Consider the following 141,662-nt stretch of genomic DNA (forward strand, 5'->3'; position numbering starts at 1 on the left):
AAGCAATAATCATAAAAGAAAAGACTCCCAGAAAAAGTCAAAGTGAAACCCTAATCCATCCTCCAATCAAAATTCAATTAGCTTTGATTGAACAGCTTTTTAGCACAGAAATAATAATGGGTTGGGAATAACATGACGCAGTTACCAAGATTTTACAGTTTTAAGACAAATGCCTCATTTCTATTTCAAACCCAACATTCCAATGTTGTTACTCCTCAGAAAATTGCATTAAAACAGATTAAAGAAATGGTTTGAGTTTTGACAACGCAACAAACGGCAAGTAAAAGATCTGCACATGACCAATTACTTAGATTAATTAATCTACCCAGAAACTAATGGGACACCAATAACTAACCAAGAGAAGGCAAAAATATTGGATTTGGGATGAAATTATTGAGAATCTTGGGGGTTTTCACCGCCACTGTCACTATTTTGCGGTTGATTTCGGTCCAAATTCATGCCCAAATCAATAATTCTACTGTTATTACCAACATTAAATGAGTTGATTGAAGCAAGCATTCCCATGTTAGTCTCCGTAACACCTAAACCCAGCTGCTGAACGGCCGGTAGCTGCGGCTGCGGCTGCTGCAGTACCATCGAACCAATCGGAACTTGATTGAACCGGCTGGCACCAGGAAACTCGAAACCACCTATTCTCTGCATGGAAGATGCCATGTGCTGCCACTCAGGTTGTCCTACCGGTGCTGTGGGCCCGCCTCCGGTCATTGGAAGCATCCAAAAAGCACTTCCCACGTTGCCCACTGCAGGCGCCACCGCCCACATGGCGGGAGCGGAGATGTAATTCGATGTGTGAGTCAACCCGGGTTTCAGGTCTGATACCGGTTCTTGGTCTGGAAGACCTGTTCTTCCCGTTTTAGGTGACGCTGCGAAGCTGCTATCTTCTCTGAACCGTTTCTTCATGAAATTCACTTCTGGGTCTTGACCAAAATTACTGTTCGATGTGAGCTGGGGGTGGAAACCCAGCATTCCATGGGATCCGCCGATGAAGAGCGGTGCAGATTTCGACGGTAGTGCCGAAATGGCGGTGCCGCTGCTGCGTAACGACACGTTGAGGGTTGAAAAATTAGCCGGGAGAGTGCCGGTGCCTGTGGCAGCTATAATCGCGGGTTCAGCTTGATGTAGAAGCCACTCTATTGTTTCACCATCAGACTTGTGGCCCAATTCCTTGGTGAGCTGAAAAACACGAGCTGCGCATAAAGCCGGCATGCGTATGCGCCGCCCTCGGCCATCGACCTTGGTGTGGCGGTCTTTAGATGGTTTCTTTACAGCTTTGCCATCCACTGGATTGCTATCGTTTTCGGCACTAAAGATACTCGTAGAAAGGGGGTTTGTAGTGGCTTTAGGCGTGGAAACGGGGGGGACTAAGCTTCTTGATTGCTGCATGGAGATGGAACCCATACTGAAGGGGCCATGAGAAGGGGCTGGATCGGACCCTGAAGCGGGTTGGGGTTGACTTTGGTGGTGAGAGATGAGTTGCAGGGAGGAAACTGATTGATGGTGGTCCGACTTGCCTTGGTTCTTGGTATGAGACTCCATGAATTCCATGAATCTGGGAATTGAAGATATGTTTGAAATTGGTGTCAAATATCCAAGAAATCAAAAATTTTCTTGGATCTCCAAAACATAGCGTAATTTATCAAAGTTAGAGAGGGGGACAGAGAACTTGTGAGAGATCAGATTAGGGGCCTGGGAATCAATCAAACTGGTCGTATTTGATCAGTATTAATGGTGTTTTTTCACTGTGGTTGACTGTTGTCTTTGGAGAGAGAGAGAGATGCAAGAAACTGAGTGTGTGGATGATAAAGAGAAAAGAGTAGGTGTGAGAAAAAGTTAGTCCCAAAAAAGGAATCAGTGTGTTAGCTGAGAGGAAATTGGTTTGGTTGGGTGGGGGAATACTGTTGGACGGTCATGATTCCATGGAATTAATTCCGTATCCAATTGGTGTTACATGAGCTTAAAATATATTGATATTCAAATGTAACAAGTTTTCGATTTTTACAATTAATGTTAGATTCAAGGTCAAATGTTGGATGTCACAAAACACAAGTTGGAGCAATTATTGAGACTGAATTCGCCAGCGACGGCCCGAGTAAGAATTCTATGTACCAAGAGGTTCCAACAGTTAAACGTTTCTTTGATGTTTCAATTACAACAGATAATATTATTATCGTTTCTACATTTGTTCTACCTCACATCACCATGTAGACATTTGCAATATAATAATCGATGATGCATTGTAATATTCCTTAGAATCCAATGTTAATTATACCGATGATTAGTAGCTTATTTGTAACTAAAATCTTACATCCAAGACGAAATATGATGTTCGAAATCTAATTATAACTTTTATTTAATCCAGTAGTAATTCTATAAACGTTATCTGATGTCAACAAATGTGGTGAGATATTTCTTACTGGTAAAAGGAAAGAACAATAGAGTTTAGCTGGCCTCTCTCCTTCAACAATGACATTAATGATGTGTGTCAGACTCAGACACTGTCAAATCTGCTACAAACCTAAAGTATTATATAAACCGATCGGATGATGAATACCAGAGAGTTGAGCATTGTTCTTTCATTATTCATTATTCAATTGTATTGTATGTGAAATGAATAACCAGTTTTCTAGTTGCTTAATTTATTGCCTTATTGATTACTTCCACTTTTCTTTATGGTATCTTATGAAACTAGCTTCAAGCTCAGGGATCGCATGAGAAATTTCAAACCACTTAATTATCAATAAATAATGGGCCCTTATGCATGGGACACAGAATATTAGAACTAAGGAGGTAAAAATAAAAATTTACCCAGCTAATTGAAAGTCATCACTCCAAGTCTCCAACACTCATTAAGAGCACACAAATGCCAAAAAGGCATCAGTACAAAGCTTTTCCCTTCAATAATTTTGAGTGCTAACCAATCAAAATTGTCCCCACACCTTCATTTTTTCTAAATAAAAAAAATAGTATCTGAAGACTTATTTCATGATGCAAAAGTGTGGCAGAATTTAATGCAGTCAAAATGGAAGAAGGCATAGTAAATACACTCAACCCAATCCAATCCCCTTAGGCATAGCAGGGCATCAGATTAGTACACGAGTGAGAGCAGGGACCATTTGGAGAAAGTGAAATGAATCAAAGACACAGAAACAGATGAATATTGCATATATAAGTGACGAGTATCCTATAAAAATACCATTGGAAAATGATCCATTTAAAGTGATATCAAAGTGAACTATATATGTATATAGACATAGACGAACACGGTTGATTTTTACATGCAAATGTATGAACATTAGAGTAATCAAAGTGATTACTAGTTTCTGTAACTATTCTAATGGAGGTGAAAAATATGCAAAGTTGATACATAAAAGACCTTTCGATTTCAAGTAAAGAATATTTTTTTTTCGTATCCAACCACCGTCTGACACCAAAATTTAATGAAATTTTGCTTGCAGATGCATAGACTATTCTCAGATCATTCAAGATTCTCGTTAACTGGTTCTTTTTCTTGAAACCTCTCATCCGAGATTCAAAAATAATTTCTTGTCCAAATTTCGAATATAAGATTCAGAATTCATATAAAATCTGAAAATACATTCAAGAAACGAAGCAGGAATTATCAAATATCCTATTTTCTTTTCAAATATGAAGAGACTTCGACGTGTGATAGTGTTGCATGACATTATATAGTACATACCTACGATAAGAGATACCACGAGAGGAATCGTTCTCTGATAAAGAAACAAAATAGGGGGTGCTCTTTACTATTACTTTGTTCGATGCAATGATTCTTCACTGAGTTTTCAGCACGTCCACGAGGAAGATCGCTTGATCACAGGTTTCATTTGCTTGTCTTCTTCAAGAGAAATCATTCCCAAGTGTGAAGGATCCTCCAGCATCATTTTGGCCACAAGATATCCAGCAATTGACCATGTTTGGTATTTTCTAGCTTGTTTACCAATATATCTTCCTAGTTTTCCATCATAATATTCAGGCCAGCTGTCCTTCAGTAAACGGCTCTCTGCAAGATCAATTGCCCGTCTTGAGATTTGTGGGCGTCCAACTTTAATGCAGGCAGCTGTTAGAAGCCATAGAAGCACTGGTCCCCAGATGCATATAATTTAGAAAAAAAGTGTCAACAAAAGGATTCAAAAGTTCTCAAATAAGTATTTATTTATGACAGCAAATTAAGAGAATGTGGAAAGAGGACCTGGCCAAGATCCTCCATTATGATAACTCCATCTCGTATTCTTTGGATCGCAGCCAGTTACAATTCGCCACTCATGATTTTCGATTGCTGGATAACAAATTTTTAGAGGCATCTCGCCGACCAGCTCCTCCCACCTCTCTTCAAAAAGGTCCATAATAGCAGAAGATTGCTCAGGAGTGGCAAGGGACGATAATATGGCAACACAATTTCCTAAAGCAAACCATCTAAAATCCATTCTTGCAGGACTCACGTTGCCAATAAAATAACCACCGCGTGTTGGCATAAAATCAAACACCCACTCAGGGATTGAATCTGGAATCACATTAAACTTATTTACAGCAGTGTGGGAGTATTCTTCGGTTTTGTAGCGATATATGTCATTCAATTGTTGAAAATCAAGCCAAAAGTAACTTCTCATATGGTAGCTCAAGGCATGCAAGCGCTTCACTATTCTTTCAATGAACTCTTTGCCTTCTGCATCAGGCTTCAACATTGCCAAAGCACATCTCAGTGCCATAAAAAAGAGTGCTTGAATATCTATAGGGTATCCATAGATTCCCTGATAAATTAAATCATGGCATAAGAATACAAGTTTTTAAATGCAAGTGGCAGTAAGTGTTGATCATCAACTTAAGTTCAACGATAATGTTTCCAATATATTTGAATTCCAAAATGGTTTCTTGATTCTTAAAACAGGCATTGAATAATATTATCAAGGTAAGGGTGTTAAGGTATCTCACCATTCTACGATCAATCATTGAACATCCATCAGCGCATAGTAAAGTTGGAAATGTGTCGAATCCTTCCGACAGACACAAGCCCATAATAAGTCTCAGTCCCCTCTGGCACTCTGGTGTTTCGGCCAGAGATAGGTCTCCAGTGGATTTTGTATATGCACGAAGAAGAACTATCCACCAGAAACCAGAATCCACTGGTGCAACTCTTCCAATCGCACTCTCACCAAAATCTGCTACTATTGTATCTGTCTTCCGGACGGGGTCATGAAGAACTTTGAAACTGGCAGGCATGACACCCTCACCAAGCTTGAATCTATCTACTTTTTTTTCCCACCCTTGAAGTTGAAGTGTTTTCAACAGGAAATTCTTAACTACCTCCGGCTCACCATTCATTAAAAAGGCCAGTGCACTCGGTACAAAATCTCGAACAAAAACCTGCAGTCCATAAATTGATGGAAAAAAAATTTGTTGGCTTCATGTAATATCAGAGTAATCCGAATCCGAATTGATAGCCAAGAAAATTTAATATAACTTCTACCTGGTCATAATTTAAAACCTCCTCGGAAGCATGATCATAAGCAGCAATTGTGCCTACTGGTTGTCCCCGGAAGGAGACCATTGACCGGCGGAGGGCTTCCCAAGCATCAGCAACTATTGGATGTGGCTCGAATGAATTCCGAGTGGATGAGGCAGGTGTGTTCAGCACTGATCGTCCCGGTGAATGTGCATGCTCGTAATTCTCTAAACCTCTTGTCGGACCAATCGATAACTCGCTTAGCGACCTTTCATCAAAGGATCTCTGTCTCTCTATGTTTAACCTGGGCTTATCAGGCAGCTTCGAGAGATCGTAGTCATTGAAATCAGGGATTGAGCAATATGAACTCACTTTTTTAAGTCCAGTTTCTTTAGTACCATCCATGCCACCATTCATTACATCGACAATAAGCTTCACTTCATCCATTATTTCTCTCTTTTAAACCTGAGTATCCTCTACAACAAGAAGTAGCAGTCCCTCTCAGACCTTAATAGAGCACACGAGTGATATAAGAAGATAATGGAGAGTAATGCTTAAAAGGCCATGTGTCTCAGCCACTATTCTCACTACGCCAGGATGCTGCACTAAGTAGAAAGCGCAGTCGAGAGACTTATAAACATCATAGATATTTAGATTAAACAAGAATCAGATTATTTGACATCGCATATCTGGGTATAACACCCAAATTTGGTGAGCTTTCGAAGCCCAATACTAGATTATGATGCAAGAAACAATAGAATGTAATTCATCGACAAGCAAAGCAACCGTTGCCAGCATAATCAACCTCCGAAGCTAACCGTTTCTAAAGGAGGAAATGTAAATTCCTCCCAACCACTCAATTTATCAAAAGTCATAATATTTCAAACTAAAGTAAATGAAAAGAAAGAAACCACGAAAAATATATCCAGGAAAATGGGAAGTGGATAAAGTATACATTTTTCGCAAGCAGGTGAAAAATAAACAATCTGCATTACAGACATCCGTAAAACGCGGAATAAGCTCATTAAAGCCTGGTAAAATATGAAGACACAGAACCACAAATTACAGATGATTATCGAGGAAAACAGTGTTGACCAAAGCATCGAGATTTACAGGAGTCTCTGAAAATAATAGACAAACTTCCAGAAACAACTCAGATCTAAATCCATTCGTTCACATACATCAAGAAACACACAGTACACAAGTAGACACACACCAAGCTTCAAGAACTATGGATACCTGAGCACTGGAATGATACAATACAGAGAATTTACCAGCTCAGCGGCGGCCGGTGGGATTGCCGGAGGAGCAAACAAGAGAGATGGTAAAGGGCGAAAATGGAGGAGAGAGGAAAAAAATTCCATGAACGCGGAAGCAGATACTTATAGACCACTGAAGCAAGAGGAAAAAGATGATAATGTTTAATATGTTAAAATCAAATAAAAAGAAATTTGAATTATATTATTCGTAAATTTGGAAAAAAAATCTTAATGTCCATATTTTAATTATAATTCAGTTCACATATATTATTTTTGTGAATTAATAATTGAAAAAACTTAAATTTTAGTTTCGACTTTTTGTTAACCAATTTTACTTTTTTATTTTTATATTACTTAAATACAAATATTAAATTTAAACATATCGACTCAAATAATAATTTTTTTATTAATTTAATTTATTAATAAAATTTTATTTTTTATTTATATTATTTAATTTTTTAGTGTATTCTTTATTATTTTATAAATAATATTATATTATTGATTTATTTCATATCATTAATTGTTATTATTATTGTTTCCAATATTATTTTATTAATTATTTGAGTATATATTTAAGGAAAAAATAATTGAATAATTATTTGAGATTATTTACTATTAACAACTTTTTTATATAATTAGTTAAATTATCATCTAATTTTCTATATTTCTTCTTATTTTTTATTTAATTAATATTTTAATAAAATTAATTATTTTTACTAATTTTTATTATTAATAAAATTATAAATTATTTTTATTGGTCGTATTAATATAACATTATTATTATTTAAAAAAATGATTGTAACAAGATAAATTTATTTTAATTATTTTTGAATAAATTTTAATTAAGTAAATTTGCTAATTTATGGATATGAGAAAGTTGAATAGCAATTGATTTGAATATAAAAACAAATGCAAACATGAATATATATATATATATATGGTACATAGTGAAATAATAATTAAAAAATAGGTAAATATGTCAATTAGGGAGTGTAAATAAATTTTTTGGGTATCCAGAAATGCATATTAAACTTTATTGATATAAGAGCTGAATTTTAAATTTAATATATAATTAGGGATTTTTTTTCTGATTTACCCTTATATTATTGCATTGGTTGTTTTACACTATTTTCTTATCTAATGTAAAAAAAAAATTGTAGTTGAGAAAAAAATATTAAAATTAGATTTCGTTCCAAATCTGAGATATCAATAAAATAAGCTAACGTACCATGAATTTCATTTTAATTATTGTTGTGTGTGTTAATCCTCGAATGGGTCATGACTCATGCTTACTTAAGAAACAATTATATTTTTTTTTATATTTTGTATATTAATATATTATAAGTTAGGTTAGAAACTCTAACCATCTTGATTTTGATTATAACGAAACTTGTTATTGTGTTTCTAACATATTTACTCAAGTGTGAAGTTGTTAGCAGAGGAGCAGAACTGAACCAATTGACCAGAGCAAGCTGAATGGCAAGTTTAGACTCGGGAAAATGTCAAGTAAGACGGAAATGACTGTTTCAATATCATAAGCAGTACATAAACTTTCCAAATGATCATATTCTTGTGTCTAATGTGTATATCATTGTTGAAGCCTATAAATACAACATCTTCGAGATCAAATACAAGCTTTGGAAGGGGATTCAAAGCATGGGCAACCTACATGAGAAAATGAGCTAGAATGAGAGCAAGCTCAATGTGTGAGAATATATTTGAGAGATAAATACAATGTAAATGATTAAATCCTCATACATATACATGAGAGTTGAGCTTCAAAGTTTGTTTCAGTGAGTCTTCACACAAAGATATTAAGGATTGTGTTTGTAATCTTGATATAAGAGATGTTAAACATTATGCGGATTGTGAAGTTACGGCTTACAATCGAGAGTCATGTGCTAGGATTTTCAATTAGACAACAGATAATTCCTAAATTGAAATGAGTTTATACAATGTGTTATATAAATCAAAATATTCTAATGGATATTAATCTCCGAACATCAATCAACAAATTCGTGTCTATTTATTTATTGCATTTTCTTGTCATTTATATTGTGTTAAATTTGAATTGTTGAATCATTTTATGTGTTCTTTAAATATCAAATATTGCTTACCAATGATAAAATGCTTCAACCAAATTGTTTTACTAATTGAAATTGCATATATTTTAAATACTTTACAAAATGTTTAATCGATTTCTAAGAATGATTATTTTGAATATTTTTCGATTGGTTTGAAAATTAAACTCGATTTAATTAATAGATATTAATATTTCAATAAACGAACTGTTGTAGCTTAATAATCATTCCTCAATCGATCCTATCATTATATACAGAGGCCAATTATAAAGCATTAGAAGTTAATTAATTAAATTATGTAATGAAATGCATGGGAGGATTGGGTTATAATGTCTATACCACTGTTCATATTTAACAGATACATCTTCAAAAGAATTTGTGTTTGGGAGTTTATTTATTCATCGTTCAAAGTAGCAAAATCAATAATAGATTATGAGATCATTTAATATAATTTATAATTTTATTTTTCTAATATATGAGTTTTTCAGTAAGAATTCTCCTTTAATGTAGTTTAGCGTGTGTCGAAATATTTCGTATATATATTATTATTCCCGGACAATGTATTGTATGTAGGTTTTTTTTAAGTACAACTATTATATCGTTTCTACGAATGAAGATATAACTGTAATTGTCCGTACTATTGACGCGACTTGAACGTGATACTTGTTTATTTCGAACAAAAAAATTACAAAGAAACAACTAAATCTAATTAATAAATTTGAAAAACTACTCGTAATCAACGGATCGATCTCATACTCTCAACCTTAACTATATGCTGAATGCTTCATTTTTATGCATGTATTGTTTGTAATTGTATATATATGAATAAAAAGAAATATATGTTTATGTAGCCTTTTCTATATTATTTTGATAAAACTTATTTTGTTGTTTAGCGATTTTTTTTATATAAAAAAAAACATGTCTAAAATTCGAACCTCTCCGTCAAATTAAATATTAACAATGATGATTTAGTGTGTGAACGGAACATACTTGAAGTGGCCATTTAAATTATTGCAACTTGCAATAAATTTTATGTCTATTAGTATATTGGTATAGTTTTTATATTATCTCTTATATATATATATATATATATATTAAGTTAACATAGAGATAAACACGATTTATGAATATTATACGACAAAAATTTGTGTGAGACGGTCTCACGGGTCGTATTTTGTGAGACAGATATCTAATTTGGGTCATCCATGAAAAAATATTATTTTTTATGTTAAGAGTATTACTTTTTTATTGTGAATATCAGTGATGATATATATATATATATATATATATGTTTAAAAATATTTAATGGTAAAAAAATAGTAACAGATAATAAATTTTTACGATATGAATAAAAAATAATTAAATAGTATAAATTACTATTTTATCGAATATTAGTTATGACTAATGATTATCTTTTGAGAAAATGAAATATATTTATTTATCCTAGAGAACAGCCGTTTGAATTTATTATTTATTAAATTTAAAAAGACTTCGTTTTTTCCCTCTCTAAATCTCTAATTTAGGAAATGTATATTCACGTCAAAAGTATGACTTAACCAAAGACATTCAAGCCGACATAATACATCCTGTACTCAATATAAATCCAATAAGAATAGGTATCTTGTATTCGAGAGACTATCTCATAGATATATTTATAAGACGAGTCAATTTTGAATAATACTTATTATGAAATGTAATATTTTTTATACAACAAAAAATAATATTTTTTTATGAATTGAGTCTGGTCGAAAATCCATCTCACGAAAATAAACGCAAGACATTTTTGCGTAAAATAAATTAACATACATTATAATGTATACGATTCCAGACTAAAAAAACAGTACCCGTCGAATTTTACAGATAAAATTACTTATTTATTTATAGCAAAAGTAATGCAATTACTTTTTATTATACCTTAAAAAAGTACAACTCTTTTTAATCAAACTTTCTATTTACGAAGACCACTAAGGACACCCACATTGGTTGATTAATGGGTGTTAATAACACCAATTAATTTTCGCCCACCAATGTGGGCGCAAGAATTAATAATCTTGGCTGACATGGCAGCCAAGAAATTCATCAGAATGAACTGCGTTATTTTGAAATTTGCGACGATTTTTCGTAAACCGTCGCAAAGTGAAAAGCGTCTGTTTTTTAAAAAAAATGGTCGCTATTTGCGACGGTTTTTTAACACCCGTCGCTATGTGCGACGGTTTTTGAAAAACCGTCGCTAATTATCACCAACGACTATTTTCAAACGGCAAAATTATGCACCAACGGCTATATTCGATTATCGTAATTCGTTTTCTTTGTATTTTGTGTTTTTTTTAAAGAAATTGTGTTGAATAATATTTTAAATAAAAGAGTCCAACTTTTTTTTCATTTTTTAATAATATTTTAATGAATATTGGAATTAAGTTATTTTTAAAATAATAATACTATTTATTTTTAGTAATATTTGTTGTAAAATTTTAAAAATATTAGAAAGATATTGAAATATTAAAAATAAAAAAAATGAGTAAGTTGACAGTGGGACCCATAAATAATGAAAGTTGAAATTAAATGAACGTGAGTGTGTGTTAATAATGGGGAAGTCTTAATGTAATGAATATGTGGTTCGTGGACCCCATCATTTTTTATGAGATGGAGAGTTATTAACATGATTAATTCCGACGGATGCGGATGCCCCTAAGTGAATGGAATTCAAAATAAGTCTGATTGATTCTTACTTTATTAAAAATATGAATATTATTATACGTCGTGATTCACGACTCACGAGTCGTAGTAATTTTATATAATATACAAGTTGTTTCTTATTATAAGTGGACCAAAAGCAACTCCTCCATTATTCCAGTTAGGCCACAGAATGAAGGCCCGAGTTAATATTGATAATATTTATGTTTCGATAAATTGATTTTGCATATCCATCGGCATTCATTTCAGTGGGTTGTGATACATGCGATGCATATTATCTATAAAAAAAACGGAAAAATACATATTTTTCGAAGAAACTGAAAATGAAAATTTTTAAATTTGATTTGAAATGTAGGAGATAACATATGATAGAAATAAATATATGGAATGAATTGATATCATGGTAAGATGGCCACCCATATAAGAAAAGAATACTCTGTATATCAACCCGAACCGGCATTAGCATGGGTAGTTTATCAGAGAATTATAGGTTCACATGAGCTCGGATACAGCCGGGCAACTTGAAATGACTAAGTCAAAATAAGCGTGGACCTTGTCCACTGAAAATCCAGGGATCCATTCTTACCCCACGTTCACAGATCATACGGAAATCATAACATGAACCACATTCTCACACTGTGGTTATTACCCGAGCACCTCAGGATGATCCACGATCTCGATACCCTATAAATAGAACATAGGTAAAATCGAAAAAGAAGGAGAAAAAAGAATAAAAAATAATCATGATTGTTGAGACTCATTATATATTTTCATTTATATCACTTTCTCTTTTTGTGTATATTCACTTTACTGATTTTAGCGTCGGAATGACTAGGTCAAAAGAGCTCAAGACAACCCACTAACGTGTCTTGTTCTCATGTGTCCAGGGCTGTAGACAAGGTTCATTTCACTTGGTCATCACTTAATATAGGAATGACAATTCCTCGTCCCGGGAAATTGCTCACCAATTCACTCGGAAATCATCAAGAATTATATAAAAAAAATCATCATTATACATAATTAGTAAATGAATCATTATAGAAATTTAAATTTAATTAATAGTAATTATAAAAATCTAAAAGAGAGAATAAATTTGTCGAAAATAAATAAACAAAATCTGAAAAGATCCCACAATCCTATCTGGCTAATTGAATTCTTGATTGGGCTTCACTCCCTAGAGTTAGTGGGCTGTCTCACTGGTTTCTGTTACACTCTGGCCCACTCCGCTCAATGAACCAAATAAATCTTAAATGTATTTTTTAACATTGTGTCTCACATGATATGCTCAGCAGATAGATTCTTTATTTCTCAAACATCAAGATTCAAGTTATAGGTTCAATTTCAAAATTCGATATTTTTTTTATATTTAAAAAATATTATACAAAAGACGTAATAATTACATCCGTCCACTAATATACAATTGAAACAACTAATAATATTGTATACCCCACCCATTCTGTCGAGAAGTAATGGGTTCATCATGATTTATTTATCGGTACAAAATTTCCCAATGGGTTCATGCACCCCTTGTCATAATTATGTGTATTTTCTTAATATTTTTTTAAATTTATGGTACAAAATAAATATTTTTTTAAGAAAAAATCAGTAAATATATGCTATAGAAATATTGCACTGAAAAAATTCTATAATAAGCGATCATAAGATATACAAAAAAAATTTTATGAGATGAAGTTATCAGTAAATTTTATTAGACTGTGTATATTATTTAAGTTAATAATGGAAAAATATTATTTATTATTATAAATATGTAAATGATTGACACTAAACTCGATCCTGGAATTTTAGAATTTGCGTTGGGAAAGGTGGAAGGATAACTGAGTGGATTTCACACCGACAGGTCAGATTCCAGGGGATGAATGAATGTTGGATCTGAAATTGGCCCACTTTTTACTGGGCCGGTTATTCCTGGTCTATTTAGGTCAATTAGTCAACCCATATATATCGACAAGGTCTTGGCCACCTTTTTTTCCTATATAATTAATTAATTATTTAATAATAATGTGGAAAAATCAGACTATTTCATTTTTTTTTCCCCTAATTCAATATTGCTACTCCGTAGGGACAGTTTGATATCAACTCGATCCAGATATAAATAAATATATATTTATATTTATATTTATATAAAAGGACCGATAAGATTAAACTTTGAGATATCAATCTGATTAAATAGTAAAATAAATTATATAATTAATTATTTATAGTAATAATTATTATTATTAAATGAGTTGGTGGGGTCGTGATGCTTCTTTTTCTATTGCGTTTTTATTTATAAATAATATATAAAATTAATCACTCATCAATAAAATGTGGTTTTTAATATTCTTTGTCCCACAATAAGAATATAGGCGAAAATATTTAGTTGGTATGCCTTCACATTATAACATCTCTGATATTTTAATTAATTTTTACTAACTGTGGAGAAAATGACTTGTCTTATGAATATATCCATAAAATATATATAAGAAAACAAAGTTAATCATTCACAAGTTTTTTAATAAACTAATTAATGCTATCATCAACAAATTCTATGTCATCTATTGCAACTACATATATATTTTTATAGGAGTAGATATCTTGTGAGACAATCTCACGAATATTTGTCTGTGAGACGGGTCAACCCAACCGATATTCACAATAAAAAGTAATAATCTTAGAATAAAAAAATAATACTTTTTCATGGATGATCCAAATAAGAGATCTGTCTCACAAAATACGACTCGTGAGACCGTCTAACACAAGTTTTTAACTTTTTATATATATTAGTACGTATATCGTGAGATCGGTCAACCATCTTCATCTCATATTTACAATAATAAGTAATACTTTTGGCGTAAAAATTAATAGTTTTTCATGATTGACTCAAATAGTAAATCTGTATCATAAAATTGACATGCTGAAACCGTCTCATAAATTTTTGTATATGATTAATAATTCCATGCTAAAATAACTATAACGAGGGCATTGCCCTCACTCCAATCCAACTACTATCATTAATCATTAATCATTAATAAAAAAAAAATATGAGGTATGTGCGTGGCTTTACATAAACTTTTATTTTATTGCACCATGAATATTGTATTTATCACGAGATAATTAATTGTCTTCAAAGTAAGTCGAACTAAACCGAATTTTTTTACTAATAATTAATTATCATGAAATAATTAATTTCTCGTGGAGTCATATACTCTACGTTTCGAAGCCATTAAATCATAGGGTGTTCAATTATATATAATATGTAAAATAACTATTTAACCTAGCCAGAAAATTAACGGGTCGCCCAAGAACTGACCCTACCCATATGGGACCCGAACCTCCATCTTCTCTAAAACTAATCGATCACATGCATAATCAAGTAATGGTCTGCAGAAATGAAAAGAAAGCACTTGCGCAGAAGAAATGGAGGGATCAACAAGGAGGAGACTTCTGTGGCTAAAATCGAAGCACAGAGCGTGTACGTGAATCAATTCCATTTATTTTAAATATAATTTGGAAATTAAAGTTAGTGATTTGGATATTGATCAATGTTTATTTTTATTTTTTTGGGTTAAAATAGCCAACAAGACAAACACGTTTCGCACGTCGTGCAATATTCCAAAGAATATATCTGATTTGCACCATTATACCACAACTTTATTTCTTTTTACTCACTTGAAACAAACAAACACAAGTACTGCTTTGTGTATTTTTGCTTATTGCAGTTTTGAACGAGTCTTTTTTCTCACTTACTTGAAACAAACTAACACAAGTATCGCTTGTGCATATGTTAAATGTACACGATGAATAAGATGTATATCAAAACTGTATATATTCAATGGAACAGAACGAATGAGAAGTATCATAACAATAACAAAACATAAAGAAGATAAGCGAAGGGTCAATTGAGCATATACAACAAGAGAAAAGGTTAGGCCTAACAAAAGATTTATTTCGATATTTAGCATCATTAATATGCAAATCTTCAACTACATTTTGTTCTAGAAGATTAAGATTTAGTATTTATATATATATATATATATATATATATATATATATATATTATAACTATATTGTTTGTTGAAAAACATTTGCCATTATTCACCCACTTAAATGCATGAATTTAAATTAATATTTGTCTTTCAAGAAGTATTTATGAAATGGGAATTTAATTTGATATCATATCAAATAATAGAATTGTGGGGCTAACTCACCACCAATTATTGTGGAGCTTAGCCAACTGTCCCCTCCACGGCTTGTGCCATTTTATAGTGTTCTTTCTATCAGGTCCGCTATACACAGTACAAACTCAACATTAAACTTATTTTTTCAATATAACAAATCATTCTAATAAATCATTAATTCCATTTAATGAAAGAAAAAAAAATCATATTCACGAATAATAATCATGGTTTGTTATAATTTTTATTTTCTAAATTACCATTTTTAAATTTATTTATATTTATATTTAAAGTAGTTTTTATCTTAATTAATATTTTACATCTATTTGTTTCTTTCTTTATTGTCTGTTTATCCCATGCAAAATTTATATTTTGATTTGAGCAGTTGAAGAAATAATATTTTTGCAAACATTTTATATTATGTTTTATACTATTTTTTAACCATAGGGATGAAATATTTCTCTTAGAATTTCAATCTTCTCCAGCCAATTATTCTTATCACAATGGAACTAATGAGAAATCATTATCAAATTTTATTTTATTTTTTTGCTTTTTGGCAGTTATGTAAACATGTGATTACAACAAAATATTTTATAAATCTTTAAACCATATTTGTCATTTTCTTCTCCACAAAAAAGTGAGCTCAGATATTGTTTTTACACGTAAGTACTACGAAATAAACAAAATATATAATATAAAATATGTATGCCACACCTCCTTATCCTTCGACTTCTATCGTCTTTCCTGTCATCATTTACTTCCACTTAAATACAATGTTTTCAAGGAAAGTTCCATTTGTTCCCAAATTAATTACATCTTCTTCCTTTAGTGGGAAAACTTCTGATATCCCGATATTTCTCAGGTTTCTTGAAATTTTCTCCATTCATAAAGGTTTTTGTCTCTTTAACTCCTAGTGGCATTCCTTGGTTTTTAAAGTTTTACTTGGTAGAGATCACAAAAGTACTGAAAGAATTGTGAAGAAGTTGCAGCAGCTGACTACGAACAAATAAAAGAAAGGGTTAATCTTTTTTTAGATTTTAAGTTTCTTTTACAGGAATTACAGGTACATAATTTTTTTTTTAAAATTACAGGTACATGATTAATCACCCTTGCTTTTTCTACTTGTATTGAAATCCCTTCTGTGTTATGCGTTTGTTTGTCCGAAGAAATATGAAACTACCCATTTGTAATTCTTTCTTCCAAAGATAAACACTTATCGTTTACTTCTGCTAGCTTTAATTTTTTTGGTTCTTCAGGCAAAAGAGAATTTGGCTATTTTGTGTTTGTTTAAAGACATAATCTTGTTTATCTGTAATCTGTAATGCTCAACTGAATTTGGATTAAGTGTCTTATTTTTTCAAGTTCTTTATTTCTTTTTCGTTAAGAAATGTAGATTTTGACAAAAGGAATTGTTCAGGAGCTGTTGAGGTCTGGATTTTCTTGATCAGTTGCTGAGGTTAATAATGGAAATAGTATTAATTATAACCTGAATCCTTTCTCAGACACAGAGTACTTCAGAATCATTAAATAAATGGATCGGCAATATAATTGTAACATGTATTTATTTAATATATATAATCTTGTACAGAATTAATGTCTGCTACTGTTTGTGTACATTCAGCTACACCTGTACTCACCAAGGATGGACACCCATGGCAATAATGGAGATATCTGAATGGACTTGTCTCCCCTCATGAATTGACACATTTACCCTCCCGATTCTTGAAAATGGCTACACAATTGAATCCCTACCTTTCCCTCCAAATTCTAACTATTTTCTTGTCTTTTTTCCATCATTCCATGTGCATAACCATAGAGAAGCAAGCCTTGCTCAAATTCAAGTCACAGCTCATTGATCCCCTGAACTACTTGGATTCATGGAAAGATTCGGATTCGGGTTCCCCTTGCAAATTCTATGGAATCACTTGTGATCAAGAAACCGGTTTCGTTACAGACATTTCTCTTGATAATAAGTCCTTGTCAGGGGTGATATCCCCCTCACTTTCTATCCTGCAAAGCCTCACTTCTTTAGTATTACCATCTAACCTTTTATCTGGAATCATTCCAAGCGAGTTTCGAAATCTTACGAATCTCAAAGTTTTTAATCTCACGGGTAACAACATGAATGGCACCATACCGGACTTGTCGAATCTGATCAAGTTGGAGAGACTTGATTTGTCGGGGAATTATTTCTCCGGTGCATTTCCGGCTTGGGTTGGAAATTTGTCTGGTTTAGTTTCACTAGGTCTCGGTGACAACGATTACGATGAGGGCGAAATTCCAGAGAGTCCTTGGGAATTTGAAGAAACTGTATTGGCTTTATTTAGCTAGTTCAAATTTGAGGGGGGCAATCCCTGATTCTATATTTGAGTTGGAGGCATTGGGAACGTTAGATATAAGCAAGAATAAGATATCTGGGAATTTCCCGAATTCGATATATAAGTTGAAGAATTTATTCAAGATTGAGCTCTATGGGAACAACTTGACTGGTGAAATTCCAGCAGGACTTGCAAATTTGAGCCTTTTACAGGAATTCGACATATCTGATAATCAAATGCATGGGACTGTTCCGCATGAGATTGGAAACTTGAGAAAATTAACAGTTTTTCATCTGTTCAAGAATAACTTCTCCGGAGAAATACCAGTGGGATTTGGGGATATGCAGCACCTTTTTGCCTTATCTCTTTACAAAAATAGTTTCTCGGGAGAATTTCCGCAAAATCTTGGCCGTATTTCGCCATTGAATAGTATTGACATATCTGAGAACAAATTCTCTGGTGCATTTCCGAGATACCTGTGTCAAAATGGGAATTTGCAGAATTTGCTTGCTTTGGATAACGATTTTTCGGGGGAATTTCCGGATTCGTACGCCGGATGTAATCCTTTGCAAAGGTTGAGAGTCAATCAGAACCGGCTTAATGGGACCATTCCAGATGGAATATGGTCACTTCCTAATGTACAAGTGATGGATTTCAGTGATAACTATGTCACTGGATGGATTTCACCAGGCATTGGAGATTCCAAGAATTTGAACGAATTAATGCTGTCAAACAACAGATTCTCTGGTGAGATACCTAAAGAACTCGGACAACTTATGCTATTGGAACGGGTTATCTTGAACGGCAATAAATTATCAGGGAAAATTCCATCAGAACTCGGTGCTTTGGAGCAGATAAATTCTCTGCAGTTGGAAGAAAACGAGCTCATTGGGACAATACCTTCAGAATTGGCCAACTGTCCTAGACTTGTTAACTTAAATCTTGCTTGGAATTTTCTGAGTGGTGAGATTCCCGATAGTCTCTCAAATATGGTCTCATTAAACTCTTTGAATCTTTCAAGAAACCTTCTCATCGGCCCAATTCCAAGAAACTTGGATAAGCTAAAGTTATCATCTATAGATCTGTCACATAACCAGCTCTCTGGGACAGTTCCATCCGACTTATTGGCGGTTGCAGGTGATAGAGCGTTTCTTGGAAACAAAGGTCTTTGCATTGATGAGGAGAAAAGCACAAGACAGCTAATAAACACGGACTTGGGCCTTTGTCATGTGAAACGTGGCCACAAGAATTTCATCAAAAGTAAACTTGTTATGTTATGTATCATACTATTTACACTGGCGATTATCTTAGTCGGTTTATTGCTCGTGAGTTACAGAAGCTTTAAGCAAAATGAGGTTGACATGGATGACAGAGTGGATGTGGAGAAAGAAAAACGTTCAAACTGGAAACTCGAGAGCTTTCAACAAGTGGAGTTCGATGTAGATGAAATATGCAGCGTAGACGAGGATAATCTGATAGGGACTGGAAGTGCTGGAAAAATTTATCGACTGGATTTGAAGAAAGGCTTTGGAACAGTAGCCGTGAAGCAGATATGGAAGGGAAATGGAGCAGAAATGGAGATTCTCGGAAAGATAAGGCATAGAAACATAATAAAGCTATTAGCCTGTTTAACGAAAGAAGGTTCGAACTTCTTGGTTTTCGAGTATATGGAGAATGGTAACTTGTTTCAGGCACTTCACAAAGAAATCAAAGTCGGCAGGCCAGAACTCGATTGGTTTAAAAGATATAGGATCGCACTTGGTGCAGCAAAAGGAATCGCCTATCTTCATCACGATTATTCCCCACCTATAATCCATCGAGACGTTAAATCAACCAACATATTGCTCGACGAGGATTACGAAGCAAAGATCGCTGATTTTGGGGTTGCTAAGTTGGCTGAGCAAGTTTCTCCCAAGGGATCTAATGTCAGTTGCTTTGCAGGCACTCATGGATACATTGCACCAGGCCAGTTGATTTACTTCAATTCTAGAAATCATATAAATTAAAGTCCATTTTACTGATTATTATTACTTGTTTTCGTATGCAGAGATGGCATATTCACTCAAAGCAACTGAGAAGATCGACATATACAGTTACGGTGTCGTGCTGCTAGAGCTCGTGACCGGAAAAAGGCCTATAGAGGAAGAATACGGAGAAGGGAAAGACATAGTTTACTGGGTTTCGGCTCATTTAAACAATCGACAGAACGTACTAAAAATTCTTGATTCAAAGGTGGTCACTGAACTAGTTCAAGATGATATGATAAAGGTTTTAAAAATCGCCATTCTTTGCACCGCAAAGCTTCCAAATCCAAGGCCAAATATGAAGGAAGTTGTAAAGATGCTTATCGATGCCGAACCGTGCACTCTCAGGTCGCCGGACAGTTTCGAGAAATACGATGATATGCCCTTTCTGTCTGGTTGATTTGCTTTTTTGGTGTTCATGTAGATACTAATGTGTTATGTGCGTTATTATTCGGTTTGTATAAAAAAATTGTTACTAGTTTGAAGATAAAGTAATATTATATTAAAATAGATCAATTAACTAGTTGACCTTTGTAATTTAGATTTAACTTCCGCTAGCAAATAATTAAATTAAATAACTTATATGATAATTGATCACCGCGGAAAGTAACCAAGGATTAAACATAAATTTCACATTTACCTTATAAAATAACTTAGCTAACAATTATTAAAATAAGCTAAGAAATTTTTTTATATTGTATATGTATAATTTAGTTTTGATACGTTGCTCACTTAACGTGTACACTTATGTGATCTTCGATGAGGTGTCATTCACCTTTAAGATGTGATGAAGTTTCATTTGTGAGCTTACTATTATGACATCTTGTTTTGCATTTTGACATAGATGATGTGGTTATTTTAGTCATTATCCATGTTAAGGTTAATAGGATTTAATTCATTTTAGTAGTTATCATTCAATTGTATTTATATTGGTAGAAATTTATGTCTTGTGCATTTATTTTTTGTTCGTGTGTTTATTTTCTTGTGATCTTTAATATTACCTTTGTATTCTTTTTTTTGTTCACATGTTTATTATATTCTTGTGACATTTAGTATTACCTTTGTATTCTTTTTTCGCTTGTTTTATCATTTTTCTTCTTCTTTTTCTTCTTCTTCTTTTTTATTGTTTTCTCCATATTTTTCTTTTTCTTCTTTGCGACATTCGTTTTTTATTATTTTCACCTTGTTTTTTTTTTCACTTTGTGACATTTGTTTTTTAGTCATTGTCCATGTTAAGTTAAGTATTTCTTTTGTATTCTTTTTTCACTTGTTTTATCATTCTTCTTCGTTTTTTTTTTTATTGTTTTCTCCATGCTTTTCTTCTTCGCGACATTCGTTTTTTATTATTTTCACCTTGTTTTTCCTCTTTGTGGCATTTGTTTTTAATCATTGTCCATGTTAAGTTAATATGATTTAATTCATTTTAGTAGTTATCATTCAATTGTGTTTATGTTGGCATAAATTGCTTGTCTTGTGGTATTTATTTTTTGTTCATGTGTTTATTATATTCTTGTGACCTTGTTTTTTCCTCTTTATGACATTTGTTTTTTAGTCATTGTCCATGTTAAGTTAATATGATTTAATTTATTTTAATAGTTATCATTCAATTGTATTTATGTTGGCAGAAATTGATGTCTTGTGGTATTTATTTTTGGTTCATGTGTTTATTATATTCTTGTGACCTTTAGTATCACCTTTTGTGTATTTCATTTAAGTACATTGTGGTTTGAGCATTGGAAAAATCCATTATTCTATTAATTTATATTTATTGTTTTATTTTATGAATGGTATTAGGATGAAAAAAATCTTTTCATGTTTGATAGAGTTGTTATTATGTTATAATCAGATTGATTGAAAAGTTTGTCATATGAACAAGTGAACATATATGTTTATGGTCATGATACTATTTTATCTATTGTGTTTTGATCTGTTTAGATTGACAAATACTCTTAAACATGATGTTATTCAAACGATTTTAAACAATATCTAAATTTCGTAATTATGTTTTCATTGTTAATCAACCACGTGTAACGCACGTGCACTTTCCTAGTTCACATAAATGTGCACAATATGTGTTCACACACACATATATCTATATTTATATATATAGAGACACACACACATATAAGAAAGAAATATATATATAGGCCTTAAGAAAGAAATGAAGTTCCAATTTCCTTTTACTCTATAAGCATGCTTGTTGCAATTTGATAAATCATCTATTAATGATTAATTTCTACTTAATTGCTTCACTGATAATTCATTTATGTACTTTATTTAATTTAATCTAAAAGTTTTCTTAGGTCTTAAGGGAGAAATGACGTTCTGATTGGCTTTTATTGTCTTAGCGTGTTCGTAGTGTCAATTTAATATATCATCTATCCTTAATTTTTTTTATGTGAGAATCCATTGTCGCTATCTTCATGTGGTGTTGTTTTCATCTTTAGAATTAATATGAGGTCATAACATGGACAATGCAGATATCAATGAATGTTATGAAAACAAATCCATAAGGAGAATAAATGATTTAATTTTATTACCATTGACATATTATTCAATTGCATATTTCTAAGATTAATGCTAATGTGGATCAGAGAGAGTACAACTCTCCGATAGCCGACTATGGAGAGATTGTGTCCAACTGAATTTGACTTGGAGACAATTGAAATTAATAAAAAATTCTCAGACAAGTGATCCTCTTTCCCAATACCTCGCAACTATAACGACAAAATATCGCAAATGGTAGCTCTATTTATCGCTATCTTTTAAAACTTTTTTTTTTTTTGAAAAGAAGATAATTTTATTAATTGGAAGAGTTATTACCATCCTCATGCATAGCATCAACAATAAAGTCTGATATTGAGGTCCAGACTATGGGACGAGCATGAAAACGAGATTCCCTAGCTAGATTGTGGGCAACTTTGTTTGCTTGTCTACGGGTGAAGCGAACTTTATAAGATGGTCTTTAACTGAGAATTTCGCGGCACGCGGATATGATGTTACCAAATTCCGAGTCGTCTTCTATATGAGAATCAATTGCGTCGACTACTAATTTGGAATCTGATTCAAAGATGACTTCTTGGAGTCCCATGCCTTCAATCCAGAAAAAACAAAGAAAGCTATAAATCTTGTAATAAAAATGTGTGTTTGAGTTATTAAGAAACGTAAAATATTCAAAAAAAAAAAAAAAGTCATAAAAAACACGACAAATTAGTAGGTAAAGATATCAATAAAGGACATAATAGTTTAATGAAATTTAAAATCCATACTTTTGAATGACTTTTGAATTTTACGTTTTTTTTCCGCTCTTAAATATGAGAGGCTATAATGTTTTTCTTCTATCAATTTAGATCAGTAATCGGTGATCTTGACTTACTAAAGTCCTTTGTTCAGTGATAAAATCGTTTGACTATTTTCTGAATCTTGTGAATGTCAAGGGTTTTATTTTATTTATGTCAATTAATTATGCAATTGATTTTTTTAAATATATATTAAATTTAAATTTTTAACATAAAATATTTGATTTTTATTTATAAATTTATATGAAAATTTCCCACAATTTAAAATTTCAATCTGTATTCAGTCTGTTAAGGATTGTTAACCAATGTTATTTTGCTCTTATGAGTTTGGAAGATTTGTCCATCCTTGTTAAAAGATGAAATGTTTTTGAGAAATAATTGTAGCTGGATGGTGGAGCCCCATGCATGTTGTCTGAAACTCAATACATCCTATGAAAAACAAGCTCACAGTCTAAATATTGTGCTGCATTAACTTTAGATCATAAAATACAAAGCACTCGCAAGAGTACTTGAAAATGGAGGAAAATAAGAGCAAAATACTCGTCTTCGGAGGGAGTGGATACATCGGTATCCACATGGTGAGGGCAAGCATAAAATTGGGACATCCCACTTACGTTTACTCTAGGCCTCATTCCGACCATGCTGAAGTGCTCAATGAGTTTCAATCCTTAGGAGCTATCATAGTGAAAGTATACATGATCTATACAATCTTTTGTTTTCTGATCACTTTATTTTTTCAAATCTCTAGCTGTTGGCGGTGATACTAATGATCCGATGGCGATGTTGGCATGTTTTTTAGGGACAACTTGACGATCATGAGAAGCTTGTCTCGGCGCTTGGGGAAGTTGACGTGGTGATTTCTGCGCTAGCTTATCCTCAAGTCCTTGACCAGATTAATATAGTTGAGGCTATCAAAGTCGCTGGTAATATCAAGGTACTTGTATAAAATATTTCTTTATTTTCAAAGCTGATATCAACAGTCAACAGTAGGATGCATGCTTAGCCTTGTTTAGGTTATCATGAAACTGATATGATAAAAAGTTCGAGTTATTACTGTGTATGGAAGCTTTTAAAATATTGGAAGTCTTGTCAACTGGTTCTTGATATTTCTTGTAGTCTCAACTCTTTAGCTATAATTCTTAGAGATTTCTACCATCGGATTTTGGGTGCGAAGAAGATAGGATAAGCGTGTTACCACCGTTTCAAGCGTTTCTAGACAAGAAGAAGAAAGTTCGGAGGGCCATAGAAGAAGCAAACATACCTTACACATACGTGTCTGCAAATTGCTTTGGTGCATACTTTGTTAATTATTTGCTTCGCCCTTACGACCAAAGGCAAGAGATTACTGTGTATGGCACTGGTGAGGCTAAGGGTACGTACATATTATTACACTAAACTGAAACTTTAAGTATTTCTAATTTCACATTTTAGTTAATCTTATTACATAAAATATATTAGTATTGTTTTCTATTTCTTGTACGTAGCTGTGCTTAATTATGAAAAAGATATTGGGATTTATACGATCAAAGTGGCAACCGATCCAAAAGCATGCAATCGGGTGGTAATATTCAGGCCAAGAACCAACATAATATCGCAGCTTGAATTGATCTCTCTGTGGGAGAAGAAAACGGGCAGGAGCTTTAGCAAGATTCACGTACCAGAACAAGAAATTGTGACACTCTCAAACAGTACGATTTCCTGATTAAATCCTTCAGACATTTGAAAATATATATTTAAAAGGTCGAAATCACACGTGCAGCTTTGCCAGATCCACTCAACATACAAGTGTCCATTATTCACAGTGTATTCGTTAAAGGGGTGACGATGAATTTTGAGATCGGGGAGGAAGATATCGAGGCTTCTGTGGCTTACCCCGCCCTGAAATTCAATACAATTGAGGAGCTCCTCGACATTTTCTTGCACGATCCACCAAAGCCAACCTCGGCAGCATTTGAATGAACGATATCTCTAGAATCCTGCATGCATGTTGCTTTTATGGGACAATGGCCCCAAGGCTGGCCATTGATTTTAACTATGTTTGCCATGGAATCATGTACAATAAACATTATAATTGTGTACCTTTGGAAAAACTTGAGCCAGATCCTAAATTCTTTGCATTATGAAGCAAAATCAATCTGAATAGGACTCAATCTGAATAGGAATAGTTATGATCAACCAATTACTTCAGCAGTAATTTCTGGTTCTACGCCTACTGTTGAATTAATTGGAGCAAATGGAACAAATTTTTTGAATATTTGTTGGATTTGGCTTCATGATCTTTCTTCCCAGACTCACTTTTTTATCAGTTGTTTTTTTGGTGTCCCTCAATGGATGAATTTATTTGTCCAATAACTACTTATCTGATGTGCGGTGGATATTGAGATTGGCCGATGGATGTCACGTAACTTAGAACTCCATGAGCTTTTTCTGTCGGCCAATGTGCAAATGCAGCAGGAGGCATTAATGAAGGACAAAATGATGGCAAATGTGCATGTTGAAATTTAGGATGAAAGATAGAAAAAATGATTCATGACGTAAGACGCGTTTTTATATGCGTTTTTACACGGACAATTTTTATAGTATTTGAGTGCTTAGTTCTATACTATTTGTGAGGTGTTTGTTCTCCTGTATTAAGAAAGAATGTGTTCTCTTTGAAAACACAGTGAGTGCTTGTACATCATAAAATATTATAGTTTCTTTTCATCTTGCTCATAATTTTTATTCTAATAATTTTTGGGGGGTTTTTCATATAAATCTCGGTGTTCAATTTATTCTTTATTTTCATATTATTATCTCAATTTGTCGTACGTGAGACCAATTATTTTTGTTTGCAATTAATTTTCTGCAAAGCGGTAAAAATAATGAAATCTAACTTCTAAATAATCAAATCATTATGAATTTTTATTTTCATCAATAATGATGATCTTCTAAGTTAATATACATTTAAAAAAATATAGAAAGAATGATGTGAAAATAAAATAAAATTCATAAACTTGATTTATGTATGTAAAAAACCATAAAAAATTCTAAAAAAATATAAAAACTTAACAAGGTTATGAAAATAAATGTGAGAAACTGGAATGAAAACCTAAAAAATAAGATATAAAAAACATGAAATGGAACTATGAAACTTGAATGCTAAAATTGCAGATCTACTGCTGGAGCATTGTTTAATTGATGAGTTGTTTAGATCTTTTATGTTCTGTCTATTCTCTCTTTTTGTTCACGTCTGAGACAGTTTCAACAACTCCCACTGCTCAACTCTCCCACTACTCCACTTCTGAACGCGCAGAGTTGGCTTTAGGGACCTGCCCTAACCGGTTAGCTCTATTTATTGAGTCGGATTGCTCATCATTGTTTACCAAAATTTAACGGGCTTATTCATTTGGAATTTTTGTCAAAAAATTAATGAGCTTACCATTTTGAGCTCAAAATCCTTTTTTAGCGCAAACAGTTAGCAGTGAGTTGTTGGGATTGTACGGGGTGATTGTCCAGATGGATATTACATCTAAGCTGTTTGATAGAAGTTCTGTTTTCTTGGAATATCATGGTGTCTGGTTTACAAAAAAAAAAAATTGACTGCAGTAGGGTGTATGAGATCTTCTGTAGGATGAAGAGGGGTGGCAGCCGAATTCGGTGACATGGACCTCGTTGCTTTCGAGTTTTGCTAGGTGTATCCAAAATGATAAGGCATGGGAATTTTTTGTTTTGATGAGAGAAAAAGGGATAAATGCAAACCGCTGAATCTATCGCTGTTGTCATATCAACATGTGCTGAGTTGAAAGTATCCATTAAAGGTGAGATTTTGTACGGGTGTGTAATGACTGCCGGATTTGAGAACCATGTATTCTCGAGGAACGCGCTTATAAGTATTTACAACAACGATGTAGAAAATGCAGAGTATTTGTTCTCAGAACTGAAGTCAAAGAGCATAGTTAGCTGGAACGCATTGATATCGGCCTATGCTCAGACAGGATTGTGTGATGAGGCTTTTTCAGCGTTTCTTTGTTTGGATAATCAATGAGATGATTTGAAGGTAAGATGTAATGTGATCACTTGGACTGCTGTCCTTAATGGATTTATTTCAAAGGCTCGGTGTAGAGAATCATTGGAAATTTTTCAGCAAATGCTGTTTGCTCAAGTGCCGGCCAATGCTGTAACAATTGCCATCATGCTCAGTTTGTGGCGAGTTATCAGCGCTGCATCTTGGTAGAGAAATCCACGCTCATGGTTTCAGAAGATTAATGACTAGAGACATTTTGGTGACAAATAGACTTGTCAAATTAGGTCCCGTCGGACCGACCCGTCCCGCTATAAAAATTGGACGAGTTAGGTTGATAAATATCAGTCCGTTTGAAGGCGGGCCAAATGGGCTGAGCCCGTTTGGGTTGCGGGCCAAGACAGGTCGGACCTAAATGAGGCGGACTGGCCCGCCAAATTAGGATAAAATTTTATATTTTTAAGTTTTAATATTAAAATTCCACTATTTAGTATTTATATGCTAGTTTTTTTTTTTTTCCAATTTAAATCAGTTTAAAAATTATTTATATGCTAGTTAACTATCAGTCGTGTTCCTTTTATATACACATGCATCGGCACTCTATTCCAGATTTTTTTTAAGAATTAAGTTATTTAAATATGTTTATAATCAATCATATTGCTTAATTTATTAGTTTCATGTGTATCTGTGCATCTTTACACACGATTTTTTTCATAATAAAAATAAAATAATAATAATAACTAAATCAATATGATATATTTTTCAAGTAATTTTTTGCAAATTTAGATTGCACATTAATTTTTAAAAACATAAATAAGTTGTTTCATGAAATATAATTTAATTGTTATAATAATAAATAATCATTATTATTAATTTAGATTTAAAAAATAATTTATTAAGATGTTCTAGATATTTCAACATAACTTACACGTTTTTTCTTATAAAAGATACTTCTTTTATATATTTTAAATGTAATGATATACTAAATTTATTAGCATTTTTTTAAAAAAATTAAGCGGGTCGGCCTGCCTAACCCGCGGCCCAAGATGGGTTGGGTTAAGTTGGCCATTTAGAGACCCGCCAAAATGGCGCCACATGTCTAGTGACAAATGGTTTGATCAACATGTACATGAAATGTGGTAGCCTGATGACCGTATATTTGTTATTCCAAAAAATGATTTACAGGAACATTAGTTCTTGGAATACAATGATCAGTGGGTATGTCATGCACGGTAAAGTCGATTATGTCTCATCAGGCACTGTCTGAATCCACTCATCGACTGTCACGTGGAATTTTTTTATTGTTTTTTATCCATTAACCCAAATGAAAACTCCCCAACCGTAAAGTCGATTATGCCTCATCATGCACTGCCTGAATCCACTCATCGGCTGCCACGTGAAATTTTTTTATTGTTTTTTATTCACTTACCCAAATGAGAAAAGTCATTGTTTTTGTGTAAGAAAATTATCTTTCCTGTACGTGTTCCCAACCTTGGTAAAGTCTACTCCCACACCACAGTTTATTCATCTTTTCAGATCTAAAATGGTTTCCTCCATTATTTTGCTTCTCACTTCTCGTAAAAAACCATTTCAGATCTAAAAGCTTATTCGGCTCTTCCTCGTTAGCTTTCACACTATGGTATGTTTGTAACGAGGAAGAGCCGAAGAAGCTTTTAGATCTGAAATCCAACGATGAAGAGCCGAAGAAGCTTTTAGCTGAAATGGTTTTTTACGAGAAGTGAGAAGCAAAATAATGGAGGAAACCATTTTAAATCTGAAAAGGTGAATAAACCGTGGTGTGGGGTAGACTTTACCATGGTTGGGAACACGTACAGGAAAGCTATTTTTTTTACACAAAAACAATGACTTTTCTCATTTGGGTAAGTGAATAAAAAACAATAAAAAAATTCCAAGTGGCAGACGATGAGTGGATTCAAGCGGTTCCTGGTGAGGTATAATTGACTTTACGGTTGGGGAGTTGGACAAAAAACAATAAAAAATTTCACGGCTGGCAGCGGATGAATGGATTCAGGCAGTGGCTGATGAGGCATATTTGACTTTACCCTCATGCACGGATTTGGTCAAAATGCTCAGAAATGAGAAAATGCTCGATCAGATGTTGGATTCTGGAATTCAGCGACTGCGAGATGGAGTTAATTTTGTTGCTGTTCTTTCTGCATTTAGCCATTCCAGTCTCGTTGCTGAGGGACGTGCTCTTTCAACCGGATGACTCGTGATTTTCAAATCGAGCCTCGAGTAGAACATTATGCTTGCATGGTCTATCTTTTCGGTAGAGCAGGGCTCTGCAGGAAGCAAGTGACATTTTGAAAAAAATGCCCATGGAACCTAACGAACCTGTCTGAGGGCCCTATTAAATGCGTGTAAAATGTATATGAATATAAATGTTGCGGAAGAGACGGCTCAACAGATTTTTAATTTGAATTCTGAAGGAACAGATAGTTACATGTTGCTCTCAAATTTTGTACGCGGCCAGTGGGAGGTGGGATGAGTCCGCTACGGTAAGGCTCTCAGCTAAGATAAGGGGATTGAGGAAAATCAACAGCCAAAGTTGGATTGAGTTGAATAAAAGTCTCGTGCATTTGCAGCTGGGAAAGCTTTGAACTTGGAGATTGAGGAGCTCCACAGGGTACTTCAGGATTTGAACCTTCATATGGTGATGGAGAAAGTATGTATACCTACTTGCACCAGTGCACCAGTGAACGCTAAATCGAGAGAGAACTCGTGCTTCACGAGACGATTGAGAGAGAACAGCTTTTGGCTTTGGCAGCATTGCAGCAAGACATTGATTATATATTCCATTTTATTAAAAACGAGGACATGATAATATCCAACTAGAAAAGACATCAATTTTTTCTTCTAACTTTATAGATACTAATATTACATTTTTATTTTTTGTTTTTTTTTTAAATTTCAACACATACTTTTATTTTTTTTTTTCTATTTCAACAATTCAAATATCAGTATAGTCCCTCCATAGTTTGTCAAATTTTACTTTAGTCTATTGATAATGATAAAAAAAACTATACACACATATCCCGTGTGCAGAGTAACTAGTTCGAGGAATGCCGACACTCTCTAGTCTCTATTATGATTTAACGGGCTGAAGACCCTTTTTTAAATAATAACGGGCCTCGAATGGATCCACAATATTCAGATGTAAATGGACAGTTAATAATAAAAAAAACCTCTTTATTGGGCCTCTTTTGGGCTTATTCTTGTGCCACTGTGAAAAAGGATCAAAATGGAAATATACATATGGTCTCCATATATGAGGCGATACACAAACGTACAATTTTTGTAACAAAAAATATTTAATTAATTAGTACTTCATCATCGACATTTTCTGATCATCCATGATTGAATTATTGAATATGATACATGACTTGGGACAGCTTGCCTTGTCTCTCCCACAACATTTTTACAAGAAACAAGAATGGAAGAAAATGCTTAAACAAGAATCACTAGAAAGTAAATACATGCACGATAGATACAATATTGGACTAGTTAGTTAGCTAGCTATGGAAACTCAACGCGAGTGACGAGTAAGAAGATTGTAACTATAAGGGCTCGATTTCGGAAGATAAACGATTGATTCCGAAATGGCACAAGAGCTCTTGCAAGAAGAGTGTATATTCATGAATCCAAATCCATCACTCAAAGACCTTGAAATCTTGGATCTTCCCTTCCAAATGCTACCAAAATATGTTTCATGGTCATGTTCATCCTTGGAACATGCCACTAGAGCCGCAAAAAAGGGATCCCTTTTCAACGTCCTATTGCTAGTTTGATATTTGTTGGGAGAGACCTCCAGCTTCCTGGAGTTGGAGTTTCCGGCGGGAGGCAATGGGAGGAGACGCCGCCCAGAGGGTTCTTTCTTTATCGAGGCCTGGCGTTTGGGCATACCGGGGATTTGTTCCCAAGAGAATGGGACTCCATTGATCAATCTGAGGGTTGTGGTTGGGCTAAATGTTGGAGGGAATTCTTCATTGAGCGATAATGACGCTGATGATCCAATGGATGAATCAGACGAATCCGATGGTGATGATGGTGGCAACATGATAGACGACCGGCGAGGGGTCGGCCAGATTCTTAAGGAGGAACGGAGAGATTCTTCCTCATTTGGGCGGATTTCAGCTTCACTAGTAGTCATTGCTCTAGAGGATTGGGTGGAGGAGGTGATTTGGTTTTGTACCTTACCTTTTTGTGTACTTGTGGAGAACATACAATATGAAATTTTGTTAATATTCGTTTATAACTATTTTAAATTGATAGGATTATTAAAATGTAATTTGGTGAGTATGAACGAAAAGGAAAGAATAGTAGGGATAAACTGACAAATCGATCCTAAATAATAATAATGAAAAGGATGGAAACAAGAGTACATGAATTTGAAATTATAAGTAGTTCAAGTGGGTAGTAAAAGCGATGTGGATATCGCCTTGGCGCACACATATGTATTTGGTTATACGTATACGTCTTCATATTATATAAGTACCGATGATGTGACATTTATCAATTAGTTCTGATAAACATAAAAAAATGTAAATTCAATAAATAAGTGTCATATCATCTATGTTCACAGCGCACAGCGTGATATATAATAAATGTGCTGATTATATATGAAATATATATCCAAAATATGTGGACATACATTATCGATAGGAAAAAAAAGCCTGTGAGCATCTCCTTCATTTTGTGGCCAATTTGTGCGGCATGTGATGACTTGTGGACCGTGGTAGCCCCATTTCTTAGCTCCATCTTCCACCACTATTATTACTCTTTTTGAAATTTCTAATCGAATCAATAATAAATTTCCTACTATGTGTCTATGTCTTTTGCCAGTTAAGAACATCACATTTTTTATTTGAAATAAGTGTTCTCACATTATGACTTTTAATTATTGGAGATATCTATTATTGTAAAATGATGAGTAGCTATGGTGGCATACATACAATTGATTAAAGAGATGTATCAAGAGATAAGAGTGGGAGGATGTAAAATTTCCACGGGATATTAAACATGACAAAAACTTATGTGAGACGGTCACACATGTCGCATTTTGTGAGACAGATATCTTAGTTGGATCATCCATGAAAAATTATTACTTTTTATGCTAAGAGTATTACTTTTTATTGTGAATATCGGTAGAGTTGATCCGTTTCACAGATAAAAATTCGTGATACCGTCTCACAAGAGACTTACTGATCAAACATTACCCTCATCCATGCAATTAACAATTGATATTACATTTGAGTTTCATTAGAGATTTCAAAACGAGCAAAATTACCTAACTCGACTCACTTATTTTATATCGCGGACGGTCTGGACAGACATGTCCAGCCCATTTTGACATTTATATCTTTTATGCTTCATAAATACTAGCATTCCATGCACGTGATATAGTTCGCGTGCCTATGTTTTTAATATAATCAATTAATTATAATCAAAATGATACAATCTATGGCATATTCAAAGGCAAAAAAATAGATGCAAAATTTTCCCATTATTATATTATTTTGTTCAAGCTGTTTATTAACCTTTGATATTAGTGGACTTAATTTGTTTCTGGGCCTCATCACTTTAGTTAGGCTCAACAAAGTTGTAGAGTTAGGAGATAAGTTGGGCTAAGAATTCATATCTCCAAATGTATGGATCTTCTATCGAGTGAGCCCAGTTCTATGGGCCCAATCTCATCGTCTGTATTGCATGTATAATGAATGATCAAGTAAACAAAAATTAGTGGTTTTTCGACACTGTCCTAAATCCTAATATGCTCAGATATAATTGGAAAAAAGAAAAGAAAAGAGAAATTAAGATTGATGGGTTATGCCGTAATTTCATATCAATCAAAATTTTACAAAAAGTTTAAATTATGAGCTTATTTCATTGGCTTCCATATCCAAGAAAACAATATACTTGCATTATTTATTTATTTATTTTATTAAAAAAATAAATCTAAATATTACATAGGAAATCATATCTTATACATTAATTATTGTTGAATCCCAAAAGGTTCTCACATCCAATGGACTCTTTAATGGATATTAAGAAAATAAAATACATAATTTGTAAAATATTCAAATTAAATTGATTTTTTGCCCTGACTATCCAAATTCATCACACAAATAAAATGTAAACATATTCTCAACAAAATAATAAAAAATCGTGTAGGTCTCCTTGAGACGGGTTGGACAGATCTATACTTGGAGTAAAAAAATAATATTTGTAGCATAAAAAATAATATTTTTTCATGAATCGTATCATATCTCTTGAGATTTTTTTTTGTGCAAAAAAAAAAAACATTTACAATGTAATCATAGCTTTAGTGGTCCTGTCTAATTTAAGGCAAAAACTTTATGTGAGACGGTCTCACGAGTCATATTTTGTGAGACGAATCTCTTATTTGGGTCATCCATGAAAAATTATTACTTTTTATACTGAGAATATTACTTTTTATTGTGAATATCAGTAGGATTGACCCGTCTCACAGATAAGATTCGTGAGATCGTCTCACAAGAGACCTACTCCTAATGTAAAACTGCGTAACTTTTTTTTTCTCCTTTTCCATGGCCAACTGGAATTCATGTTATATTGTTATCGATACAAAAAAGTGGCTTCGATATTCTCTCAACAATACTTCTCCCTTGCACATGTAATTAATATATTTCATAAATGACATATATCTTTAAATAAAATTGAATTGACATGAGTTTCTTATACTTATATAATATGGTTATCAACCTCGCTATAAGTTATTTAAAATCGAGTATTTTGATTTTTCAGAGGATAGTGATGGCCTTGAATATTTGTTACAAAGTTGGTGAAAACATAAATAAGAGAGAGAGATTTATAAAATTCAGTCCTTTTTTAATCATTTTCAAAGGATAAATAAAAAAATTTGATGTTAATCGTGAATAATAATAATTTTTTTTATGAAATCTAAAACTCCATCAGAAAAACTATGATTACCCATAATCATTTTAGTTCACTGTCAAATAAAATATTTACTCTAAATTCTATCAAATATTAAATGACTACTTTTTCGAAATTACCATATCTAATACAGTAATTAAATACAAAACTTAAAACTTAAAATTAGTCATCTAAACCATACGAAACCGAAATTCATGATTTGAGTTGGTTTGACACGAAATTTTGTAAAACTGATAAAACATGGCTTGATTTGAATTTAATGACGAATTTTGTGATGCTGAACGAAAATAACGTTACTCGAATGTAACGGATCCATATGATTAGTCGATCTGGGTGACAAATGATTCCCTAGTTCTCCTGAAAAATTGATATTTGGGGTCATCATTTGCATCACGAACAACGTTAGAAGCGCTGAAAAATACACCACGAAAACCTTCCGACGCTCAAGTCATGGATCATCACAAAAATACAAAGCCTTTTAAAATAAACATGGGTGTATATACCTTAAAAAAAAAAAAAGAGGAAGGACCTTTAAATTAATTAGTTTTCCAACATGGACCAATGACTTTGAAGGTGATCTCCCAATTTTGGGACTTAGTGATCATTATTCATTATTTGGGCTTTCTCATTCTGTAATTACATTATTACTTATAATTCTCATACTCTTTGATTTTACCATAATATAACTAATTATGTTATTACACGTCTTCTTGAAAACGAGAGAGTGAAAGGAATAGATGGGAACTGAAATCTGTTTGCAACCAAAAGTCCATAAGCTGGTAGACATTCCAGGCTGTGCTTTGAAATTAACCATGGAATTCTCAACCATGTTGGAAAAATATTACTAGTACGATAATGTATTAATTTGTCATCTTTGAGGAAATACATCAAATACCACACAGCATTACATGTCAATAAAAAGATAAGATGTCGAGTTTGAGATCCTAAATTGTAGACGCCCCACCACTAAATATCAAAAAATAAATAAAAAAAGGAAAAATATCTTACTGGACCAAAGAAAAAAGAGGGAATATTAAGCGAGTAAATTGGATGAGGATTGGGACGACTGAGGTTGACCATATATCACTCTGTCACACTCACATTACCCGATGTAACGTGCAAAATCGAACCTCTTTTTGATTATTTGATGTACATGCAGATTGATATATCTTATACGAAAATATCATATATTTTTTTCTAATGAATGAAATAATTTTAGATACAAATATTAGTGTTTATAGAAAATAAAAGTATAAATTTTTTGGCAAATTAATGGATTAATACATTGTTCTCAATTTCTGGGAGACAGAGACAAAATGGACCAGGTGGATAGGATTAATACAGGAACAATAGTCTTCTTTCATTAATTTTATTTGTGTGTGGACTTATAAATAATATTTTCCTATGTATATGTTGGACTTTATACTTTATACTTTTTTGAGTATGTCTCTTATGAGACGGTCTCACGAATCTTTATCTGTGAGAATGGTCAGTCCTATCAATATTCATAATAAAAAATGATACTCTTAGCATAAAAAATAATACTTTTTCAAGGATGGCCCAAATAATATATCTGTCTCACAAAATACGACCCGTGAAACCGTGTCACACAAGTTTTTGCCTACTTTGTTCTATTTAGATTTTTCATTTTGAATGGAAATTAGACAAGCACATTTTGAATGGAAACTAGACAAGCACTTTATGAGCACTTTATGATTTTGATAAGTGAATGACAAATGTAGAATGAATAATGTCTCACATATAAAATACTTTTTGTACAGATGAATTTATATTGGATTATACTTTGAAAAAATGTAATAAAGATTATTCATGAGACTTTCTCGCGCGCGCCTGCGTAGGGGAGCAAATCAAGGGCCCGGTTTGCATTGGGTGCGTCGAATGTCAGATCAATCAAGACAAAAATGCCCATCAGGGTTCACCTGACTTTTGCTATTTTCCTGAATTTTTGTTTTCAAAATTCACTCCAGATATTTCAGGATGCGATCTTTTGGTGTCCATATGGCTGACTGCTGACCAACATTTGGTCTTTAGGATAGCCAGCTGTGACTGTCCATATGGAACCCGAGTGCTTATAAATGGAGGCAACCTCAAGTCCTTCAAGCACATCTCACACTCACAGATTACTTTCGACTCTCTTCTCGTCTCTGCCTACTGATGCTCTGCTACTCTGCTCTAACTCGTGATAAAATTTATGTACTTCATCAATTTGCCGTCGTACTGCTTTCACGCTAAGTTACTGCTGATTGTTCCGTTATATCATGACAAACAATCGTCCAACTTGATTCTGAAGCACTTACTGGAAGTGACGAATATGTTTTAAGGACATTGTACTTCGTACGAGTATCGATTTGTTTTATTATTCTAGTTTTGCTTACTATATACTCTCAAGATATCGTTCCTTGTTTTCTGTTCGGATTCTTGTATCTTTTAAAAAATAAAATGTTGACAATATATATATATATATAAACTTTTATCATCTCTTTGTTTTTATATATTCAATGTATCTTTTCCCGTAGTCGCAGTTGAGCTGTGCCTGATGCCGTTGTATTCCCCTATGCATTCCCGCAAATTTAGGGCTGATTGATTTATCACCGCCCTTTAATTCTTGAGTAAGAAAGAGAACAAGCTCAACTGAATGCACGAGAAAGCCATTATAGTTGCGAGCAAAATATAACGTTAAACGTTGAAGCATGTAATGATGTAAATGTACATCATACATGCACACATATTGATCAGAATGCATGCAGATAAAGTACACGTGGCTTTATGAAATAACTCTACGTAGCAAATGTGACGTCGGGCGTCTGAATTTGACGTGACAAGAATTGGGAATAAATAGAGACTGCGTGGTGTGCTGTGGTGTGGTGCGAGAATAACGAAACTGTACTCTTCCGCATCACTCTTCTCTACCTCTGTTCACTTCCTTTATTCACGTCATTCCACTTTCCCGTTCCCTTTGCATTACGCATCCTCTCATTACAGGTAAAAAACGAAGTGGAATTAAAGAAAACAGAGAACAATGCTGGTGTCTTGTGAAACAACTGAAACTAATTCTTCCGATGGAGGAGCTGCAAATTCCCAACAATCTTCCTCTCATGGTGTTCGATCTTCGTTTCCAATCACTCTCAAGGTAACAAATCTTAACAAGAAATTTGAGATTGAGTATATATACACTTTAATAAACTTCAAATTCTTCCAGCGGAAGGAACTTGTTGATAAAAAAGTGGCATTGGTGGTAAAATGAAGATGCTTGAGCCGTAATTATCTGAAATATTTTTAAAACGTTGATGGAAGAAAAAAAAATTGGCCTTTTCTTTCTAAAAAAATACAGTGTTGATTCAGCTGTATAATGAGTGCAGTTTGCGGACGTTTCATACAAAGTAAAGCTGCCTGACTGCAGCGTGAAATCAAGAACCAGAGGACTACGAAACATGTTCACTGGAGGTCCCACGACATTGCCAGATTTAGAGAACCCGGTGGCGGTGAATCACCACCATCAAGAAAGAACAATCTTGAATGGAATCACCGGCTGGGCGGCACCAGGGAAAATTTTAGCCATCCTGGGCCCCTCCGGCAGTGGCAAATCAACACTGCTCAACGCACTCGGCAGCCGGCTCCACCACGGACACGGCCTTACGGGAAGTATCCTCTACAACAACTTATCAAAACCGGTTACTAAAAAAACCGGTTTCGTGACTCAAGACGACGTGCTATACCCACACCTCACAGTTCGGGAGACCCTTGTTTTCTGCTCATTACTCAGACTCCCGAGTTCAGTACCCAAAGAGGAGAAAATTTCTGTCGCCGAATCTGTGATCAACGAACTGGGTTTGTCGAAATGTGAGAACACGATAATCGGCAACAGCTTCATCCGCGGGATTTCCGGCGGTGAAAGGAAAAGAGTAAGCATAGCGCATGAGATGCTTGTAGACCCAAGTCTGTTGATCTTGGACGAGCCCACTTCAGGGCTGGATTCAACAGCGGCGTTCAGACTAGTGACGACTCTTTGTGGGCTTGCAGCGAAGGGTAAGACAGTGGTGACGTCGGTGCACCAGCCGTCGAGCCGTGTTTACCAGATGTTTGATGATTTGCTTGTCTTGTCGGAGGGAAGGTGTATATACTTCGGGAAAGGGGGCGAAGCAATGGGTTATTTCGAAAGCATTGGGTTCTCGCCCAGTTTCCCCATGAATCCTGCTGATTTCCTGCTTGATCTCGCTAATGGTACATTGTCTCTATTTTCTCTCCACACATTGATTCCACACACTACAAAAAGATCATTCTTTTAAATTCTTTAACCAGACAGGTAATATGATAAAGCAAGACTTGGAACTTGAATCTCCTTCTGTTTGTTGTTGATTTTTTTTTTAATTTATTATTATTGTTATTATTTTTCTGGATTGGGATTCCTATTAAGGTTCTAATTGGAGTAGGTGATCTACATTAAAATGGACCATGCAAAATGAATTTTGGTAATTTTCTTCAATTATTTGACATCGGCAGAAAAGTCTGATGACTTTGAAACAAATAAGTCTCGCAAGTTGGGAAGATATTGTTGGTAGATATTGGTTCGAGGGTCAAATCAATTTGACTTTGGGACCAAATCGACATTAAATTTTAGTACATTATTATTATATTGTTATTAAATTAATTTATCTGAATAAATTAAATTACGTAATTGAATGAAGGGTATTTATTTTAAACCAGATCAATTACATTGAGTAGTTCATCAGATTTATTTTACAAATTTTCCCTTTAATTATTTAAATAATAGATTCAAGAATGGTCGTGAATAAAGTAATAGAATTTGAATATTTGAGAAGATTGATTTCAAGTAAATACTATTTTGATTTTTTTAATAAATGGAGTTGTTGGTCGGAGACAGTGTTGATTCTTAAAGGTGAAGATGAAGGGATAATGGGTTGAAGGGGCTAGCGGGATGTATCTCAGATATCCAACAACTAACTTTTTATGTAATGTTCTAAGGGAAAAACTTGCGTGAGACGGTCTCACGGGTCGTATTTTGTGAGACGAATATCTTATTTGGGTCATCCATGAAAAAATATTACTTTTTATGCTAAGAATATTATTTTTTATTATGAATATCGGTAGGGTTGACCCGTCGTCTCACAGATAAAGATTCGTGAGACCGTCTCACAAAATATATAATCATGTTTTAATTATAAAATGAAATCTACCCATCCTCTTAAAACTTCATAATTTAGGTTGCATTTAGATTAAGTAATTTGAAACCCATGATTTCGAATTTATTTTCAATCTTAAATAATTTAAGCTGAGAAAGTCAAATCCATTTCTACCCGGACTCTAATTATATTAATAACAATGTGTTTCAAATGACTCTAATATTCGAAGGATTTGAAACACATTTTTTTTATTTGTATAATTGTATTATAAATAAGTAGAGAAATGAATTTTTTAATTTGCTGCATAAATTATTAAATCAAATACGTTTAAAATCCATGAAATTCAAAATTTTCTATCCAAACACGAATTTAATTCTTTATGCTCTAAGTTGTTGAGAATTGAGATGGAAAGGAGATACTTTTCGGTTGGAATATTAAGTGTACAATATAGAAAACTTATTACATCATGAATCTACAATTAAAAGTGGAACTTTTTTCCATCTTTGCCTCACCACGTGTCCCCTACCTGCAAAGCTTTTGGGCCATCATGCTTTGCTTCTCACTTTTGTGTTGAATGGTAATGTTTGCATGAGTTATGAACTTTATTATGCGTTTGTCTCGATTTCAAACTTACTCTATATCAACATAACATTTTCAATTTTCTTACAATTGTTTTTGAAATCAAATCTTACTATCTAAATCATTTCCATCGACGAATTTGTCGATCGACAATCCAAATATTACATCCTTAGTATTAAATAGGCGAATGGTTTTCACAAAACTTGCTGGATATGGATTCGATTTATAATGGATAGTTTCTGCTTTGAAATTTGATTACTATTTCACGGTGTTCAATCCAGATATTTAATGACTTTAAATCTCATACATGAATGGATACATATGGTTTTTCTTAAATTTGAGGTTCATATGAGACCAAACTCCATGTGATTTATATTTATATTTAAGTTTGACCAATCATCATATCTTTGTAGTGGAAGTAGTTTGAAAGAGACAAGTCATGATTCTCCTAGAGAGTAGCATCTTATTTTTTCATATAAATCTTGAGCACTTGTAGTATATATCATTATACTTATATAATCTTGAATTGGATTGTACTAGCTTCCCTTTGCATGTGGTCATCCTTATTTAATATTTTTTTGGGATCGACACATATTAATATCTCATCTCTTCAGAATGAATGGACTAAGTGTAACAACAATATTCAAACCCAACTCATGTCATATTATTTGCCATAGAATTGTTAGGATTCGGGTCGTCGGTGGTAAGAGACTTCTACGGTCTCAGAGACTTTCGAGGGTTTTGAACTGAACTGAGAAATGCTTGTCCACTTCTGCTGTGACCTAATTGAGTTCATTTGTGATTATGATAAATACTGAAATTTTACTTTGTTAGGTTACCATCCAATAACTATAAAAGTGGGTTTTGGCATATGAAGTGTTATCTACAAGATTGTTGACGCAATTTGTTCTCAAATTCTCCATGATTGATGCTTAATATGTTCACTTTCATTATCACCTTTGGACACTTTATTCAATCTTATTGAGTTGCACCAAGTAAATTCTCATGGTGCACTTGAAAAAAATCTGTAAGAGCAACACGTGTAAGAGTTTTATGAAAAAGGAAGTCCTCTTTTACTAAAATAAACTTCGAAAAATTGTGAAGGAAGTTGTAATGGTGGGTCAAATCCATCAGTAGCATAATGTTGAGTGGACTCCCCACTTGAACATCACCACTAGACAAGTTATATTATCTTCCCTCTTCTACTTATTGCTTAACTTGAACATGCGCAGTATTTCATAGTATATATTTCATTTAGTTGAAAATGACTTCAATTTCAGTACACTATTAAATAAGTAATGAATCTTTAATCTTTTTTTTTTTAATATTGTAACTATACACGCAAAGAGGCCACAATGATTTTTTAATTCAAGCCACTCACGAACTGAAATCAGATGCCAGAATTCTTGGGCATTACTTTAATGCCTTATCTTACCTTACACCACAAATATAGCATGCTTTAGTTGCTCATACAGTGTAATATGTTGAAAGTTGAGATGCCAATTGGAATATTGTTACTCAAGCATCTGAAGTATGCAGTCTCCTGACTTTAGGCTATGAACATGACATTTGCTTTAATTTACGGTCTTTTAAACTTGTTTTTGTTGCAAAAATAGTTCACATGGCCAACGTGTAGTGTTAAAAAATGGCGTTTCAAATCAAGTATGGCTCCAATGGGGAAGACATGGCATTTCAAAATTCAAATGGTTGAATTTTTTAAATCGTGTGTAATATACAAATGGCTTTTGTCACATTATCTGGTATCTGTTTAATCCACTTTTATGAATGTAGGGGTATGCCAGCTTGACGGTGCAAGTGAAAAAGAAAAGCCTAACGTTAGACAAGCCCTTGTATCCTCTTACAATAACTTACTGGCTCCAAAGGCAAAGTCGGCCAGTATGGATATCCCACATACAGCGCCGAATGAGCGAGTGATTGAAACGACTAAATATTATGGCTGCACTAGACATCTTTCCACATGGTTTAATCAATTCAGTATTCTCCTCCAAAGAAATCTCAAGGAAAGAAAGCCTGAAACCTTCAATTTTTTGCGAGTTTTTCAAGTGATCACAGCTTCGTTACTAGCAGGTTTCATGTGGTGGCACTCAGATAACCGGGACGTTCAGGATCGCCTTGGCCTTCTCTTCTTCATTGCCATTTTCTGGGGAGTTTTTCCATCCTTCAATGCGGTGTTTGCCTTTCCTCAAGAACGAGCCATTTTCACGAAGGAAAGAGCTTCTGGGATGTATACATTGTCATCTTATTTTATAGCTCGGATTACGGGAGACTTACCTATGGAGCTAATCCTCCCCACACTATTCATCTCCATATCGTACTGGATGACAGGGCTAAAGCCTGAGCTCTCTGCTTTTGCACTCACTCTTCTTGTTGTGCTTGGTTATGTGCTTGTTTCTCAGGGGCTCGGCCTTGCACTAGGTGCACTGATCATGGATGCCAAGCAGGCTTCAACAATGGTCACTGTCACAATGTTGGCATTTGTTTTGACAGGAGGGTACTATGTACACAAAGTGCCGTATTTCATGTCATGGATAAAGTATGTTTCCACTACATTCTACAGCTATAGGCTTCTCATCAATGTTCAATATGGAGACGGGGCAGGGATATCCACGTACCTTGGTTGCTCATCTGGAAGACAAGACAGAGCGACCTGCAAATTTATTGATGAGGACATTCGAGGCCAAATCCATCCTGTAATGAGTGTAAGCATATTGATGATGATGTTTGTAGGATACAGATTATTAGCCTATATCGCATTGAGGCGACTCAGAGCTTAGTACAGAAGAAGTGAAATGCCACAATTACTTATTTGTTGGAGAAGCTGAAGCTGAAAAGGCGCTGTGAAGGGCGCATAATATCAATGAGCTTTGGATTTGAGTCAAGTTTACTTCTTTAGCTTGGACAGTCAAAAGTGTGGAGAACTGTAAGAGGTGTCGATGGCATTTGAAATAAAAAATATTCAGAAATTTTAAATAATGAGAGGCTCAATCTCATTAAGTTGGAAATATTTTTGGTCATTGCTAAAACCTGGATGGATCTTCGGCAAACTCTGACAAAAAACTTAGAATTGATGCCTTGAGATCTTCGACCTTAACCTTACTTTTTGTTTCAAATACACCTTTAATCACACGAGTGTAAAGTCTCTCGAGCTGTGGAATGCTGTAATCTTTTGACTGCTCCTCGAACAGATTCTTGATTGACTCGATTCGATTGGAAATCTCTCCATCAGTCATGGACACGTCCTGGGAGACATCTCCAGTCTCGTGATCAGTACTTTCATCACGCATGTGAATAAAATTTTGATGTTGGTGCTGAACTACACCATTCACTTCGGTATTTTGCGACGATTTTGGTGGAGCTGAATCAAGCTGTGATCCCTCTTCTGCTACCAAAACATTGTGCCAACGAGGTCCCAATATCACGCATGTGAATAAAATAAAACAATGAACAGTAATTCCCTAAAAGGAAAATCAATTAAGTGCGCACACGTGAAAATTAGTGCCGAGTGAAGAAAATCACATATATTTAGTCTTTGAAATCCACGTAGAGTCGCATAGAATAGTTGATGGGATGCGTTTTACTGAAGTAGTAATTGAAAGAAATATGAATTGGAACCAACAAAATGATGAAAAATACGTTAACCATGTTAGTTTCAGGACTAATTGATAGGCCAGGGAGTAGAGAGAAGTTAAGCAAATAAGGCCGCCAAGTTCCAAAAATTAAAAGGAAAGGAATGATACCTGCATGAGAGGCATCCATATGTTTTTTAGGTCTTTTGACCCCTTCATAGTCTTGATCTAGATTAACTTCATGCTGGGCGTTACGAAGACGTGCACTAGCCCTATTCATCTGGACAACCGGAGTTAGTGGGCGTGCAGCTTCCCCGGCATCATCAGGCACGGTGATAGGACCTCCTTCATCAGAGATTTTGTCACAAAATGCGACCAGGGAGGGGTCCATCTGGGATAGCATACCATGCACCTGAAAAATGAAATGCTTTTTAAAGATAAAGGCTTGAACCTGCACAGGGAAAATTAAAGGAGCAAGTGGTAGATGAGCATACTGCATCTCGAAGTTCATGAGCTCTGCTGACAATCCTTGCCCCATTGTAATCATCTCCATTGTATTTCTAATCAGAGCCACAGAGAATGTAAGAACAGGTCCAGTTCTATTGTACGAGTAACAACATTTATTGACAAGGTAAAACAAACAAATAGAGGGAGCAGTAAATCTTGCAAAACTAAACAAGCAAACCAGCATTTCACAAACTAATGAACTGTTTCAAAACAAGGAACGAATGTATGCCAAACTTTTATAAATAAGGTCGGGTACACCAGAAGGAAGCCCTGGAAACAATACCAATTCAAGAGAAGCCTATTGTTTCAAGGTCGATATCATTGGTCACACACCTTGGCATTAGTTAAAATGAGATCGAAATCCTCTAGGAAGGCTTTACAAGTGATATATTTTCCACTGTCAACACGCTGCAGCAAAGTGGCCATGTCCATGGGATTCTGGATTATTGCACGATAATTTGGTGCATCTTCATCCATTACCGGATAACGGAAGACACTAAAGCGCTTATCATATAGTATCCTATAAAGAAGAGGAAGAAATATTTAAGAAGACACAACTTTGAGAACACCATGAAAAGCCTACTCGAAGTTATTGTGATAATCTTGAATCACGACTGGTTTTAGAGAGACAATTGTATCAACTGCAGATATAAATTGGACATAGAAAGAGAGTCAAAAACAAAAGAAAATAATAATGGCCACATCAGAAACACCACCAAACTCCATGCTTTCAGAAGCAACTGCAAGCATATATAATACTTGGTGCTGTGGCCAATATAAAGCATACACAGAAAATTGATACAAGAGTTTTAATTCCTAATGAGAAATTCACACAAGGGAGTCTTAATTTCATGACAAATGAAGTGTGACATTATGTCGATATATTCTTGCCAGAAAATTACAGAGACGAAGCTCAGAAAAGAAAGATATGAGAAGTATACTGATCAAAATGATTTAACTTTTGGGACATAATACATTAGTACCACTTCTAAACCTACACAAAATTAAACAGAACGCCCATATTTTATCAACTACGCTGTATATAGATCACAAAGTGGATGCATTCAAAGCAACATGCCACAGATACAAACCATTGAGATCAAGTAAAAAACAGAAGCTAACCGATTGCAAACATCACGAAAGCACATGCGCAGTCGACGAAGTGCATGTCCCTGAGTTTCAGCTTTTGCTCTCAATTCAGAGGCCTTTGGTCCAGCATCGACTTTTGGTGCTTTCACAAGTTCAGGAAGGTCTTCGGATCTCAGAGAATCTTTTATTACATCCTCGGATTGAACTGACAATGCAGCTTCAATGAGCCGGTCAAAGAACAAAGATCTGTCTTTGGAAGATGGTGCGGTTAAATGCAAGCTGTCGGAAAGAAAAAAAGCAATTATATCAAATTGGACCTTAATTTAAAAACATCTTAGAGATTTCCAGTTTGAAGAAGAATGATAATCTGGAACGATAAGAAACCATAATTTTTATGTTAGAAACGTGGGAAATAATTATCTGATCAATTGTTAATTAAAAAAAAAACACAGTCCAAGGACAGACAAGCAATCTCTGGGTATAAACATAGGAAAAAGCATATAAGCCTCGAGACAGTTCTTCAAACTTCACGATACAGAATAAAATATTCATCTGTCCCACGAGAGACTTTTTTTACTATATTAAATTTAACCAAAGCAAAAAATGCTAGTTAACACAAAAGGAAGTTTCAATCTTCCCCTCCACCAATTTAAGTAAATTCCAGACCATACTTGAGTCCTTTTAAAAGAGTAAAACACGGTACGTGAACCTGAAAAGGTAATTAATCTGTTTGACATTGGATTCTCGGAATTCAGATATTCCAATACCTAGAAGTTTCTGATGTTAAAATGAATAAAAATATTACAAAATCATATAGCAGGAAGGAGAAAAAAAAGAGAACGGTTTAACTTCTAGCAAACAAACAAAACGTCTGCATTTGCATGCTCAACAGACTTGATACAACTGGATGTTGGATGTGATTTTATCAAAATACATACACATTGCGTTCAGAGAATATTGAGGATGAACTATCACATATCTCGGCAAGTGACATTGAGGATGTTCCAAACAGCAATACAGGCAAGTCTGATGGTAATTCTTCCATCAGCGACCGAAGTACAGCCCTAAGTAGATCGTGAGCCTGAACAAAATACAAACATTTTACCCATAAGATGCTGAACGAAAAAAAAAACCGAAGAGTCGGCCAAAAACAGAAACATATAAATCAACATCCACTCACAGTCTCCCACCACAGGTGAAATTGAGGCAGATAGAGTATTGATGGCATAGTTCTTCTGGCTTCACCAAAAACGTGCACCAGTGCTTCCTCGGGAGTTTTGGCCCCAGGATCAGAAAGTAAAGAAGGCAATGCAAGAGAATGAACTGGAAATTTCTCTAGTTCATGTAAAACTGCAGGCCCTATATGATCCTGTAAAACTAGTGCAGTAAGTACGCTTAGTTAAGATCAAGATACATTAATGATCTATAAGAAGAAGGAATCAAAACATTTACCAGTCCAACACCATCATCACCACAAAGTAAAAGCTTAGGTCGATAGACGAGGGAAATTGCAGAGCCATATGAAAGCATAGAAAGCTTGGTAACTTCTGATGAAACTGTTACAGCAGGGAAAATGTCAGAAATAGTACTCATGACTCTCTGAAGATGTCTTTGTAAACAGGATGTCACAACAGGAGATAGGGGTCTCGAGTTCACAATGGAGCCTCTATGAGCAGCAGGAGTGATTGTGGACATCGCTTCGACAAAGTGATACTTATCCACCTTTACTGAATCAATGTCAATCAAGAACTTGTCATCGCTTGTGTAAACTTGTGGATATCTTTCACGAAAAGCACGAATGGCAGCTTCAGTACATAAAGCCTTCAAATCAGCTCCACAGTATCCTACACAACTGGCTGCAAGCTCCAACCTTAGCTCAATTGAAGGAGGTTGCTTCCACTTACAAGTATGTATGTCCAATATTTCAGCTCTTGCTTCACAGCCAGGCAAGGGGAAATTGAACTCACGATCAAATCTCCCAGGGCGCCTCAAGGCTCCATCGATGGCATCAACCCTGTTGGTTGCTCCAATCAAGACTACTTGCCCACGAGAATCTAGGCCATCCATCAAGGCGAGTAAAGTTGATACAATAGAATTATGAATTTGCTCTTGTTTACTGGACCGAACGGGAGCAAGCCCGTCTATCTCATCAAAGAAAATTATTGAAGGCTGATTTTTTTGAGCTTCTTCAAATAACAGTTTCAATTGTCTTTCAGCTTCACCAACCCATTTACTCAGGACATCAGCACCCTTTCTCATATAAAAACTTACTTTCTGCCCCGCTTTTGAAGCAGCACAAGCCAATGCTCTTGCAATCAATGTTTTCCCCGTGCCAGGAGGACCACATAGCAAGACTCCCCTGGGCGGGGTAATGTTGTAGCTTGCAAAAAATTCTGGATATAAAAGAGGGAAGAACACCATTTCCTTCAGAGCATCAATATATTCAGAGAGACCACCTATATCATTAAAACTCACAGGCTCATCAATTTGTACAGGCTGAATATCAGCCCCTCCTTTGGAACTAGGACCAGCGGTTTGAATACCGGAAGTCAAATTAGAAAGGCTATCATTTTGATGAACCCAACCAGATGCTGCATTATTCAATCCCCAGGTTGTCATTCCATGCAAGTCAGGTCCCCCAAGCAACCAAGGAGCTCCAAACCTCCCGCCACCTCTCCCCCAAGGTATTGGAGGACCTTGATCAAGCTCATCCACTAGAAGGGAATCATCAGAATCATCAGCTCGTGTCATGCGATGACGTTTGTGAACTCGTGACCCACCTCTTCTCCCATCTCTGCCCACTTTGCTTCCCATTCCTTGCTGCAGTATTCTTCGTGGAGAGCTTGGCCTATGTTTACTCTCCTCAATAGAAAGCCTGCGAACATCTGCACGATTTCGGAGATCATACCGTCGTCTACCTTCTTGCTCTTCACCTTCTTCATCATCACCATCTTCTTCCCCATCCTCACGATCATCCTCACCAGCACCTTCATCTTCACCCTCCCCATCATCAGCATCCTCCGGGTCATTTGCATTTTCTGGAACGTCTCCCCTTTTCTCCTCAGATGAACTCTGTTCCTCATCAGATTCCAAACTTAATGCTTCCCTAGAATCTACTTCTCGTTGAGCTTGAAGTCCACCACGACGAGGTCGAAGTCCTTCACGACGAGGGGTCAATTCATCTTGCCTCGCATTATTATTGTTTATTCGTTTTGTAGCTCTGTGAAATCTAGGAATCTGAAACACAGTTGCTCGCATTTTAGCACAAGGAAAAAATATCACTGCAATACAGAGAATATTGAAGCTATAAAAGCAGTTAAAAAAAGCTAAATGTTATGGATTGCATAAATATTTCATCAATGAAAAAATTACAAGACTTACCATTAAATCATTGTCCTCTGTTCCAGAACTATCAGTGTATTCTTCAAGACTCATTGGAACCCTCCTTGTCCTGGTAGAGCGCCGAAGATTGGTAGCCGCTGACTACAAGAAGAAAAAGTCGCACATCAATTTTCCAATTTTTTTTTTCAATATGTGAAGCACTAGTTTATAATAAGAGACCAGGAACAATGCATTGATCAAGAATAGCAAGTGATAATTTGAGTTTGATTCTAATCAACTAAAACACATAATCCACTAATTGTTAAATGAGAAGCTAATATAAAAGGTTACATACATTTGCATTTGATGATCGTAATGGGTGATTTCCAGGACGCAACATCTTTGCTATCTGTACAGCTGCTGTCCTTGTTTTAGTCTTTTTGCTCTTATTTCGCAACATAGCGGTGGGACTATAATACAAGTATTGGCGACCACAAAACTTCGGCCTACTTTTAAGCCTATCACTTGTACGAACTGGCCTAGAATCAGGCCCATCCTCTTGTACCGATCTTTTGGAATACATCAGAAGCAACTAGTGTCTTTACATGAACTTCAAAGAAAGCAGGAAAAAAAGTTAAAAATTGAAAGACTGAAACACAGAAGGCAAATCTTTTATCACATTCGAAGATTAAAAGTGACAAACATATACAATATGGCTGGAAGAAGAAAAACAATACATCGTGTAGTGTCTTAAATAATTGTCAAGGTTCACACACAACAAAAATTACTGTGCAGTTGAGCTATAAATTTTAAGAGTGGAAAAATTAACCGACTATAAATAGGATCAGGGAAAAAAAATTAAACTTATGGACAAATTCAATTAACATAAAATAGTAATCTATATTTCCATGGTTTTAAATGTTTTTTTTTAAGTTCGCCTTCATTCACACATTAATTGAACCAAGTCACCAAGAGTTAGAAAATAAGCTCCATCCAGGTTCTCCTTCCTTCACCCTGGTGCCACTAAACTCCTAGGCTTAGTTTGGGAGTTGGGATTTGGAAAGTGATTAATGAAAAGGAAATGAAATTTTAGAAAACGATTGTATGATTTTAACGGGAGTAAAAGAAAAGAAAACGTGTTACAGATTTAGAGTTAAAATTTTCCTTTCAAATGTGGGTGCAAATGGAAGGAAAACTAAAATTTATCTCTTCTTCTCTCTTCCAACTTCCAAATTAATCCTAGTGACGTAGATAACTAACGGTGATGAAAACTGGGATACAAACAAAAATCGATCCGATCTGAAAGCATGTAAAAAATTTACAAAATCTGAAATATCATGTCTGGATGGGCCTTAAGTCAAGATCCATTAAAAAAATGATTTTACACCCAATTTCTCTCTAGAAAGGCAATACATGCCAGTTCAAACTTCGTTAATCAACTACTCAACCCATAAACTAAAAAATGAATTAACCACTTCTAAATACCTATCCTGAATGAATTACAACAATACAGACAAATTCAACGCCCTCTAAAATCTAAAAAAATAATGTAAGGAAGCTTAAAGTCCACATACAACATTTTACTTAACAGAAACTTGAAATCTATCTACCAAATCTATGTTTCTTCTCCAATTATTGTTCTATCACATGCAATAAGCTTTTCAAAACAAGAATTCAGTTTTGTAGTAGTGCTTAAACAAAATAGGTGATAAAGTGTCGACTATAAACCAAAACATGAACAAAATAAGAAAAGGAAAAAACAAAAAATACATAAATGACTAAATATCATACCACGAATTCATGCCCCACGAGAATGTAATCTGTAAATTTTTGTGCATGCGACGCACAATGAATTAAACAAATCAATAACAAACAGATATTTCAGAGAACTATAGCTCAAAAATAAAATCATATTAAAAAATACGTACGATGAATCAAAATCAAACAAGAAATTACCTTCTTTGATTTCTAGCGATGCTGCGAAGACAGGTCGAGTGAGAAACTGAAGGAGGGCAGGCGATACAAAGGAAGAAATTTTTAGCTTGGTTATATTGTCATTCATTTTATTTTTGAATATTAATATAATATAGTATGTTTATTTTTTGTTTTGGGTTGGGCTTCTTGATGCTGGACCAAATTTCAACAGGCCCATTACGTCTATAATAAGCCCGATTAATTATCATCTTTATTTTTAATTAATTAATTTATTTGACAATTTATTAAACAAAATTAAAATTGTTCAAAAAACAGAAATATATTTTGTAATTAATTAAATAAATATTTTTAGATAATTATTTCGAAAAATTAATTTATTTTTTTAAAAAAAGAAAGCTAGAGCCCATAAAAACAAGAAATAATAAAATAAATAAAAATAAAGATAATATTAAATTCCCCTTCCTCAACTAAAAATTATTAAATACTAGTTACTCTGCACACGCGATGCGTGTGTGTACATTTTTTTTTATTATCGATAAATTACAATGAAATTTGACAAATTATGGAGGAACTAAATTGATATTTTGAATTGTTGAAATAAAAAAATAAAAATAAAAGTGTGTATTAAAATTTAAAAAAAACAAAAAATAAAAAACAAAGTGTAATATTGATATCATATAAATATAAAGTTGGAAGAAAAAGTTGGTGTCCTTCTTTTATATATATATATAATATAATAGATAAAACATAATATATAAGAAGAGTAAAAACTATTAAATATAAAAAACGAATATATAAAAAGACTTTGAAACTATTAATTAAATTAATAAAAACTTTTGGTTATTACATTAATTATAATTAAACTCTTTAAGTTAATTAATTTTTCTCTTATCTTTCTTCTCGGTTGATACACATCTTGCCCCAATTAAAATTTACGAGCCATCTACCCCATTCTTCCCCAAATCGTGATCTGTCGACCCAGAACCAATTTAGTCGACACATAATCTACTTTTAGAAAAGGCAATAGTCCACCCAAAAGAATTGGTCGACCAAGTATTATGGGTGGACCAAGATTAATTTTCTTGGTCGACCAAAATTATGTTGGTCGACCAAGAAGAATTTCTTATTGGTGGACCAAAAAAATTTTGGTCGACCAAGAAGAATTCTTCTTGGTCGACCCATAATTACCTGGTGTGCCACACTTGTTTATGTTTTTTTTATTAATTTTTTTTATTCTAATTATCTTATTCTCTTAATTTTTGTTGAATTTTGAAGGAACATAATTGTAAAATTGTGATTTATATGTTAAAACAACATATAACATAGTAGTGAAATTGTGATTCATATGTTAAAACATGTAACATAGTTGTGAAATTGTGATTCATATGTTAAAATGAAATTGTGGCTCATATGTCAAAATACATGTAACATATGTGAAATTTTGCCTCATATGTCATAACATTTAACATAATCATGTAACATTATAGAACTTACTTGTGAAATTATGCGATTCATATGTTAAAAATATGCAACATTGGTCTGCAACATTGGTCAAAATTGTGTAATTATCCGTCAAAATTAAGTAATTATCGGTCATATTTGTCAAATCCATGGATTCGTGTGTTAGAAAAATGGTCGACCCAAAAGCAACAACGGTCGACCCAGAGATTAACAGGGTCGACCCAAAGATCAAAATGGATCAACATGGTCAACCCAGAAGCAACATGATCGACCCAGAAATCACCATGGTCGACCCAGAAATCACCAGGGTCGATCCAAAAACTGGCCAACAACAAAATTCCACCATAAATACTTAATTCAAAATTAAAAGATCAATACAATGTCCAATAATTAAAAGATCAATACATGTCCGATCCAATGATTATCAAACATATTACATGCTAAAAAATATTGAACTCAGATATAAGTCTATCATCTAAATTTAATACTATGTGCTCATTGTCCCTCAATAAGGCATATCCAACAGCAGCTAAGACAAATGCTCATGTAGACAGCTATTTAGTAAAAACCAGCGCCCATCTGTATGGACAGGGATGGGAAGTCTTCGTGCCTTTTCCCACGAGACGCAGGGCCATTCTGGATCAATCACTTTAATTATCTCATGTGTTGAGAACTTTGTTTTTATCTTCAGCCACTACTGACATCGAATTGTAGAATTGTCTATCCAGCTAAATATTGGGTCATTACTGACATCGAAGTAATTGTAGAACTAATGTTGTCTATCCATCCACTATTGATATCGAATTGTAGAACCAATGTTGGGTCAAAAAGCATTGGTGGGTCGACCAAGCGCGTGGGTCGATCCAATGTTCGACCTACCAACATTGTTATTAAATAATATCATGTGTCAACACGACTCGAACCCACCCGAATTGACACCTCTAAATCTAGGCCGTCTTTGAACCATTCACGCCTCAAATATATATAGTGAGTACGTGTGTTATATATGTGTATAAAATTTGCGTGGGTTCCTCCTGGACCATGGTTAATGCGTACATGCGTTCTTGAGAGTGGATGCGTGTGTGGGTTCCTCTTGATTGTTGCGTTCATGGGCTCTCTTTGGTTGTTGCATCTGTGGATTCCCGAGGGTCAGTGCATGCGTGAAGTTCGATGGTTGCAACGGGTTTATATATGGATTTTGGTGGACACTGAATCTACACAAGGAGCTGCCTGCTTTGGCTGCAGGCTGCATGCGCGAGGTTGAAGGTGCTTGACTTGGGGAAAATATGGAATGGGTGATCTTTTTAAAAAAAATTCATTGTGCATGTGAGTGAGAATATAAACATGCTGAAAAGACCAATGTTGATATAGTAGAGACAATCATCGAATTTGGGGTGTTACATAATGATATCAGAGACGATATTTCCTAGTACCGTATGGTTTGGAGACGAACCAAACAGAAGCTGGTGGACATACGACACCCAAGGCTGAAGAGGTTGGGGAGTGATCGTTAGTGTCAAGAGGTTACGTGTACAATGACCGTCATCCGGTAGGCTTCTAGGCAAAACGAACATGAATGAACCGATCTCACACTGAAATGAGATGAGTTTTAAAACTATGGGGTATGAGATTGTACGATTGAGGAGGGTTTAAAATATTTGATAGGTAACTCTCATAAAAATAATGGAGATAAAAATAATGGGCATTTTTTTGGGGGTGCTAATAAATTAAAACTCCAAAGTTATGGGTGCTTACTTGAGAAAATTTTGGGATGTGCGACCCCTTGGAAATTTTATCAAAAAATGTGTGAGTGAGGACATAAGCATGTTGGAAAAACCATTGTAGCACAATGAAGACAATGATCAAATCAGATGCGCTACTGGTACGAATTGGCCTAATATAGATTTATTAGTTGTCATATTTTTCTCTACATGTTTTGTTTAAAAAAACGTCATATTCATTACATACACTCTTATTTCCAAAAACCCTCACACGATAATAAGGTATTTCATCTTATTCGACAATTGAGAATCTCGATTTGAAGCTTTTGCTTCTTCACCAGAGAGTGTTCTTACTATCTGTGTTTTTCCTATCGTTTCTATTTATTTCATATCTGGATGAGACAATACATTATATTTATAATCGATCAAGCTCATTCTTCTATGAAATCCGATTTGAACAATTTCATAAATATGAAAAAAAAACATTTGGCTTTTTGTTCAATCTAGAGAGCTTAAAACATGCAAAAGATGATGCCTAGTTAGAAAAATGGGCAATTGTTGCAGTGAATTACTTGAAGAAAATGACTTATATATCTCAAATGCTCACATTACTTATAAATTTTGTTGATTATATCGGTTACAATAGCAACTGTAGAGCGAAATTTCTCGAAGTTAAAGCTCAACAAAATTTTTTTCCGATCCAAATCTTAAATAAGTTATTTTTTGAGTCAGTGAATTTCAAATTAATTTCAATTACTCCCTTTAAATGCTTTCTCAAATTCAAATCTTTTCATCCAAACGCAACCATAAAGTTCACAATTTCTTACATAAAAAACAATCACCAAGGTAAAATCAATATCCCATCCATAACACTGTCCAAATTATATGTTCTCAAAATAATGAATTGCCGATTGCCAAAAGCATACTAAATTATTTTAGAATTCCAATATTGGAAAATTCTATATATATAGCTACAAGTCAGGAAAGCAGTCAAATGCATCACTATAGGAGAAGCTTGTGTCTTCATATGATAAGGGATGATTAATTACTTCTCTATCAAAGCTTTTCCAACCGTTAAAACGATTGCCAAACTCATTTCTTTCATCTTCGAATCCTTCATTTTCCGCAACTCCATGCTCGAAGTTATTATTATCATTCGTCGTTGGAAAACTTGTAGAAATCGAAGGGCTATCGAGCTTCGGACGCTCGACCATCGGATTCTGATCAAAAGGGTTGACAGCAGCAGTTGTCCCTTGTTGAAACCGATGAAAACTCGTTCCACAATTATGCACAAAAGTGCTACTACTTGGAGTGCTCGAGAATATTGATGTTGCCATATTATTTTGATTAATGGCGGTGTCTCTGGTGTAGTAGTTAGGGTTGCTCCAAGCTTCAAAGCGTTGATTTTGGGTCGGATTCGGCTTCATGAACGCGCGACAAACCACCCATCCTTCTTCCTGTTGCATAAATTTATGAAATTATAGATAATAATTTATTTAATATTTTAAAATTTATTTAAACTATATGCTACATATGAGGAGGATAACTCAGGCATTCATAATTTCAATCTACCCTTAGGGTATGTTTGGTATGGGTCATAAGCAAATGATATATAGATTATTAAATTCATGTTTGTCTCATTTTTTATTGGTCCAATTAATCAAGAAGGTCATGATAAAAAAAACCTATATGGGTGAAAAGACATCTCATTATTTTGGAAGGATTGAGAATCCAATTATATATCCTTACCTTAAGTTTTGTCATCAATCCAATTAGTTATCATATCCTACACACCAAGCATAGCCTTAGTATACTATTCCGAGGGTGTGCATGAGAGTGAACATTTATCGATACATGTGTAACCATATTTTGACATAATAAAATAAAAAATAAAACATGAAATAATTTGTTTATGAAAAAAATAACCCAAGCACAACATTTTACATATAAAAATTGGGCCACCCGCCTCCGCCCTTGCCTAGGATCACTAGTATATGTGTGTGTGTGTCTATATATATATATATATAAGGTGCATGAGTGTGTCCATACCTGCGGAGGTCCATGTTCAGATGTTTGGAGGCGATATTCGTGCATGATCCAATCGGTTTTTCGTCCGTTGGGAGCTCGTCCTTTGTAAAATACCAACGTTTTCCTCATTCCTATGATTCTTTCGTTGGACAGCACTGCCTTGTCCCTCCCTGTGGCCTTCCAGAAACCTGCGGTTGTTGCCCGGTTGGTTCGAGTCCCCGTTGGGTACTTTCTGTCTTTGTGACTGAAGAAATACCACTCGTTCCGTTCTTCGTGTCCCAGTTTGCACTTGTCTGATTAGCAGCTATATACATTAGTTTTAATTTCAAACTGCTAGACTACAAGATCTAAAATTTCGAATATCATATTAGAAGTATTACTTATTTTTCAATAAAAAAAATTATGATCAATACATGGTAGCAAATAAATTTTATATATATATATATATAAAACGCACATAGTGATTATTGTATAATTAAAATAAATTTGTTCGAGTTTGGTTTAGGTTTCATCAAAAACCCAATAGGAATTACAATTTTTCTTTCCTAGTTATTATTCGAGTAGGTCTCTTGTGAGACGGTCTCACGAATCTTTATATGTGAGACGGGTCGATCCTACCGATATGCACAATAAAAAGTAATACTCTTATCATAAAAAGTAATATTTGTTAATGGATGACCCAAATAAGATATCTGTCTCATAAAATACGACCCGTGAAACCGTCTCACACAAGTTTTTACCTTATTATTCACACAATTGCAAATTTAATTATAATTTTTATAAAATTTTATTTTACAAAATGTTACGTTATTCACATGCATAATAAAAACATATCATTTGAAAAACAAATTTTAAAAATAACTTTTTACCCGACAAATTCATCCCACAAATTTTTTTCTCCAATCTATTTTACTTTCCTAAAGCATTAAAAACAAAACCAAACATTCACAGTTTTTGTGCTTGATTACACTGGTTTTGTTACCATATCTTGGTAACCGATTCAAAAACCAATTAAAAAAATATGAAGGAATGTGAATTAATTAAGAGTAAATCACAATATTCATTCATTATTAATTAATCAGACAACTTACCCTGAATGTCCCAAGGCTCCATTTTATAGAGATCAATTTCAATTATCACATCAAGATCGATTTTCAAAGAGCTAATCTTTCTTTTGAGATAGTAGCCGACGAGTTCTTCTTCTGTCGGGTGGAATCGGAAGCCCGGAGGTATGCAAGAATATTCCATTTCCTACCAAAAAGAAAATAAAATTGACACAAACTATGTTTGCAGAGAAAGAAATGTTTAAAAAGCACCCGAAAGATATTGTGAATACATCTTTTCTTGTTTAAGTTATTTGTAAAGTTACATCGATTTTGACAGACATTCCCCTTGATGAAAAAATGTCACAAAATTAAAGAGAGTGAAATTCACACAACTCTGCAATATGTATTGTGAATTTTCCATGATTCATTTCATACGATCCGTTCGTGAGCATAATGGAATTACATAAACATATGGTCCCAAAAATGATTTCTACACGTGCTTGAAAATCGAGAACGATCCACGTAAACCAGATATTTAATGTGTGTGTGTGTGTGTGTGTGTGTATAATCTTGGATAGTGATCGAATTCATGAGACGAAGTATATCGAAGACAAAAGCAGGAGCTAGGCTGGTTGTGGCCGTAAAAACTGACTTTTTGAGAGTAATGGGGATGTTTCGATCATTTCCTTTTGAGTGCATTCCACTACACCCGATATTCTTGTTGCATAAATTACGAATTGGGAAAGATCACTGAACGTATAAATTAATATATTAACTATATTTTTATAAAAGTCACCTAGAATAATATTAATCAAGTTTGGTCACTTGTCGGTGTTAGTTTTATTTCATAATTAAAATAATAAACTTGTTCTAATAATGGTATTAGATGTTAAATCTATGTTATAAATTTGTGTCTTAATCTAATATATTGAATCATGTATTTAAAAATTGTAGTACATGATATCAATATTAAACAAGTTATATATATGGATGAAAAAAGATTTAGTACTCGAAGATTCAATTTTTTTTTTTTAACGTATTTAAAGTAACATAGAAACTTATTTTTTTTCCAATTATTTGAGTAAGAAGTGATTTGCTAATTAGCTTCCATGTCAGAGCGAGTTAAGGTGTGCTAATCATTTTCTAACTAGTTTAATTACTTTAAACATAGTTCGATACTAGGCATGGCTTTGAACCCTCCAAGTTTGGCAAGCAAGAAAGAATTTTTTAAACCAATAAGGCTAATAGAAATTAAATAAAAACCTATGGGAGATTATCCATACTGGCTCGTGCCGATCGATCCCGTTAGCATCGCTTCATGGAGGAGACAAATTAATTAATCATCTAACTAAAATATTTTATTGGTGAGACCTCACTGCATATATATACATATATATATATACATACACACACACATTTGTATATATCATAGATTAATTCTTGAGTCTTGATTCAATTTTTTTTTATAGCAAAAATCGCACACGTAATAAGTGAATGACACCTCATCGATACTTATATGAGTGTGCACGACGAGTGTACAACATATCAAAACTATATATATGTATGTATGTATATCACAGATTAATTCTTGAATCTTGACTAAAAAATTGTCAGCAAGACTGTTAAAAAACCTGAGATCATTCTAAGTTTCTTATAGTGTTGAATCATGCAGCATGAATTGAAGAAAGCGATGCAAATTCATCACTTCATTATTTAAGTTAAAACAAGTTCATGCATGATCCTTTAAGCACCCGATTAACAGTATGTGTGTGTGTGTGTGTTTTGAAGAAAAGAAATTACTAACCTGCGGATCCATGGATCGATATGTTCTTCAGCTGGGAAGAGAAGGGGGAGATCTGAAGCAGTTTTTGGCAGACTTATATAAGAGTGGAAAGGTATAGGTTGGCTAAGTGAAGGGAATAAAATAATTTATTGAAGCGTAGGATCATCAAATGTTGTTGGTGATTGGGTGGTCGGGGGTTGTCTATTTATACCATATAACAAGAAATTTCAAATACCCAATAATATACAATGTTTATAATTATGATAAAACAGTCTCACGTATCGTATTTTATGAGACGGATTTCTTATTTGGGTCATCCATGAAAATTTATTATTTTTTATACTAAAAGTATTATTTTTTATTGTAAATATCGATAGGGTTGACCCGTCTCACAAATAAAGATTCGTGAGACCGTCTCACAAGAGACCTGCTCAATAATTATTCTTAATACATTAACATTTAATTTTCCCCATTTTAGGAGGACTTGTAGGCACCCAAGATTGTCAGATCTCTGGTCGTATTTATGAAATTCAACAACAAAAAGTGCATTTTCACACAAATTGCAGATATAAAATTAAAATTATTCTATATGGATACCAAATTATTAAAATAATAAACAATTAATTAGCTATGTTAGAAAGAGGCATTTTGTTATAGTGCGAAAATTGTGCTAACTCTAGATTCAATGGATATCATTTGTCGAAATATCTGGGGTTCATGTCAGACCACGCATAAAAAAAATTTAAATTCAATGATAGTCATTAGACTCACCATTACGATAATACCTTCATTGTAGGTTGAACTCAACATGTTAGTCAATTAAGTGTTGATTATTTAACGAACTGAGCTAAATTGAACAGAACAAAAATAGACATGAGCTAAATTGAAGGTTTTGTAAGACATATGCATTTGAAACTTAACTGTTATATAATTCTACCGAACTGATAGTTGAAGACCAACTGGACTAAAAGGTAGTTGAGCTAAACTGAATAAACATTCTTTGAAGAATCAGTTAGACTACTCAGAGTTACAAAGTAGAATTATTGGATAAAGTTTTTCATACAAACAGTCTCTGAATTTGTCAGAAATCCGCTAATATTAATTTTTTTTTGTTTGAAACTTGCTAATATTAATTAAAATGTATGATTTGTCAGAAGGACAATGACGTGAAAAAGACGGGATTAACAACTACAATATTTGTAACTGATATAATATTTGATTTTAATGACCGTTGAATCCAAATGTATAAATAGATAAACTTGTAAATCAGTTGGCTCCCTGGAATTATCACATAAGGCCAAATATTTAAGCTTTCAATAGTCAAAATGTTTTCAAGACTTCTTAGCACACACTTAAACATTATATCAGATTATCAAGGATCAATTTGTTCTTAATATCTTTCATTTCGAAATACTTGTAAATTGACAGTTAGTGTATTATTCAGTGTTGTTTGAGCAAGTAAGTTAAACTAGGAGTTTCAGTTGGATAGTCATAAAGTATAACTGAATCGGATTGTTACAAAAATTATAATTTTCAAAGTTTTCTATTTAGCATTCATCCCACAAGGAAAAAAGAGCAACTTAAGAGTTGTTCAAATTTCCGAACATCAAGAAATATATTTGTGTTGTTTACATTTCAGCCAGTCTACTCTTGATAACCTAACTGTTTTTCTTACTTAGCCAGAATTTATCTGATTAGTCAACTGACATTAACTTAACGAGAATTACAAAATTCAAAGTTGTTAACTTAATCGAATTTCAGACAAACTAATGTGATTGTTTATTCAACCTTCTTCTAAACCAATCACTCAATCCTAGCACAAGTTTATTTTGTTTTTGGGATTAAAAAAAGGTAATTAAGGCAGTTAATTAATATGTTTACATACTATTGATTAGGCGTGATGGGAGGGCAGATAAATAAATAGTCTAATATGAATATAAAGGCTTGTTTGGACGGCGGCGTGACACCAAATTTCACGCCGCCACTCCACTCCTGAGGTTTTGAAGCCATAGTACCCACTTGAACTTACTAATTAACTAGCTGAGTTCTGGCAATTGGCATATGCAATTTGTGTAGTTCTTGAAAAATTGAAAAGGAAATAGGCTTTTAAATATTGAAATGAAATATTTTTTATTTAAATTGAAATGGTAGGAAAGAAGAAATATAAATGTGGAATTAGATAGTTAAAATATTTTTGGAAAAAAATGAGATTAACTGTAAGTGAGAAGATATGATGGAAATATAAATGCAGAATTAGATAGTTAGATTTCGTTTTAACAATTACTTAAAAAACTGTTTTTAGCGTTTTATAAGTTAAGAAAATGTGAAGTATGTATTTGTATAATGTTTTTGTAAAACGTTTTTTTTAAAAAAAAAAATTTTAAAAAGTGTTGTCCAAATATAGTTTTTAAAAACAATTGAGATATGTTTTTTTTTTATATTTTTAGAAATGAAATTAATGATAAAAATTAGAACATATTACTTTTTAATTGTAAAAACATTTTTATATAATAGTTGTCCAAACACATATTTGTTATTAAAACAACTTTTTAAAACTTTTATGAATTTTTTGTAAAAAAAACTTTTATAAAAAAAATGATAAATACTTGTCTTAACATAGGCTAAAAGATTTTTAGAATTATAAAACGAGATTCATCACCATACTAAAAGTTACTTATTTTTTTTTGGAGTTTTATTTTTGATTAATAATATCGATTATAACTAATCTCTATCAACTTTCCATATCAGAATTAACTATATCAATAACCATCGCTTCTTTTTTTAACCAATAACCATATGATTTCTTGAAAATATATTGTTGTTTATATAGTATATAATTAATTATACGAGGGTACACAAAAACTTCGTGAGATGGTCTCACAGGTTAATTTTGTTTGACGAATATTCTATTTGAGTCACCCATGAAAAATTATTAATTTTTAACATTTTTAAATCGACATCTTAAATAAAGGACGTGACCAGCCTGATATATAAAACAAACAATTAAACCTTTAAATTTTTTGTTGCTTATCGTGGTCCATATTTGTTTGAGATTAAAAACAATTAAGATTTTAGCTGTATAGTTTTAAACTAATACAATATTAACTTTGAGGCTACTTACTCGTCAAGTTTGACAGATTTAATTTAGTAATCAATTGGATTTGGAGGTTCACAAGCAATTAATTTTCACCACTAAAATCTCTTTTTCGCCCCTAATTTTTTGACATCAAAGACGAGTAAGGATTTTTGTATGTAAGAAACCTGAGTCGTCGTGTTTTATAAATTCAAAAATAATAATATAGTTTGAAAATTTTAACTATTTGAAAGTAGATATATAACTATTATGTTTTATAATAGTTTTTTTTATGTTAAAAGTGATACAATCATTTAAAAATTCAAATATATAGATAAAGAAAAGGAATTGCAGATAAGATGAAAGGAATTTTAGGTAAACGTAAAATCACTTCACGACTCCATGGTTAGTATAGGATGCTCTCGTATTATATAAGGCAAAAAAATTGTGTGAGACGGATTTCTTATTTGGGTCATCCATAAAAAATATTACTTTTTATGCTAAGAGTATTGCTTTTTATTTTGAATATCGGTAGGATTGACTCGTCTCACAGATAAAGATTCGTTAGACCGTCTCACAATAATCCATGTGCATGGGACAGCATGGTTATTTTTGTAATTAACAAGCAATTAATTAGAAATCAAAACTAAAAGTTTAATTAGTAAGTACCAACTTATCCTTAAATGTAAATGTCGGGGCCCTTTAATTTTTCTTCACTTTTCTGTGTTCTTATATTATGAGTACGGACTTAAATAATAATGTTTTTTTAAAAAATAAAGAATCGTACAAATACACAACGCGTGCAACAAATTTTTTCTTCTGAATTTGGACCAACTTTGCTAGGGCTTTGATTGAAATTTTAATCAATAGTGAGGCAAAGTAAGATTGAACAAAGCTTTCGGAATCGATGTTGACGAGTGTGGTAAAAGTAGAACGAAAAGTGTGAATTTTTAAATTGATGAATTTCTCCTGCGCATGGCTTATCAACTTTTGTTTTAGTCACTCATTTTGCTTAGCTGATACAAGCATCAGTTCTCAATGCTTAAAGTTTTTTTCTCTCAATTAAGAAAACCATTTTTTTAAAATATGGTGCCATCATTCATTAGCATGCAGATCAATATAGCAAACTTTCAACATTTTGACCACTCTTCCCCACAAAAAAATTAATTAATTAGAATTATATATATATAACATCAGATTATTACGACCTTTGAAACAACTAAATTAATAAAAACTCAAAAAATATTGTTCCTTAATTTAAATAATTTGATTAATTAGTTGCCCCATACCTTAATTAATTAATTAAGAGGTGGACTCTGGGAATTTGCTAAACAATTCAAACAGTGTCCTTCAAGGTTTGCAGCAATGTCCGAAAAGGTGATGCCCCAGATAGAAGTTCGCTTGGCAGAAACAATATGCATGGGATCTTCAAGCTCAAGAGTCAGTAGTACTCGAACTGACTTTCCAATTTTATATTTTATTCCAACACAACACAACATAACATGTAAAATTCAGGCCGATCTCAAATCCGCGGCAGGCGGCCTTTGCTTGAATTCTGTTATAATGTGAATATTAAAGAGAGATAAAAGAAGCACAATCATTTTAATTTCCATGGAATTACATGCATAAATGGTGCAAACACATATCTTAACAAAGCCTGAAGAGATTCGATTGCGGTGCATCGAGTAGTTTGAACACTTTGGCCAGGTCTGGGTACAAAATCATTGAATTAATCCTATAGATGATAGTAACGGAAAGACAAGAGAGGCCAATGAGCTTAGCACCCATCAAAACACTCCCAAATTGCTGTTTTTTTCTGGTTCTTTTTGGGTGGAAAAATTTTAATTACATTATATATTCTATATAAATATATATGTGTGTGTGTGTATTTTCATAAGTACACTACTAATTAAAGTTATATATCATCTATTATTATTTATAAAAAAATCAGAAGCAACAGATAATATTGATTTATATTATAAAGCATTATTTTAACTTAATGTACTTCTTATCAAGTTAGTTGCATAAAGTTTACTTTTCTAAAAAAAGATTATTCTACTATGTACATGCATGTATATATCATGTGTATCTCTTGTTCACTAATAATACTATATGTTCGTGTGAGTCGTTCTCCAAATTGTATCTTTACTAATCCAATGGTCTTTTGGATTGAACCCTTCCGCTACGCAGAAGATCTCATGACATGATGCTCTTGTTGAGACAAGATGAAAAATCGCGCTACGGGAAAGTATTTTTTGAACATGCGGTTGCCAAGATTAAACGGGATGTTTTTTAAAAAATGTATGTATCTATCAGTTTCTATAATTTAATCCATAGATATCTTAAAAGGGTTAGATTGCTTTAGCAAAGCAAGAGTAACAGTGTAAATCAAGCAATGGAGTGTTTTTGGGGCGGTTTGTGGGACTACGGAAAATATTAAGACACTTAAACATGATTCTTGGATTAATTTCTTAGCACTATATATATATATATATATATATATATATATATATATATATATATATGGATTCTGGTGGGGATAACTAAGCTTGAAAATGACTTCAACAAAGCTTCTAGATCTAGTAGGAGTGGATCCAAGTTACCATTTATTAACTGAGACTGATTATGACATGTCTCCACACAAAGCCAAATATTGTCTCTCATTACATCATAGGACAGCAATGGTTTGATGATTGAAGTATTACAAGGTTATTCCCTTTCATCCAAATTGGATTTCATTGCTTACTCAAAAACAAAAAAAAAAAAAACATTTGTTAACCCCAAAGCATCCTTTTATTGGAAAATAAGAGGGTCCTCCATCGTTTATCCCTATTTAACTTTCAAATGGCATTAATAAAATGTGAAGAACTAATCCAGCTTGATTTCATGATTTTGTAGCCAATTATGTCATATTCTTTAGAGGAAAAATAACAAAATTTAAAAAAGCCATTATATCATGGTATTATATACTTTTTGAAAAATTTCTTTCCTCATTCAATTTAATTATTTTGCGAATTGTATCATTATTTTATCGGGCATTGCTTGGATTGCAAGAGGGATGATCATACGAGCCGGAAAGTTGTACTCATAGATGATTGCTTCATTTCAAGCTACAATCGATTACGGTGTTTTTGGAATCATTTTTCATATCTTTATGGACCAACACTGGGGATCCTCCGCGTTGAGCTCCAAAATTACACAAGGACCCGGCAAGAAGTTTTAAAATATTTAATATAATTTTGCCATATTTTAAAAGGTTAATTGATGACGTACTTAAAAAAAGCTTTTTTTGTTCTAAAAAAAATTTTACGTCTGTTTGAATACAACAGTGAAATAAACTTTATTTCAAATTTTTAAAACATGAAATCCAAGAAAACCTCGAAGACAAGCCTTGAGTCATGTTTTCACGGTTAAGATTCACCGTTTAACGCTTTGCCTCCCCGCAGTTGAATCCTTTTCACGGTCCCAAGGCTTCCGTGGATGACTCCCCTCCCTTTCCTGTTTCACGGACTCCTGCTTTGGCCTCTTCTTTACACCGACTCTTTGTTGACGCCTCCTGGTGCTTTTCTACCAATGATTTTGGTCGTTTTGCCTTATTATATTGATCTACCAGTTCCGCTTCAGGGCTAATTTTTCTCGGCTCTTGTTCATTTGAAGCTAGCGCTGCATCTTCGTTGTAGGCTTCTAAATAACTGCCACAAATAGTTCAGCATTAGATGTCGGAATCTATGAAACATATTAGGCAACCAAGTTGCCAACATGAACACACACGTATTTCATCTCTGCCTTTTGAGCTCTTTCTGAAATGTATCCGTCCAAACACTGGTATCACCACGTCCTTCTTCAGAGCTCTCACTAAACTTAGTTGAGTGCTGCTCACGCCAGGCTAGGAGGGAGATGCTAAATCAGAAAAGACGTAAAAATCGACAACTGAACCCTCAGCACCAATCAACTTTCATGCATATTTCATAATTTACCGATTTATTTTTAAAAAAAAAATTTGGACGAGGTATTTTATATAAGAAACGGAACTTCAGACAAGGTGATTAGACATTTAAACTTCACATTTATTTGATTTGTCTCTTGACCATCGATATTGGTTAAACTTGTAATCTTATTATCATCTAAAATTGGCAAATCCTAGAGGCGAAAGATGGCTAGAGAACTTTTGACAAGATAATATAGTCGCTTTTATAACATATCTTTCATTATCACACCTAGCCACACATTGAATATGCATTACGGAATTCTCCAAGGTAAGATGAATAACATAACTATTGAACTCAGTTGTCAACTCTAATCTTTACATTCAAGGGTCATGTGCATTCAGTTACAGTCGTAGACAGAATATTAATTCAGGTGGAAACCAGGTGGGTCTAAAGCTCCAACTAGAATAATTTTTCGGGTATCTCTGCAAGACTGCTAAATGATGCGAGTCCCCCATATTTCTATGAAAATTTACATGACGTGTTGGGGATAAAAAAACTAAATTTTGACCCATATGGGAAAATTAGTCCAGGTGGGGCATAGACAAAGCCGGTGCAAACGCGGTCCCCAAGAGGCTTAATTGTGTACAGCTAGCATGGTACATTGTCGCTTTTAGAAATTAAACCTGAATTATGAAGGTGCCGAAAAAAGAAAGTGTGTATATGACAGCATTGACCCTACCTTTCTTTCAGGAGGTAATGTCGTCGTCCATTCTTCTCTCTTTGAGGCCACTTTAACATCCGACTCTGCCAAAAGTATGTCATCGCCCTCCGTAGATATACCTACCAGATAAGAATTTCATTTTCACTAGCTAAATATCTTCGAACCTATTCTTACCAACATGATGATGATCGAGTCCCTACAATACCTGATAAAGGAAAGCCAGAGGTATGGCACACAAAAGATAGCAGTTCAGACTTAATGAATTCACAAGATTTGTGTCAATTTTTTAAAATGACATCCAGGAGCAACTATACTAGAAGAGCACGGTAAAGGATTAATGAGAGGTGTCGAAAATGGTTATATATGAAGTGTCCGAGTGCAACTCAAACTATAAGGTCAAATTTGCCTGTTCTGCAATGGACTTGAAAACTTCAGTCGCGACTATTGGACCATTTAAGCTGAGTTTAAGAGAGAAGATATTTAATTCAACACATTGACTGTCTACAAGCAAGTCTTTTAGATTTCATCGCCCACCCACTTCATGCATATGTATCACACCAAATTTTCCAGAAAATACCACACCTTGCAGACGTCTCCATTCTGCAGCCTCACGCATGACTTTCAGCTCTGCCTGCATAAAATTAAACAGTTTCTGTCAATAAACAGCTCTGTGGTGCCTGACACTCTGTATATATAATACAGTGACATATGGTACCTGAAACGATTCTTGTTCCTCCTTCGCCTTTATTTTGTCATCTAATGCTCTTTTCGCTGCCAAAAGATAATATGCTTATGATGTAAATCAAATTTCTTATCTGTATTATAAATTACAGTTACTTTGTAGGCTCCTACGCAAGCTGTCCAGGCTACGGATTATTCCATTTTTAACATAGGCTCCTTGCTATCGTGGGTTCTTTGAGGTCTACAAATTGTGATCAACATCTTCAAAAGATCCAGGCACGTGATAATATAGAACGACAGTTATATTATCCGAAACATGCCACCGAGGCAATAAGCTCCTATGCACATATCAAGTTCAAATCATGAGCCTGACCATTGTTTACATTAGCACGCAGGTACGTAAAATACTTTCCAACTTTCACAGAGTTGAAACTTGTCAAAGTACTTACCTTATCAGGATCCTGTAAATCCTTAAATGCTTTGTTCAACTTAACAAATGCTTGGTTAGCTTGAGGGTGAGAGCATTTGTCAGGATGAACCATCAGAGACAATTTCCAATACCTAAATATAATATTATATGATATTACTGGCCACATATTTCAAAAAGAGCTGCTTTCAATCACAATGAGTATTCACATACATCAAACAAGGATAGCATGATCTACCATAGAACACAGCTATATTTTTCTAGTTTCTGAGATGGTAGGAGTGCTATAGAACAAAGAAATTGAATGTTACTATTTACTAACAACATTTGACATGCGAATAATATGAGAATTTTCTGGTCATCCTAAAATATCATCACAAGTGTACCTTTTCTTCCTGTTTTCAGCTGACATATTTTTATTCACCCCTAGACCATCATATGGACTAGCTTCTTTAGCACCGATTATTCTTGTAATCTGAACATAAAATATTCGAGTCAATCCCACACAATGATAGTTAAAAAATCGATTGCACGAGCAACCACCAAATTAACATGCTGCCTGATGGAAAGTAAACAGAAAAAATATTCTATCAGGAGAAATTTAAAAAGTTAGAATTGTGTGCCCATCAACTAAGAGTAAAATTCAGAACAAAACTGAAAATTCAAGGAGCGCACGAAAATGAAAAGATAAACTTTTGCGAAACATATGATTAAAATTACTCCAGTTCTCATGAAATTGGACTGACCGTCTCGTTTCCATCAAGAAGTTAAAGTAGCTGGAAACAGGAACAATACAGAGTATAAACACAAACCCACACTCAAGCAAGCACGGATTTCAATATAATAAAGAAAACCCATGAAGAAAAATATTGAATCGATTATAAATTCCACAAGAATTTGTAGAAAATTAGAAAACAGTGAATTGCTGGACTGAAGATGGCGTGCGACGGGGAGAAGATTAGCAGAAACACCGATTCGGCGCTTTCCACTCCACGAGACTCTCCTAAGTCGGGCTAAATCTTTACAAAAAGCGTGTTACACTTACGAACCGTTATGCGATTTCAACTCTCCAACATTTTTAAAGCAGGACCTGGACTAGTATTATAAAATAATATCGATTAAAATATAATTGCAGTATTAATTGTATTTTAAATTTGTAGTTGGAAAATTAATGGGTATATATAATGAAAAAATTTAAAATAGTGCGTTGACATGTAAAGAACGAATTGGTTATTAAATATTTTCCGATCGACGTTAGTAAAAATATATTAAATACATCTGACAAAGTGATACAAGAATTAGTTGAGATTAGGGATGTCAATGGGTCCGGGTTTTACCCAGACCCACAATGGATCCGCGTGTATGGGGTGGGTTTGGGCATACTAAATGGGTCATGGGGCGGGTCTCGGGTCCAATTTTTCAGATCCGTCCGGATATGGGGCGGGTTATGGGTCCTATAAAACCCGCCTCATACCCGCCCCATATATGTGGATATAAATATTTTAGGGTTTTAGTTTTATTAATTTTCATTTTTTTAGTAGCTCACATCAACCATAACGGTCTTAGTTATTCCTATGTGAACTGTTGCATTTGAATATGCTTTTAGCCATAGTGGAAGAATAGTTGGTCCTCATCTTAGTAGACTAAATCCAACGAGTTTGGAGGCATTGAATGTGCTCGCGAAGATGGTTGTGGGGTGAGGTGAAAGGTAAAAAAATAACAGTTTTATTTTGTTATTGTACTTTCATTTTAATTTTTTTTACTGTACTCTCTCTTTTTAATTACATTTTTTTCACAATTTGAAATGACAGTTTTATTTTTTCAATGTACTTTATCTATTTAATTTTCTAGTTAATTCTTCAAGTAGTTTACCAACTTGTCCCACCATTCTTAATGAAGAGGAAAATGATCCCGAAGAATGTGTCTGAAATATTGTCTACTCGCTGATTGTATATTGATCTGTTAAACTTATGTTATGACTTATTTTTGGGGGTGTCAAGATTTTTTTGGAGAGCTAGTAACTCTCTTTTTATATAATTCTTTATGTCATGAAAATACTTTGTTTGTTATTATTAAGTGTGGTCGAAGACATGAATTAATTTTCCACAATGTTGTGTTTAGAGGCTTGTCTGTTTCATAATTCAGTCATATGAGAAGAAAAATTACTTTTTTATTTTAAAAAAATTCGGGTCTCACGGGTCTACCTGACTCTGTTTCGTGTTCGAGGTGGGGTGGGTCCGAAGAATATTTAACCGGGGTGGGGCGGGTAATGGGTCAAAGTTTTTTTCATGGAGAAGGTCTTGGGTTTAGCCAAACCCGCCCCATACCCGCCCCATTGACATCTCTAGTTGAGATTAATGATTTAACATATTTTGATAGATAAAATTTACAAAAATATTTGTACAAACCTCAAGTTTGGGATACAATAATTGTCTTTTTTGGTGGACCAACCGAAAAACATGATGGTATGTGTTGCTGAATGATATAAAATATTTGAATTATATCATTATCATCGACTAATAGTTATAAATTTTAGTAAAACAACAAAAGTTCGGTCTTATATAAATTAACATAATTTTTTTGTTTGTCAAATTCGTTATGAACTGTGAAGTTTATAAGATTTTGTGACCCGAATTCACATCATAATATCTCATTTCTTTAATAATTCAAATATTTTTACGCTAATGTTAACTTGTCTTTTTCATAAATAATGATTTGAAAAAGGCCTTCTGTATATATAGACACACATATATTTATACCAAAACAAAACTTATATGAGATACAATCTCACGTATCAATTTTATGAAATAGCTTTACATATCAATTTTGTAATACGGATCTCCTAATTACCCACAAAAAAATAATATTTTTTTTAAATGTTACTTTTTATTATAAATATGAGCAGAATCGATCTCTTTCATTGATAAAAATCTGTGAGACTGTCTCACATTACATGTGCGTTTGGAATTCGAGATGTATATATTGAGAATTATATTCGATAATAATTTTGTGTATACAATATGATTGTTATGAAATATGCATAATCATTAGGCACCTATGTGTTAATTGTGATGTACCTTTGTGGTTGTCGGATCATGTATTTCGTGACATTAGTTTACAATCTTAATAATAGATAGTTTTATTTTTAAAAAAATTAATTAAGTCAACCCTCTTTAAAATAAATTTCTTAATATACCAATTAACGTATATTGTCTTAATATAAATATCAATTGAAAGACATATATAAGAAGAATAGTTCGATCTAGAATTTTGTAGTAAATATTATCATCTAGATTTTTACAACTACCAACTGAAATTATTATTATTTTTAAAAAAAAAACAAAAAGAAATTATTATAAATGAACATCATTAGGTGGGATTTGGATCCTCTACTGTGTTGAAAACACAGCACTAAGTGATGTGCACTTTTTACACGAGATGATCACATGATCATCTCGTTTAATCTGAAAACTTTTTAAATATATCTCATATGATATTATGTTCACGAGATGATCACGTGATCATCTCGTGTAAAAAAATGTACATCACCAGATAACGTGTTTTCAACAGCAGTAGATTGAGGATCCAAATCCCAGCAGGTGATGCTTATATATGTAAAGCATGTGCAATAATTGGTCGGCATGTATGACTAATTATGAAGCAAATGGAAATATCATATATCTTGTCTCCGTTTGAACATACAAATGCATGTGCTGTTTTTTCGATAAATCACACACGATTGTTCGAGAATTACATTACAAGTACGAGATTAACAAATAAAAAAAAGGAAACGTATTCGTCTTCAAATTAACCTCAAGAAACTGTAATTTCCTAATGTTAAACCAAAAACTAAGAAGAAAGATAATCACCATGCTCGTTTCTTGATGGAACAACGAGAATTACGGTGGACAAGAACTTTTTTCAAGATTTTGATGAAAACTAGGATCTTCGGTTTCTTCCCAGAAAACCTGTGTCCATTTGATCTCGACAGTTTCAACGCTTCGATGCAACTTACTTGCACCGCTCGTCCAGGTGATGAATTAGCATTATCACAAGTTTCCGCCATTTTCACACAATTTCTCGAGAAGTGTACGTCTTCGTTCAAATCCTCCCACAACACGTCCATTCTCTCGTCTTCGTAATCGCCATAAGAATAACTCCGTCTCTGAGTAATTACAGAACTTTTGGGTTTCAGTTCTTGGAACAAGCAAAACTTGAAATGTGGTGGAGGGACGGCGGTGGTGGCGGGGAAATTCGTGTTGCTGTTGCAAGTTCTGAGTTCTTGGGAGGAAGAACAAAAGTCGAATTCTTGGTAGTGGTTTTGGCGGGGGAGCCGCCATAGAGGCGGGGACTCCATGAAATGCGGTGGAGGGACGGAAGTAGTGGCAGGGAAGCTGAAGTCATCATCTTCTGGGCCGGCGGCCATGGATTTGGATTCTTGAAGTTTGTGAAGAGATACTGTTATAGGAGGTGGAATATGTATTCGGATTCTAACGGCTATAACTTGTCACTTGCGGCACTAGTTAATATCTTCTCGTTATTATTATTGTCATTAAGTAAAGGATGGGAGGACGTTTTTAAATTTTCACCAAATCTAGTTAATGAGAGAATTAAGATGGTAGAGTATCTGAAATTTTGTGAGAAGATATCCGACTCGATCTTATTCATTTTTTATATTAAAATTATTGTTTTAAACTTTAAGTATGCATTGGATTGATCATTTCAAAAAAAAAAAAACAAAAACTTATATGAGACGGTCTCACAAGTCGTACAGATAAAGTTAAATGTCAATGAAAAACAAAAACTTATTATGATCCATCTCACAGATAAAGATTCGTGAGACTGTCTTACAAGAGACTTACTCTACAAAAAAATCAGTGAACTCGTCTCACAATGAATCTTATTTATTACATTGATGTTTGGAATTTGAGATTTGTATATTGAGAATTATATTCGATAATAATTTTGTGTACATAATTTGGTTGTTATAATGAAATATGCATAATTATGAGGCACATATGTTTCATGTAACTTGGTGGTTAGATGGCATCTCGTCTCTCTTAAATTAAACTAGCCAGATCTCATACTGCTGGAACAAACGTATCTTTTACCAAAAAAAAAAAACAATTAGATAGCTTCAATTATCATTTTGCTATCGTTAGTCTTGATTCTTGAAAGCATATTGTGATCAAATAAATTTGGAGTCGAATCATATTATCTAGATAAATGATTAAATTTATAGATTAGGAAGAAATATAAAAATAAAAAATGGTTAGTCTTGATTCTTGAACGCATATTGTGATCAAATAAATTCGGGTTCACTGATTTTTTTGAGAAGTAGGTCTCATGTGAGACAATTTCACGAATCTTTATCTGTGAGACGAGTCAACCATATCGATATTTACAAAAAAAAAAATAATACTCTTAACGTAAAAAAGTAATATTTTTCATAGATGACCCAAATAAGATATATGTCTCACAAATATGACCCGTGAGATCGTCTCACACAAATTTTTGCCATATGTGAGTACCGCTATGATGGCGTCATGTACATCTAATGTTGAGCACTCATTGTAGATATCTATGTGAGCATCGCTGAGATGACGTCGTATACAGTTAACAAGTGAATATTATCTTATAGGATGTTTACCATATCAAAACTATACCACCGAGATGATGTCATGTAAATATATAATTTTTGCAATTTTTATTCAAATAATTCTTTAAGAATGTAAAATTTATAGTAAATTTATGGAGTGAAAATATATTTCTCATTAAAGTTATTACAGTAGCATTTATTAAGAGTAAAGTTGATATTTCGATGAATTAATTATTTATAAAATGTCAATGAAAAAATTATGACCTGGTACTATCATCGAATTAAAATATTTAACTTCAATTATAAAATCAAAATTTTAAAAATCACTCCACCGAAAATATTTATGAATTTAATAATTAGAATAAACTTACATCTTTTTAAAATTATTAGAAAATTACGATCAACTGAAAACTATGTAATATAGTACATTTATTTCAAGGTAAAAACTTGTGTGAGACGGTCTCACGGATCGTATTTTGTGAGACATATATCTTATTTGGATCATCCATGAAAATTATTAATTTTTATTGTGAATATCGATATAGTTGACACGTCTCACAGATAAAGATTCGTGAGATCGTCTAACAAGAAACCTACTCTTATTTCAATTATTATGTTAGAAATTTTGGAGAATAATTTGAGTCTAGTATTTTTTTGGAAATAATAACTCATCGAGTCGTAGTAGTGGGAAAAAAGTAATTTATGATGATTATTAATTAGCAAACAAGGCTAATTTTGAAAATAGTTTGTTTTACATGGGTACGATAATTAAAAACAAAAATTTGTGCGATACAACATTCCATTCTATGAGATGATCTTTTTTATACAAAGAAATTATATATATATATATATAAATACAACTTAATTGACTCAGTTTCATGAATAAATTAATCGTTCATTTATACAATTATATTAAAAATATAATCATAATATATTAACTATATTAGAAGACACCAAAATATTTAATTTCATAATTATCTTTTTTAATCCACTAAAAACCTTCAAGTCAATCTTTTACATACGAGTAGGTATCTTATGAGACGGTCTCACGGATTTTTATTTGTGAGACGGGTCAACACTAGCAATATTCACAATAAAAAATAACACTCTTAGCATAAAAAGTAATATTTTTTCATGAATGATCCAAATAAGAAATATGTCTCACAAAATATGATCCGTGAGACCGTCTCATACAAATTTTTATATTTACATAAAAAATTTTAAAAAAAATTCTCTTTTAAATCGAACGATTTTTCGAAAATAATTTCGTTTTAATTATTTAATATTATTTAATAAATTAAAAATAATAATAACATTATGCATAGTGTGTATATTTTTTTATTGTTTTTATAAAGACCCGACCCAATTTCTGCTGGCGTGACCAAATTCTTTTCGAGTTTTACCTACGGAGAGAAACCCTAGCGAAGGGCAAGATGATCATTCCGGTTCGTTGCTTCACATGTGGGAAGGTCGTCTTTCACTTTTTGTAGTCTTTGTTTAGGTTTACTCGTGCTTAATACTTTGTGTCGATGATTTGATTTTCTTGGAAAACCTTTCTTTTAGGTGATTGGAAACAAATGGGATATGTATCTTGACTTACTCCAGTCTGATTACACCGAAGGGTGAGTTTTCTTGCAGCGGGGTTAATGATTTGTTTCCTTTAAGAGGTTAATTTAATGTTCTGATGTTGATATTTGCTTTGAAGTTATGTTCTCTTATCTTCGGGTCAAAGTGCAATAATCGCGGTTTGTTCTGGAAACATCAAAGTTAAATTTTGATTCGCGTAAATAAACCTTAATTTTTGTCCATAAAGCAGTGTGACTGAATATATTATTCATTTACGGATATGGTTGATGGTGGTTTCTTGGCTTTGAGATTCATCTAGTGATGAAAAGTATCTTTTCCTGGTTCTGTACCGGGTAACATATGAAAGTGTCACTAACTTATTGTTTTATTCTTCTAAAAGTAAATTTGAACGAATTCCTTGAAAAATAATCCTTGAACATCTCATTCAAATCCGTGAGATGAAATAATCCTTGATTACGACACCTGGTAAACTGCGTACTTTGTCATGATCTTGTTTCGTGAGAGAGAATATTAATTTGGTATAAGTGTGTGTTAGGATGACCTTTGCATAGAAAATTGTAGTTGAGCTAGTTAACTAAACTTAATCCATCCGTCCTTGTTGTTTTGAGAAAGAAGTAAGGATGAGTTATTTTAAAATTTAGTTCCGATTTATGTTATCTTTGTACGATTTCAAGGTAACCACACGAGTTTTCTTTGCAGCGATGCTCTAGACGCACTTATGCTTGTTCGGTACTGCTGCCGAAGAATGCTGATGACTCATGTTGATCTCATCGAGAAGCTTCTGAACTACAACAGTCAGTGTCATCTCCCTTATTTTTAAATCTCTCCTGCTATCTATTCTTAGTGTCTGCATGCTTGATCTCTTTGATCGGTGGTTATGGATGCCAAAATCCGTGAACATGTCCCGTCACGGGCTCTATCTGGTTGAATGGTTATTTATCACGATGGTAATTCTTTCCTTCTTTACAAATTACGAGCAAGGTCAAATCTAGTTGTTGCAATCGCTCTATGCGGCTTGGACCTATGGCAAACCACTTTGTGATATGAACGTTCAAACATGTGAAGCAACTTAAATTGGCTTTCTGATGAAATTGATACATGTAGTGGAACATTTGAGAACTCGTTAACCACTCAATACACGACACCGTGTTTCCTCGAAGAACATGTCACAATATGAGTTATTGATTATTGAATCTGTTCATACTTGGATGCTAAGAAAGAACCCTTAAGCATCAAAATAATATCACCCTTGGTTCGCTGCTCTCCATAGTTGGAACTCACTTGGCAGTTGGCTCTTTCTCTCTTACAGCTTTGGAGAAATCAGAGGGCAGTTGATGCAGCTTCATATTAACCGTATTTGCGAGTGTGTATCTCCCCACTGGTGGGAGGTTCATGTTAGCAGTGTAAAAGAATAACTATGTAAAAATCTGGGAAGGCAAGGTGGTCTTTGAATCATGTGACCTTTCGAAGGAAATTAGCAATGAAATATATAAATATTTTTTTATTTCTTTTCCTTGCCTGTCGATACTTGTGTTTTTCTTTATTTCTGCTGTTGCATTACACAGTTACATCAATCCTTACGTGGAAGACGCCTTTCTTATTCATTTCTGATTTCTTTACGTTATTAAAGTTAAATCTTTTATATTAACTCTTGTATTTCGATAAATGTTGTAAAATCTTACTGTCATCGTTTTGAAAGTCATAATTTGAAATTTGTTTTTTTGTTCTAAAAAAGGAATTATACTAGATGGTGATTGTTTACCTAAGGAAACCCTTTGTAATCGATTTACATTTTTGTTCTTTTTTATTTTTCTTTGTTTCTGGAAAGCAAGGTTCAAATGTTTTTATCAGCCAGCATTAATTAAATTAATCCGTATTAATAGAGAAACATCATCTTGGAAAAGAGATTATGGTTGTAATACATTTTGATTGAAAGCATTGAAACTATGAAAATCGTTAGAAGATAAGAGAGTTGGAGATAACAAATGGAGGATCGTGGTATTTTTTTTATGTAACAAGTAAATTGGTCTAGTGCATGATGGTATTGACCAGTTTTTTCAAGAATGGCTCGGTCCCGGGTTTGGTCAAGACATCGCCTTATAACCATTTGATCGGTTAGAACCAGTCGAACAGGTATTGTATTGAACCAGTGTTCAAAGTTTATTTAATGGTAAATTTGATTTAAACCCTCACATCCAAACTTAAATTTGTATTTTGTCAGAAAAATTGTGTGTTTGTATTTTTTTATTATAATTATAATTAAAAAAACATCAGATACCGACTCATACCGTAGATGTAAATGATACGTATCTAACAACGTAACACAGAGGTTCGCAACAACTATAACAAATTGAATTAACGCATGATAAAATTATTTGTAGTAATATTACAACAATACGAAACGAGACTTGAGCGGTCTTAAATGTTTCTTGAAACTTAATAAGAAGCGTTATGCAAACTAGTACAGGAACTGTGATAGATTTTAATTAGGCGGTTTTTCCTTGTAATGCTCTTTTAATCTTCTTTTTGAAGAAAAAACCAAGTGCTGCCCCGACAATAGGCCAAGTTGATAGAATGGCTACATAAGCAAGCAACCAGATGGACCTCTTATTTTGTCGCGAAATCTGATATAAGCACCTTTCAACGACAGTTGAGCCCTTTGAATCCCCACCTTCTTCAGAGGTTTGAGCCACAAAGGATGAAGAATCCGGTTTTCTTGGATCAGTGACCTCATGGTTGCCTGTATCAAAACCAGTTGTGTTAGTCTCATCAGATGTCTCAATGATAGCACCATCCGTTGGCTCATTTCCCATTGCAGCCACCATTCCATCAGCTACGTTGAGATATGGGCCTTGATCTATCGAAGATTGAAGTAGTACAGAATGAGGTCCACTGCTTTCTTTCTGAAATGATGATAGTAAAAGTATAACCATTATTAGCCAAGCTTTATGCTGCGAATGTCCTGTCGCTAGAAAAGTAAGATAGTGAAACAAACATCCACCTTCTTTTGTACATGCATGTAAGAACTCGAATATAAAACTTCGAGAAATTCATTAACGGCTGTCACCCACCTGTGGAGAAAAGAACACTTCGAATTCAAAGATCCATGCCAAATTTCTGTGAAATTGCTATTTAGCGGATCATGGTAGAAGTTTACTTTTAAAACTAGTTCGCATTGGCTGACTGGTCATATTGTGTAGAGGGAAAGGCCTAGTTGCATGATAATATTCCTATTTCATATCAATGAGGCCAACCCTAAGTCAGCTCATATTTATAAATTTGTAGTGGATTTATCAAGGCCTAAAAAACTGAGCATAAGTTGCATGCTAATAAATTTGTAAAGATAGATGAAATTTATATTTTCACGCATCAATGAAGACGTTAGTTTACAGAAAAAATGACAAGATAGGTATAATGTAGAGAAAAAAGTACCACAGGCCAGATGCAGTGAAACCCTCAAAGAATGCCAGGTGTCCACCATGTTGTGTTGTGGCTAGAACGATGTTTTTATTTGCTCTACAATAAAAAATTAGTTATGGCGGGTCAAATGAACTGTAAGAAGGCAGGGAGATGTAAGCATACCGGCACTCATCCCAAGGAATGGCTTCTCTAGTGCAAACCGGGTCGTCCAATGCACTTATGCATAATAGTGGAACTGAAACTTGTCCAATAAAAGCAGCACTGCTACAACGTCTATAGTACGTGTCCACAGTCTTGAAGAAAGAAAATGTATTTCAATATGCTTCCAACGAATATGAGAGGGAGGAAGAGCAAGAGAGAGATACCTCATAGTTTCCAACTAGACAGGTGGCATGAGTATCAAAATCCCGAATAGAACGTGACTACAAAAAGACACATATTTAACCAGAAAGGAAGAATATTCTATACAAGTAGCTAATTTCTGAAACACAATATATCGCACAGGGAAAAACATACTTGAAAATAAGTTGCATTCATCATTCATGTTACCCATGTTCGTTTCACTAATTCCAGAACAACTTTAGATAAAAACATTTACAAAACTTTCAAGAAGAATCAAGTTTCAAATGAAATAAAGGCCATCAATCTAGTGGAAGACATTTGGGTAGAGCTATACATTTGTACATGACAAAGAAGTCCAAAAAACACTTAGGCGGACGAACCGCGTGATATATAACAGAACAAAGCTACTGGGGAAAAGGTAGTCTAGTTTAATCAACTAGTTCCTTGCAGTGCCACATAAGGAGCATTTACAATTTAGCAATTAAACAAAATATTAAGGCAACCCGCGGTATGTACAAATTTCGAAGGAAAAAAACAAATTTTTAGTAAAAACAATACAAAATCCAAAAAAAGTAAAAGTGCTTGCTCGAAAAGTACACAGCACTGCAGAAGACTAACTTTTTTGATACCCTCCCAGTTAGCAAGGCGAGAATAACGAGTTTCATGCCTGCATAACACAACCATATAACACAATAAGTTAGTGACCTTTTATGCCGGCCCAACATAAGATAGCTTATTAATAGAAATAAGTGAACGAAAATATTGCATCTTTGAAACGGGACTAGAATTCTAAATGTACAAACAAAGTTATACATCATTTCAGAGGGTAATAACATACAATTGTGCATAACCTTGAAGACCAATTGTAAGAGCTCTGTCATATAACTTTTGTACAAGTTTTCGAGATATAAATCTGGAACCAATCTGTGAAAGTGGAAATAAAAGAGAGAAAATTCTATTAAATTACGAGATTGTAGTATGTATAAGATGTTCCACTCAAGAAAATAGCTTCCGAAAATTGATAATTGACTTCTTATGGTACATGAAGGATTGGATGATGTCTTTTCTAATATTGTCCAGCTACAGTTATCAATTTTTTTAAACCACAACTTTTACTGATACTTTATAATACTGAGCACCAACATAAACCAAAAGCAGCAGCCTTTTTACAAATAATCACAGTCGTATAATTGTCTACAGTTTCTTAAAAAAAAAATGATACGACTTTAAATCAGTACTAGTAGTTCACACAAACTGACCAAGAGATCCCAAGGACAGCAAACTGCTACAGCACCTGCAACCGGAACATTCTCCCCATCCTCTCCCAGATATTTTATCTACAAAAAAAAAATTAGGTACCATCCAGTTACTAATACTGTCATTCTGCTCCATAGAACAAGGTAATACACTGGGAACATACCAAAATGTTAGCACCGATACTAGTTCCCACAACAAACAATGGTGCTGCATAATACTTTTCATGTAGATAGTTAATGACATCTCGCACATCCTCTGTCCATCCAGCATTATAGAAACAATCTGACTGCAGAAATATAATCTCAGACCAAAGTCAAGGATCGGAAAAACAACTATGATCGATATTTTTAATGAGAAATCCTGGTTGGCCAGCTAAACTTAACAGCTCCCAAACCTCAACAAGAAACTTTAAAACAAGTTCAAATCTTTCACAAAGCAACATATAAGATACAACAAATTCCAACCATCGAAATAGAGAAGTATTGAAATATAGATATTGCAGGTGCTTGTATCAAACATAAGCACACTATTGCTCCTCTGAAAGAAATATTTTCTCGAGAGAGAGAAGAGAGACGTTTTCACAAGTAGTTACACTTCGGAAAACCTACCATCCTTTGCTAGTATCGCCAAGGATCCTAGTACTTACAGTTACAGAAACACCACCTAATCCTCGGTGATTGCTGACAACCACATTCCAACCATGTTTTGCTGTATTGAAAACAAGATGTTTCATATACTGCAGCAAAAGTCAATTAGATAAAGTCAATTTCCAAATAAAAGAGATGCAAGTTATCCAATGATCACGTAAATTAAAAAAGAAGCAGACATCCAATCACTAAATGATTCTTAAGGATTTGCCCTTCCTAGTGTGTTGTTTGATTCCGACAATAAGTAATGAAATTCAACTCTGATACAATCCAATCATCCTATAAACAAAACATAGCTTACTTGTCAAAAATTCCATAAAACATGGTAAGCCGAACAGCAAGATAAGAATGCAACTAGCCAGTATAACCATTAAAAGGTCCATATAATAGGTTTCGGAAAATTGGATTTGCCATATAAACATGCTTCTTGCAACTCTTGTTTCGTTATTTTGCTACTAGAACTCTGGATTAGATTCTAGGGTTCGTTATTATGGATGTCTTTCTGAGCATGCAGTATTTTTTCTCTCTCCTCTCTTGTTTAGTATGCAAGCTTCTGATGTTTTGGATGGCATACTGTTTACTTGGGTTATCAATGAAATGGCCTTACCCATTACCCAAAATTGCAAGAGACAACTTTTAGGCAAAACAGTCAAGTTTGTTTACATTTTTTAGTTCATATTCAACTAATGATGACTTCCAAATACAAAACAGGTACATCACTTAAAACATCGAACAACAGACAAAATCTGTATTCAGTGGATCGCAATCCCAAGCTCACCGGAGAAAGCCGAATCACTTGTCAGTCCTGGAATCATAACAATAATTGGAGTTGCATCATCTTCAGAAATAACATGGTTATTTGTAGCATCTACTCCAGATACTGCCAAAAAAAAACTGAAAGTCTTATATGAGAAGCAAGCAACCACACCTCTTAAACAAAAAATAATCACTTTTAACTTTCAAAAGTTGGAATATAATAGGATACTCAAGAGACATAAACTTGTGCACAGGTGGGGTTACTAGTTGCCAGATATGCCATGTTTCTTCCATCTATTCATACCACAAACATGCACACCAAGCCCGGTCATCTTCAGCCAATCCAACAAAGTAAGTGGTGTAAGTTTTCGTTTTTCTATATCTGTGGAGTGATGTTCGAGGTAGACGACATTTAAATGCATTATAGTTAATTTATAATGTCAAAATGAAAGAAGGATGATTTAAAGATTGATTTTTGCATAAATAAATTAATCAAGAAAGTCCATAATTGTATGTTGTGGTGGTGGTGCTTTTTTTTTTTTTGGTGTTAACGCAAAGACTGAGTGCAAAAGATATCAAAGCAAATAGATTGAGAAGATATAAATGACGAAGCTTCTTCCAAGGGAAAAAGCAAATAGAAAAAAGAAAAAAATCAGTATTGGTAATTGAGCAATTGTACTCATGAACATGAAACATGACAACTGCAGCAAGAATAGGTTTAGCATTCTAAACCCATTTATGGAGCTGAAGAAGCTATGTTGGGGAAAAACTCTTTTTATGATGCATGGTGTATGCTTGCATTCTGTATCTGCTACATGCCTCAGCCAGTCAAATAACAATATTAGGTATCATTCTCTTTACCATCAGAATGCATTAACCAATCCAGAGCAAAAGTCCCACCATCAGATGCATGAAACATTTGTCTGAGATAAATTTCAACACGAGCATTAGAGGGGAATATCAAGCTACTTTCAATAGCATGAACAGAAACAATTTTAAGTTTCTATTATTCCTGGAAGATTTGAAAAGTGAATAAACAGCAAATACTGAATACGGTATTATCTTACAAAGATCAAAACATTCTAACACCATAATATGCATATTGCTATGAAAGTATGCTATCTATTTTCAATTTTCCCGACAAAGAAAGTAATGCACTTGAAATCCTTGAGTAGAAGCAGAAATACTCCACCTTTGATAGCTAAACACTGGAGGCCTCCCAAAGAAGTTTATGAAAGAAGTTTGGAAATGTGGATTTGAGAGCCAGGGTGTCGCCAAATACCTATTCAGTGCCAGGGTTACAGTAAAACAACATATCAACCAAAGTTGAACTGGAAAAAAGCAAGCTAGATTATAGCTACAACTATGAAATTTCCCTGCCAGTCGTCTCTAATCTCGAAGAGTAAGTTGGTGGAAGTAATGTTAAAACAAACATCCTGAAATCTAATGAAAAATTGACCATCGAAATGAGAAAGGATCACTAATAAAGAGTATAATTGTTTTTTATCCCTCGCCATCTTCATCAACCAATAATGCAGATATTCTTCCCCTAGCCTCCACCAAAATTCATATCCAGAGGCCAGGATTACCGGCAGAAATGCAATCAACCATAAAAACCCGAATCATAAATGCAATTACATTTCAGCATTTAAATGATTTGTTCTTTTAACACCAAATTGTTTATCGATTCAACTATCTGCATTTAAAGCACTTGTCTGAAATCTACTATCAAGAAAGTTCTCATTTGAGTTTTATTTTTATTTTTGCAATTTTTTTTTAAAAGAGAACTTTACCTCCCATGAAGCGTCTTACACTTGGATACGACTGCACGATATATATCCGAGCTCGGATTAAACGTCAAGGAAACCGGACCACCGCGAAATCCAGTAAAAAGATCCTGGAAAAAATGGAACTCCAAAAAATTGTACAACAAAATAGTGCAAAAGAGAAGAAACCCAGCAAAATACTTCCAAATGGGTATTGCAAAAGCGGTATCAAGAAGGAGCTTATAAGGAATTGCCGGAGGTTCAAGAATTGCTTCAGAGCAATCATCCATGGAAAGAAAAATTAAACGTTTTGATCAAATGTGATCGAAAAATTTCAGGTATTTGTGTCGGTGAATGATTATTAATTGAGCATGTTGCAATTTGTGGGTTTGAAAGTTGGGAGATGTGATCAAAATGTTGCTCCTGTTTTCGGAGTTGATGGGAGCAGGCCAACGTGTTAATGGCAGAAGAGACGGGTGAGGTGTTGGTGCGGTTATCTGTATTCTTTTAATGTACAGTTTGAATTAAAGTCGTAGGACTGGTCAGCTAATACGTAAAGCTCCTTGATACAAATTTATAATCTGTCTGAGAATTTATAGTGATCAAAGAAATATTTTAAAACCGAGTTAGAATAATTGAAAGCCCTCTATTTTCGTTTGATTTGATTATTATGTGAGAAGGAATAGTAGCCATATATATTAATTGTTGATATAGATGCAACATAATTGGAGTACTGTACTGAAATTTCCATTTTCCTGCTTTCACACATAAACTTGTGCAAATTTCAAATGAATCCCAGCACTAATTAGTCAATAGGATATATCTAAAAAAAATAAATAGATTATTATTATATGCTTTTGAATTATGATGAAATTCTTAAATATTTTTCAAGTCAAAGAGCTCACTGGATGCAATAACAACTTAATCAGTTAATTCTTTTGTTCAACCAAAGGCCAATTTAACTAACTAGTGATTTCATAGAAGGATCATCTTCACAACATTTTTTTACACAAGACGATTGTTTTTACCCAAAAAAAAGACAGAAAAAACTTGGGATACAAAGCATTCAATGAAATCCACCGGAGCACAAAGCATTGGCTGATGAAACATCAGAATGTGGAGATGGAAGCATCGTCAATGCAACAATACCGCTGGCAGCGGCTGCCACCGCTCCAGCCACAAATGCCGGCAGGTTACTGCCTCCGAACATGGCATCCCACGGCCCACTTGCCACAGAAACCATCATCTGTTTCAACCAAAAAAATCAAAATTTTCATTCCCATCCACATGAAAAAGTGCAGCGCATAATCGTTTCTCAAATAAATACTGGAATATTTTACATACCTGTGGTATGACAATTGCAAGATTTAGAACTCCCAGTGAAAGACCTAACCATGTCATTACCATAATCAGATAATGAAAGGATTGAAAAAACTCCAAGGGATAAGGTAAGCAGTGTTTACCTTGCCCTGCACCAGAATTACTGGAAAATATGGATGCCAAAGTAAATGGAATGCTGTAAGTTATCTAACAAAACAGATGATATATGTTAGGCTACAGCCTTTCTTCAAAAATTTTGGAATGTTCAGATTACTGAAACATTACCATTGGAAACACAGTTGCATTTTAAGCAGCCAAATCCTATCAGGACAAAACTGATTTATGTGGCTGTTTTAACTGATATCATGTCTGCTTTCGAAAATCAAATAGACTCGCCCTAATGAACTATGGCTCCAAGGTACAGGGCTTTCGATGCAATGCTCAAAGTCCTAACAGACACATGCAATAATCTTCATACTAAGCCTGACATTTTGAAGCAAATTCAGTACCCGAGATTACATATCCAAAGCAGACATTTTAACCAAGTGACAAATAATCAAGAAAACTCACTGCTTGAGGTATCCCAAGAACAGCAAAGAGGGTCAGAGCTCCAACCCTAACACCAACCAGAGGCGGCTGCAGTGTGGCACCGGCACTCCCATTGGTGGCAACACCGCGCCTACTTGACTCGGCCAATTTAGTGATCCAAAGAGTCATTCCCAAACAGAAAGCCAACAAAAAGTTAACCCCACCCCACACCTTTTTCACCCCACCAAAAGAATGCACCAAAAATTGTACTCCCAAAGAAGTGAAACCCAATACCACAGAATTAAGCATCAGCCCCAGTGCACCAGCACGCACACCAAGATCATACAACTTCCCCTCCCCCACTTGACCACCGTACACCTCCTTCCCCATCCAATCTGTATCAAACAACAAGAAAGGGAACCAAGCAAACCAATTAAGAAACGTTACTAGTAGTAAAATCCACATGGGTCTAGGCAAGTCCTTAAGCGCACCCAATAATTCCCCAAAAACTGGAATCTTTCGTTTTTTGGCTGCCTCCAGTGATGAGATGTTTGGTGTTTCCTTTTCTCGTACAATGATTAATGCTAGAGTGGTCAAAGTCAACAAAAGAGCAACAGGAGATGAATAAACAGCTCTTGAGATTTGCACAGTACAAGTCGCAAGCCTTGGTCTTCGAGAAAGGGAAGATTTTGTAGAGGTGGGTATATGCTCCGGCTGCGTAGCCTAGAACGTTCCCCACTGCCATGAAGAATGAGTACAGAGCATTTGCAGTGCTCATTTTGCTTGCACTTCCTCCTGATAAATCGGCCAAGAATGCCCTACAAGGACCCTGCAGAAGAAAAAAAAAAGACTCGGAAAAGATTTCGATAAACAAAAACTCAGAATCATATTATTTACATAATTTTATGAGTAAACTTCTTGCGTTTTCTCATTTTGACATTCTAACCCGGTGCTGATAGAGCAGTATGCTTGAAAGTAAATCCTTATCCGCGATTTACATTACATGAACAACATCAGGAATTAAGGAAAACCATGCTGATGGGGCTTTTTTCAGCAACGACATGGAAAATTTAATTTTCTTATCGAGCATTTTTAGCTTACCTGTAACATGTTATTGGCAACGTCAAGAATCCAAAACCCCACCACAAAAACAGCAATAGCCCGTGGCTTCACAGCCTTCCCGATGTGATCACCCGCTGCATGGCCCAAATCAGCGGCGAAGCCAATGAGAAAAACGGCAACTGCAACCAGGGCTGACCCGACGGCGATGAAGGGACGGCGGCGGCCGAACCGGGAGGTACAGTTATCACTGTAGTAGCCAACAATTGGCTGAACCAACATCCCCGAAATGGGTCCACAAAGCCAAATAAAAGCGGCCCACCTATGGGGTACTCCTAAAAGCTGCACGTAAGGAGTTAGAAGAGAGAGCTGCAGAGCCCACGCGAACTGCACCCCCGCCGCTATTGAGGCCACCAGAATAACTTTTTCCAGTGGCTCCGCCACTAACGACGGTTGTTGTACTTCCAACGAAGATACTCGACTGTTCTTTACTTCAGCATCAACCTCCATGTAACTGCCTTTCTCTAGTCTTTTTCCTCTGTGTATTTATGTAACTTAGATTTTTTATTTTTGCATGCAAGCACCGGCTAATCAGTAACGAAAACAAAACCAAATCATCGATTTTCAGGTTATTATCACCGATGGCAAAAATTTATTTGGGATGTTGTGAGACGGATACGTTATTTTGATCATTTATGAAAAATTATTATTTTTTATCTTAAGATATTACTTTTTTATTGTGAATATCGGTAGATTTCGACTCATCTCCCAGATAAAGATTCGTGATACCGTCTCACAAAAGACCTATTCATCACCAATTGAATTGACAATCTTTGGATAAAAATAACTCAAATCAAACATATTCAAACAAGACTATATTAATATAAATTAATCATAAAATAAATTTTGTTAGTTTTAGTTTTTCTTGACAGGAGTATATTTTATTTTATTTTTAGTTTCTATTATATTATCAATGAGTTTTGTATCAACTTAAATAAATTGAAAATTTATTTTTCGTTGATTTTTGTTCAAATAAACATAATTATAAATCTTAAAATCTAGGTTTTTTTATTTTTAAATTTCAAAATTATGTAACTTCCGTGAATATTTTAATATATAGATTTTACTTGTAGATATTTAGTCAAGTATCAAATAACATATTCACTCAATTTGTCTCAAACGTGAGTTGTTTTTTCCAAATTAAAATATATAATGCAATAAAATAATTTACGCTCAAACTCAAAACTTACAATTAGTTATCTAAACTAGACCAAACCGAAATTCATGATTAAGTTTAATAGTTTTAAAAGAAAACTAGGATATAATATGATAACACCCGAAAAACAAATCTTTATATTTCTATGCTACACGCGAGACTCTCAAAATTAATTAAGAGCAGGTCTCTACGATCTCACTAATCTTTATGCTTTATTTTCATTTCAAATCTTCTTTATAAATACACATTTATATTTATATTTATATATTAATCTATCAAAGAATCCTAACCGAAAATGAAATTTACTTGTGATATGAGCACTATAATATGCTTAGGATCATATTAATTAAATATATAACTAAAGCACACATCACATGATCTAAATTCTTTAATGAATTATAATTGAATTATGAATTTTATATAAATTTTATGCGCGACTTGTATAATTAATAAGTGGATAGTCTAAGAAAATAAAATAAATTGTGAATAGAGCTTGAATGTGTGCACCGTTGAAAGATGAAATTCATTGTTTTTTGGGATTTCGTTGTCCTTTGATTTTGTAGTTTATTATTTCGACTCAAAGAATTATTTGATTTTGTAGTTTCTACAATTATAGAGATTAAAAGTATAGTTTCTACCAGAATTATCTTCGATCAGCAATATCGTAAGATAGACTAAATGGGCTAACTATGTTGTCGATTGAGAAAGAAATGGTCTAACAATTGGATTACACAGATTTGATAAATATTTTCGCCTCTAAAAAGCTAGACGAGTATTATTTATGTAGTTATTTTAAATATTTATTTAGTTGTTATTGATGTAATATATCGGTTTTGATATATTTATGTATTTATTAGTATATTTGTTATTTGCAAATTGAATTTTATATTTATTACGGCAACAAGGGGTCCCATTTTTCAATTTTCGTTTCAGGCCCTATTCAACACAGGTACGGATCTGCTGGTGACAACGAGGTCCAGACAGCAAAATGCTCACTTGATGGTGATTGGTGATAACTTCATTTTCTGGCAATAATCATCAAAATTTCTATGCCATGAAACCAAGAATAACAAGTAGTGTTACTAAAGATGGAGTCTGCGGAAAGAATACCCAAAAAACCTAGTATTATGCTGTCAATTTCATGAATAACTGCATTCATAGCAGAAGAAATATTGTTCCTGCAACATCAGCAGCACAGATATATATAATCAACAATTAAATTAAATTACTACCACCGAGGGAATATGGTATATTGGAACATAATCTTATTGGCACTCAGTCATTCAATTTAGATTGGAATAATATTTTTGTTATTTCTGACATGCATATTATTAATCTATGCTGCCTAAATGAAGATTTGAGGAGGTTGTGCATAATTTTTAACGGGAAACTTCAGTTGAGGTGGAGCCAATATAACAAAAGGTTCATCGGAAAAACCATTAAATTTCATCCTATATACTACATGCATGAAGTCCTAAAGTTCTGGACTTCTAATACTTCATTTGAGAAGAAAATGCACAAGATTGATTGTAAGGATTATTTTGCTATCATACCAACGCAAGGATCTGGCGTATATCTAGGAATTTAGTTGAGAAAGGCTATCTGTTTTAGTGAGAGATCACTTGGCGCGGATGATGAAGAATCAGGAAAACAAACCTGAGTTTGAATCGTTCCATTTCGCTGAGATCTAAAAGTGGACACGGTCTTGGCCAGATCCAGAGCAGACATGTCTCCAAGAAGAACTCTTTGAATTGTGTTGTGAATCAAACAGTGAGTTCCAGTTCTACCAATACTTCCACTGCTAAAGTAAATAAACGTCAAACATGAAAAAGTTTCCTGGAAAGTCATAATATGTAACCATAGAAGGCAGACCTGCAGTGCACAACAATCGGTCCAAGGACGAGTGGGACAACGGATATTTTTCTGAAGATTTCCCGGAGGGCGATACTGGAATTTGGTATTCTCAAGATCAGGGCATTCAGGATATTGAATGTGCAGAACACAAAATGATGGCTCCACTGACTGCCAAATAAAACATGGCAACACATAAATCTATTTATAAGCATTTGACATTTGCTAATGTTTGGGTCAAGATGTCCATCATTGACATGGAGATAGGTAAATTTATAACCAATCTAAATTGGTAGATCACATTGTTAACAGATGATTTCCTCGCCTCTTTGCGTTTAACCTCTAAGAATCGCAAGATTAATGAAGTATCTGTTGTTTGTACCCATTAGTTCAAGATCCATATTTTGCTGAACTCTTTGGGTACGTCATCTGCTTGGAAGTAATCTCCATGTTTCACTGTCTGAACTGTCATTCCACATGAAATGTTAGTATAGTTCCCTAAGACATATTTAGCAAAGACATTATGAACCAGATAGAGACAAACCAAGGACTCAGGTAATGCTTATACAAAAGATATACTTGTAAAAGAAGGCTTAAAACTGGAATGAAAATTTAAAACAAACTAACACATGGACCTCTAGAAAGGGAGCTCAGAATTACCTTTTGGATTAATTTTAGTGAAGGTGGTGGCAAGGGTTATCATGAGGAACCAGAGAAAAACAAATATGCAGAAAATACAGCAAAGAGGTTCATCATATCATGATACTGTAAGCCTGCCTATCACACGCTGTCAAATTCTAATTTTTTTGCAATGAAAATCTGAAAGCTTGCATTGATATATTCCCCGGGTGATTCTCCGTTATCTTTAAACTGATTCAAGATAACCCTGTTATTGTCAACTGCAGCGATGAAGTTTAAAGATCATTACTATTACCGATCAAAACTAGCTGTAAATCGTAAGCTACTAAGCTGCCGAGAAATTTGCAGATTGGCATACATGGCAAGACATTGGCGTAGCGGTTCTTGCTGAGATTGGTGCTACCAAGAGCCACGGTGCATCCGTTCCTCAAGTCCAAATCATTCAGCATATTTGCCTGAAACAAGCAAATTTGGTCTTTACACGTTGTGACAGAGCATAATTAGAAACCGGCCGGGGCGGACCAAGCCGGGATGTGAAGAGACACTCATTCTCTAACACAAAACTTTAACCCATGTCCTCTGAAATTTCCTCTTCCTTACGAGTTAAAAAGCTACATATGTATTAACGACAAGATATTATAAAGAAAATATGTTGGTGTGAGTGCTAAAACAGAGATTTTGGAATCTCACAAACATGAAAATATATAAATATCAGAATGTGACAAATGAATATTGTGTGTCCTAAGCCAAATAAATTTGCCTCAATATTGCATGTTACATTATCTATTCATCGTTTTCTGCATGGAATTGTAACTGATTTTCTAATTTAATATATTTTAAAAAATTACCAGATAATACAAACTCAATATTTGACAATAAATGTTAATATAATAGAAAATGTTGCATGAAAAGTTAGAAGACATTTTTCTTTTCTGTTCATAGGACAATTAATCGATGAAGGATTTTCCTTATTATTTTTATATAAAATGCTACATCTATGCGCTCAGTTAAAAGATTAATTTAGGTATAAAAACAAATTGAAAACTCGTGAAACATAAAATTTATAGACTTGATATCATTCATTTACATTGATACTCACGGGAAGTTTAGGGTCCGATCCACGCAAGCGTCACTAATCTAGACACGGGCTTCAAAATTACCCTGGGCCTGAAATCACAAATAAGACCGTTAGGAGGGGGCCATGAGGGTATCCTGGCGTAGCCCATCCGACGCTCAAGTCAGAGACTGAGGATATATGGGGGGAGCAGCTAAGGGCGCTGCTGAAAACAATATAGTGAATGAATGAATTAACAATCAAATCTGGTATTTATAAGAGAATACATGAGCCCTTGATGGGCCTGTCTTCCATTTGGGCTAGGATGGGCCAGGGGTAATGGGCTCATCCATGGGGTATCACCAGTCTCCCCCTCCCGAGTCGAACTGAATCGCAGGTTCGAAGTTCGATTAGTCGTACTGTCCTCGGGTTACCGGGTGCGAGTTTTGCATTATCTTCCAGCCGTTCGTCAATCCCCAAAAATTTGGAAACAAATCAAATCGTAATCCTAGCACCGCGTCAATTTATTCACAAGCTCTTTCCCGTCTACGCTCTACCTGCGCGCCAACCCTAGCACCACTCCACCATCACCGCACCACCATCCGCGACCCTCACGCGTTCCCCACCACATCGCAGCGTCGCGCCACAACCCTGCCCTGCGCGCGCCTCACCATCGTCCGAGCACCCAGGCTCGCCGGCCGAGCCCGTCGCCTCGCGCCGCGCCACGCCCTCATCGAGCGTCACGCTCGCCCAGCACCTGCTACGCTCGCCCGGCGCGCCTTGCCATCTCTCGCACCGCACCTCGCCCTCGGCCTAGCGCCTTGCCCACGGGCAGCTCGCCCCTCGCCGAACGTCTCGCCATCTGCCGCGCTGCACGCTCGCCCTCTGCCGAGCGCCCTGCCGAGCTCGCCCCATCGCTGCGCATACACGCTCGCCCGGCGCGCCTCGCCTTCTCCGCTGCATGCTCGCCCTCTGCCGAGCGCCCTGCCAAGCTCGCCCCATCGCTGCGCATACACGCTCGCCCGGCGCGCCTCGCCTTCTGCCGCGCTGCACGCTCGCCCTCTGCCGAGCTCCCGTGCTCGCCCCTGCCGAGCTCGCCCCGCACCTAGCCCATCGCCTCGCGCCGCACGCTCGCCCGAGCGCTCGTCCAGTACGTTGAGAATTTTGATACATTGCCTTGCGAATGGTTGTGTGATTTCTGAAAAAAAATTATGGGGGCGTTGCCCCCACACCCTTGCGACCTGACCGGGCAGGTCGATCCCCGTAATTTTAGCAGCGGCAAATATTGTTCGTTAACGACAAACGAAATAAATTTTTCTAACACAGTATGCCCTCGTCGCCCCCATCTTCAAGGTCCTCTACTAAGCTTTTGAAGGGAAATAGTTTCCACTTCCCCGTGCCCTTGACTCCTCTGCTAAAATAGTTCATAGCAGGAAAATAAAATTCAACACCTCCACCCTCTAACTCCTCTGCTAGGCAATGCCTTAGCATGAAAATAAAATTCAACGCGCCCACCCTCTAACTTCTCTGCTAGGCGATGTGTTAGCAGGAAAATAAAATCAACACCTCCACCCTCTAACTCCTCTGCTAAGCGATGCCTTAGCAGGAAAATAAAATCAACACCTCCACCCTCTAACTCCTCTGCTAAGCCGGGTCTTAGCAGGAAAATAAAATCAACACCTCCACCCTCTAACTCCTCTACTAAGCCGGGCCTTAGTAGGAAAAATCAAACTCTCACTTCATCATCTCATAACTCCTCTGTTAAGCCGGGCCTTAGCAGGAAAATAAAATCAACACCTCCACCCTCTAACTCCTCTGCTAAGCGATGCCTTAGCAGGAAAATAAAATTCAACGCGCCCACCCTCTAACTCCTCTGCTAGGCGATGCCTTAGCAGGAAAATAAATATTCTCCACCCTCACCCTCAAACTCCTCTGCTAGGCGACACCTTAGCAGAAAAATAAAATTTTTCTTCTCCCCAACTCTGCTTCTCTGCTAGGCGATGCCTTAGCAGGAAAATAAATATTCTCCACCTCACCCTCTACTCCTCTGCTAGGCGATGCCTTAGCAGGAACAATTAACTTTTCTCCCCCCCACTCTTCTCCTCTACTAGGCGCAGCCTAAGTAGGTAAAACAAAATTCATATAATCCTCATAATACAAGAACAACCACGAACTTAATATAAGAACTTGGCTTTATTAAATATCAACTGATAACTGTAAGACAAATTCAGGAACGAAATACATCAAAAATGAAGTAAATATATTTTCTAAGGTGGTAAGCGTTCCCATACCTCTTTAGAGCCTTACCCAGCGCATTCTCCAACTTTCCTCTCAGCTCCCCTTGTACCTCCACAGGACAAAGTTACCCATTTAGAAGCTTCTCCGAATGACTCTACAACTGCAAGAGTGAGCTCAAGCTTCCATGCGAATGCTTGTGACCTCTCTTTTCTTCTTCCTTCACGATTCTTTCATAACAATGACGTGCGACTTTTTGGTCCCCGCACAGGACTCCAACTCCTTTTCCCACAGGAAACTTAAGCTTCTGATGATAACTGAAGCTACTGCTCTAAAATCCTTCAGGGCTGGTCGTCCTAGAATTCCACTAAACGCTGACGGGGTATCTACTACAGTGAAGGCTATCATCTTTGTTATCCCGCCGAGGATCAGTCCCCAAGGATAGGGGAAGAACAATCTGACCCAAAGGCAAGATGACGTGTTCTGCAAACCCATACAGCAGGGTGGATACCGGCTCAAACTCAAATCCTCCCATCTTCATTTGATCCAACATGCTCTTGAACAAGACGTTCACGGAGCTTCCATTATCAATAAATATTCTCGCCACATCATAATTGGCAATGGTGGTCGTTACCACCAGGGCATCGTTATGTGGAGTTACAACACCTCGGAGCTCTTCCGGCCCAAAGCTGATGACGGGGTCTTGTGGTAAGTCTGCACCACTAGATATCTCAAAGTTCTCCAACCTTCTTCCATGTGCTTTCCGAGCTCGCCCAGAGTCTCCATCAGTAGCACCCCCCGAGATCATATGAATCATTCCTCTCGTAGGGTGGTTATCCTCATTCATTCCCCTCTTCGGTTCCACGAGCCCTAGATATCTCAAAGTTCTCCAATCTTCTCCCATGTGCTTTCCGAGCTCGCCCAGAGTCTCCATCAGTAGCACCCCCGAGATCATATGAATCATTCCTCTCGTAGGGTGGTTATCCTCATTCATTCCCCTCCTCGGTTCCACGAGCTCCTGAGAGACATCTTGACATCGACCTTCCCCTCTCTGCTCACCCATCCTCTGATTTATCCATGGAGGGCTTTGACCACGCCTAGGGGGAGAGCGAGACCTCAGCTCACTCCCGGACGAGGACCCTTCTTGTCTACCCCGTGGCGGAGGATCGAGCACTGCTCTCAACCCTCTGCGACTTCTCCCCCCTCTCCCCCGACTCCCTCACCTCCATCACCTTATCCCGACTCCTATTCAGAGGAACATGTGATGAGAATTGTCCTCTACCTTTGGTTCTGTCCTCATCTCTTTCCCCTGCACCCCTCTTCTTTCCACCTCTCCTCGGCTCCCTCCACCCTACTTCCTCCGGGCCGGTTTTCCATCTTCCTGTATCGTTGAGCATCCTTCAAGTTTACATATTTCTCAGCTCGAGCCAACAAATCATCATAGCTCGACGGAGGCTTCTTGACCAATGACTTAAAAAACTCTCCTCCCCTTAGTCCTTGTGTAAAGGCACTTATCATGATGTCAGGGGTAGCCGCTAGTATTTCTAGCGCTGCAGTGTTGAAGCGCTGGACAAACTCCCGCAACGTTTCAGCCTCTTGCTGTTTCATCACAAATAGACTCAAATAGTTCTTTTGGTGCCTCTTGCTGCTGGCAAATCGGTGCAAGAAGGCTGCAGAGAAATCCTCGAACGATTGTATGGAGTTGGGCTGCAGGGTATTAAACCACTGCTGGGCTGACCTCACCAACGTGCCCAGAAACACCCTGCACCTGACTCCGTCCGAATATTGGTGCAACAGAGCCGCATTCTCAAATCTCCCCAAGTGTTCCTCAGGGTCTGTATGTCCGTCATACTCTCCAACATTTGATTGTCGGAAATTCGGAGGAAGCCCTTCATCCAAGATGGCTAGTGAAAAAGGGCTTCCTCTCTTGGGTACCGGCGCCTGCTTCCCACTTGCTCCCTCAACCTCCTTATCTCTTTCCACATCTCTCCCATCTCACTAATCTCCCCACTCTGGAGGGGTTGCGTCTCTTCAACCCTGCTCTGGTGGCCCTCAGCATGTTCCTCTTGCTCTTGGCGAGTGGCTTGCTCTTCAGCAAACATAGATTCTTGGTTCCTCTTCATAGCCTCAGTCCACTGTCCGAGTGATAAAATGGCCCAACTGCTCCAGGGTCAAGTTCCCCACATTTTCATTAGGACGGGGTTGCTCGACCCTGTTCTCTTGACGAGGTTGTTCTGTTCTCGCCTCCTGATGGGGTTGTTCCTACCTTGCCTCAGCATGAGACGGTTCGGGTCCCTTCGAGGACGCGATGATGCTGAGGTGGCTCTTCCACTCCCTCTCCTCCCTACCATCTCTACGTCTCAACTCAAAGATTCCCACAGACGACGCCAAGTGATACTCACGGAAAGTTTAGGGTCCGATCCACGCAAGCGTCACTAATCTAGACACGGGCTTCAAAATTATCCTGGGCCTGAAATCACAAATAAGACCGTTAGGAGGGGGCCAGGAGGGTATCCTGGCGTAGCCCCTCCGACGCTCAAGTCAGAGACTGAGGATATATGGGGAGAGCAGCTAAGGGCGCTGCTGAAAACAATATAGTGAATGAATGAATTAACAATCAAATATGGTATTTATAAGAGAATACCTGAGCCCTTGATGGGCATGTCTTCCATTTGGGCTAGGGATGGGCCAGGGGTAATGGGCTCATCCATGGGGTATCATACATAAAAAGGAAAAGAACGAATTTGTGTGGGATATATAGGCAGTATATATCTATTATCCATTATCTATTACTATTATAAATATATGACTTTCATTTGTGAACTTATTATTTTACCATTTTATTTGTTTTATAATTTGTAATATTCATGAGGTTATTTAGGTCATTTTCTATGTTGGTTTAATATAGTCATTAATAGTGGAGTTAACTCAAACAAAATAGTTATTATTTTGATTTTACTTTCAAATTTAATTTAATTACTTAATTTTATACATTTCAAATTCATGAAAAATCATTATCATATTGTTATAAATTTAAAAAAATTGCTAATATTACTAACATATATTACTATTATAAATAAATAATATTATAAATATGGTTATTATTTTGATTTTACTTTTCAAATTTAATTTAATTACTTACTTTTATACATTTCAAATTCATGAAAATCCTTATCATAACCCTTTTATTTGTTTTATAATTTGTAGTGTTCATTAGGTTATTTAGGTCATTTTCTATGTTGGTTTAATATAGTCATTAATATTGGACTTAACTCAAACAAGATAGTTATTATTTTGATTTTACTTTCAAATTTAATTTAATTACTTAATTTTATACATTTCAAATTCATGGAAAATTCTTATCATAATGTTACATTTAAAAAATTGCTAATATTATTAACATATATTAATATTATAAATAAATAAATATTATAAATAGAGTTATTATTTGATTTTACTTTCAAATTTAATTTAATTACTTAATTTTATACATTTCAAATTCATGGAAAATCCTTATCATAATGTTATACATTAAAAAATTGCTAATATTACTAATATATATTAATATTATAAATATATGACTTTTATTTGTAACTTACTATTTTATCATCTAACATATATTACTATTATAAATAATAATAATAATATATATATGACTTTTATTTGTAACTTACTATTTTATCATTTTGTTTGTTTTATAATTTGTTATGTTCATGAATGTTCTTTAAATTATTTCTATATTAGTTTAATAGAATTATTAATAGAGTATTTAACTCAATCAAATTATTTATTATTTTAATTTTAAAATTAATTACTTTAATTATATATTGACATAAAATTCATAGAAAAACACTTTCATAAACTTAACTCAATTTAGCTATATTTTATTATTTAAATTTTACTTTTAAATTTAAAATTAATTATTTAATATTTACATTGACATTAAATTCATAGAAATCACTATCATAATGTTATAATTTTAAATAAATTGTTAATATTACGAACATTAAGGTAATAATGGGAAGACAAATGGAGATGAGTGTGATTGAATAAAATTAAATTATTAATAAATATTGAGTTCATATAAAATATTTTTTTCCCATTTAAAATATAGATATTTTTAGAGTACTTATGTATCAAAAGAGATACGTGATTGAGAGAAAATGTTTGTATTTAAGTGATTTCAATACAAACATTTAAGTTATTTAGTCAATTTTCGATATATGATGTTAAATAAATATTACTAAATAATATATTATCTATTAATCTATTAAATATATGACTTTCATTTGTAAGCTTCTTATTTTATCATTTTTTTGTTTTACAATTTGTCATGTTCATGCTATTATTTAAATATTTTTATGTTAGTTTAATAGGATCATTAATAGTGTACTTAACTCAATCAAACTAATTATTATTTTAATTTACTTTTAAATTTAATTTTAGTTATTTAAATTTATACATTGCTGTCAAATTCATGGAAAATCTCTACTATATTAATGATTGGTAATAATGGGAAGACAGAGGAAGATGTGTCGGATTGAATAAAAATAAATTATTAATAAATATTAATGTCATACAAAATTTCTTTCTCCCATTTAGAATAAAGACATTTTCGGACTCTTTATGTGTCAATAGAGATGCGTTATCGAGAGATATTATTGTATGTAAGTGATTTCAAACATTGTTTTAATCTATTTGGTCAATTTTTTCGTTTATAAATGCTGCTAAATAAATATTACTAAATAACATGTTCCATTTGATCATTTTGTGTTCTTGCAATGAGATTAGTTTTTTACCATAGCGTTAACATGTTTTATTGTTATATATCATTTGTATTGATCATGTTATTTTGGATTGCTTATGTGATTTGTTTGTTCGCCGAAATAAAATATAAAACAAAACCACATAGCCCACAAAATGGTTGTTTTTTAATTTTTTATTGTTAAGATATTTTGTTAATTTTTAAACACATAATGCATGTTTTCTGTTTGCTTAAATTACTTAGTTTGAAGCGACTTAGAAAATATTAAAAATGCCGAAATATTTTTTCATTTTTACTTTATGTCTCAGAATATCAAGAGATGATATTTTTTATTTATTGGGGCAAATATATTTCAAGACTTATGTCTATAAATCAATATTTAAAATTTTTACGAAAATTATTGTATTCTCTATTCAAAATTTTTGTATTTAGATTGATAGAAGTTATTTGAATTTGAGTTTTTATGTTCTTGCTTATATTATTTTTGTAGTATTATTTATTGTGAAAATAATATGTGGACTAAAAAAATTTGGTAGGTTTAGGAGTCCTCTTGTGGACAAAAAACATGGATAAATTGTTAAAAGATATAATATCAAGTAGATTTTTGGCATGCGATACGATTTTGTTTAATTCAATGATTATGCATGATTCTAAATTTTAATTATATCACCGTTAACGCATGCTTTGTTGTTGCTAGATATATTTTGTCAATTATCTAATATATTTTTTGGTTTAAGAAAAATTGTGTGACTTTAATTATATTATATTTTACGACTATTTTTCTTAATGGTTTTATTAAAGGATTTTTCATGATGATTTCGAGGCACCATTTTTTACTTTGTGTGTTTTTTCCAAAAAAAAATGTGGAATATCTATGAAATAATGACGTTAATAAGACATCTTCTTTTTATTTGAAAAAAATATCAGAAAATTTATATCAATTGTTAATAATATGAGTTAGTATTTAATTTGAGAATGATTTATGCTTTTTGTTGCTCTTTTATACTTCCATTTCTTTGTTATTGTACTAAATAAATTATTTTTAAACTTCTAGTTATCATTTTTCTCTTATCGATGTTGTTTGTGTTATGATTTTTTTATTCATTTTGATTAATATTGTTGGCGGTAATTGATTTTTCTGATATTATATGATGTGCCTTGTTGTTTATATGAAAATAAGTATGAGAGTACACCAATCAAAGCCACGTATTTTGGGTCTTCTGTTCTACTAAGAGGGTAATAAATTGTTTCTGTGAAATATATAATTTCTTAGTTCTTCATATACAAAATACGTCAAATTTTGAACAAAAAAGTTAAGATAAATATAGTGGATGAAAAAAAAAGACATGTTAAATAAAAACTAATGTTTTGTATTACTATGTCCTAATTTCTGTATTATATAATTGAAGCACATTTTTTTTATATAGATATTAGAATTTAGGTCTAACTAACATGAAACACACACACATATATATATATATATATATTAAATCGTATTTAAAGCAAAATTTTAAGATCAAGAATTATTCAGATTTAAATTTCAACGAAGCAAAATGAAGAAAAATTGAAGAATTATATGTGTACGTTAAGTGTTATATAGTGATTATATTGCTACTTCATGGTTTGCGACATATGAATCTCATACAAAATGTCAATATTTCTAAAAAAAATAAAATATTTTTTCAAAAAGAAAAAATTCTTCATTCAGAAAAAATACATGAAAAACAAATTGTGCATAGTTCTCATTCTACTTATAAATGGTATGAGAATAATTCTAAATCTTTGTGGACAAAATAGATCAATTTTTTGTGCATTTTATTAAGACATCCAGTTTCACTTTATTTCCTCCAATATTATCTCGATATATTTCGAGGTGGCTAAAAGGTTGTTTTTGTCTATTTTTTTTAGTCAAAGTGTCTAACCAACTAATTCATAAGATATATGATGCTAGCATAGAAAACTCATCGTCAAATAAATTCACTTAGCCAAATATTGAAATTCAAATAAATTCTATAATATTTCATAAAATTAATTTTGACTATTACAAAATGCTTATGAAATATAAACAGTTGTATTATTATATGAGGTATTGAATAAGACAAATACGTTGACATATATTTGAATGATATCTCATATGTATATCTTAATTATGTTATTCGTGTCTTTTCTCAAGATTTCTAAAATACCATAATTAATTTTGTATGTCGTTCCACAAGATACAAAATATTTAAAAACAAAATGTAAACTCAATAGAAATTTTTTTTTGGTTTCAATGAATAATATAATATTATGTTCTAGACACAACAAATGATATTGAAACTATATCATCCTCATGACATGATGCACGCAATCATTGTTCCAAAGCTTTCAAAAAAATGACGAACGAGGTGACTTTCCTGAATTGCGTCAAATTAAACGATGACACAATTATAAGATAATCATTTAAAGAGATTTTCAAGTATTTTTTATCACAGTGATTAAGAAATAATTGTTAAAATTTATTAACTTTACATCTATATGTTGATAATAATGATACTAAATGTATAAAAACGATATCACAAATATCATGATGTTTGAAGAAGGTGCAACACCATTCATTAGTTATGTTGTTGAAAAATATATATGTTATGCATACTTTTAGTCACAAGTAAAAATCTATCACGACTACAAGCATTTTTCTTAAGAGTTATAGTTGATGAATGTCAAAAACTGAAAAATCATTTAACAACAAAACAAATAGTCGAAAAAACAAGATTATCAGATAAAGACAATGTAGAAAACTGAAAAAATGTCGTGATAAGGAATCAAGCTACGAGCATGTCAAATCCTAGATGAGGATTGTAAATAATATAATAGATGTTAAAAACGATAAGATACTTGTTGAGTATACCAAAATGGTTATATGCATATTATAACAAACTACAACAAAGAGTCGTTGAGTTGTCAAAATCAACTAAGAAGCATATTGAAAAGTGTGTCAAGTGGATAAGACAACTTCTCCGATTCATACAACGTCTATGGTCATGATTTTTAATTTTTGTGGCTTAATTTGTTTCAATTGATAAATGCTATTAGCCATGTTTTAATTCAATTAAATATGATCAAAATTTCGTACATATATTTTCAGCAGTTTAGGTTTTCACGTGCAACACACGTACATTTTTCTAGTATATATATATATCCAAGATTAAAGATGGAAATAGCTAAGGTAGACCCACACTGATCTTCTGCTACAATATCTTGCTTTTACGCGTCGGCAATCGAGTGTATAGTCTGAATAAAAATTGATGGTGGCTGAGAATAATAATGTTTCCTTTTTCTTTCTGCAAAAAAATATGCATGGATGACAGTAAATATTGCAGTGCATGCAATTGTACTGAACTAAGCAGTAAGCACGTACATCTTTTTATAGTTGCGGAATGCAACGTTTCTGTCCTATTTTAATTATATATATATATATTCGGACTGACTTGTCACCCCACACCAACTAAAGCCAATTAACAATTCAACCCCATCCACTACCCTTTCCCCTTCGCACCATGGGCACTTCATTGTGTCGGTTTTTTTTTTTTTTTATTATTATTATTTTTCTTCTTTTCTTTATTTTGAATTATAAAATAAATTTTCTTTTCAAATTGCAGAGCAATTTGATCCATCAGAAAATTCCTTCAAACGTGTGCCATATATTATATCCATTCTTTCAAATAAATAGAAAACTGATAGTATCGATCATTGTGACACACATGCTCCATAACTTAAAATTTCAAGCATTTTAAATTAGATTCCCGTGTCACCGGAGCTAAACGTACAATTACATCATGCATCAATCTCCAAAACTAGTAATCCCTTCTCTTCAGTAATATTGTTGCCCTCAATCTCTAAGCCGCTAAGTTTTGAGGCATTCAAAGACTCAATTTCCCAATCTGTGCAACTAAACACAACATATAATATCGAAATAGCACATGCGGCTTGCGCAGTGAGTAAGCCAGACCACAGCCCGCTGAACCCAACGTCGAGCCAGAAGGCTAACGCGACTGCCACAGGTGTGCCGACAAAGTAGAATGAGACAAGATTGATTCGTGCACCCACGGATGGCCTAGCCGCGCCACGCAGGATGCCACAGCCAGTAGTCTGGGGGCAGTTTCCGAGCTCACATAAGCCGATGACAGGCAAAACTGAGGCAACTAGAGCTTTTAGCATTTCATCTTTTGTAAAGAGTCCACCCCATTTCTCCTTAAACACGGTTGTCCATATCACGTTGATGAATCCAATAGCAAATGCACAGGCCAATGCAACCACAGCAGCCAACTTGGCCTTGTATGGCCTCCCTGCTCCGAGCTCATTGCCAACCTTAAAATAGGATCAGTTGATGAAATAATTTAATTTTCAACAGCAATGTAACTACCACGCGTAGTTTGATGCTCTCAAGGAATTCAAGACTGTGTTAACTCGTGTCAACAACTAAGAAAACACATGCATCAAGTACGAATATGTAACAGGAACAAAAAAGTGGCAAGTGGAGATGAACATGTGTTATGTTTTGAGTAGAATGATGATTGATGAGATACTCAAGTCGGGTATTTTCCACCGAAATGGCTACTTTTTGGATCATGCTTTCTCCCTGAACTTCTCTTGCAGAGTGAATGGTCCCGCAATGGTTTAAGCTTGTGGTTCGCTTGACCCTTGCGAAAGATCAATTATGGTCATTTGATCTAAACTGAAGGCCTATATATGATGCCCTCAGCTAAGATTGGACTCAACTATATCATGCAGTTTTAGATGCCAATGTGCATGACAAGTAGATTACTAAGATAATTAAAGGGAACCAAATTAAACTAAACAGTCTGACAAGGTATCAAGAAAGTGCAAAACACCCAAATAATCAGAAAAATTGCTCGCAAAAAACCATAGAATCACCATTTGATCAACTTTATAGGTTTCGACACTACAAATATATCCTCATCACATATTTTTTTGTAACATTTAAGTACCCTCGCTGAAATGCAGCCAGCCAATGCCATAGGAACGGTGTACATAAGGCTGGTTGTCTGAATAATTATCCCAGTGGCAGCTACCGCAAGCTTAGGATCCGGTAAGTACCCAGCCAACACCGTCACAATCTCGTACCACCACCACTCCAAACAAATCCCAATACAACTAGGCACTGCCAGCTTAAGAAGAGACGCAACACCTCCAGAAGCCGCACCAATTTTCTCCCATTTCCACTCCCACCTCGTATAAGCAACAACGTAGCCCATCATCAATACCATCATGTGCAAATTTGTGATCACAGAGGCCATTGCCACACCCGGAACACCCAACCTCAAAACGACAACAAGCACATAATTCAATGGTATATGAAACGTCACAGCCAATAATGTGCACCACATTTGGGGCTTTGTCACCCCTTGTGATCTTAAATATACTCTCAAAGGTTGTAAAAAAGTGTTTGTCAAAAGGTCAGGGAGTGAGTAAACACAGTAGGTCGCAGCCATTGAGGTTATATCTTTATCTTGGCCCATAAAAAGCATGATGGATTTAAGATTAATCCAAATTACACTAATGGGGATTACTGCCAAGAAAAGTATGAAGATCATGCGGTGGAGAGACAGTGAAAGAAGGTCCCAGTTTCTGCTGCCGTAGGCTTGGCTACATACAGGCTCGAGCCCAGATGCAAGGCCTACTAAAACTGAGTAGCCAGTTATGTTTGTGAAGCCTATAGAAAGGGCACCACCGGCTAACTCTAGGCTCCCAATTCTGCCCAAAAACAAAACTGAAACCACTGCTCTAACATACACTAAACAGTTCATTGCTGTTATAGGAAGTGCCATCGACCATAGTTCCTTCAACTCCTCCACTACCTTTTCAAGAAAATCACCGAAAAAAATGCAACATCACTTAGATTAAGCTTTAAATGCATGTAAACCAATATAAAAAGTGGAGGGATAGTCCTCAAAAGGGTACCTGGGAGGAGGAAGGTACTTTGTGGGAGTAAAAGTCTGAACTTTTTTCAGCCATTCTAGCAAAAGATGAGAATCAATCAAGCTTTTCTTTCAACTATTTAATGATGTCATGTGATAATCTGCAAATAAGGCAGGTCTTGATTACAAGACCTCGAATAATTCCGGAAGCACAAAAAGTTGCCTTTCGGAGACTCGAGGAACTGCAAAACAAGAAATTTAATCAATTTCATGATTTTTTCTGTAAGCTTTAGAAAACTGTTGCATAATTAGAAACCATGTAAAGTACAAGAGGAAAAGGAAATAATAGATTTTCTCATCAAACCACCTTTTGTTTCTTCTTAAATTCAAGATTCTTGTTTCTGGGAGGAAAAAATAACATATACGTGCATAAGCGCACACATATATATGTATGAAAAAGATACCATATACGAGCACAAGTACACATATATACCATCAAATATTATTTATTTGTCACTTACACACATAATAAAATATATATTAAAAAATAAAGAGAAATGTATATTATTTATTTGTCACTTACACACATAATAAAATATATATTAAAAAATAAAGAGAAATGTATATAAAAAGCATCTAATGCTTTGGATCGTAAAAAAAAACAGTTTTTTTTTATTTTTTTCTTCATAAATTTTAATGTGTATAATATAAACTCTATTCTTAATAGTTGAACTAAAATATTGGTGATAAATGATAAATAATTGATTGATTTAATGATTTTAGACCAAAAAATTTAAATAATTAAATGATAATCAAATTAAAAAACTAAAATCCAAAACAAGTACAGTTTCGTTTCGCTAATAATTTCATTTTAATCTCAAGTTCCAGTTTACAAGTGGGATTTGTAAAACCGAAAAAGGACAGCTAATGGCGGCGACTGTGACTGGGCTTTTATGGGGAGCTCTGCAACTGAAGCAGAAAGAAGAGACACGTCAGAGAAAAAAACAAGCGAAAAAAAGACTAGACAGTAAAAACGGTGAAAAATATCTATGGATTTTTACTCTCTTTCTTGAAATGGTTATTGTTTCTTTCATTTGTCTTGTTTTTTCCTGACACCAAATATCTGCAGTTATAATTTTGTCTTATAATCATATCATATCAATAATTGCAGAAGTTTTTAAAATTTTAAAAAAATTCCATAAACCATAGTTGAAGTTCATATAATTTTGAAAATAATATTTAAAAAATGAAAAACTTTTCAAATCGGGCTCAAGTCTATTTTCGGTTTTCTTGATATTTGAAAATAACAATCAATGTCTATATAATCTATGAAATTTCATTTAAATTGTATATACAGGAAACAGGTAACACAAATATAAACCAAATATTCAAACTTGTTGCAATTATTTAATAGTAATATTACAATTTAATAATAGAGTAAGTCTCTTGTGAGACGGTCTCAAGAATCTTTATATGTGAGACGGATCAACCCTATCGATATTCATAATAAAAAGTAATATTTTTAGCATAAAAAAATAATATTTTTTCATGAAGAACTTAAATAAGATATTCATCTTCCAAAATACAACCCGTAAAATTATATCAGACGTATTTTGCTTTATCGTAATAAGAGTATATTGAACAAGAATGGTACAAGTTGAAAGGCCAACTTTGTGGTTGCTTTTTAAACTAGTAGATTGGACGTGGATAGCATTTATATCGAATCCATCAATAAACAATTGAATGGTATCACTTTTACTTTGAAAAGATGGTGACTTAGTGAGTAGGTTACCCATGCATTTGTCTCGATGGAACATGTGCTAAATAATCGTTAAATATGCTTACAAATTATTATTAAATTGAAGAAATTGTCAAATCATATGTCTCAAGGCTTCAATTCTTAGAAATAGTTTATTATATTATTACCACTCAGCTTTTAATATCAATCATTTGGTATTTTTTTGTATAGATATCTTTTTGAATATCGATATAAAATTATTATTTTATAAAAATAAATTATAAATATTTTAATATATAATTGCAAATTTCTTGTATAAAACAACTATATCAACTATATATACATATCTTTGCGATGATATTGTTAATCAACTCTACAATGAGTAGCGTTTTTTTATCAACCTCGCTCTTCCAAAAAATCTCTATTTTTCCCATGAAGATAAAGGGCTAAAAGAATTTTTAGATTTTTTTTTTAATTAAGGATGAATGTAATATCATACAATTTTGATATTGTATCGAAAAATTCTGATGTGCCATAAAAAATTGTCGACTTACCATATATCATATATCAATAAAATCAAAATAATTGAAAATTAAAAATTAGTTTATTAAAATTAAAATTTAATTGATCAAAATACAAAAATATTTTTACTTAATTTTGCGACAGGTCATCAATTTATTGCATACAAAGCATCACTCTGCAGCAAGAAGGGGTACCCGATCCCTCTTCTCCTAGAAGGAAACAACGAAAAAAGCACACTTGTTACGAATCCAACAAGCAAGGGGACAATGTTAACAAATTTCCTAGGCAAGGCCAAATGGTAGCAGCTCAGAACATCGCTATGGAACAATGCAAATGCAAGAAAAGCAAACGGAGCAAGCGTGGCATGGAACATATCTCCCCATCTCAGCCTGAAATCTGATGGCACACACGGCCTTATATGCCCACCACCGAACGTTCTGATCCCACCAAATGTTGCCACCCCGTAGTACAACCTCCCTGTGGCCGAACGAAAACTGTCGGTGAAGGAGAAGAAAACACATGAAGCTGCTGAAAAGGCTAAGAAGAAGCCCATTAACCACCTGTCCAAGTTGGTGCATTTACCATCATTGGTTAGAAGTGGGGCGAAAATGGTGAAGGCGAGGATGGTGGCGGTTGGTAGGAGGACGTTGAGTCGTGCAGTACCACTCAAGATTGTGTTGATAATGCGTATGCATCCGTAATTATCTGCATCAACTTCTTGATCATCTGTTGCTGCTGCGTAACAATCACTCTCGTATTGATTGTCTTGTATGTAGCAATAGTAGTTCTCATCTGCTGACGTTTCGATTGGGTTCTGAATGAAGTTGTCTACTGACATATTGAATTTGATTAATTAGCCTGAAGTTTCTATGAACTTGGAAATTGATTATAATCTTTTGAGGATACAGTTGTTATTACAAGATAGAACACACATCTGAGGAGAATCAATTCCTTGCTCTTCATTATGTTGTTGTTCTTTAGTTTAATGTAAGAAAGGTATCTTTGAGGCGGCACCAACTCAGCAAGGAGCGCGGATAATAAAAGGAATAACATTTAGAAACAGTAACGTTAACATGCATTAGAAGCTTATATTTTGTTGAGGATGATTGGTTTATAAAACTTTAACTGAACACTACAGAAATAAAATGTCAAACAATTTTACTTACTGCTCAAATCCAACCGTATCAATAAGTTAAATGACTCATCACCTCTTTCCTTTACACTTGATCTGATTTTTTACTGATTCAAGTCCGAAGGTTTTATAGCAAGAGATTCTCAAAATCCAATATTTCCTGAACTCTTGCTTCTACATACAGGAAACGTGATTCCAATTCGGGAACACTGGTGAGAAAATAAATATCCAATTGCGAAGCACCGTATCGATCAAATCACTAGCTTCATCTTTACAAGTTCATATAAAAAAAACCCAGATCAGAGATGGAGCATCATGTAAAGGGAGTAACAAAAAAGCAAGAAAAAATCGATCTTGATGGATTCAGTTGTCTACCGGACTGCATTTTGAGTCATATATTCTCTTTTCTTGACACAAAATCCGCCATTAGAACATCACTTCTGTCCAAACGCTTTAAACTAGTTTGGACCCTTTCACCATGTCTCAACTTTGAGTTTTCAGGATTCAGCCAAATAAAATATCTGAAATACACTTACCATGTTATGACAGAAGAGGAGCAAGCCAGTGTTGAATCTTTCAAGTCTTGCGTTTATAATGTGTTGAAACAGAGGGAACACACAACTCTCACAAAGTTTCACCTTTCGTTGCCTGAGGATGCCGGGTCCACGTTCATCGAGGACTGTGCTTTTTACGCGGCGCAACATAACGTGCAGGACCTAACAATCTATGGATTTACAGAACTCAAGCCCGCCACGTTGCCAAGATTGTTGCTCACCTCTTCGTCATTGATAAGTTTACACCTGCACAATGCTTATGGACGTGGTATAGAGCTGCCAAAATCTGTTATTTTGCCCAACCTAAAGGTTCTGCACCTCGACAAATTCAAGTTCTCGGTTAAGAAATACGACGGGTGGTTATCCACAGGGTGCCCAAATCTTGAGACTTTGATTCTGAGCAAGTGTTGGATCAACCCTGGGGATAAGTTCGCGGATTTGGATTTGAATTCGCCGAATCTTAAGAACTTGGAGATCGAGTACTGGAGTTGTGTTTGGGATAGCTTGGATGATTGTATGATCAATGTTATGGCTCCTAGGCTTAGTTTGTTTAAGCTTGCGGGTCATCTTGTGACAGTGAATTTTAAGGAGGGGTTGCCTTGTTTGGATGTATTGTGCATCGACTTGTTCTGCCCTTCTCTAAACCTTTGCACAGTGGTACATAAATGCCGAGAGCTAAACGGGGAATATTTACTTCATCTTTTCCACCAAATATGTGTTGTTAAATTCCTTTCTCTGTCGCCTAACACAATCGAGGTATGTTAATTGACAAATTCGGTATTGGATGCGTATAATACGAAGCTTCAGTATTGTAATTTTTTAACGCGTGTTGCTATTTTGATTAGGTTATATCGAGAATGCCCGAGTTTGGACAAGTCGTGCCACATGCCATGTTTGAGAAGTTGAGGATCACAGAATCCACATGTTGAGAAAGAGAGTTATTTCGAAGCTTGGATGGGTTTGTGGTAGTAGAATGAGTTACTTGGTTATTGAAGCATAGAAGAATATTAGCATTAAAGAATAGCATTAAAGAATACTCTGTGTATATATGTCTTGCTACATTAGTGGAGGAAATTATAGTATATTTTTGTATAGGCTTATTAGTAGGAACTGATGATTGTATTTCCATATTCCTAGGCTAATTATGTGTGATGGAGATTGACTAAAGGTATCTCTATATATACTTGTAACGTGTATGTAATCGGTATGAATAAGAGTTTTTTCTATCTCAATTTCTTCATGGTATCAGAGCGGTGATCATTGTACGCTGCTTAAATTTTTTTAATTATTGTTATGGCAGAAGCCATTGTTGCAACTGGAGGGACGAAGGATATTGGTGATGGTGATGTCAACACCTCTCAAAAATTAAGTTCTGTGTTGCTAAATGAATTCAATTACCTTCCATGGTCTAGAGCAATTACCATTGCTCTTGGTGGTAGATCAAGATTGGGATTCATTAATGGGACTCTCAAATCTCCTGAATCCAGTTCGCCAGAGTATCAGGCTTGGCTGTCAAAGGATCAACAGGTTATGTCATGGATTCTTAACCCGATGGAGCGGGATCTTGCAGAAATTTTCAGCTATTCAGACTCTGCCTTGGATCTTTGGAATGCTGTACGTGACATGTATGGCAACCAAAACAATTCTGCCAGGATCTTCCAAATTCACAGGGAGATTGCGAATCTTCATCAAGATGGGAAGCCATTCGTAAGTTTGCTGGGGAGTCTGAAGAGTTTGTGGAACGAGTTAGAGATTTATAGACCACTACAATTGATGCAACTATTTTGCGGAAGAGAACAGAGGAGGATCGCATTTTTCAGCTATTGGCCAGTCTTAGTCCTGATTTTGAGGATCTAAGGAGTCATATTCTAATGAATACTGATTTACCTTCCTTCAAGAATATTTGCGCGACCATTCAACGTGAAGAAGTACGCCGGAAAGTCATGCCGCGTGCTATCAATCCCAGTCCTTCGGATGTTCGTGCCTATATTACTCGCTCATCCTCTGAAGAAAAGTCTTATAAGGGCAAACGTCCTGATCTCAAATGTCAGCATTGCCATGTTGTTGGTCACTCGATTAATCGTTGCTGGATTCTTCACCTAGAGTTGAAGCCAAAATTCTCCAAAGAACAGAAAGGCGGAGGATATCAAAAACGAATTCCTGACCATAAGGCTCATGTGGCTACACATTCCATTGAATCTTTTTCCTCTAATCTTGTTGCTTTACTTAATGATTTCGCCAATTATTTACAAGACATGCATGGTCAGGGAGCTGTTCAAGGAGGAGCCATTAATCAAGAAAAAGATCAACCAGCAGCACCTCTTAGCCATTTTACTGGTTTTTCAGCTGATGCAAATCCTGACACCAACCAAGGTATTCAGACTGTTTTCGAAATCAACAGTTTGCATGATGTATGGGTCATAGATTCTGGTGCCACAGATCACATGTCAAATAATTTAACCCGTATTTATGATTTTCATTCTTTCTCCACACCTTCTCTAGTATCTGTAGCAAATGGGAATGGTGCTCCTGTAAAGGGTAAGGGCAAAATTAAACTTGTTTCAGATACCATAGAGTCTGATGTTCTATATGTTCCATCCTTTCCATTTCAGTTGCTTTCTGTTCAAAAATTGACATCCTCGCTCAATTGTGAGGTTATATTTACTCCTTACAAGGTCATCTTTCAGGACCTCGTCACCAAGGAGATGATTGGTGAAGGATTTCATTTGCAAGGACTCTACTATTTCTCTCCCAACTCTAAAGTTACCAAGGGATTCCAGGCTATTTCCTCTCCCATTAATGAGCAAAATTTATGGCATCGACGTCTAGCACATCCTTCAAATAATGTTCTTAGCAAAATAAATCAAGTCCTACCTAAAGGAACACTTGATTGCGATATCTGTCATTTTTCTAAGTCATCTAGGCTCCCTTTTAATTCATCATTGTCTCGTACCACTCAACCATTAGAGATTGTACATTCAGATGTTTGGGGACCTTTTTCTACCTCTATAGATGGTTTTAAATATTTTGTAACCTTTATTGATGATTTCTCTAGGGTTACTTGGGTGTACTTATTGAAATCAAAAGGTGAAGTTTTTGAGTTCTTTAAAGACTTTCACATGTTGGTTACCACTCAATTTTCAGCTCAAATTAAAACTTTTTGATCTGACAATGGCACAGAATATATGTCTCATAACATGTCAAACTATTTAAGTTCTAATGGGATTTTACATCAGACTAGTTGTGTCAACACACCTCAACAAAATGGGATTGCCGAACGTAAAAATCGTGACTTGCTTGAGAAAACTCGAGCCATAATGCTTCAAATGAATGTTCCAAAACATTTTTGGTCGCATGGAATCCTCACTGCTACCTATCTTGTGAATCGCTTACCCAGTCGAGTGCTGGATTTTAAATGTCCACTTGAAGTATTGCAGGGCAAAGCACCAGACTTGTCTCATCTCAAAATTTTGGATGCACTTGTTTTGCACATGTCTCAACTGCTCACCGTGACAAACTTGATCCTCGAGCTGTTAAGTGCATATTTCTTGGTTATTCTCAAACACAAAAGGGATACAAATGTTATGACGTTCTCTCCAAGAAGTTATATGTGACTAGAGATGTCCGCTTTGCTGAACAAATTCCATACTTTGTCGCCTCCAATCAAGAAGGAAAGCTGCCTGAGCTATTTCCCTTGCCTAGCACTGATTATGGTCATCAATCTGCTCAAGATTCACATCCTAGCCAAGCTATTTCAGAACACTGTGATAATGGCTTGGATATCTCTAGTGTTCCTTCTAAGGAAACTGTTACAGGATCACCCGAGCAAGTTCTTCCCAATACACAAGGTGAACCAATTTTTTCCCGGCGTAATCCTCCGCGGATACGTCACCCTCCAAGAAAACTGGCAGATTATATTGCTCAAACAGTCAGGTACCCTGTCACTAATTTTATGTCCTACCAACGACTTTCACCTCTGCATACTGCTTTCCTTACAGCTATATCCAACGTTCCTGAACCAAGGAACTTCCACGAAGCCAAATCCCAGGCTGTTTGGCAGAAAGCTATGCACGAAGAATTAACTGCTCTTGTTGAGAACAAAACTTGGACTATAATGCCTCTCCCTCCAGGAAAACATGCAGTTGGTAGTCGTTGGGTTTTTAAAAGGAAATTCAATTCCGATGGATCTCTTGATAGACATAAAGCACGCCTTGTTGCTCAAGGCTTCACCCAGAAATTTGGTGTTGATTACAAGGAAACTTTCGCACCCGTTGCCAAGATGACCACAGTACGAGTTCTTTTATCGGTTGCTATCAATAACGGATGGTCCTTGTTTCAGATGGATGTAAAAAATGCATTCTTGCATGGTGATCTCGAGGAAGATGTGTTTATGAAGCTTCCTCCCGGGCATCCTCAAAGTGGAAATCCAAACTTAGTCTGTAAACTCCATAAATCTATTTATGGCTTGAAACAAAGTTCCCGTGCGTGGCATGCCAAGTTGAGCACTGCCCTTGAAGCTCTTGGTTTTAAAAGGAGCTCAGCTGATTCATCTCTTTATGTACTACTTGGTTCAGTGGATAAACTTATGGTATTGATCTACGTGGATGACTTAATCATTACCGGGAATAATAATGATTCTATTGCTCAGTTCAAAACAAAACTTCAGCATATATTTCCAATCAAGGATCTTGGTTCATTGAAGTACTTTCTTGGAATTGAAATGGCGACCTCCAGCAAAGGACTATTCCTTAACCAGCGCAAATACATTTTAGACTTACTTCAAGATGCTGATATGTTACACACCAAACCCGTTGCTACTCCTCTTGATAGCAAATTGAGGCTTGCCTCTACTGAAAAGGCCCTTGACTCACCAAGTTACTATCAGAAACTTGTGGGAAAGCTCATCTACTTGACTATCACGAGACCGGACATTACGTTTGCAGTTAGTCTTGTTAGTCAACATATGCATGCCCCAACCATTCAACATCTAGGCATGATAAAACGTATCTTACGGTATCTAAAAGGAACGATTGGTCGGGGAATAGTCATGACTCGTAATGGTCACACTAATATTATGGGATATACCGATTCTAATTGGGCTGGTAATGCACTCGATCGTCGTTCTACCACTGGTTATTGCATGTTTGTTGGCGGTAATTTGGTGTCTTGGAAGAGTAAAAAACAACATGTGGTTGCTCGATCTAGCGCTGAAGCCGAGTATCGTGCGATGGCTTCTGCAGCCTGTGAGCTTGTCTGGCTCAACAGCCTTCTTTCTGATCTAGGCTGTCCTACCTCCATTCCTATGAAACTTTTTTGTGATAATCAGGCCGCTATGCACATTGCCTCTAATCCCGTGTTCCATGAAAGAACCAAACATATTGAAGTGGACTGTCACTACATTCGTCAACAAGTTCAATCAAAATTAATCAACACTCAATATGAGCGTTCTAATGACCAACTAGCCAATGTGTTCACCAAAGTATTGACGACTACTCAGTTCCACAGGCTCTTGAGCAAGCTTGGATCCATCAATCTTTTGGATCCAGCTTGAGGGGGAGTATTGAAGCATAGAAGAATATTAGCATTAAAGAATAGCATTAAAGAATACTCTGTGTATATATGTCTTGCTACATTAGTGGAGGAAATTAGAGTATATTTTTGTATAGGCTTATTAGTAGGAACTGATGATTGTATTTCCATATTCCTAGGCTTATTACGTGTGATGGAGATTGACTAAAGGTATCTCTATATATATTTGTAACGTGTATGTAATCGATATGAATAAGAGTTTTTTCTGTCTCAATTTCTTAATTGGTATCAAATAATTTGTAGCATACAATTATAAAGTCGAAATTACAGTTCGTACAAGATCAAAGATAGCAAAACATATGATGAGATAAAACGTCACTCATTTATTCAGATTCGATTATATATATTTCCACATAATTTTGGAAGTTCTTAAACTTTTTCATCATATTGCAACCTCAACAATCTGGTGACCTCTGTCAATGGAAACCTTAACGGCATCCAGAACAAGCTGCGTCTTCCTACTAAGGATAGGCCACATCTTTTCTGGCTTCGCGCCGTCAAATTTGATACAACTCACCAGCCTAGAGAACTCATTCACCATTAGATTTTCCTGAGGAAGCTCTGTCATAACTATATGCTCGTTTGGTTTTGGACCAAATCCTCTCTGGAGCTCAAAAATCTCAGATTTCTCAGCGGTATAAAACGAAGCCCTGTTCTCCTCAAATGGGGCAACAAAGTCGTTAAAGTACAAATTCCCATTTGTGCCGATCGCCGTTAAATCCGTTGTAAAGTTGGCCAAGAAAGAGCAATGAAAGGTGGCTGATTTCCCATCTTGCCATTGCAGAGAGGCGGTGCACGCTACAATGACGCCTGCGCTGTTGAAAATGGTGGTGGGCATTGCAAGAACGGATTTTGGGAGCTCGAAATCAGCTGCCCACAAGATTGACCTGATGCAGTACCACCCTGTGTCACCAAGAGCACCAAGAGAATCGAGTTCCGGCTTCACACGAATGTTATCCACAAGAAAATCGTCATTCGCTTTAAATGTAAAGCAGCTATGCACCTGCACAATAGCGAGACGAGAATCAACTCAATCTCGATGAGGAAAAACCAAAGTGACAAAATTTTGATTTTGAATGAACATACGAATTTGAGTTCACCAAACAAGGACGGATCCGACAAAAACTCCTTAATCTTAGCTGTTCTGGGGTGATGCATCCACATGGTCCCGTCCATGATCTGCACCCCATTGGATTCGCACTCCTCGAGTATCAAGTCAAGTTCTTCAACATTCAGCGCGACTGGCTTCTCCAACAGTAGGTGCTTCTTGGCGCGGGCAGCTCGGACTGCCCACTCGGCATGAATGCTGGTGGGGAGCGGCAGGTACACCACGTCCACTTCTGGGTCATTCAAGACAGCATCGTACGAGCCGTACGCCTTCGCTGATTCCGGAAATCCGTTTTCTTTAGCGAATTTGATAGCTTTTTCGATGGAGCGGCTGCCCACTGCGTACAGGGTAGAATTGGGAGAGAGGATAATTGCACGGGAAATTTTTCGGGCTATCTCAGCGCATCCCAGGATTCCGAATTTGATCGGAGGTGGAGCCATTTTGGATTTAGGAGGAAGGTTTCGAGTGCATTGTACATATAGAGAGAGAGCTTTAATCGTTTGAAGACAGCCAACCAAAACTGAATTTTATCTTCTTCCGTCAAAGTCGTTTCAATCATTATCGTAAGCAAAGGCAAAAATGGAATTTTTCTTTTCCCAAAATTACTTTTTTTTTTTTTTTAAATTTCTCATGTAACAAAATGTGCGTGTACTTGAGCACTATTTCCTCCCAATTTTAAGGTCTAGTTACCAATCATCAACATATTAAGCATTTAATTTTCATGGTGTCGAATTATGCAGATTGGTAGAAAATTAAGGACACGTGAAGTTCTTACGGATTCAATGCATTGTAATTGCAAAACACCTTCTCCGTCCTACTTCAAATTTTAGATCGCTCGCTCCAAGAAACAAGAATTTGATATCTTTTATTATGAATGAAAAAATAATTACGAGTGAAATCTAAATTTAACTCGGATCAAGGACCCCCCACTCAGACACATCTTTAGATATCGATTGGATTGAGGGATTTGAAACAAATAAATTTCGGACATTTAATTCAAATCCTTTTCACATGTGGTTAGACATGATGAAATTCTAGTTCCCTCCCTCAATATCCATGCTATGTTCTAGTTAAATTTGAACTCTTCAAATCCAAACAATAAGAATATGAAGATTTTATACGTTCAATCTTGTCAAGTGTTTCTAAGAAATATTCGATTCATGATAGAGAAATGCAGTGGCCTTCATCATGAACGGTGACTATAGCTCAGATTACAAGTTCATGGTTTAAAATCAAGTGGACTAAACCTAAAGAACAACAAGCCGAACATTAAGCCACCTGCTTGTTCAGATGTTTACTTTTACTGCTTTTGATTGGCATGGACTCTTAACACGGATGGATTAGCTGTCCACGGATGGATTAGCTCGAGTCGAACGAGTTTCTATTTGAATCCCGCTTAAATTACTCAACTAACTGATATCTAATTCGTTAACATTTCCACGTGTTTTTTAGGATGGCAATGTTGTCTTAGTCATGACAAGAGACATACCATTTCATGGTGTAATAACTAACTTGCACGCATGTATGCCACTAAACCGGGAGCAGGGATCTTTCCCCCTCACCTCTGCAAGCTAGAGAAAAAGAGAATATAATAGCTTGATTTGAGTAAATTATGGGTTTTCGAGACCAACAACTGAGGGCGGCTGCACAGATAATCTCTCTTGCACTGCAGGAGGTTTCCTTATACCAGGTCCGGATGAAACCTTAACCATGGCAGGTCTTAATAGGCGGTCTCCAAGAAGGAACCCGCGACGGAATTCTTGGATTACAATTCCTTCCTTGAATTCATGTGATTCGTCGCGAGCAATAGCCTCATGCATCTGTACACAGTTGAAATCTTGATTTAGATAAAGGAAACCAAATGCAAGATACTTCTACACATAAATCTAAAAGCAAATTGAATCAAGAGATATCCAGTGTACTCACGAAACAGAGTCGCGAAGCCTGGGATTGACCTCCGGGTTTATTGCCACTAATATGAGGCAACAACATTACAAGTTCTGATGTCTCATGAGCTTAGATTAACTGGTGCCAAGTATAGAAAGGCACATTGGTAGCTGCTACTTGGTAAAAACAACAGTTTCAGGCAATGTGAGCAATAAGACCAATTAGCCTTGGACAATCCATATTATTCTCTAACTAATTAACTTTATTAGAACCCTAGAATAGTCGTAATATTTATTCAAAACCTACAAAAAGAAGGCATTACCGTCTTAGCCTTAGTTTTGTTTTCAAAAACCAAAAGACAAATCCTTCTCACTTGGGAAACTCGACTGATGTTTAAGAATGATAGTCATTCTGAAGTGTCAATATAGAAATAAACTTGTCTGGGACAATAGCATTAACTTAAACCAATGAAGAAATGAGTAGACAATGCTTCCATCAGCAAAATTGTGCCAAACTTGCAAACGAGAAACATAGAAGTGCCTTCAGCAGCAAATTGGATATTCTTAATTTCATCACTGATTCCAACATGATGGCCAAGGAATCTGATATATACTAAATAAGTCTTGACAATATCACGGATTGACATACACATAATGCGGAAATGTAACTCCGGCAGTCCAAATTTATTTTATATATATTTGGGTTTTTGTAGTTTACTTCCTTTGACAGGTAATTTCTATAGGATTTGAAGATAAATCCAGAAGCCAATTATATATTTTTAAAAAGAAACACCAAATTTACTACCTTTTTGCTGTCCATAGACAAACCAACTCATGAATATCACAAAATAAAGTACACAGCACATCGTCAGAAAGAAAAGAAAACGAGGGATACTTTAGTCTTACCGAGGGATCAAATGGCTTGCCCACAGTTGGAACAGCAGTCACACGCAAGCTCCTCATAATTTCCACAAACTGCTTGTATATGCCCTGGTAACTAGTATCAATTTTCTTTTCTTTCTCAGTCTCTAGTTTTATCTGTTGCTTGGCTCTCTCAAAACTATCAACCATGGGCAACAAACTCTCAATCACTTCTCCTTGGGCATTACTCCTAACTGTTAATCTTTCACTTTCTGCTCTTTTTCTATAATTATCAAAATCTGCTTGTAAACGCATGTATTTTTCCTTTCCCGACGATATCTCCGCAGACAAAGCTGAAATTCTCTCCACCATCTCTTTATTTTCTTTATCCACCTTGAATAACATATCTTCAATTTCGTATATAGTCCTTTCATCACCGACTGAAACGGCTTCCTTGTATGCCTTGATAAGGGACCTCAGAGTGGACAGACCGTTGTTGTCTTCTTGGAAATCATTGGAACTAGACCCATCTTTGCCATTTCTCTGAAAGTTTGATTTGGATATAATAAAAATAATGAGAGCCCTAAAATCATTCAAAAACTAGTTTCGTAGAAAGTCTCAATACAACAAATACAGTTTCAATAAATACCAAGTAAAAATACTTTTGCAACAAGATTTAAAGCTACAAGACAACACCTATCAAAATTTCACAACATTTTTTATGATAGAAGTTAAAAATACGCCGATTCAGTTTTAAGGCTTCTACATAACTATCTTTTCCAACTACCAGTTGCATCTTAGTCTTTTAAGTTGCCGTGGAATATATGACTAGCAATTCCTGTACATATAAATTCATGTAATGCTCTTCCCTTATAACTGCCTCCACTCTTACAACAAACAGAGTCACACAGCGGCAGACCAGGCAGGGGGGGAGGGATCGATCCCTCCCCTTAGTTTGCCCCTCCTCTGGGCTCTGCCCTAATCTTGGGTCCATCCCTGCAGTCACCAGTAGTTTTTTTGGCCAGAGAACCACTAACTAACATAACTTGATCCTCTTATATCCAAGTTCAGTGGTCCCCAATAATTTGGCCAGAACAGAGCTTTTTCTTCCGGTTAGCTTACAACAGGCCTAAGTGGTAATCAAACAAAGATGCAAGTGACACCCCTGCAGTCACCCGTTAGTTTTTTCAATACTCCAACAACCATTTAAAATTTGACATAGGTACTTCCGCAGCTTTATTTGACCAGAAAGCCAAAAATCTTCTGAAACCTCTAACATTTTCCGACAACAAAACGAGGTTCCATTATCCACAAAATCCCTTTTTAACTTTCCTTAATTTACCAAATAACTAAATTCGAAAACTTTTTAAAATCCCAGAATTAATAAACAAAAGAAATAACAGAAGCGTATACAATTAGACCAACGCAATTCGATTGCACAACTCACAAAACCTTCAGAAGTCTGCGTGCTTCGGCTAGAAAGGCAAAGCAAGTACCTGGTAGGGGTGAGACTCTTGCTGGGCTGAAACAGAAGGCTTGAAAAAAGAGCGCCTTCTAGTCTCAAGCTCAATAATCTTTGAATACCCCCTTTTTCCATTCGAATTCAGTGTGGAAAACAATGAAAAACAATTTCTTGAAATGGGATTTCCTGAAAAAATAAGTTGCTGATCCCGTCGAAGACACAACAACTTTGTGGGACTGGAAAAATGAAGAGAGAATTGGTGATGCGTGTTCAGGGAGAATGTGGTATGGAGAGAAGCTGAAGCTGCCATTGATTTTCTTGTTTCAATAGAGTTGAGAGACTTTTAAGAGGCGGAGAGCGTGATACGTTTCACCATATGTTCTTATATGAAAAGAGGATATATATTTAGGTAAAAATCCGTGTGGTAAAAATCCGTGTGATACGGTGAAGTGGTCGTATTTTGTTATATGGATATTTTATTTATGTCATCTATAAAAAGTGCTACTTTTTATGTTATAAGTATTATCTTTTATTGTGAATATTGATAGGTTAACCATCTCAAAGATAAAGATTTATGAGACCGTATTCCAAAAAAACTTTATATATTATAAATAATTTCATTATTTTTTTTAGGAAATAATTTCATTATTTTAGTTCCTATCAAAAATAATCTTCTTTTATTGTATAATAAAGTAGTTAACATTTAAAAAAAATTAAAAGACCCTTGATTAACCTTTTTCAAATAACTCAATTAATTACAATTTAGTGAAATAAAAATTATTTAGCATGTGTTAGAATAATTAATTATCTTTTAAATACTAACTTGTCATATTAAATTCAGATCATTTTTATTTCGAAAATTTTCTCTCAATCTCAATTATTCAACCATTAATAATGAAGGCTTCTAGCTTTATCGTTTACTTGTTCAACAATTTTTTTTTATATGGAAATCCCGCATTTCATTTTTAATTTATTTTCAAATTTATTAGTTATTTATATAATTTATTATATTAATAATAATGCTTTCATAAAGTTAATATTTTCTAATAAATTATAGTATAATCATATTGTGATATGTGCTCTATTTAATATGCTTGTTTGTTTGTATTAAAAGAGTCTAAATAATATATTTGGAATCTAAGGCTATAATATAACTTAATCTAAAGCCAAATTTGATTATAGTAGTTTGTAGGAGACCCTTTTTTAGAAGATCCCTCTATATAGCAGAGTGCATTTTATTGATTTATTATATAAATATAAATTCTAGAGATAATGAGATTTTTAATTTTTCCAGTAAGTCACTCGTGAGTAGATGTTCAGAATTATGCGATTATTGCAATCAGTATTTAGTTGATCGGATCCGTTATCTTTCCCGAACCATATTTTTATGATTAAAAATCACAATTAAAAAAATAGAAGAAAAACAATAAATTGTATTTTCATAATTGCTGAAATTATTATTTGAATTCCATATCAATCTGAAGAGTTAAAAAATGAATTAAACAGAAAATAAAATTCACGGGTCGGATTTGAACCATTTAAATTCATGAAATGGGCTATTTCGTATCCTCCATGTAAATGATACATGGGCTACTAGGCCCAATAATCAGGAGGTGAGCATTAAATTTAGATAAGTACCGAAATAGTGGGCCGCTAATAATTTATAATTGAGCCCATGAAGACCATTTTCACAATTCATCCATTTAATTTCGAATATTATTATCCCAAATTCTCTCAGCATTCAATGACGGGGGAAATATTTGCGTTAATTCTTAAAGCACATATAGTGAGGAAACTAATTCTTTACAGGAAAAATGCTAAAATTTCTTCCTATGCTTTAATATTATAGTTCTAAGATCTAACTCGACTTTTCTGCTTCCATTTTTGTGATTATTATATCGAAAATTCAATCAAAGCGTAACATAAGGTCATTGAATATGAGCATTGCTTTTATGTTATTGATGATACCCTCGGGATAGCCCGGGTTGTGCCCGAGTCATGGACGATTCTTGTGCCCGGGGCATGGATGACCCAGGATACTGGATGGATGGCCAGAATCAGGACAAGTCGGCAGGAAGGGTTCATCAGGAGCCGGGCGGGTGAATGCCCGGGACGTCTCCTTCCCGGGCCACCAGACGCCCGGGCTCTCGTTCAAACTCCCGGGAACTTTGTACCCGGGCCACCTCGATATGAGCACCGCACTCGAGTATACTAGCAGAATAGGATGTGGGCGACTGTCCTATCTCTGACACCAGGCCGATGGGTTGACAAAATCAGATGGGCTGGATGTGACCAGTATGAGATTTGACAAGTCAGAATATAGTGTGTGCTCAGCCGTGGTACTATAATTAGTAGGTAGCACGGAGAACGAGGTCATCATTACTTCTCCTACTATAAATATCAGGTTCCCTCTTTACATTTACATTCATTTATTTACACCAATATCACAATCATCACTTGGTTACAATGGTTCTTGGCTTGAATCATTCACTGAATTAAGCATCGGAGTGGCCATGCCGGACACCCCTCTGGCGCCCATTCACGTGGTTACCTTCTTGAGTGCAGGAAATCCTCTCCGCCTTGGAAAGAAGCTTCTGGTTCAGATATCTACATTGCTCTTATTTCTTTCATCATTTTGATAGCAGATCCGGTGGAGCACCCGACCCTGCTCGTCCATTTCACCCGGATCGCATCATTGGCGTCGTCTGTGGGAAATTGAGCTCAAGACGTAGATATGGTTTCCATTCAAAAATAAGCCCAACTATGCTTTGTAAACATACAAGTCCGACCAGCTCGGCACTCAGATTTTATATGTGGATTTCATATGGGCTCAAAGCTCAGCAGCTATCTCGGATGGGCATGAAGAGCATTTGCTATGCACTCAGTAGCATACAGCTATATTAGTCACCTAATTTAGTTCAACCAAAGAAGTTTCACTCTACCGGAAATGAATTCGGATTCAATATTTCCAGGTTAGTGATTTAATTTTTAATAAAACTAATACAGCAGGTAAAGCAAAATCTCTTAAACCCGGGAGGTACGAGGCCCCGGCACATTATCTTAAGTTCGGGAGGTAGGAGGCCCCGGCACATTATCTAAAGTCCGGGAGGTACGAGGCCCCGGCACATTCTTGAAAGTCCGGGAGGTATGAGGCCCCGACACATTTTCTTAAGCCCGGGAGGTATGAGGCCCCGGCACATTATCTAAAGTCCAGGATGTATGAGGCCCCGACACATTCTTGGAAGTCCGGGAGGTATGAGGTCCCGGCACATTATCTTAAGTTCGGGAGGTATGAGGCCCCGGGACATTCTCTTAAGCCCGGGAGGTATGAGGCCCCGGCACATTATCTAAAGTCCGGGAGGTATGAGGCCCCGGCACATTATCTTAAGCCTGGGAGGTAATAGGCTCCGTCACATTATCTTAAGTCCGGGAGACACGAGGCCTCGTCACATTATCTTAAGTCCCGGAGACACAAGGCCCCGGCATATTATATAAGCCCAAGGTTCTCAAACCTGGCTCGGGGCTCCGCACATCGACCATTCCCAAGTCCTGGGACATGCTCCCCGGCCCAAGGCTCCGCACCTTGGTTATTCATGAAGGCCAGGGCTCCGGACCCTGATTATCTATTAAGTCCAGGGATCCGTACCCTGGTTCGGGGCTCCGTACGTCGACCATTCATGAAGGTCAGGGCTCCGCACCCTGGTTATCTATTAAGTTCAAGGATCCGTACCCTGGCTCGGGGCTCCGTACCTCGACCATTCATGACGGCCAGGGCTCCGCACTCTAGTTATCTATTAAGCCCAGGGATCCGTACCCGGGCTCGGGACTCCGTACCTCGACCATTCATGAAGGCCAGGGCTCCGCACCCTGGTTATCTATTAAGTCCAGGGATCCGTACCTGGCTCGGGGCTCCGTACCTCGACGATTCATGAAGGTCAGGGCTCCGCACTTTGGTTATCTATTAAGCCCAGGGATCCGTACCCTGGCTCGAGACTCCGTACCTCGATCATTCATGAAGGCCAGGGCTCTGTACCTTGGTTATCTATTAAGTCCAGGGATCCGTACCCTGGCTTGGGTTTCCGTACCTCGACCATTTATGAAGGCCAGGGCTCCGCACCCTGGTTATCTATTAAGCCCAGGGATCCGTACCCTGGCTCGGGGCTCCGTACCTCGACCATTTATGAAGGCCAGGGTTCCGCACCCTGGTTATCTATTAAGTCCAGGGATCCGTACCCTGGCTCGGAGCTCCGTACCTCGACCATTCATGAAGGCCAGGGCTCCGCACCCTGGTTATCTATTAAGTCCAGGGACCCGTACCCTGGCCTAGTGATTCGTACCCTGGCTCGGGGCTCCGCACTTTGATCATTCATCAAGCCCGGGAGACGTAAGTTCCCGGCATCTCATCCCATCTCTGGGATACATGAAGCCCCCGATGCTTTTACAGACAAACTAAATATTTTCCATGATCGGGCACACAAGACTAATCGGAACAGCGAGTCTGACTCTAACCCGACTATTTAAGGAGGGAGTGATGATACCCTCGGGATAACCCGGGTTGTACCCGAGTCATGGACGATTCTTGTGCCCGGGGCATGGACGACCCAGGATACTGGATGGATGGCCAGAATCAGGACAAGTCGGCAGGAAGAGTTCATCAGGAGCCGGGCGGGTGAATGCCCGGGACGTCTCCTCCCCGGGCTACCGGACGCCCGGGCTCTCGTTCAAACTCCCGGGAACTTTCTACCCGGGCCACCTCGATATGAGCATCGCACTCGAGTATACTAGCAGAATAGGATGTGGGCGACTGTCCCATCTCTGACACCAGGCCGATGGGTTGACAAAATCAGATGGGCTGGATGTGACCAGTATGAGATTTGACATGTCAGAATATAGGGTGTGCTCAGCCGTCCTACTATAATTAGTAGGTAGCACGGAGAACGAGGTCATTATTACTTCTCTTACTATAAATACCAGGTTCTCTCTTTACATTTACATTCATTTATTCACACCAATATCACAATCATCACTTGGTTACATTGGTTCTTGGCTTGAATCATTCACTGAATTAAGCATCGGAGTGGCCACGCCGGACACCCCTCCGACGCCCATTCACGTGGTTACCTTCTTGAGTGCAGGAAATCCTCTCCGCCCGAGAAAGAAGCTTCTGGTTCAGATATCTACATTGCTCTGATTTCTTTCATCATTTTGATAGCAGATCCGATGGACCACCCGACCCTGCTCGTCCATTTCACCCGGATCGCATAAGTTATGATCGAAATTTTCCGATAAAATCATCCCAAAAACTATGTAAAAGCATACTCTTGTAAAAGTCACGTAATCATGTTCACCCTCAATTAAAATCTTTATGCTCCTTAATTTTACACTTACTTGAAAATTTAAAATAATCTAATATAAGTGAGCAGATATTAGGTTTTTTTTTTTAGTAAGAGCAGATATTAGCTAAAACAATCAAAAATATAAAGAAATGAGAGATATTAAAGTGCATTATTTCTGTACGAATATCTTGATGGCTCCTGTGGGAAGGCAGGGGGGAATGAGAAAGAAAGGTCAAGAAAACAAGGGAAAAAATCCAATTGCAAAAAAAAAAAAAAAAACTAATAAATAAAAAATCACGTTAAGGAAAACTATCTCAAGCTCTAAAAATATAGTCTTGAAGTTTTTTATTAAAAGGGAAAAAAATTAAGTCTCATCTTTCAATCAAAGCCTCGATTCTTGTACAAGTTCCCAGGTTCATTCATGGGAATGGAGGTACTAGTACTGCGTTGATTATCAATATCAACAATAGTTTTCCTCCCTCCACGTGTTCGCCCGTAAATTTTTCCGCTTCCCAATTCAATCAAGATTTCAAATTCAGTCATTACTCATATTTATATATACAGCTAAAGGTTGCAGATTTCTTGAAATTTATGTTGTTTAACTGCGGAAATGGAATGTTCTGGTGTGTTGCACAGCAAATTTTGTTCTTTTTCTCGAAATATTGCCTCATTAGATAGATTACCTCAGAATTGTTCTTCCATTAAATTTCTTCGTCAGAAACCTTCAAGTTTCCTGCCGTTTAGAAGAAATTTTCGCTCATTCTCTGTCAGACCCATCAACAGGAATTTTCTTAAACCGTTTGTCTCCGCTGTTTCTTCAGTTGAAACCAGGTAAAGTTTTTTCACTTTCTTGTCACTAATTGTGTGTACCTATCTGTAGTAGGAAAATATGTATTGAATCTGAGAACAAGGCAAGCCTTATTTCCTTCATGCCCCTGAAACTCAGACTCGTGATCCAAACTAAAGCAAAAAAAAAAAAAAAGTTGTTAGACGTGCTATTTTTATAACAATGTATTTTTAGTTCTGTCAAAACTCGAGCTGGTCACATTTTTTTTCATCTTTTGTTGGTTTAGTGATGAAGAAATGAAGAGGGGAAATGAAAAGGAATATCAGCTTAAAAAGTCTGGTGGTAACAAAGTTAAGCTAAAAGTTAGGCTAGATCATCAAGTTGAATTTGGGGAACATGTTGCGATTTTGGGATCTGCCAAAGAATTAGGATTTTGGACGGAGATGGTGATGATGGACTGGACGGAAAATGGTTGGGTTTGTGATTTGGAACTAAAGATCAATGAAGAGCCCCTTGAATATAAATTTGCGATAGCAGGAAAGGATAAAGACTTGAATTGGGAAACCGGTAACAACCGTACTCTAAAGCTGCCAGAGAGGGGAAGTTTCAGTATAAATTGTAAGTGGGACTCGACTAACGAGCAAGTAGAAGTGCTACTGTTGGAGGAGGAATATGAAGGAGTTTTGGAGGAGGAAAATGAAAATGGAAATGTTATCCGTGATGCACTAGAAGAGGTGGTTACCCCCAGTTCATTTGTGGAGCAATGGCAAGGTAAGGATGTTTCATTTGTGCGTTCAAAAGATCATTTTGATGCAGAAAGGAAGAGAAACTGGGACATATCGGGGCTACAAGGGGTTCCTTTGAAGTTGTTGGAAGGTGATCAGCGTGCTCGGAACTGGTGGCGTAAGGTATTTTGAGCCTCTTAAAGCTTGTGAAACCTCTACTGAAGTCTCATTTGGCCAATTTGTAGTTTCTTGTTACGACTATTATTTTCTGCATTTCTTATTTTCAGCTTGAGGTCATACGGGAGCTCGTGGTTGAGAATATTGAGAATGGAAAGCGCTTGGAGGCTCTCATATATTCAGCAATTTATCTAAAGGTTTTATTAATTTTCGTATTTAATTTGGTTCTCTGAGCAACTAGCTGTACACTTACCTGATCATATCGTTTTTATGCAGTGGATAAACACTGGTCAAATTGCTTGCTTTGAAGATGGCGGTCATCACCGGCCAAACAGGCATGCTGAGATTTCAAAACTTATTTTTCGCGAATTGGAGAGAATTTCTGCCAGAAAAGATACTTCACCTCAGGTTTCCTTCTTTGTAATTTTAGAAGCAATTTAACCTAAACTCCATCAGATTCGTTGAAATTGTTTAATTAGTTTGGAACCACCATTGCTGTGATATTATATAGTTTAAATACAAAAGTAATCCTACTGTCTTTAACTAATATAGATTGTTATCATTATCTTTTGTCAGTTTTGCATGATATTTGTAGTTTCATATATGAGGATAACTTAATATCATATAGCTAACTCATTATACACTTTCATTTTTTCTTTGGATTTTATTTTATTATGTCATTGTTTATCCACATGGATTTGATGCTCTTATTTTACACAGGAAACACTTGTTATCCGCAAGATTCATCCTTGTCTGCCGTCTTTTAAGGCAGAGTTCACCGCATCAGTTCCCTTGACTAGAATAAGGGATATTGCTCATAGGAATGATATCCCACACGATCTTAAGGTTATTCACTGGAAATGCTCTTTTAATCTTTTTTTTATCATGCGTGGAAAATTTGAGTTACTGACATAATAAAATAAACATTTCAGCAAGAAATTAAGCACACAATACAAAACAAGCTTCACAGAAATGCTGGTCCCGAAGATTTAGTAGCCACAGAAGCAATGCTTGCAAGAATTACCAAGAGACCTGGAGAATATAGTGAATCATTCATTGAGCAATTCAAGATATTTCATCGAGAACTTAAAGATTTTTTCAATGCTGGAAAGTAAGACCCGTTTCATTTTATAAATCACAGCCTATATCAATAAAGAAGTGCCATATCTGATATTGTTCTTTCTGAGTTTTGCATTGAATTATTCAGATTCAAAATTAATTTTTTTTTAAAAGCTGGTCTGGACTTTTTTCGAATAAATGTTATCATGTGTATATACAATATAATATCTGTGTTTCTTGGATAGTGGAATTTTAGGTTAACCATCTTTTGATGTTTTCACGTCAATGAAGTCTTGAGGAACAGCTGGAATCAATAAGAGATTCATTGGATCAGAGCTCGGAAACTTTGCCTTTGTTTCTAGAGTCAAAAAAGGTATTTCTTTTCAGCGTTGGATTATAATATTGTAGTTTGATAGTTCCCTGGAACTAAAATTGATGTGTTAAATGTGTTAGACGAAACTTATTTACACGTCTCAATATTAACATCTTTCGATACGTTGCTTTGGGTATGTGTTCATTCACACCTCAAATATTAGAGATTATTTTTCAGGTTTTGGATAATATGGATGGAAGTGATAATATTGCAGAAAATGGATGGATAAGTGTGTTGATGAAAATGATTCAAGCTATGAATAATCTTCGCAAAGAAATTATAAAGGGTCTTGAAAGTGGTCTTCGAAACGATGCTCCTGATGCTGCAATAGCAATGCGCCAAAAGGCAAATTTAACTTAGCTATTTCTCCATAATATCCAAATGCTGTGTTAATATATGTGTTCGCACATTGCAGTGGCGTCTTTGTGAGATTGGACTCGAAGACTATGCCTTTATTCTTGTTAGCAGGTAGACCACTGCATTTTTACAAAAATATCAAGAATATTAGTTTATAATAATTATTACTGTCCATCTGATATTATGTATACATATTTTGTTTTGCAAGATGTGATTAAAATATGGTCTTTTGGTGGTCTATGACAATCAAATTCTTTCTATTTCGAATGGACTGTATAGATTTCTAAATGCACTTGAAGCTAGGGGAGGAGCCATTTGGCTTGCGGAAAACATAGAGCAAAATAAAGCTGATTCTTGGACCGATCCAATTGATGCTCTAGTCATCAGTATCCATCAGGTTGGCTTATCTGGCTGGAAGCCTGAAGAATGCATTGCCATCGGAAATGAACTTCAGGCATGGCAAAAGAAACTCCTTTTGGAAAACGAAGGTATCTTGTTTCTTCATAAAACTCATAAAATTTGTTGTTTTTAACCATACCATTTTTTCTACCATCTATTTTGTTAACCGTAAAAAGGCATTGAGGATGGGAAGAGAATATGGGGATTGAGGCTTAAAGCTACACTTGATAGAGCTAAAAGATTGACAGAAGAATATTCCGAGGAACTTCTTAATTTATTCCCTCGAAATGTGCAGGTAGATGAACATTTTTGCATCTCGTGAGCAATAATAATTCATGTTTGTACTTATTTAATAATTAATAATTCCTCATAATTCATTTGAATATATATGTATCTTTTGATGCGGTGAATCTAATATCAAATATATTCCTGGTTTCAAATCTTCAACCATTGCCTGCCTTCTTAATTTCGGGTTCGCGATAGAAGAACCTGAATCTATGACTCTTGGTTCTTGCAGATACTTGGAAAAGCTTTAGGGATTCCTGAATATACAGTGAGGACATATGCGGAAGCTGAAATTCGTGCAGGGTACAATTATCAAACTGAGTGCAGTTTAACATAACCCATCCTCTAAAAGAAACCCTACTCAGGCGTCTAATTTTCAATGGAAAACAGCGTGATATTTCAGGTTTCGAAATTCTGCACTCTTCTTTTGAAGGCTGTAAGAAAGGTTCTTGGTTCTGAGGGCTGGGATATTCTTGTTCCTGGATATGCTTTTGGAACTCTCGTCCAGGTACTATCTCGTGCCTGAAAAGACACTTGAGAGTATACGTGCACATGTGATTGTTATGACCTTACATGTCACTAAACTGCATCTCAGTTGGAGAACATTGAACCAGGATCAGTTCCATCGACTATAACAGGACCGGTTATTCTTGTGGTTAACAAAGCTGATGGAGATGAAGAGGTAAATTAATTGTTAAGAAAACAAATATCAAGATGATATTCGGATAGATTTCAGTTACATTTAAGATTAAGTTTTGATGGCGACCTACTGGATAGGTAACATCTGCTGGGGTAAATGTTACTGGAGTCATACTGATGCAGGAGCTGCCTCATCTCTCTCATCTTGGTGTTCGGGCTCGACAAGTAAGTCTGGACCATAGGAATTTTGAATTTTTTCAATGAAAAATGGCACCCAAAGTTGGTTCTTTAACTGCAGGAGAAGGTTGTATTTGTGACCTGTGAGGATGATGAGAAAGTTGCATATATCAAAACACTGGATGGAAAATTTGTCGAGTAATATTTTTTGTCATATTCCAAGAGAATTTTAATTTATGCGAGACAATTTAATATATTTTGGGTCGACCCACGGCCTTGGACTATCTTTTTCTGTTGTGTTTTGTTTTTTCTCCAAAGCTTTATGCGCTTTGTATTTCAGGTTAGAGGCATCAACAACTGGTGTCACTTTGACGCCATCTTTATCAGATAGCAGAAATGGCAACATCACATTGGAAAAACAAACATCCACTGGAAACTCGACTGATAATAGTCACTCATCGCGAATAATCAAGTTCTCTGTAAGTCATTACGTCTAATTTGCTGCAACAGTTGTCTGGATGTTTTAACCAACTTTGAGAGAACTTTTTGTCTTTCAGGGTCGACCAGCTGAAGCAGGCGTTATGCTGCTTGAAGATGCTGATCTAGAAAGCGCAGGTGGAAAAGCTACAGCTTGCAGAAGCCTAGCTTCATTAGCAGTTAGTTCAAATAAAGGTAATATAATTTGTACTTAGAGTTGTCTGGTAGCATCTTTCGTGGTAACTATATCCGGGAAGGAGCTGCATGTATCCAGTAACCAAATATTGAAATTTCATATGTAATAAGTTTCACCGCTCCAGTCAGCTAAATTTCTAGGTTTGCCACCTGAACCTTGGACAACCCGTTGCATCTGATAAACTAACGATGAAGTTTCCCTTTAAAAATTGCAGTGTACAATGAACAAGGAGTTCCGACGTCATTTAAAGTCCCTTCTGGAGCAGTGATACCATTCGGTTCGATGGAAATGGCTCTGGAAAACAGTGGATCATTAGAGACCTACAGATCCCTTCTTGAAAGCATTGAAACTGCAAAAGTGGACAAAGAACTCGATAAACTCTGTGACGAATTACAGGAGCTTGTATCTTCTTTAAACCCTTCAAAAGCAATCATCGACAGGTTATCACAAATATTCCCCACAACAGCACGCTTAATAGTCCGTTCCAGTGCAAATGTGGAGGACTTGGCCGGAATGTCAGCTGCAGGGCTTTATGAATCCATTCCCAACATCAGCCCTTTGAATCCAATCATATTTGGACGTGCTGTCACCCGTGTTTGGGCGTCATTGTACACACGCAGGGCAGTTCTAAGCCGCAGGGCTGCTGGCGTGCGCCAGGCTGAGGCTGTGATGGCTGTTCTGGTGCAAGAAATGTTGTCTCCGGACCTGTCTTTTGTGCTACATACCCTTAGCCCTACAGACAATGATCATAGTCTGGTGGAGGCTGAAATTGCTCCAGGTCTCGGGGAAACTCTGGCTTCAGGTACGAGAGGAACTCCTTGGCGTCTCTCGTGCGGGAAGTTTGAAGGCACAGTGAAGACATTGGCATTTGCCAATTTCAGCACTGAGTTGGTGGTGGGAGGCAGCGGCCCTGCTGACGGAGAAGTGATGCAGTTAACCGCAGATTACAGCAAGGAACCCTTGACGGTGGACAGAGTTTATAGACAACAGCTCGGGCAGCGACTCGGTGCCATTGGTTTCTTCCTGGAGCAGAAGTTTGGTTGTCCGCAGGATGTAGAAGGTTGTTTGGTTGGAAAAGACATATATATCGTGCAGACAAGGCCTCAACCGCGATAAAGATGATTGCATTTGGAAAGAGGAATACAAGGGCCAAGTCATACCAACATGCCACGAAGTTCGTGACCATCCATCGTTCATTATATTTTAGAATGACGGATGCATAATTCTATATGACAGTTGATACATGATATTAACAAATTTTGCCCTCTCAAGTAGTGTTTACGAAAATTATCGATTAAAGATCATCACTTCACAATAAGCACTGCGATAATTTAAAGACCATCATTTCAAAATAAGCACTGCGATATAGAGATGTCTATGTTCAAATCAAGTTCGAACAAAAATGTTGGATTAAATTGCACAACTCCTTAAAATGGTAACTAAACAAAGCAATCTTTAAGGCGCAAGTCTGAATCACGACGTTGGTAACCAAGCCTAAACATTTACAAAAGAACATAGAGAAGAATTTGCTTGTGCTGTTGAAGGGGTTAGATTTCCGGTCAAATTCCTGTTGAAAGTAACTGCAGAAATTGAAAACAAAAAACCATCAAATAAAAAACTGCGGTTATCAACCACGACAAATGCCAAGAACAGTTCATACGAACTGATAAGAAGCTCTTTCTTGTGAAGCGGGTAGAAAATCACCTTCAGAAAAGGAAAACAGAGATCAAGATAGCTTAGCAAGAACAAAGATCAAAGTCTGCTACGTAAGAATGCAAACCAAAAACAAATAGATGTTTTTTATAAGTTTTCTCCACTTAACCATTACCAAGAAAATTATATTTGGAACTCTTCTAGTAGTAAAAATAAGGAATCCTTGGAGTTACCTGTACAGCTTCGAATTGCCAAAAAGAGAGTTTCTAGTTGATTTAGAACGTGCTTCTTTTTAAAGCTGAGGCTTTTCAGAATTGATAATAAGGCCTACAAACACTCCGTTGCTATTCCGACTAGGAGAAGAATTCGGTTGGTTGCTGATAATACTATTTTCTTTGTATTCACCATCTGTGCGACAATCCTCATTGCGCAAACCACGTTCCGCAGGCTTGGATATCTCGATGATCTTTCCAAACAATTGAAATGAATGACCACCAATTGGACTTGAAGAAGAATGTCCTTGCTGTCCAGATGACCCAATGCCACAGAACTGATCGCTGTTCTGACTACTTGATGATAAGTTGTGCAGAGGTGAGTTTTTAATGTTCAGAGCTGCAGAGACTGGTTTCGAATTTGAATCTGCACCATTTGTAAGTAGGTTGGCGAAAGTCTGGAGGGAGTTGTCACTCTCGGAGTTGGACAAACTGGATATACAACATTGATCTCGCCTGGCTCCCTGCATGCTAGCAGGAAAAGAAGAATGATTGAACACGGACGAGTTCAGATTCTCTGCCATTGCATTAGTTATCTCGTTCATAGGGACATAACAATTTGCCTCTCCATGATGCTGGAGGACTTTTAATTTCTTATGATAAGGAAATGGAGAATGAAGCTGTGGCAAAGGCAGAACATATTCGATTTGCCAAGGGTTCAATCTGTTCATGTTCTGCAGGGGTTGAGCATCATCCCATGTTACCTACATGAGAAAATTAAAGAACTTCAGAACAAGAGGGTGGTAGGAAGCTATTGAATGTCACGTTGTCTTGCAGTATTCACTAAAAGTACTGGGATGACTTGATGAAAACAGAATAAAAAAGAAAAAGAAAATCACCAGCAAGAAGAAACAAACGCAGACATCATCCTATGCAAGTTCGAAGTTTGAAACTCTTGGGGTTTCCAATACACTGCCAGTTTATCCATTTCACATAATGATAACTGCTAGACATATGCGTTTGAGTCATCTGACAATTTCAGAACATTTTCTTGTAGTTCGAACATAAAGTCAAACTGTACGCATGACCTAAACACATTGATTTCCGTATCCAGCAAATCTTACAAAGCGAGTTTGACTTTACACCTAAAATCCCAAATACAAGAGCTTGAAATTAAGCATGATTATATAGCATCTAACCAAATCAATCACAGGGCATCATTGACTCAAATATAACATAACAAATCAAACCATGTTTCAGGGCAATGCTCTAAATATCCAATCACCGCCTGTCCGCCTCCATCTTCTGAACAATGAAACAAATCCAATTTATTGCAACATATATCATGCAGCAGTCCTGAATTGCATAACGTCGGTAACAGAAACAAAGCCTATAAACCTTTCTTACAATCCGTTCAATACATTAAACAGTAAATTAGAGAATTTTTTAATAGTTTTTACATCATTAATTATAGAAGATAAGGCATACGACCAAATTTTTTTTTCTAGGAAAAAGAAAAAAACAAAACATAGAGAACATAATATCGACCGGACAGCCCATAATCAACTCAAGCCAATACCGGAAACATAAATACAACCTCCGAAATCCAACATGCATGATGTGGAACTGTCCTAAACATCAAAACAATGCTCACTGTAGCTAACATTAAAACTTACTCAACGCACAAATAATGGCAAAAGAATCCAGAAAGGAAAAATAATAATCTACTGTTATACAATCTCATAATCAAGATAAATATCCACCCAAGAGTATCATATAAAATCAACATAAATGTACAGTTGAATCGTATCATACCTGGAGCATGCGCCAGGGAGAACCACGCCATGGCCCGGCCTCCGGTGACCCGGCAGCCGTTATGGTTCCGTGATACCATGTCATCCTCGACGTATCCTCCGTCTCTACTGCCATTTTCACCTGCATTCCAGGGCTCCAGCAAATCCGCAATGCATCTTCCACCCTCTCCGCGCTCACCACAAAATCCGGCAATCCAGCCTTAGGATAATACACCACCTCGAATGCCATTCCTTTCGCCGCCTTCTCCATCGCCTCCATCACCTCATCCTTGCTACCATTGGAAGTGCTTTCGGCAGAGGTCCATGCGTTTTTGTTGCCAAATCGAACGGCTCTCCTTACTCCAATGAAGAGCTCGGCAGTGGATTCTTTCCGCATAAACACAGTGGAATCTCCCGCAACGAGGCGTTTGGCATTGACAAACTTGCTCCAACCAGTGGTTAACAAGTGGCGGCGTGGTGTGCCCCGATAGATGTGTCGAAACTCCCATGCATTGTTATTGGTGTCTTTCATCGTCAAATTTTGGACAGGGGGGTCAGCCTCGAAGTCGAGTGGTGGAAAAATCGATTCCGCGCAGTATCTCGGGACAGAAAACCCTCCGCCATTATTAGCATCCGATGGAGTCAAAATCTTCGCAAACGAGACCACGCCGTTTTGAATGTCATCGCCGTTGCCATGGCGATTCGCCGCGCGTTGCACGTGGGGGTGAAGTGGCTGCAGAAGAATTTTGGCGAAGACCAGGTCGGAGATATGGCTCGAGAGTAAACGAGCAGATAGAACTTGGCAGAAAATCAATGGCCTTTTAAGGGGAATACCGGAATTCACGATGGTGGGAGAAGGGGAATGTTCGATATGACCTTCCGGGAAGTAGTAGACGTAGGAGTGAGGGGATGGGATTTGTACGGATGAACCGGCAATTGCGAGCCAAACTCCGGCGTCAACCTCGGAGGCGGTGGCGTGGTTAGACATCGGCGGCGGTGGGAGGCGTGTACGTATTTGTGTATGTATAGATTACGTATGGAAAGTGGGGAGTGAAGAGGCAGAGCCAAGGGGGTGAGGGGAGGCAAGGGTTTGATATTTATATTGTTGCAAAAATACCCTCGCCTTTGTCTGGGAATTACGGGAATGTGTGCGAGCCGACGTCATAACTGTCTTCCAGCAAACTATATTGTCCACGCGCTTCTTCGCACTTGGGATACACACAACCCTATTATTATTCAGCAAACAAATATATTAAATCAGTAATTTCATATTATGGATGGAAATCTAAGTTAACAAATAATGTATCAGTATGGTTTTTAAAAAATAAATTGACGTTTAGTGATTTTTATATGAATATGTGTGGAATATCTTATGGTATTGATTATTTGTTTTAATTTTAATAAAAAGATTTTAAATTTGAGATGAGTTTCTAATTTCAAATTTTTTTTAAAAAAAGAGGGAATTGGTTAGAACTAATATTTTAACAAAAAGCGCGTGCAATGAAATTGCTATCACCCTCAAATGTTATACTAAACAACAATAATTAACACTGTGAGAACAAAACATGTCAGTCGAATTGACAAGTAAGCCCCCACCTGCCCAGAAACATGTTTCATGTCACGTTTTTTGTAATTTTCTATTATAATATTATATATATAATATATATTAAATTTTGAAGGAAAAAAAAAACGTAATAAATCCACGCATGATATTCGCGCAAACATATATTCTAATGTTAATTCAGTATGTTAAATTTCAATTTAAGTTGATATAAAAATTATTGGTAAAAAAGATAGACAGAGAAAAAACATTAAGATTGCGGATCAATTATTCAAATAAATAACTTGATATTTGAAATTAATTGTCAAAGTGGATTTTATTAAATAAGTAGATTTGGAATTTGTAACCTGAAATTCATCCATTTCAGACATAAATAATAAATAAATTGAACAAAAATACAGATTGTTTCAGTCTCTGAAGTAAAGTTCCAAAATTTTATTTTTCACTAATGCTCTATATTTAAAAAGTATAAAAATGAATTCCATAAAAAAAAGTATATAAATGAATTCCATAAAAAAAAAGTATATAAATGGAAGATAGGAAGCGAGAATTATTTATAAAAATTAAAAAAATTCACCGACAGGACTCTTAAAATTTTAATTGCGATGCATTGTCATATCTTTACTATTAAATCGTATACGTACTGATCAATGAAGATGCACTTATCTATTGGATGTATAATTTAGATATGTTTCATAACATCTAATAGACGAGTGTTCAATAGTACTTATTAACTCACTAAATCAGTAATTTAAAATTAATTCAAACTTCAGAAATTAGGATGCATTTAAATATGTATAAACATGCAAGGCATGCACTCAATCGTTAGAAGTTAGTATGGTCAAGATTCATGAAACTGGCGACTGCAGAATGAATTAAAAAAAAAAAGGCGGCACTTAATTTTTCTTGGTTTTGTACAAAGCAATACACTGAAAGGTAAAAAGTAGCCACTGTGACAGACTCTCTCGTCTGCTTTCCTACACTTTTCTTCCGTTTTTTCCTTGTTTGTTGTTGCTTTCTCTCAATATATATTGGCAGCCCCAAATCCAAATGTTTTTTTCGAGTTGGATATAAGATAGATATTAGGGAGTCTTATTTAGAATCTTGGATCTTCTAAAATGGAAAGATATTTGACTAACACTACAACAAAAAAAATAACTTTTCACAGCGCACTACTAACAACGCACAATAAATGCACGCCGTTAATAGTATTATTAACAGCGTGCATGTTTATGTGCGCTGTTAATAGTAAAAAAAAATTTAAAAAATGTTTCTAGACATTAACGGCTTATATTAATCGCACGCCGTTGATATTATTATTCACGGTATGCATATTATTGCAGGCTGCCAAAAATAGGCGCCCAATTTCATTTGATTCACGGCATACATATTATTGCACGGTGTTAAAAAAATGGGTTTTATTTAGTGACGGTTTTAAAATCGTCGCAATTTTTAAATTAGCTACGGTTTAAGAAAAACCGTCGCTAAATATAACGACGGTTTTATTAAAACCGTCGCACCTTTTAAATTAGCGAAGGTTTTACTCAAACCATCGCTATATTTAGCGATGGGTTTAACAAAGCCATCACAAGTTTTAAATTAGCGACCGTCGCTAATAACCAATGTTTAATATATAACTGTCGCTAATAGGGATGATTTTGGTATATCCGTCGCTCTTAGCGACAATTGTATATAAATATCCGCACTCTCGAACTATTTTCTTCCACACCGCCTTCACGGCACTTAAATTTTTTCTCGTTGGACGATTTTAGTTTCGATTTAGGGTACGTTTTTTCACTTCAATTTTTGGTAAATTTTTAAGTGTTAGTTTAGATAATGAAAAATTGTCGCTAATTAGCGACGGGTTTACAGAAACCGTCGCTAATTTTAGATACAGTAAACATGTTGCGGATATAAAGAATATTAATGACGTTTATATGCACGCCGCGGATAATAGTACGTATTAACGCACGCCGCGGATAATAGTACGTATTAACGCACGCCGCGGAGAATCATGAACTTTCAACAGTTTGCAGTTCTGCAGCGTGAAATGTGAGTCACGGAAAGAGAATTTGCGCGCTGCGAAAAATCATTTTTGTTGTAGTGTTGCAACCCAAAACCCATTCACATAATTCAAAAGATAGTCTATTAATATTCACTCAAAATGGAAAATACCAGGAGAGAAATATAAATGGCATGATATAAATATAAATATATATATATATATATATATATAAAAGAAAAAAGAAGTGCCGGATATTATATCTTAAGAGCAACCACAATGGGTGTTAAATAGGTGTTATAACACTCATTTAACACCCTTTCTCCATTGTGAGTGAGCGTTATAACGTCCCACTCACAAGAGAGAGAAAGGGGGACGTTCATATGTTTGAACACCCCTCTGTCTGCTTATTTTTTTAAAAAAATTTGACATTTAGCGATGGTTTTTTCAAAAACCGTCGCTATTTACGACGGATTTTCAGAAACCGTCGCTGAACGCGGGCCCCACATACGTGATGATGTTTTCTTATTTAATGTCATTTAATGTATAGGTATAAATTTCAAATTTTCATTTTTTAAAAATATATTCGGATATTAAAATAAATTAAAAATAATGTGCATCACCAACTTCGTGCCGAATTAGTTGAACATATTTGGTCACAATACAACAACAATTCCTTGAATTAGTATTTTGCATCTTCTATTAAGTTTAATTTATTTTCTTTTATTTTTATGCAAGTGTTATTTATTATTATATGTTGTACCGTTTTATTTTAGGTTTATAATAAATTTTTAATTTTAAATAAATGACACTCAAAAAATTAAATTATTTTACGTACTAAATATATAAAAACATATTATTATTAATATAAATTAATAATAATTTAAATTTCTTAAAAAATTTGAAATTGAATTTATTTAATTTAAAGTAAGAATAAGATGAATAAGTGGACATCGGGACCTACAAATCATGAGTGTGAGTATTAAAATGAATGTGGGAAAATAGATGTATTAATTATATGTGTATGTGGCATGTGGACTCTACGATTTTTGATGAGGTGGTGGGTGTTATAACAATAACGAATGCGGGTGCCCAGGTAATCAAGTGGGGCACATTCCTATGATTTGAAACCGAGAAAGGGTTAGGTACTGACAAATTTTCCTCTATTTCGGGCTTCTTTCATGAGTTTTGACTCTTCTCCCTCCCCCTTCCTCTGCCTATAAAATGGAAAACTTGTGTATTTTCTCCTCGTTTCACTTCTCCATGCCCCATGTTTCACACGTATTACACGCACTGAAACGAAAAATCACACACAGAAAGTGTCGGAGAAGATCCAAATGGGCAGCAGATATGATCATCAAAGGGTTCACCTCCAAAAACCCATTTTCTTGCCCATCATTTGCCGCTTATCAATCAAAGACGTCGAACCAAACAACCACCACAGGCGTCGAATTCAAAAACTTGACGTACCCTCTTCCCCCAGAGTCAGTTGCATAGGCCAAGTCAAAAGCGACAACAGGATTACCGTCCTCCCTTTCAACGTAGCAGCCCCGGCGCCCAACGCCAACCACCACAAACACAAGTTGAAAAAACCGCGTTCCAGCGGAACCCTTCTGCTCTCAACCACCAACGGCGGCGGCGGCGCCAGAGGAGGGGTTAGCAGAAGCTGCCGAACCAGTAAAGAAGAGATGATTGTTAATAATTCAAGAAGGATAAAGTTGACTAATAGTGGATATCAAGATCGTGTGAAGGAGTTGAATATAGGTGAACTTGATCCGCCGTTGCCTGTTGTGAAGAGGGTGGTGCCGCCACCAGGGGTTGGCCGCGATGGGGTGAATCTTTGGAGGAGGAGGTGTTTAAGAGGGGCGGAGCTGAAAAGCTTGCAGATTAAACAAAAACATCTGCCAAACAACAATTTTGAACCACCGCCAACGGTTTGAATTACTGAGTACCGATTAATCCATCGATTCCTATCTCCGTCTCGTTGGTTATACACTTGTAACTGATCGTATATGAATTCGAATTCTTGATTCTTTTTTCTCCATTTTGGTGGCTTTTTACACGACAATTTGAGAACGATGATCATGCTCCACACTTCAATGTAAAAAGAATTGAGTAGGTAGAGCTTTTTTTCTTCATTACTTGTATGAAAAAATTTACTTAAAATTTTTAAAGTTTTATCAGTTTTTAAATATTCCCACCTTTTGTTTTAGTCTTACAGAATTCAGATGTAAAAGCTTGGGGAGACGCAATTTATGTGTCAAGATTAACGTACAATATGAACTTCGAAAAGGGTTCAAACAATATCTATTGAAAATAGCAACAACATAATATAAAGCATGATAGTCAAATTTATGATCCACGACTTACAACTCGTCTAACATCAAGAACTCAAGTTAGAAACGAGATCTCGAGTAGTTCGATTATAATAAATCTTTCCCCAACCAACAAGAAAACTCAAATCTATAAATGGTTTTCAAAAAAGTTGATCTTTTTAGTGTATCTTGAATGGGAATATAAGCGAAGACTTTAAGCAAATGCCGTGTATGGTACGAGGGATCAAACCCAACTTTTATCGACAGCCTTACACATAATTATCAGAGTGCACGCGTCCAAGCACATGATTAAATCGTGTTTAATTTATTGAACTAGTGGCGGGGCAGACATCTTCCTTCAAGCAGATAAAAACTCATCGTTAGACTTATATAATATAATTAATTAAGTATTAAATCACACCCTCTAATCTTTAGTGGACATTTAACTAATTTTTTGGTAGGTCATATTCTTGACTAATAAACTAGCTAGCTAGCTATATCATGTTAGTGGTTTCGATTATAGTTTTATCGTTATAATGAAACATTACATGAAATCTTAAATACATATCAAATTTATTTACACGTTATTTATATAAAGGCAAAAACTTTTGTGAGACGGATATCTTATCTGGGTTATCCATGAAAAAGTATTATTTTTTATGCTAAGAGTATTACTTTTTATTATGAATATCGGTAGGGTTGACTCGTCTCACAGATAAAGATTCGCGAGACTGTCTCACAAGATGCCTACTCATATGTAAAATATAATGAATTTCAAACGCGTAAATTATTAGATGAACTTAAAATCCATCGTAATTAACGTAAAACACTATATAAACATGCAAGATATGGAATTAAAGTTTATGATATTGTCTTTTAAATACATTTAAAATGCATCGATTCAAATGCAAACTTAGACTAAACTAATTCTAATCCAAGTACAACATTAAATGTTCAATAATACATATTTTCATACCTACACATATATGCTTATTACTGTTTTCTTGAAAGTAAATATGTTCCAACATTTCATAATAGGCATGGAACCTTTTTGACTTTATAAACTAAGTAAAAATGTTGTGTTTTGGATAGATCTTCCTATTAGATTTCGACTTGAATTTCTTTTACAAATTAATTTTAATCCATGCTATATTTTTTAATAAAATTAACTGTAAAAAAATATATCCCTGAAACTTTAAATAAAATGGGATCAATAATTTATTAAAATGACGAGAGTATTTTGGAATTTTTTTAAAAAAATCTCGCGATTAAACTTTTTTCATGAAAAGGGCTAGAATTGTTATTTTTTTCAAAAAAAAATGATATTTGGATATGAAAATCTTTCAAAAGGATTTTGAGGTAATTTTCCCGAAGCTTTCTGATTCTGAGCGATGAGAATACAGATGGTAATATATACTATGCAGATTTCATTTCAAAAAACACCTCTCAATGCCGGGCTGGTTACCATGTACAACAAATTCTAAATGGGCTAAAATAACAGCGTCAAACACAGGCTTTCAATATAAGGATTCGAAAAACGAGCCGAGAAGTCCAAATCAATTTACCCACATCAACTTCCAGGCCCGACTAAACACTTCATATTATTTTTTGAGTAGGTCCCTTGTAAGACGATCTCACGAATATTTATCTGTGAGACAGGTCAATCTTACCGATATTCACAATAAAAAGTAATACTCTTAGCATAAAAAGTAACATTTTTTCATGGATGACCCAAATAAGAGATTCGTCTCAGAAAATACGACCCGTGAGACCGTCTCACACAAGTTTTTGCCTTGTTTTTTATACCAAACAGAAACATAGACAAGTGGTGATTATGCTGCAACAGTTAAAATATGCACGTTCATGTATGTTTAATAATATTATTATAACAATTTAACAATGATATTCGTAATTTAATTATAAAATATTAAGAAAAAAACTAAAACTGATCAATAACAAGATTATAATTGATTCAATAAAAGATATATAGCTAAAAATATTATACATCAATACATACGTACATGACAAAAAATGACATTTCACTTCTTTACATTTATAATTTTTTCGAATACTTTCTATTTAGTCTAGATACAAATATATATTATAAAACATGCAACGATGTTTTTACATAGATCGTATCCTACACATGTATCAATAAATGATATTTGAATAAATTCAAAAAATTTATTATCGATGACGCTGTTAGGTTGAAAAGGATTTGAACTGCTCAATCTAACCGACCTATAAAATAGGACTTAACGAGGGAAAAAGGTGAGATTGATCACAACCGAAAGTTCCAAATAAATAAGTCGAGTGGTTCAAGACGTAGCGTTGAAACTGCTATGATGTAAATCTCAGGGTTTTTTTTTTCCTTTTTTTTAATAATTGATTTACTTTTAATTTTTTTATTACTTTACAACTTTTAAATTTATCATCTATTAAAAGCCTTTTTCTATTATCAGGTGCTGAGTCTGCTGACTCTTCCAGTTTCTACCGTTACCACAGAACAGTCATTCTCAACTATGAATATCGTCAAAACTAGGCTTTGGAGCAAAATGAATGATGATGTTCTCTCGGATGTAATGATGATATTTATTGAAAGAGTAAAATATTTATATATATATTATTATTGAAGAGTTTGAAAATTTTAAGGAACATCGAATTCTTTTTAGTTATAAATTTTCTTTTTAAAACGCATTGTTTATGTTTAGTCCAATATAACTGATGTAATTTTTTGTCTTTCCTCTTTTATATTTTGTCCGTATTTTATAAGCGACCCCCTCAAAGAGTCGAAATTCTAGATCCGCCCCTGATTTTATGGATTTAACCAACACAGCATGTGAGCAGACACATCGAAAATTAGTGACATACAGTTTGATCGGGTTCGTCTATAGTAAGTCATCATATAATAGAGAACTGGAAAATTATACATCAAGCATAGTTGGAATTCCAATCAGCACCATATTATGCTTAAAGTGATAAAAAGAGG

General features: G+C 35.2%; 17 protein-coding genes, 1 long non-coding RNA gene and 4 pseudogenes across 27 annotated transcripts; 7 read left to right on the top strand and 15 right to left on the bottom strand.

Moving 5' to 3' along the window:
- Positions 1–296: 296 nt before the first annotated feature.
- On the bottom strand, positions 297–2,269 carry LOC142525173 (transcription factor TCP23-like). The gene has a single exon (XM_075629352.1). The coding sequence runs from the start codon at positions 1,564–1,566 to the stop codon at positions 391–393; it is 1,176 nt and encodes a 391-aa protein (XP_075485467.1). The 5' UTR covers positions 1,567–2,269; the 3' UTR covers positions 297–390.
- A 1,383-nt stretch (positions 2,270–3,652) lies between these two features.
- Positions 3,653–6,878, bottom strand: LOC142524397 (putative alkaline/neutral invertase D). Of its 2 annotated transcripts, none has more exons than XM_075628357.1 (5): positions 6,757–6,878; positions 5,507–5,958; positions 4,972–5,403; positions 4,232–4,790; positions 3,653–4,120 (listed from the first exon to the last, which is right to left on the bottom strand). In XM_075628357.1, the coding sequence occupies exons 2-5, from the start codon at positions 5,927–5,929 to the stop codon at positions 3,825–3,827; spliced, it is 1,710 nt and encodes a 569-aa protein (XP_075484472.1). In that variant the 5' UTR covers positions 5,930–5,958; positions 6,757–6,878; the 3' UTR covers positions 3,653–3,824. The 2 variants fall into 2 exon arrangements, with proteins under 2 accessions (XP_075484472.1, XP_075484473.1); XM_075628358.1 differs by having other exon boundaries at positions 5,507–5,947; positions 6,757–6,876.
- Positions 6,879–16,429: 9,551 nt separating this feature from the next.
- Positions 16,430–20,543, top strand: LOC142524073 (receptor protein-tyrosine kinase CEPR2-like). The gene is given in 4 exon segments (XM_075627807.1): positions 16,430–16,754; positions 17,280–17,980; positions 17,982–19,974; positions 20,057–20,543. Coding segments are annotated over 3 exon segments (2,931 nt in total). The 5' UTR covers positions 16,430–16,754; positions 17,280–17,419; the 3' UTR covers positions 20,434–20,543.
- A 3,237-nt stretch (positions 20,544–23,780) lies between these two features.
- On the top strand, positions 23,781–25,395 carry LOC142524810 (eugenol synthase 1-like). The gene is made up of 5 exons (XM_075628918.1): positions 23,781–24,021; positions 24,132–24,266; positions 24,476–24,704; positions 24,817–25,020; positions 25,092–25,395. The coding sequence occupies exons 1-5, from the start codon at positions 23,848–23,850 to the stop codon at positions 25,289–25,291; spliced, it is 942 nt and encodes a 313-aa protein (XP_075485033.1). The 5' UTR covers positions 23,781–23,847; the 3' UTR covers positions 25,292–25,395.
- Positions 25,396–25,726: 331 nt separating this feature from the next.
- On the top strand, positions 25,727–30,174 carry LOC142523982 (putative pentatricopeptide repeat-containing protein At1g17630; annotated as a pseudogene).
- A 705-nt stretch (positions 30,175–30,879) lies between these two features.
- On the bottom strand, positions 30,880–31,503 carry LOC142523983 (uncharacterized). Its single transcript, XM_075627709.1, has one exon. It carries the CDS (start codon positions 31,501–31,503, stop codon positions 30,880–30,882), a length of 624 nt encoding a protein of 207 aa, XP_075483824.1.
- A 5,357-nt stretch (positions 31,504–36,860) lies between these two features.
- LOC142524141 (ABC transporter G family member 25-like) lies at positions 36,861–43,021 on the top strand. Its single transcript, XM_075627925.1, has 3 exons — positions 36,861–37,437; positions 37,667–38,528; positions 41,819–43,021. Exons 1-3 carry the CDS (start codon positions 37,327–37,329, stop codon positions 42,820–42,822), a joined length of 1,977 nt encoding a protein of 658 aa, XP_075484040.1. The 5' UTR covers positions 36,861–37,326; the 3' UTR covers positions 42,823–43,021.
- On the bottom strand, positions 42,964–50,611 carry LOC142524139 (ATPase family AAA domain-containing protein At1g05910-like). Of its 4 annotated transcripts, XM_075627923.1 has the most exons (12): positions 50,488–50,573; positions 50,323–50,351; positions 48,887–49,141; positions 48,592–48,693; positions 46,663–48,447; positions 46,391–46,579; positions 46,149–46,291; positions 45,244–45,489; positions 44,455–44,641; positions 44,109–44,174; positions 43,786–44,026; positions 42,964–43,427 (listed from the first exon to the last, which is right to left on the bottom strand). In XM_075627923.1, exons 3-12 carry the CDS (start codon positions 49,112–49,114, stop codon positions 43,066–43,068), a joined length of 3,549 nt encoding a protein of 1,182 aa, XP_075484038.1. In that variant the 5' UTR covers positions 49,115–49,141; positions 50,323–50,351; positions 50,488–50,573; the 3' UTR covers positions 42,964–43,065. The 4 variants fall into 4 exon arrangements, 3 of the variants coding, with proteins under 3 accessions (XP_075484038.1, XP_075484039.1, XP_075484037.1); XM_075627924.1 differs by lacking the exon at positions 50,323–50,351 and having other exon boundaries at positions 48,887–49,130; positions 50,488–50,611; XM_075627922.1 differs by lacking the exon at positions 50,323–50,351 and having other exon boundaries at positions 50,488–50,581.
- A 4,008-nt stretch (positions 50,612–54,619) lies between these two features.
- Positions 54,620–56,924, bottom strand: LOC142523985 (NAC domain-containing protein 30-like). Its single transcript, XM_075627711.1, has 3 exons — positions 56,768–56,924; positions 55,698–55,969; positions 54,620–55,105 (listed from the first exon to the last, which is right to left on the bottom strand). The coding sequence occupies exons 1-3, from the start codon at positions 56,922–56,924 to the stop codon at positions 54,620–54,622; spliced, it is 915 nt and encodes a 304-aa protein (XP_075483826.1).
- A 7,922-nt stretch (positions 56,925–64,846) lies between these two features.
- LOC142524383 (uncharacterized) lies at positions 64,847–68,384 on the bottom strand (annotated as a pseudogene).
- Positions 68,385–71,201: 2,817 nt separating this feature from the next.
- Positions 71,202–71,762, bottom strand: LOC142523986 (uncharacterized). Its single transcript, XM_075627712.1, has one exon. The coding sequence runs from the start codon at positions 71,760–71,762 to the stop codon at positions 71,202–71,204; it is 561 nt and encodes a 186-aa protein (XP_075483827.1).
- Positions 71,763–74,274: 2,512 nt separating this feature from the next.
- On the top strand, positions 74,275–76,026 carry LOC142525543 (DNA-directed RNA polymerases II, IV and V subunit 10). Its single transcript, XM_075629857.1, has 4 exons — positions 74,275–74,404; positions 74,499–74,557; positions 75,222–75,316; positions 75,832–76,026. The coding sequence occupies exons 1-4, from the start codon at positions 74,369–74,371 to the stop codon at positions 75,855–75,857; spliced, it is 216 nt and encodes a 71-aa protein (XP_075485972.1). The 5' UTR covers positions 74,275–74,368; the 3' UTR covers positions 75,858–76,026.
- LOC142525544 (uncharacterized) lies at positions 75,895–76,254 on the bottom strand. The gene is made up of 2 exons (XR_012815090.1): positions 76,079–76,254; positions 75,895–76,040 (listed from the first exon to the last, which is right to left on the bottom strand). It is a non-coding gene; the product is annotated as an uncharacterized LOC142525544 (long non-coding RNA).
- Positions 76,255–76,846: 592 nt separating this feature from the next.
- On the bottom strand, positions 76,847–83,239 carry LOC142524330 (embryogenesis-associated protein EMB8-like; annotated as a pseudogene).
- Positions 83,240–83,632: 393 nt separating this feature from the next.
- Positions 83,633–86,212, bottom strand: LOC142524614 (sucrose transport protein-like; annotated as a pseudogene).
- A 14,922-nt stretch (positions 86,213–101,134) lies between these two features.
- LOC142525547 (protein DETOXIFICATION 54) lies at positions 101,135–103,740 on the bottom strand. Of its 2 annotated transcripts, none has more exons than XM_075629859.1 (4): positions 103,666–103,740; positions 103,342–103,540; positions 102,369–103,238; positions 101,135–101,727 (listed from the first exon to the last, which is right to left on the bottom strand). In XM_075629859.1, exons 2-4 carry the CDS (start codon positions 103,393–103,395, stop codon positions 101,194–101,196), a joined length of 1,458 nt encoding a protein of 485 aa, XP_075485974.1. In that variant the 5' UTR covers positions 103,396–103,540; positions 103,666–103,740; the 3' UTR covers positions 101,135–101,193. The 2 variants fall into 2 exon arrangements, with proteins under 2 accessions (XP_075485974.1, XP_075485975.1); XM_075629860.1 differs by having other exon boundaries at positions 103,342–103,459; positions 103,666–103,735.
- A 1,954-nt stretch (positions 103,741–105,694) lies between these two features.
- On the bottom strand, positions 105,695–107,460 carry LOC142525494 (protein DMP2-like). Of its 2 annotated transcripts, none has more exons than XM_075629810.1 (2): positions 106,477–106,681; positions 105,695–106,386 (listed from the first exon to the last, which is right to left on the bottom strand). In XM_075629810.1, exons 1-2 carry the CDS (start codon positions 106,490–106,492, stop codon positions 105,707–105,709), a joined length of 696 nt encoding a protein of 231 aa, XP_075485925.1. In that variant the 5' UTR covers positions 106,493–106,681; the 3' UTR covers positions 105,695–105,706. The 2 variants fall into 2 exon arrangements, 1 of the variants encoding a protein (XP_075485925.1); XR_012815080.1 differs by lacking the exon at positions 106,477–106,681 and adding an exon at positions 107,227–107,460 and having other exon boundaries at positions 106,172–106,386.
- Positions 106,996–108,177, top strand: LOC142525493 (F-box/LRR-repeat protein 25-like). Its single transcript, XM_075629809.1, has 2 exons — positions 106,996–108,000; positions 108,090–108,177. The coding sequence occupies exons 1-2, from the start codon at positions 106,996–106,998 to the stop codon at positions 108,171–108,173; spliced, it is 1,089 nt and encodes a 362-aa protein (XP_075485924.1). The 3' UTR covers positions 108,174–108,177.
- A 4,959-nt stretch (positions 108,178–113,136) lies between these two features.
- Positions 113,137–114,450, bottom strand: LOC142524276 (putative oxidoreductase At4g09670). The gene is made up of 2 exons (XM_075628176.1): positions 113,920–114,450; positions 113,137–113,836 (listed from the first exon to the last, which is right to left on the bottom strand). Exons 1-2 carry the CDS (start codon positions 114,379–114,381, stop codon positions 113,216–113,218), a joined length of 1,083 nt encoding a protein of 360 aa, XP_075484291.1. The 5' UTR covers positions 114,382–114,450; the 3' UTR covers positions 113,137–113,215.
- A 905-nt stretch (positions 114,451–115,355) lies between these two features.
- Positions 115,356–118,518, bottom strand: LOC142524278 (uncharacterized). The gene is made up of 3 exons (XM_075628177.1): positions 118,185–118,518; positions 116,734–117,231; positions 115,356–115,761 (listed from the first exon to the last, which is right to left on the bottom strand). Exons 1-3 carry the CDS (start codon positions 118,458–118,460, stop codon positions 115,552–115,554), a joined length of 984 nt encoding a protein of 327 aa, XP_075484292.1. The 5' UTR covers positions 118,461–118,518; the 3' UTR covers positions 115,356–115,551.
- A 5,286-nt stretch (positions 118,519–123,804) lies between these two features.
- On the top strand, positions 123,805–130,424 carry LOC142525528 (phosphoglucan, water dikinase, chloroplastic-like). 2 transcript variants are annotated; one of them, XM_075629842.1, is made up of 19 exons: positions 123,805–124,317; positions 124,560–125,181; positions 125,286–125,372; positions 125,452–125,583; positions 125,896–126,021; positions 126,108–126,286; positions 126,526–126,607; positions 126,785–126,952; positions 127,023–127,075; positions 127,244–127,452; positions 127,540–127,658; positions 127,881–127,951; positions 128,039–128,156; positions 128,244–128,330; positions 128,426–128,512; positions 128,586–128,662; positions 128,805–128,943; positions 129,022–129,136; positions 129,352–130,424. In XM_075629842.1, the coding sequence occupies exons 1-19, from the start codon at positions 124,097–124,099 to the stop codon at positions 130,251–130,253; spliced, it is 3,594 nt and encodes a 1,197-aa protein (XP_075485957.1). In that variant the 5' UTR covers positions 123,805–124,096; the 3' UTR covers positions 130,254–130,424. The 2 variants fall into 2 exon arrangements, with proteins under 2 accessions (XP_075485957.1, XP_075485958.1); XM_075629843.1 differs by having other exon boundaries at positions 124,189–124,322; positions 124,568–125,181.
- Positions 130,425–130,466: 42 nt separating this feature from the next.
- On the bottom strand, positions 130,467–133,848 carry LOC142525529 (auxin response factor 17-like). 3 transcript variants are annotated; one of them, XR_012815086.1, is made up of 3 exons: positions 132,818–133,848; positions 131,024–131,766; positions 130,467–130,717 (listed from the first exon to the last, which is right to left on the bottom strand). XR_012815086.1 is itself a non-coding variant. In XM_075629844.1 (2 exons), the coding sequence occupies exons 1-2, from the start codon at positions 133,781–133,783 to the stop codon at positions 131,083–131,085; spliced, it is 1,650 nt and encodes a 549-aa protein (XP_075485959.1). In that variant the 5' UTR covers positions 133,784–133,848; the 3' UTR covers positions 130,524–131,082. The 3 variants fall into 3 exon arrangements, 1 of the variants encoding a protein (XP_075485959.1); XR_012815087.1 differs by having other exon boundaries at positions 130,524–130,841; XM_075629844.1 differs by having other exon boundaries at positions 130,524–131,766.
- Between the last annotated feature and the right edge of the window lie 7,814 nt (positions 133,849–141,662).

This window comes from Primulina tabacum, chromosome 14 (assembly GCF_025594145.1).
Source record: "Primulina tabacum isolate GXHZ01 chromosome 14, ASM2559414v2, whole genome shotgun sequence".
In the NCBI taxonomy this organism is placed as follows: domain Eukaryota; kingdom Viridiplantae; phylum Streptophyta; class Magnoliopsida; order Lamiales; family Gesneriaceae; genus Primulina; species Primulina tabacum.

Excerpts from the sequence above, each read along its gene's own strand:
- LOC142523983 (XM_075627709.1), bottom strand. The coding sequence starts at position 31,503 with ATGACTACTAGTGAAGCTGAAATCCGCCCAAATGAGGAAGAATCTCTC.
- LOC142525543 (XM_075629857.1), top strand. The coding sequence starts at position 74,369 with ATGATCATTCCGGTTCGTTGCTTCACATGTGGGAAG. Across the intron at positions 74,405-74,498 it reads GTTGCTTCACATGTGGGAAG|GTGATTGGAAACAAATGGGA; the intron begins GTCGTCTTTCAC and ends CCTTTCTTTTAG. Across the intron at positions 75,317-75,831 it reads GAAGCTTCTGAACTACAACA|CTTTGGAGAAATCAGAGGGC; the intron begins GTCAGTGTCATC and ends TCTCTCTTACAG.
- LOC142524278 (XM_075628177.1), bottom strand. The coding sequence starts at position 118,460 with ATGGCAGCTTCAGCTTCTCTCCATACCACATTCTCCCTGAACACGCAT. Across the intron at positions 117,232-118,184 it reads AAGAGTCTCACCCCTACCAG|AGAAATGGCAAAGATGGGTC; the intron begins GTACTTGCTTTG and ends TCAAACTTTCAG. Across the intron at positions 115,762-116,733 it reads GCAAGCCATTTGATCCCTCG|ATGCATGAGGCTATTGCTCG; the intron begins GTAAGACTAAAG and ends AACTGTGTACAG.
- LOC142524276 (XM_075628176.1), bottom strand. The coding sequence starts at position 114,381 with ATGGCTCCACCTCCGATCAAATTCGGAATCCTGGGATGCGCTGAGATA. Across the intron at positions 113,837-113,919 it reads TGTTTGGTGAACTCAAATTC|GTGCATAGCTGCTTTACATT; the intron begins GTATGTTCATTC and ends GCTATTGTGCAG.
- LOC142524139 (XM_075627924.1), bottom strand. The coding sequence starts at position 49,114 with ATGTATTCCAAAAGATCGGTACAAGAGGATGGGCCTGATTCTAGGCCA. Across the intron at positions 48,694-48,886 it reads TACGATCATCAAATGCAAAT|TCAGCGGCTACCAATCTTCG; the intron begins GTATGTAACCTT and ends TTCTTCTTGTAG. Across the intron at positions 44,642-45,243 it reads TTTCGTGATGTTTGCAATCG|GATACTATATGATAAGCGCT; the intron begins GTTAGCTTCTGT and ends TCTTCTTTATAG.
- LOC142525528 (XM_075629842.1), top strand. The coding sequence starts at position 124,097 with ATGGAATGTTCTGGTGTGTTGCACAGCAAATTTTGTTCTTTTTCTCGA. Across the intron at positions 126,022-126,107 it reads ATATCCCACACGATCTTAAG|CAAGAAATTAAGCACACAAT; the intron begins GTTATTCACTGG and ends TAAACATTTCAG. Across the intron at positions 127,076-127,243 it reads GCCTTTATTCTTGTTAGCAG|ATTTCTAAATGCACTTGAAG; the intron begins GTAGACCACTGC and ends TGGACTGTATAG.
- LOC142524397 (XM_075628357.1), bottom strand. The coding sequence starts at position 5,929 with ATGGATGAAGTGAAGCTTATTGTCGATGTAATGAATGGTGGCATGGAT. Across the intron at positions 4,791-4,971 it reads CAATGATTGATCGTAGAATG|GGAATCTATGGATACCCTAT; the intron begins GTGAGATACCTT and ends TTAATTTATCAG. Across the intron at positions 4,121-4,231 it reads TAATGGAGGATCTTGGCCAG|TGCTTCTATGGCTTCTAACA; the intron begins GTCCTCTTTCCA and ends TCTGGGGACCAG.
- LOC142525547 (XM_075629859.1), bottom strand. The coding sequence starts at position 103,395 with ATGGCTGAAAAAAGTTCAGACTTTTACTCCCACAAAGTACCTTCCTCC. Across the intron at positions 103,239-103,341 it reads AAGTACCTTCCTCCTCCCAG|GTAGTGGAGGAGTTGAAGGA; the intron begins GTACCCTTTTGA and ends TTTCTTGAAAAG. Across the intron at positions 101,728-102,368 it reads CTGGCTGCATTTCAGCGAGG|GTTGGCAATGAGCTCGGAGC; the intron begins GTACTTAAATGT and ends TCCTATTTTAAG.
- LOC142525493 (XM_075629809.1), top strand. The coding sequence starts at position 106,996 with ATGGAGCATCATGTAAAGGGAGTAACAAAAAAGCAAGAAAAAATCGAT. Across the intron at positions 108,001-108,089 it reads TGTCGCCTAACACAATCGAG|GTTATATCGAGAATGCCCGA; the intron begins GTATGTTAATTG and ends TATTTTGATTAG.
- LOC142525173 (XM_075629352.1), bottom strand. The coding sequence starts at position 1,566 with ATGGAATTCATGGAGTCTCATACCAAGAACCAAGGCAAGTCGGACCAC.
- LOC142525529 (XM_075629844.1), bottom strand. The coding sequence starts at position 133,783 with ATGTCTAACCACGCCACCGCCTCCGAGGTTGACGCCGGAGTTTGGCTC. Across the intron at positions 131,767-132,817 it reads CTCCCTGGCGCATGCTCCAG|GTAACATGGGATGATGCTCA; the intron begins GTATGATACGAT and ends TTTCTCATGTAG.
- LOC142524810 (XM_075628918.1), top strand. The coding sequence starts at position 23,848 with ATGGAGGAAAATAAGAGCAAAATACTCGTCTTCGGAGGGAGTGGATAC. Across the intron at positions 24,022-24,131 it reads TAGGAGCTATCATAGTGAAA|GGACAACTTGACGATCATGA; the intron begins GTATACATGATC and ends CATGTTTTTTAG. Across the intron at positions 24,705-24,816 it reads TGGCACTGGTGAGGCTAAGG|CTGTGCTTAATTATGAAAAA; the intron begins GTACGTACATAT and ends TCTTGTACGTAG.
- LOC142524141 (XM_075627925.1), top strand. The coding sequence starts at position 37,327 with ATGCTGGTGTCTTGTGAAACAACTGAAACTAATTCTTCCGATGGAGGA. Across the intron at positions 37,438-37,666 it reads CGTTTCCAATCACTCTCAAG|TTTGCGGACGTTTCATACAA; the intron begins GTAACAAATCTT and ends TAATGAGTGCAG. Across the intron at positions 38,529-41,818 it reads CCTGCTTGATCTCGCTAATG|GGGTATGCCAGCTTGACGGT; the intron begins GTACATTGTCTC and ends TTATGAATGTAG.
- LOC142523985 (XM_075627711.1), bottom strand. The coding sequence starts at position 56,924 with ATGGAATATTCTTGCATACCTCCGGGCTTCCGATTCCACCCGACAGAA. Across the intron at positions 55,970-56,767 it reads GGAGCCTTGGGACATTCAGG|ACAAGTGCAAACTGGGACAC; the intron begins GTAAGTTGTCTG and ends GCTGCTAATCAG. Across the intron at positions 55,106-55,697 it reads CTGAACATGGACCTCCGCAG|GAAGAAGGATGGGTGGTTTG; the intron begins GTATGGACACAC and ends TTTATGCAACAG.
- LOC142523986 (XM_075627712.1), bottom strand. The coding sequence starts at position 71,762 with ATGGCCGCCGGCCCAGAAGATGATGACTTCAGCTTCCCTGCCACTACT.